Source organism: Schistosoma haematobium, chromosome 1 (assembly GCF_000699445.3).
Source record: "Schistosoma haematobium chromosome 1, whole genome shotgun sequence".
Classification (NCBI taxonomy): Eukaryota; Metazoa; Platyhelminthes; class Trematoda; order Strigeidida; family Schistosomatidae; genus Schistosoma; species Schistosoma haematobium.
Window position 1 is genome coordinate 39,999,330 of NC_067196.1, and position 122,637 is coordinate 40,121,966.

At 36.4% G+C, this 122,637-nt stretch overlaps 4 protein-coding genes across 6 annotated transcripts; 3 read left to right on the forward strand and 1 right to left on the reverse strand.

Annotated features, from left to right (window-relative positions):
- Positions 1–35,524: 35,524 nt before the first annotated feature.
- Positions 35,525–63,123, forward strand: TTC27_1 (Tetratricopeptide repeat domain 27; the record flags this gene model as incomplete). 3 transcript variants are annotated; one of them, XM_051218477.1, is made up of 20 exons in its annotated part: positions 35,525–35,640; positions 39,736–39,778; positions 43,874–44,010; positions 44,045–44,273; positions 44,313–44,424; positions 44,462–44,617; positions 44,655–44,773; positions 44,810–44,916; positions 44,955–45,168; positions 45,221–45,319; positions 47,224–47,346; positions 53,357–53,533; positions 53,585–53,641; positions 55,645–55,743; positions 58,798–58,850; positions 59,198–59,276; positions 60,485–60,685; positions 61,268–61,354; positions 62,300–62,545; positions 62,964–63,123. In XM_051218477.1, the coding sequence occupies 20 exons, from the start codon at positions 35,525–35,527 to the stop codon at positions 63,066–63,068; spliced, it is 2,559 nt and encodes an 852-aa protein (XP_051074033.1). In that variant the 3' UTR covers positions 63,069–63,123. The 3 variants fall into 3 exon arrangements, with proteins under 3 accessions (XP_051074033.1, XP_051074034.1, XP_051074035.1); XM_051218478.1 differs by having other exon boundaries at positions 60,485–60,631; XM_051218476.1 differs by lacking the exon at positions 47,224–47,346.
- Positions 63,124–68,010: 4,887 nt separating this feature from the next.
- SARS2 (seryl-tRNA synthetase) lies at positions 68,011–90,616 on the forward strand. The gene is made up of 10 exons (XM_051218479.1): positions 68,011–68,262; positions 71,898–71,999; positions 72,090–72,147; positions 72,561–72,871; positions 73,861–74,094; positions 77,693–77,802; positions 83,407–83,500; positions 85,519–85,611; positions 89,784–89,849; positions 90,383–90,616. The coding sequence occupies exons 1-10, from the start codon at positions 68,038–68,040 to the stop codon at positions 90,482–90,484; spliced, it is 1,395 nt and encodes a 464-aa protein (XP_051074036.1). The 5' UTR covers positions 68,011–68,037; the 3' UTR covers positions 90,485–90,616.
- Positions 90,491–103,218, reverse strand: MS3_00009797 (uncharacterized protein). Its single transcript, XM_051218196.1, has 5 exons — positions 97,763–103,218; positions 97,641–97,724; positions 92,147–92,458; positions 91,458–91,706; positions 90,491–90,834 (listed from the first exon to the last, which is right to left on the reverse strand). The coding sequence occupies exons 1-5, from the start codon at positions 97,928–97,930 to the stop codon at positions 90,625–90,627; spliced, it is 1,023 nt and encodes a 340-aa protein (XP_051074037.1). The 5' UTR covers positions 97,931–103,218; the 3' UTR covers positions 90,491–90,624.
- A 14,705-nt stretch (positions 103,219–117,923) lies between these two features.
- On the forward strand, positions 117,924–120,174 carry MS3_00009799 (uncharacterized protein; the record flags this gene model as incomplete). Its single annotated transcript, XM_012945445.3, has 1 exon — positions 117,924–120,174. The coding sequence occupies one exon, from the start codon at positions 117,924–117,926 to the stop codon at positions 120,114–120,116; it is 2,193 nt and encodes a 730-aa protein (XP_012800899.3). The 3' UTR covers positions 120,117–120,174.
- Between the last annotated feature and the right edge of the window lie 2,463 nt (positions 120,175–122,637).

Sequence of the window (122,637 nt, forward strand, 5' to 3'; positions counted from 1 at the left end):
CAGCTCACCTTATTTCATATAATTTTGTAACAGAAACCCTGAAAGTTACCAGGACGTTTCGCCTATGAAGCACGTGAAAAAAACACAATCAAATGTCTTCGAATAATTCATTCATCATGAATTGAATTATAATGTTTTTGACACGATTTAAAGTTGCTCCACCTAGTGGCACGAATAAATAATTATAGGTAGCACGATTTTTATTCATCCTAAAAGAGCATAGTGAAAACAAACTGGACGATTTCAAATTTCATTCTTTACAACGCGGACATTTCGTATATGTTCTGACTAAAAATGAAACAGATAGCTAATGATTTTTCTATTGCAGTCATATAGTGGTAGCGTACATATTTTTTTAAATGAACATTATTCTTGAAATCTTTAGAAATATATTTTGAACGTTGGTATTCTGATTTGACACTTTTCACAGGAAAACCATAATTTTAGGTTCGTGTGGTTTTTCCTAATTTAAAATTCCTTTACTCTTTTGATATAATCCCAAATATTTAAACTGAACTTCAGACTGTCATAACAAAAATCTTATGTTGTTGCAGAATTCACACAGATTACTCAGAAAATCTTTTATAAAAATTACGTTCACGAAATAGGTAAAATGTACAGCTAAGAAAGAACGTATAACTAAGATTATCAGACATTTTAAGTTTTAACTCTTCTTACTGGATATACTGAACTTAGTATTATCAGTGATTTGCCTTAAATTACTAGAGTCGAATGATTAAACTAAGCTTAAGCAGTCATAATAATAGGCTAAATTATCAAAAGATAATGGTTACTATTTCTACAACTTGACAATATTCATTTCACAGATAACGATTAACTTCCAGTGAACTGTGTATTCAGAAAAAAACATTTGAAACAGTTGAAAATCTTCTGTATGGATTTGAAAACTATAAAAGCATTGTTTTTGAATAAAACAGTCAAAATTGTTATGCAAATTAGACAAAGAAGACGAAAAGTTTTGATTTTTTGCAACTGAAAATATATTTATCTATTACTTCCCAATTTTTCCCAAACCCTCTGTATCCATCATAGACATATTAGTCAGAGTTATATTTCATGACCGTTAAAGCATCGCAAGTTTTTAAGCTTATCAGCTATATAAACAATTATTAAATAAATAATTTGTTTTTTTTCAATAAAAATAAAATCCTAATAAAATAATTGTACTGTAATTGTTACAGTCACACACACACATACAAAGAAAGAATTTCATTTTCGTTCCAATTTGAAAATCGTGTAAAACAATGGAAAAGTGAAATCGACCACCCACTAAAATATCATATATTTATAGCTTGAGAAAAGTATTCATTACGTAAACGACTGCTAATAACAATGTATATATCTCAATAAAAGTCAAAATGAAGATAATATAAAGTATATTTAATTATGACAAGCCTAGCGCATGAAGTATATTTTTAGTATCAGAAGGCGTTTTGTGGAGATTATGGTAATTTAAACAGGTGAGATCATGAGTCAATTGAAGCTAGACCACCATGGAAAACCTGGAAGCACTGGACGACCGTTTTGTCCTGTTGTGGGACTCCCCAGCAGTGCGCATCCACGAGGAGTGTTTAACTTCCCTAAAATGTGATTGCTAATAAATTTAGATCAGGACTAATGGCATTAGTTACTACTTAGTAATTGATTATGATGTATACTTATCATCTCTATCTGAACCGAAAAAAAAGACATTTTAGTCTAGACATCTGATTATATTTAATGTTTTCATCTATATGAGAAACAGTCTTCACCATATGAGAAACACTCAACTTATGTGTCTACTAATCAGAAAACTGTCTTTTTTTCCATTCGCTTTTTTCTAAATAAAAATTAGCAATTTCTCACTAATTCAAGGTGAAGTCAAATGAATTACGTTAATTCTAAGTGTAACTTATTCTTTTGTTAAAAGCTACAAGTTGTGATCAACTTTCAGGGAAAACGTCTACAATTAACACTGATGTTCAATAAATTGATTCTATCTCAGTTTAAATGTGTATAATCATGATACTGTAAACATTTCACTTAGTAGCTAAATATTTTCATGTAAAAAAACACCAAGAATTTACTAGAACATAAAAGTCAAATCCAATAAAATATTAAATACTTTTACAAACTACAATACGGTTTATTATTGTTTTAAAGAGTCACATGAAACTATAATTCCATACTTATTAGTTTGGGTTTTGAGAAAATGTTTGGAAAGAATTGACTGGAAATCACAATGTTTAAGATTAATCAGATTTGCTTTACTACCAAGAAAAAACATTTTAAAAAATCAACTTGTAGTAAATTACATATCAAATAAGGTTAGAATATGAGCTTTTACGATTATATCAATGGTCATATTTAAAGTGGGTTGATTCACGGGGGTATGATAGTGTGACGACGGACCACCGGTGAACTCAAGGAAGCTGTAAGAAGCTCAGAAGGAGCCGAAGACGTTCCATCCAATCACCTTTCGGGAGAATGTTCTAGAATTCCAATGTGTAGCTTCCCCATTGGATAATGCTAATAACCCCCTGTACGCGGATTGGAAGACTGTAATGATGATTTCGTTCTCACTAAAAACTATAAATACCTGACAATTTTGTACTATGTTTGACACTGTTTGGAATAATATTCCTTTCGTTAGTCTTCTGTCTTCTTACTGCGACTTGGAGGGGTTTTGGTGTTCTAGTGCTCAGTTATACGCGGTAGTATCAAGAAAAATCAGCTTTTTTCAAGATATAACAGATAGATGAATTCTCTTCTATGTAATACATTTTTAGGCTGATCTAGTTTTACTGTCAATTCAATATATAAAATACTTTCATTTAGCTAACTACTCATTAACAGTAAATGTTGGAAGTAGGTGAAAAAGGGAGGAACTTAAATATGGGTAAGAATCTTTAGTAAATCTCAGCGTAATCTCACAGTACATTAGTTGATTATTCTAAAGCAAATCGAAAGCAATAACAATTTTAATCACAAATATATTTTGGTTATATCCCAATGAGTAGAATAGTTGTATTTCCTATGTTTAGTAACTCAATATAAACCACTTCTTCAGAGTAAATAAATAACCGGACTAAATTAATACAATTTTAAATAGTACAAAGCAAAAATTGCAGGATATTTTTAGTACGATCAAAATCATAGGAGGTCTGAATATGTCAATGTCAAGTTATTCTTGGTCAACGTGAGTTTTTAAGACCTGTCGGTGTATTAATTTATGCGTCAGAATGTGGGCATGAACAATATACGTATTTGTAAGATAAAGTAGTAGAGTTGGAATTGTGCATGTGTATATTTATATTGTATGGAAAATAAATAATGTTAAATGTGGTTATTTGAATAAAATGTCCGGGTTGGATGAATATTCAGGTTACCTTTCCTATCAAGAGCAAAGGGATTTGGCATTATGTGAGACGTTGTGACTACCCGCCTCTTTATAGTTGAAAAAGCCCCTTTAACTTATTTTGATATACTCAATATCTATTTTGGTGATTACTGAAAATAGCGTTTAGTGGTATTGTTGCTTTAACCTGTAAATTTTCAAATTCTACAGGGTTATTAGGTCTTTTAGTGTAACCCAAGTGTTCCTTGACACGAGTTGAGATCTCACAGGAAGACTCGCCAATCACAACCGACACAACTTAATCTGTAGACACAATTTTGTGTAGAAGTGAGTATGATCTTATATTTTGTTCTAACTAAAATGTTTCCTAGAGTGTTAGTTGTCTTATAAAAATCTTTAATTCTGTAGGTTATCGATAGCCGAATAGTTTCACAAAAATTGGGCGTCGAGTGTAAAGAAGGCATTATAACTAAAAATTATGTTTGAAATGGTTTTAGCGATTGAAATTCATATGATTTCAACGTTTCGTCCAGCAAACTCGTCTAGACTTCTTCAGGGTTTGCCCTGAAATATCGAAATTAATTAGACTTCAATCGCTGAGATTGTTCTAAACATAATTTTTACACATAATTTTGTCACTATCCGTCGTAATTCTTCTGTCGTACCTTGGCGGTAAGGTAAGATCACAGTTCCAATCTTAGACTGTTTAGTTAAAAGGAGTTCTAATAATAGTCTCAATCTAGCCATATACCGAAAACCGACACACTTAAATCGGCATATCGATTTTAACTATGCACATCTATTCAGTGAGAAAAATTCCCTAGCCCTGAATCTTATCAGAAGAGCAACTAAGATTATTACTACCGAAGACAAGCTAAAAGAATAAGAGGATATAATAAACACCCTACGATTTAATAATTTTCCTAAAAATATTATTAAAACATAATGAAGCGAAACTGTTGTGTAAATAACAATCCTAATAGAAAATCTTGGATTGACCAAGAATAACTTGACATTGACATATTCAGACCTCCTATGATTTTGATCGTACTAAAAATATCCTGCAATTTTTGTTTCGTACTATTTAAACTTGTGTTAATTTAGTCCGGTTATTTATTTACTCTGAAGAAGTGGTTTATATTGAGTTACTGGACATAGGAAATACAATTATAACAACTATAACAAAAATATGTTATTAACTTACTACCCAATGCTCAATTTATTTGAAACTATCAAGTCCAACTTTGGTACTGGTACATACATTAAGAGTTTTATTTTAGAATTTCAGTGCATACAAATTCTTGCATATAAATGTAAACTATTGTACACATTGTGATTAAATAGTATGTACTAATGCCGCTGAATAATTAGATTTCATATGGTATTTAACTATAACTTGAAAGTTTTGTACTCTATCGAGATAACATTTTTAATGTATTGGTAAAGCCTTAAGAGTTGTACGTGTTCGAAGTTTGAAATTAAGTACTAAACAACGCAGGATTACTTATTAACTCAAAATATCTGAAACAATTCTTGTTAAACGTATATTTTATTTTAATAATACCGAATTCAAGTGATTTTAAGAAGCAGCCTTATAATCAGTATTCAACCTAAATGATAAAGCATGAGTCAAGAATATCAGTTTAAACTTTCAATTTTTCCGAAAATCCGTTTTATGCTCGGATTTCAGAAATTTTAATTATTTAAATTTGAAAAACAATTAACAGTAGGGTGCGATTCAGACAGTGAAATTGAAACTTTTTCAAAAGAATTCCGAAGTCTGTCAGAATTTACTGGAGAATTTTTTTCTTAAAAAACCTAGAGAACATGTGATGTGAATCAGAAACACGCAGAACATATGTGACTGAAATTTTATATTGCCACCTGATGAAATTGTTGCAAATACACTAAAGTCAAGGTATTATTTCAGATTGACAGAACAATGTTTGTACTACAATGTTCACTCAGTAGTTCAGTAAAGTATTCATGAAATATATGAGATAGTTTGGAATTGTTGCGTTCTATTAGGGAACTTTGTTTTGTTGTTGGTTTTTAAAAGAACATGACATTTAAAACCTTATGGTCTTTATGCTGTATCGGGATAAATATTAAAGTAAATTTTCAGAATGGATCTGTCTGAAGTTAATGTTTGTATTTTTATTGTATAACTATTAAACACCTTAAACTATTATATTTTTGTATTTCCCTACTTGTAAGATTTTGTTTAACGCAGAAATTATTGTTGTGTGTTACCTAAATTATTGTTAATTTATTACAAACTCATCACTCAGTTCTCTTCCACTTGTGACGTGGTTGTGTTCATAATCACATTAATTGATTCTACTGATATGTGATTAGAATTTCACTCTATATTGTTATGAGTAATTCACAAATCTGAACTTTATAAGTAAACGTTATCTGCATGCTGAATTGTTTTCTATTCTGGCTATCGGGCAAGTGAACGTGAGGAACTGGGTTCTGAATCGATAGTCATTTAGTATTGTCCTCGGCTGTTATCTCACACTGGACGTGTGGTTGGTTAGCCGAAGTTAATTGGTACTAGCCATGTAGTTTAGGAAAGTTAATCGGTACTCGAACTAGATCAGTAGAAGCCGTCTCTAGTCTTAAGGTTCGATCTAACGGCCCCAAAGTAAATTAAACAACAACATCTGTTTACTTTTACCAATAAATCACTTTGTGGTCAGGGTACACCAACTACTATATTCTTAACACCAAACAAGAATCGAGTTATTCTTGTTTTCATTCCCGATAAACATTTTTGTACTGAGATGAACAGTAAGCTTCAAAAATACGGGAGCTATATAGCTGAATCACAGTCTCATTCGCTTCAGAAACATCTAAGTTAAAAATGTGACGATGGGCTAGCCGTTCTGTAGAAATTTTATATGAGTATATTAATATTTATTAAAAGAATTTAAATATGGTATCTATGATTGGTGGTTGAATAAAACAATGTTGTAACTGAATAGCTTGAAGAATTAAATTGACGGAATAAGATGAGTTTTCCTAATCATGTGTTTAACTTTTTACATTTCAAGACGTGGTTTTTCTAAATTAGTTCCACTTTAATTAACTGTACAGTAACCATATATATATATATATATATATATATATATATATATATATATATATATATATATATATATATATATATATATATATAATCGCTTGTTCTAGGTCAACCTCTGAGCTTCGATCAAACCATTTTATCCATTGTGAGCTGATTACAAGATTTTTGTTTCGTAAATGTATAGACTATTTTAGGTTACCTAGTTAAATTATCAGGTTTTTGCGATATTACTAAAATATCTTGGATGTCTAAAAAACTATTAGATTATTTTTAAAGCGTCTCAGATATAATCGTCGATTCCTTTATGAAAGCTGGTACTGAAAGTCTGAGTAGCAAGAAGATAAGAAGAGAATAACACAGTTAGTTTACGTGATCAAGTCACATAGTCTTATTCCATGGTCAAATCATCATTTCAAAACAATTAGAAAATGTTGTTGATTAGCATATAATCTAATCCTGACAGTCAATCCCTTTTTCAATATTTCACTTGATCTCTATTAGGTGAATTATAAAAAAATCAGATCACATAAACTGTGAATTTGGCCAAATAAATATCATTAATTAATTTAAATAATTTTCATATGATTTTAGTATAAACTTGTTGATAAGTCATAACAAAAAAAACACACATCCATTGTTGTTTGTTTTGTTTTGTTTACCGTGTTCACATGATAGTTAACTAATCAGTAACAGACTAACAAATAAAACATACAAAAAATAAATAAATAAAACACTCAGTTATATTATGAAATGTTTTTTTTTCTAACTATTTCAATTGTCATATAACTTTATTTTTTTCCATATTTACTGTTAATCTAATTATCATAATTATTCGTTCAAATGTAAGTTATGTTAAATCAAATAATAAATCATTTATAAACTAGTGTGGATAAAATTTTGGACTTTGTTTATATTTAATTGTTTTATTAAATGAAATGTTTAAATATTCATAAAGGTAATTCAAATGTTACATAAAATACAGATGATAATCTATATTTTTCTGTTAGTTCATTTTAAAAATGGTCAACATTTTAAGTACATAGAGATCATGTTCATATTGAAAATTAAAGAAATGAATTTTTAAAAAACGTAAACTCTTTGAGAAGTGATTGAACATGTTATTGATTGTATCAATCTTTGTCAGTCAGCTAACAGTGGTCTTGAGTGTTGTTAGAAGTATGAGAGCGGTTATCACTTCCCGGTTGCTCACATCGTGGAAGGGTTCTTTCAGAGGTACCTGAAAAGAAAATAGGATTAGAGGTGATCTTAATGACCTGAGAGCGTGACCTCATTGCCCAAGAAATAACTGCTTGAGGTCGGTTACACACGACCTTTTTATCAGTAATTTTCGTGTTCTGTACTTGTCGGAACCTAACCGCCGGAGACGGATATCCGTGGGATAAGGCAAGGTGTGCATTTTTGGGGTCGACCTTTTCTAACCCCACCCTTCCTTGTGGGAAGGCAGCATCGCTATCATAATGGTTGTCTGAAGGAAACACCTTACTGCTGTCACACCTCTGTACAGTCAGCAGTACGACTTCGCCTTCGGACCTTGGGTTTGTTGCTTTTAGTGTTACCGCTCTTCAACCAACCTGTCTGGCACGGTAAGACCTTGAGGAACGATTGTTCTAGCCAGTATAGCTCGGTCGCTTCATCACAATAGGCAAGCCCGACCGACACGTCAAGGTGGCAACAACGGTCGGGTCAGTATCAATCTCTGTATTAGATACTAATCAGACATTTTCTCGCCTCAATTATTAGGTATGGAAGTATCCTGTTGTGTTACTGAATGAAAATAAAGTGAATTCAGAGTAGAAAACTTTATTTTCGACTAAATCTCGAATCACTTTATAATGAACTTTTTTCGATCATTCTATAGATGTGTTTGTTTAACAAACAACTGTAAATACGAATGTACAGTTCAGGTGAATGACTTCGTTAAAAAAAAGTTTTCCTAGTTGGATTCTCTTTATTATTATGTATTCTTTGATCAGAAATATAGATAATGTTATTACACGATGTTAAAACATCGTAACTAATTTTCTGTTTTTCTCTAGTAAACATCGTACTTCATTACAATTTTAATCACTTTAAAGTAATGAATTGCGCTAGAAACCAAGATATGTTCCAACCGGAAATAATCAGTTTTGTTTGGCGATTAAGAAGCTTCTTATCAGCAAACTCATTTATGACCTTTACTACCATAAATTGTTGTGAGCCTTATTCAGAGTTTCTTTCCACTTCAATTTCCTTGTTATTATAGAGCTGTAAAACTCAGATGTGATATTTAAGGACTGTTCAGTAATGAACGTCATGCTATTCACTAGCTGACTGAAATGATTTTCTGTGGACGATCGTTATGTTTCAATCGACATATCTTTGAACATGTTCTTGTTAGCGACCATTAATTCAGAGATTGTTAGCTGTAACATATACTTATGAGAACCCATAGCTTTTATGTGTTAGGAAGGTGTCCTGCACAAAAAAATAAAGGAATCCACTGAAGAAAAGGATTTGTCACATCAAAAACTTGACAATAACCAAATGGCATTCACTACAACATGGACAGACGGACCGTTTCATCTTAGTATGGGATTCCTCAGAAGCGAGCATCCATTATTTTACACACGGGACTCGAACCCAAGAACCTTCAGTCTCATGAGCAGACGCTTAACCTCTAGACTACTGAGATTGCTAGAAGCTTCGCATTACTTTATTGACTAGCATCTGGAAAGAGGGTCATAAATGCGTTAACTGAATACAGAAGCACACATATATTCGTCTACGTCATATCTTCTTTCTACACTGTTTCAGTACTGAGTTTATTATAATAAGTTTTCATATTGAGCCAAAGTATAAAAAATATAAGCGTCATAGATCATGCTATCTGATAGCTCACCACCTGATTATCTTTTTAAAAAACCAGATATTATGTGTCTTCGCATTTGATCATGTTTATCATACACTTTTTATCTCTGCCTTGATGGTTAATAAATTAAGTTGAGTAACCCATTAATGTATATTATGAAAATAAAGTACATTTAGCCTCATTTATAAAACACATTTTGATCAATGTGAGACATTATATTACTAGTAAACTATCAGTTGATTACTTATTTGTTAGTTAAATGAGACAATTAAGCTTATTATATCAAACAATTTGTTCACTGATTTACTTTCGAGAAATATGTAATTAGCTTGAAGAATACTTTCTATTGAATATATTATAATGATAAACCACAGGTATTTCAGATGTAACTATCGAAACTGTCGAATCATAAATTAAAACACGAATTTCAGCGAAGGGATCTCTTTTCACATTTCCTCACGGAATTAGTACTTTTACAAAAACAAAATTTTCATATATATACGATTGTACAGCTTGATAATAAATTCGTTGAAAAGAGATCCCTTTGCTGAAATTCGTGTTTTAATTTTAATGTTTAAATGGGAATTATCTGTCAATTGAATCATAAATTCCCCGTGTATTAAATACAATTTCTTATATTTCTTTCAGCTTTGTTATATTTCATAATTAATCAGATTTTTCAACTAATAATAACAAAACAAGAAAATGAGTTTAAACAATATTATTACTTGTTAAATACAAATACAGATCACCATTATAACTATTGAAATAAGTATATTTTCTATATTAAACTACAGACATAGTACTTAAATTCATTATCTTATTTTTTTAATTATCTATAATACTAACATACATGTAATCGACAAGCCGATAAGCTTTCCAAAATAAATTAATGAATTGGGTAAATTCTAGTACAGTTTTAATTCTTATCATAAAAAGATTAAAAATTGTGTTTAGTCAAAATATTGTCTCTAATGCATGTATGCAACTCACCTATAGTTATTCCCTTTTTTCACACCCACACTCATCCTCCCCTTTTTAGTTTATTTATTTTATGAAAAAGAAAAAAACTTTTCTGCATTAACATAGTTTATGAACATTAACTTAGTAAAAATAAAAGGTTTTGAAAAAAAAATTGGATCAATATTTAAAATAAGGGCATGAACAGCAATGAAGTCACGAAAGGACATGGATAGAAAATTCTTGTTTGTATATGTGTTTATGCACAGATATGTGCATGGATATTGTGGCCCAAAAACTTATCAAATGAGAATGATGAGTTTCGATTAGTTTAAAAGATTGCTAAATGAAATGCATTTTTGGGTTTTATCCCATTATAAACAAAATCGCTTATATGAATGAATGTTAATAAACAATAGTATTTCTGTATTTGTGATATAATTTCACTGATTTTTAAGCATAAAATTAAATATATGACGTGCAGAATGAACATGAGTTTGTGAATGAGTTTCGAAAACAATAATACTGGAAACAATCAACAGGGTGGTGTGTACTAAATTTCTCTAGATTTTTTGATAGTTAACATTCACCATTGTGAAATTTGTAGGATCCTCCGAGAACAACAAGAAAAGGAGAATTTAACAAGATCAGTACAGTTGGAAAGTGTTTGATATGATCAACATGATTCGGAAATAAACTATATCATATTCTCTCAACCATCGTTTGTTGTGCTAGAAAGAGTTACTATAACGTCAGTTAAAGTGCTTAGATTTAACTATGATATGGGATATTACCGACCGTGCTTGATGCCAGTTATTATTACAACACTGTAAACTTCTTGGTACAGATTATGACATAAAAGTAACATTTATCAAGAAGTAATATCTGCTGTGGATTACATAACATCTGAGAAGTAATGGAAAGCGATTTCGCAACAAGTCAGAAATTTATACTAATATGCATTCACAGCAACATTCCGATCTAACCCAGTACATGTAGTCATTATTTCCAAGTATAGTCATTTTAGCATAATCCCGATGACTCATCTTTTCAATTTCAACTAGCATATGATAAGATACGATGATTAATGATTTCGACCAGTAGGAAACTATTACACTTCTAACTAAATTGACTATTTTGTATGTCTTCTATTTGGACTTTCAGTTAAGTTTCTCCAAACTAATCATCAGTAAGTTGAGTAGAATTATGTACTGAGATTGCTTTTTATAGACTTTGTACAACTTATAAATAGTTTTCATTATAAATTAGTATTAACAGCAATATCTTGAAGTGCCGTTTTCAATTTTATAAGAGCATATACTATTGAAAAGTCTCAATCTTTCACTAGTTTTTTGGCTGATTTCCATTCATTTTATAAAACTTTTCCTGATAATCTTTAAATTCTGTTAATAAATTCTAAATGAATCAATTCCATTTGTTTCACTAATTGCATAATATAAAATTTTGTTTTTCAATTATCAAAAGACTATTATTTGAACGAAGAATATTCTTTTCGATAAATTCTCTTCAGGTTCTACAATTATATATCCAAATTAATAATCCGAAAAATGGCCAGGTTAATGGCCAAGTACATTGTTTATAGCATGTGAATTTAGGATTGTGATAAACAAAATACAATAAAATTGTTAATGTTAATATGACTCATATAGAATGTTAACTTGAATCTGCGTATATGTTAAGTGAGATTTAAGATCCATGATCAGAATAAATATGGATCAAATAAAGTGAGAGAGAAATAATAGTGCAATTACAATTCGATCAAATAAGTAAGACGTAATACGGAGGGATGAATGCGAAGTAAATAAATAATGTATAGGGGAGATTAATGATGTTTAATCAATAATACGAATAATAATAATAATAATAACAATAATAATAATAATACAAAGATTTATGAATAAAGATAACAGGGACACTTACAAATGTCATTTTTCACAGATAGAAATCATGAGTCAATTGAAGCTAGACCACCACGGAAGACCTGGAAGCACTGGACGGCCGTTTCGTCCTAGTATGGGACTCCTCAGAAGTGCGCGAAACGGCCGTCCAGTGCTTCCAGGTCTTCCATGGTGGTCTAGCTTCAATCGACTCATGATTTCAACCTGTGAAATTTCTAAAACTCTCCACAAACCCCTTCTGATAAATGTCATTTTTGCTTCAATTTTAAAGTATAATCGATCATTTTAATGGCAAACCCTATGAGCTTAATCGGTTCCGTTTATATAAATATATAGAATTAGAATAAAGGTTATATTGTTAAGATTATGATTTGGCTGGGTTTTTTCAAATTCGAAGACAAAATCATTTAGTTGTAGATTAACTTCATTGAAATTTCAAACCTTCATGTACATATATATATATATATATATATATGTAACTTTTATTCTTTGTCCTAAATGACCTTTGTTTAAATATAAAGAATCATGATAAACAGATAATAATGTCATATTTAAAATAAATTTTCCAAAAACAAATTCAAAATACAAAATTATTTTAATCAATTTTTTAATCGATTTTGATAAAAAAGAAGGTAAAAAGGTAAATAACTCTCTTTTTTTTTATTGATAGAAATGGAAAATCGATTTGATCATTTTTTGAAAAAAAATTTTTTTTTCTTTTTCAGTGAACATCATATTGAAAAGTTAAAATAAAAAGAGTAAAAATAAAGATAAAAATTTAAAAAAAATATATTTCATTTTAAATGAGTCATTATTTTGGAATTCATTAGTTGAATTTGACCGTATTAATGTGATACAAACATGTTCTAATATTATTCATTCATAACTGATAGCATTGGAAATTGTACAAAATGATTATATAGTTCACTTTGGGTTTCAATTATTCATCAAGTAATACTTTTTTTTTAAAAATCCCTACTTTGAAATAAACTAATATAGTTAAACTATGACCTTAACAGTACATTTTACTGGGTTATTATTGGGAAGATTTTTAATATTTTTTAAAATATTATCGTCATAAAATAACATCTACTGATGAATTGATAAATCTAAAAGTGCTTCACTCTAGTTGTTTGATACGTTTGGGATATTATGAGAATAATGCTTGGTTGATGTTTCTTTTACGTGACCGCAACCTTTCAGTCTTATTTATCCCAGCACACTTGATGAGGAATACTGAAGACTGGATTTTTGCATGTAAGCATTAACTTCTTCTCCAAAAGGCATAAACATAATATAACAAGCTTTTCTACAGTTGCTGACAGTCCCAATCCAGGGTAAAGGAGGTGGGTTGAGTATAATGACAGCAACCCTGACCTGTGAAAAACAACATTGATAAAATAACCCTAAACAGAATGAAGAATTCAAACCATCTGAACTTTTACCTCCATGTTGAAGAATTTTCATTTAGATGAATTATGACGCCTCGTGATGAAACCCAAGATTCTTCGAATGTCATGAAAACGATGCCCTTTCTATCAACCAGAACAACAATTAACACAGGTAAATGGAATGTCCGGACAATGTAGTGGACCGGAAGGACCAATCAAATAGTTACAGATGAGCAGATACAACTTGTTCGGGCTCGGAATCATTGAAGCCCATTGTTCGGGAGAGATGCTGCTGTACTCTGATCACGAAGAAGAAAACAAAACTACATGAGTCTCACCGGATCATACTACACAGAACCAAATAGATCATATTTGTATCAGTAAAAATTCAGAAGAACAATAGAAAAAGCAAGAACTAGAAGAGGAGTTAACATAGCTTCAGATCACCACCAGGTTGTGGCCAAGATGAGGCTGAAACTAAAGAAGAACTAGACAACTGGAGAAACAGTATTACAGAGTTTCAGTTTGGTCTTCCTTTGAGATACTGACAAACTCAACGAATTCAAGATAACTCTCAAAAACAGGTTCCAAGCCTTACCAGATCTAGTGGAAGAAGAGGAAATTATGATAGAGGACAATTGGAAAGGGATCAAAGAAGTACTAGCTCCAACCTCTTAGGAGGTTGTATCATAAGAAATCAATCTCTTTGAAAATGTGTACAGGGTTCAAGAAAGGAGGAACAGGAAGGCAGCAATTAACAACAGCTGAACGTAAACAGAGATGGTCAAGGCACAGTCTGAATACACTGAAACGAACAAGCAAGTGAAGAGAAGCATTACGACCGACAAGTGGAAACATGTGGAAGACCTAGCAATGACAACGGTAAAAGCTGAAAGACAAGGAGATATGAAATAGCTGTATGACACGACGAATAAACTATCAGTGGTAATATAGTAAACCAGTGCGACCAGTTAAGGTCGAAGAAGGTAAGACAATCATCGAGATTCAAGAACAGAGGAACAGATGGGTAGAACACTTTGAAGAGCTATTGAACAGACCAACCCCACTGAACCCACTGGACATCGAAGAGGCACACACAGACTTTCCTATTGATGTTACACCATCAATAAACTAAGAAATCAGTATGGCCATCAGGCAAGTCAAGATTGGAAAAGTAGAATGACTAGACGACATAATAGCTGAAGTACTGAAGTTTGACAGAAGTAACTGTCAAGATGCTCCACATTATATTTGTGAAGATTTGAGAGGAAGGACAAGTGCCACTGACAGACCGGAAAGTAGGATACCTCATCAGAATGTCAAAGGAGGGAGACCTGAGCAGATGTGAGAACCAAGAGGGTATCACACTACTATCAGTACTACGAAATGTTTTCAACAGAATGTTGATGGACCGGATGAAAGATTCCATGGACGTTCAGCTTCGAGATCAACAGATTGGATTCCGTAAGAATTGGTCGTGCACAGCGGAAATCGCAACACTGCGGATCATTGTTGAACAATCAACTCAATGGAACTCGTCACTATTCATCAACTTCCTTGATTATCAGAAAGCATTTGACAATAAGGATAGGAGAACCTTGTGAAAACTTTTTCGACACTATGAAGTGAGTAGCTGAGAAAATCGTCAACATCATATGGAATTCATACGACGGACTATAATGCAAAGTCGTACAGCTGACAGATGCATTCCAAGTGTAGATAGGTGTCAGATATGTCTACTTACTTTCTTCTTTTCTCTTTCTTCTGGTGATTGACTAGATTATGAAGACCTCGTTATCTGAGGGGAAGCACGGAATACAATGGACGTCTTGGACGTAGCCCGATTATCCGGACTTTAATTTTCAAATGACCTCATCAATGTGAATAAATCCATCTTTGATGTGATTAGTCGCAGCAAAACGTTCATATGACTCCATAATTTATTGATTCTTCATATTTTTATATTCCGGATTAATTATGCATTCATTATTAGACTTGTCAGATTTATATAATGAGGTAATGAAAGTCGAAAGCAAAATATGTCAAGGATATCATAATTCACACAAACGTAGTGGCAGACAGACTGAGAGGAAATATATACGAATGTAATATAGAAAATATTATTTCGTTAAATTTTGATTAATTTTAGAAATCCAAATAAACAATGAATAAGTAATGTGAATAAAAACATGCTAACCACCTCACAAACATTTATAAAAAAAAATACATTATGTACGAGTGGATAATTAATTCTATAAAAATAAGTATAGTTTGATAGATATGGTTAACTATTACGCACTTAATTATCAGGCTTGCAAAGACTACTTAGTAGTATACAAGGAATTTCTGAAACCTCTTTAACACTGACGCTAAATAACAGATTTAGATCCTATGTAATAAATCGTTTTTCTTGGGACTTGTAATATATCATACTGATAGGTCTCAGATAGCACGAAACCTAAATATATTGTAGTGAACAGAACACGGGTGGGGACAATCGGATGTAATTACGGAGTTATTTGATAAAATAGAAAAATCATTTAGTAAATCATTAATTTGCAAAATATTAATGCATCATATAAAACTGGACTGTTCCTATTAAAAAGATCAATCCATTGTCTCCCATTCCATTGTCCATGCGTTTTCATACAAATTGCATAGTGTTCTCGCTCTTCCTTTCTTGATCTTCCATCTTCTGCTGCCAGACATTCCGTTTTTAACTCGCGTGATATACTACTTACATCAATATAAGTAGCACGCACCACGATATGACCTGCTGTTGACTATCATCACCAAACACCATCTTTCTCTTGAAAATTCAAGTGTTTTATTCTAGAAACCTTGCCAATAAATTCAGTCAAAATATCATTCGGTTAGAAATGAAGCACACTTTCATATTTAACATTTTTATTATATATAAAAGGTAGAAATTTTCTGAAACTGTTTTAGTACTAAGTAGAATTTGTCTCCTAACTAATACAATCAATTGCATTTCACCTTTTTCTTTGTCTACGTTCATATTGGGAATGATCAAAGTATTTTATTATGTCTACACTGGTTAGATTGAGTTAACCTGTTTGATTATACTGAACTGAACTGTTCTGCTGTCTAGAACAACCAAAATCAGACATTAATAACTAGTTCAGAGAAAGAAAACAAACGATAAATCACTTATCATGTGATCTATCACAACTTACATAATCACGTCTTACCGGTTAAATCGGTTATACTATTGATTATTATTAGTAATCATTTGAAAGCCGCTAAACTGTATCAGTTTTTTGACTGTTATTAATTTGTAACTTCGAAATAGCCTTCATATTTTTGTTTGATCATACCATGTGATGAAGTATGTTTTATTAAAACAAATAAACTGTTAAGTTAGATTTACTTCAAAAATTTACTACTACCGACAAAATTCTAGTATCATTTACTTTTTCAATCGATTTTCAATAATCCTTGTTATTCAATGATAATTTGTGGAAACTAATAGTTGCTTAGTGTTAAATACACCGGTAGTAAGATACTGATACGTCAGATTTGCATAGGCACTACGGGTTAATTAAAGCACATGAAAAAATTGGTAAAGTCTAGAAGAAATACCATGTAATCAGTCACTAAAAGTTATTAAACTGAAGTGATTTCACATTATTAGGTTACTTTATGTGAAGCAGAGTTGGAAATCAAGAAGCATCAGTAAGTCATTTTACATTAATTTTGGTCTCCATGGTAAAATGAATCGACGATCTTATACTGAACCGTAACCTAAGATATTTATGTTTCTTGTTCAGTATGATTTGATTAAACCTTGTGTTGTAATTTTATGTTAGATGTCTTTAACTCTGATTAACTTGCGATTTCGCCATCTAAGATTTCCATCTTATTTCTGACATTAACACTGTTGGTTAATACTACATTGTTCGCAGATCTGATTATTATTAATTCTTTACTTTTTGTAACAGCTTTTATGCTGTTTCTGTTTTCACTACTTTTACGTTACTTCAGAATTTTACTTTTTATTCCTATGCTACTAACAATAACATTCAACTTATTGGAAGTTTTGCAAATTCTCTTATTACATATTATGAAATAGAGTGTTCATGTGATTCCATCTTTTAATTGGTTTATTAGATAACTCCTTTTAGTATTTAGAACTACCTTACTTATTCTCATCCGGTATCACTCCACAATTTTCATTAACACTTGAGTTTTTTTATGGTATCTACTTTATCATGATGTTATAACAAAACTACAATGAAAAGCCATGGATAAAGAAATATTTCTTCGCTTTTTTCTTCTACAGTGCACTGCACTTTGTAATGAAAGCTGTCACTTTATTACTTATCATTTATAATAACTAACAAGAAATTTGAAGCGTGGGCATAGGTGAAATTCGATCCTACCTAACTAACTTTAAGTACGAAGCTAAGATAGAATTATTTTAGTTTTAAACTTAACCGTTACAATAAAGAAGTTAATCTGCATCATGTTAACTAGGTTGTCAGGAAACCACTGTAAGTGGTACAATCTCTAATCAGTGGTTTGTCATCAAAATTCGTGAGTGTGTACAATTTCTTCGATCGAATTCTTTTTATTCAGTACTACTGACACGAACAACAACGGTACTTTAACTACTTATTGGGTTTCATCCCTTAGAATGGAATCCGTCTGAAGGAGTATTAAGTCTCAATTTAGAAGTCTTTTTGAATCTATTTTAATGGTTTATTTTACAGATATTAAAATTGAACCTATAAAGTTATCCATTATTTCCCAGTTTCTTTATTAACTGTTTTACTGATGATATGTTCAAATGTCAGGAATAAATGCTAATTTCTTCTAATGCACAATTTTATGGTACAACTTATTAATAGCTGTTACTAGCATTTTAAACATCGCTTTGTTATATCCCGATAAGAAATAATGAATGGTAAATGTTGGAATCTATTTCCAGAGTAACACTATACGTATATTTTTCTATCGTATAGTTGTTAAGTAACTTAACTATTCATATTCATGTTCTCTTCATTATAAGCTTTATTTTGACCAATAGACTATTATTATACGATTTACTATTCTTGAGTTATTCCAGTCTATTAATTACTTCTCCCACATTCACAGCCACTTTTGGCTAAATCTTGTACAAATGTTATTTTCTATTTTATGGTATGATGTGGTCTGTTTGGTTTGTATATAAATACATGATTTATATCGCAGAGGCTCAGAATAGTGTTCTGGAGTTAACAGGCGGGGCTAGACAGGACGAAGGACCGATAAAGACTCTAGACTGCTCGTACAGGTTTATGCGTCACTGGTTCGGTCGATGATTCACTATTTTCTGATTGGCGGTATCACTACATTATAAATTAATAGGACACAGGGCACAAGTTATAACACTTTTAATGAATTGATATAGTATGATAATGTTCAGTATGACCTTAGTAGAAGGTATTTAATTTACTCAAAGTTTTCTATTGCGTTTTTACTCTTTGTTGCTTTTTAATTTTAATGATTGATTTTTTGGGGAATAAATAATGTACGCTCTAAATTTACTTATTCAAATACTATTCATAACTATTTCTGTACAGAATAACTGAATCACATTCAATCATATCTCGATAGTATTAAAAATTCATCAATTAATTTTTTACTCAATTTTAACAAATCTAGATGAAGGTTTATACATTTTTGTTAACAAATTATTTATTATTGATCTTATTTTGTAAGTCCCAAATGGTTAGACATTATGTTATGGAAATTAATCTTCAATTGACAGATAGTTCCCAATTAAACATTAAAATTAAAACACGAATTTCAGCGAAGGGATCTCTTTTCAACAAATTTATTATCAAGCTGTACAATCGTATATATATGAAAATTTTTGTTTTTGTAAAAGTACTAATTCCGTGAGGAAATGTGAAAAGGAACGGGACCAATCAATTCCTTTTCTCGATGTACGTCTGATGAGAAGGAGTAATGGTTCTTTAAAAAGATCCATCTTTAGAAAACAAATATGGAACGGTCAGCTAACCAACTTCCATAGCTGGGTTCCGTTAAGTAGAGAGAGAAACCTCATCCATTCTTTATGTTATCGAATACGTCAGATATGCAGTAAGGAATGCATTAACGAAGAACTTGAATTCCTCAAGAAAACCCTGACGGAAAATGGCTACCCAGAACGATTCATAGAGAAGAATATGAATAGAAGTAGTTGTGACAAGAAACCTAGTTGCTCCGTTACGAAGAAAAACCTTTATATAAGTCTGGAATTTAAAGGTGATCGAACATCAGACGTAATCAAAAATCGTCTAACAACAACTATTAGAAGAACATTTAATGCAGCTAAATTGCGAATAACCTTCACTAGTAGGAACTTAATTTCTGTGTCCATAAAAGACAAGCTTCCGCGTCTGGTCGCCTCCATGTGCATCTACCAGTTCACCTGCTCTTGTGGAGCAGGGTACATCGGCCGTAGCCAGCGCTTGCTTTCAACTCGGATACGGGAACATATTCCTGCTTGGTTCTATAAGGGTGAACGGAAAGCAGTTAGAAGTTCTATACTTGAACACCTAATCGACTGTAACCATTTTACAGATCCAAAAAATGAATTTAAGGTTGTTTATATGATTCGTTCAAATCTACCCAGATCTCTTCGCATCCAGCTTTTAAAAATAGCCGAAGCTCTTACCGTCCAGGAGCTTAAACCAGAACTATGCGTACAAAAGAAGTACGTCTTATCGTTATTGTTACCTTGGCCTTAAGCATTTTGATTATCCAATTATTATTATTATTATTATTACTGCATTCCCCCCTTTACTTATGTCTTGTATTCTCATTGTTTTATTCGTGAATACTCATCATATCACCATATTTATTTTTACACCTCTATGACCTTTAATTATTATAACAAAAACATTTTAATCATCTTATTATATTCACTAAATCTGTTGTTATTATTTATATTATGTAATCTAGTATTATAACCTTTTTTATTAATTGTGTTCACATTTCCTCACGAAATTAATCTTGTTAATTTGGAGAAGTTGTATTCATTTTTTGTTGTTGGTGTAAAAATATTCTAACTAACTTGAATATTTTTAAAGAAAATTAAAGCTATTTTCATTCGATTAGTTCCCTTTATGAATTTAGATAAAGCCAGAAGAAATATTGATGCAGAATAATATGAATTCATTATATGTCGTGGTTTCTCATCAGCTGCTTACATATTTGGTTGTAAGCAGCTGATGAGAAACCACGACATATAATGAATTCATATTATTCTGCATCAATATTTCTTCTGGCTTTATTTAAAGCTATTTTGTATTGATAGTGATAAATACACGAATTCTTGATTATTTTAGTCTTTTCTTTATGTATTTTGGAAATTTATCACTAAATTTTCTATTTTCATGATGTTAATTATTTACTTGTTTCTAGAGTAGTAAATAACAATTTGTTTTGGTGAAAACTGCATTAAGATTTGTGCCTCGTTTTCAATCAATATTTTCGTAAGTTGTCTTTACCTAATAATTTAGGTTTCATTGTTCATTTATCGTATATTTATTGATTGTTATGACTTTTAATTATTGGATTATGTTATACTATCATTCTTCCTTATTCTCACGGTGTTAATCATAAATTACTATAACGAAATGATACCCAATCAACATTTTGTTATTATTTTTAGTTATATATATTTTCTCGATGTATCTGTTTCAAAATAGTGTATGACACTGCTGAATTCGTACCCTGCGTTTTTAAATGAATGTAGTAAAATTAGTAATATATGCACAATAGAGTCCTCCACTTTATTTTTTCCTACCGTACTATCTTATTACTAATGTAAGTATTATATGAATGGCTATTGTTGTTTAATAAGTAAATATAAGTCACTATGTAATCTGTATATAATATGACAAACAAATAAAACATTTTTCACGTGGACTATTTAATAATGTGTCAATAATTACTGTGAAAAGATGATAGATGGATTTTACTGGTGTCTTTGAGGAGATATTAATTTCACTCAATCCCTTGGATAATTAAACCAAGTCATGTTAATATGTTAAAAATAGCCGTAATTTCACTAGTTACGTGCATAATAAACTACTTATTCTGTGAATAAAATAATATATTTGTAGTAACCCAATGAGTAGAAAAATTAGATATAAAATAATTAATCTCTGAAGAAGTGGCTTACACTAAGTCACGAAACGTCAGAAAATCTAATTTTTCTACTCATTGGGATATTACTGATATATTAATTTATAACAATCTACCCAATGCTCAATTTATACAAAATTATCAAGTCAAACCTTGGTAATGATATCTATTCCCTGTTTTAAAGTATCATAAAGTACGAAATCTGGGGAAGTTAGAAATATAAATCGCAGAAGTATATAAACGTTTATTGTAAACCGGTATATAAGACCAAGTAACTGTGTCATGTCTGCAGATTTTGAAAGTAATTCCCATCGTGAATGAAAAATATTAAACACTGTACAGGTGGTTAACTTAGTTCCACGTCCTTCATTAGCATGTCTGTATATGGGAGAATCATTGACATTTTACTCTCCGATGAGCAATAAATAACTTTAGAGCAAGAACTTGGAATTCAAGTCTTCACATGATTAACTTGAAGTTTATGCTGAAGCAATGCAACACACTGCTGGGGATCACAACTGACTGATCACTGGGTGGTGATCAATGTCATGTGTGTCAATTTCTTCTTAGTGCAGATCGAACGCTATCGATCAAGTTGCAATGTGACCACTAGTCTAGGTGACTCGAAATTGCGTGCACCATGTTGAGACTAGTTACCACACTGCAACCTGGTCGATAGCATTCGATCTGCACTAAGAAGAAATTGACACACATGACATTGATCACCACCCAGTGATCAATCAGTTGTGATTACATCTCAATCCTACGGGAGGTCGGTCGCGGTCCGGATAGCCTAGTGGTAACGTCTTGACTGTGAATCTGGGTGACACGGGATTGAATGAATCAGGTAGCAGCAGTCCCTGAAGATTGCAGGTACACCTTGCTGACGAGTGCCAAATAGCACGAAACCCCGTTTCAAGGTTTCCTGTTGACTACCTCCAACCACCATCTAACATTGTTGGGGAGCCTGAAAATTTAACTAGAAATAAATTACTTAGTTTCAAGGTTTCTAACTGTTCTTTAAGTGATATCGGTTTGTGGGGTTACCTATATTCAATACATATAAAAATTCATTTTACCTACTAATAATCGTATGTCTACCGATGGCTATATTTCTAATTCCTTTCCTGAATTTCTAACAAGATATTGTGGCGTGTGTAAACGATAAATTTGAAAATTAGAGAGTAACTCATATATTTTATTAATCCATTTATACTTTTTTATGACTAATGGGTTCATAATAGAGACTTTCTGATATATTTAATAAACAGTTAGTCAAGAAAAATTAACACACAATTCTTAATCTAGAAACAAGAGATTATTCGGACTCGTATAAAATAATCATTTAACTCTCATGACATGTAAATTTATGTCCTTAATATATTCACTCCAACGAAAAGAGAATCTTTTCATACTCAGAGGATAAAATTGAGTTTAAGAGTTCATTGTTCATAACCACTACTTATATTCATCAGATGAGTTTTGTTTTGTAAACTATGAATAATTACCATCTTGAATCAACACCATTCTATATATGAAGAAGTAGTTCATCAAAATCAGGGTAGCTATTACAGAATTCAATCACATACTCCATTTTCTTTAAATTTGAAATAAAAACATATAATGAAGTATCTTGAATTATTTAGGTAGTACTTCAAGATCTAGTAAGTAGTAAGAATTTCTAATACAAATTACAGAATGTCTTGGTAAAATATAAGGACCATAAACTGAAAACTTCATTTGCAAATTTCCATCATTTATCCCTCACATTTTGTATGATTCTTCCAGTTCACAATTCCTTTCTATTTTTCCTTCTGTTCTCTTCAACTCGATCTTCTTAGTCTTCTGCCTTCTAGTAGAATAATATCAGTAACAAACTACTTTCATTCAGAATAATATGTGGCAGTTGTTAAATTTTGTAGTTCACATCACTGACTGACTCCAAGTAGACCAGCTAACGTTAGTTCATGATATGATACAACAATATCTTTATCCAGACTATGTAACGCTAATACTATTCATTAGAACCATGATATATATTGCACTGATAATATCACATTTACATATATCTAAAAGAATGATAGTTTTAGATTTCATAGTCTGATTCAGTTTTCATGAGATATGATGAACTTTCCAATATAATAGAAAGAAATTAAAAGTTTGAGCAACTTAACACAACTATGTACTTGAGAATGCATTCTCAAAGTTGTATTGACAACCATCATGATTTCTAGTCCGGTAAACCCTTGCTTAACAGGTGTAAAATAATACTGACCGATACAATATGAAAAGCAACCGCATTAGTAGAAGGACTCAAAATCATAAATAACTGGCTTTATACGCTTCATTCTAACAAATGAATGTGATTAGCAATTTGATAATATAGTCTTAACTCCATCTAATGTTGTAGCTGCCTGTTGTATAAATTAAAAATACATATTCATTGTTACGTTATTCGACACTACTTTTCCATTTTAATTTGTTCGAAGCATCGCGAAGTTCTTCCCCATAGATTTACGTGGTCTAATAATTTTTCGTAAATCGATTTAGGGAAACTTCAGACTTATGTCACAATGTGCAGATTACAAACGACAAAGTATCAACTTTAAAGTCTTAAACTCAAATGCTTATTAGATGTGTTATACCACCTAATCACAAATATTAGTAACAAAGTTCATCTAAATGCCATAGTCGAAACCTGATGGTTAGTTCTTAGTAAAAAAAATCAATAACTTGTATTCTCATCAAATTTTTGTCAGCTATACACTGATGATTGAAACTATTAATACTCGGTGGTTGATTAATAATGTATAGATGCGTGACGGAAACATGTATCTGATAAGTAGGTTAGATTGGCTCCAGTTCCTTTAAGGGATTCAGGTCAACCGAAACAAAAATCTTGTGTCATGAATATCAATAGAATACACTACATCGAACAGGGTCATTTTAACTGGTCTAATTACCAAATTGGCCAATCGTTTTTATTTTACTATTCTCCTTCATTTGAATTATAGCCAAATATTTATTTCAAATTATCACTGTTAATAAGTTGTGAAATGAAATAAGTGAACTACAAGTTTATTCATATAAATAACCTGTTCAGTTCATAGGTTGATGGTGATTTATCTACTATTTAATGACCATTGAGTAATGATCATAATTGTTTAATCCTTAGAGCTGACTGGATTTTATCAACTAAGTTGTAATATGGCCAACGGTATAGGTGATTCATTACAGAATGTAGTACATTGAAATGGTAGGCGCTTGGAGGAAGCTGACTTGATTGATGCTGCCTGTAGCATTTGAACTTGAGTCACCTAATTATACAATCTGTGGCGTTAAGAACAAACCAATCGGTCAGCGACCGAACTCCTATAGAACTGTTTACAAGTCACTGATTGCTGAGGAGTGATCAATGTCATGTTTATCTAGTTCTTTAATGCTGATCGAATTATAGTTTATCTATAAAGTAGACAATATTAAGTAGATAATCTATAGCAACTCTACTACAATCAATTTTGTTTGTCGTTAACTTTTTCAAGCCCTTCAATTAACTTATTTAACAGACAGTGTTATTCAAACAGTAACAATTTGTCTACTTCTTTGTATTATTATGATCACCATCATGTCTGTGTAAACATTTACAGCTGAATCTTATTAATTGCCTTCTCTTCGCCTTGATTCGATCTGATTATAAATCCGCCTCTGTATTATCTCGCTCACACATATTAGCCTCTCGGCTCCGATTCGCTCGATGTGCTTGTAACTTTGCTTTCTGTGCTATTCAATAATAAACTGTAGTCGCTGCTTCGTATTACCTTCTGAATTCTTACACCGTTGGGATTTATTTAGTAGCTGTTTTCAGGATGATTGATAAACGAAGCTTATGGAATTACCTAGAAGCCAAGTTACTAAAAATCTTTACAGTCGCACTCAAGTAAAGCTGATTTACCATAAGTTCTCTTTCTTTAGCTATCACGAAGCATTTTTCTCATTTACTTCATTACCTTATATTTTTTCAAGACAATATTGTAAGAACCTGATGTTATTTTTTATCAGCTAAAAAGTTCAAACAAAAAGTAGCTACACTTCTGATACGGATGATCAGGAAGACAAAAGATTTGGGTTACACGATCATTTTCACTGATGAATCACTTGTAACGTGAACGGCAGGCACATATTTGTTAAATTCAGGGATTCAACGTAAGTGAATATATATATATATATACTCACAAAAACAATATCTCTTTGAGATAGTGTTTAGCCGAACTGACAGACGCAGTGTTAACAGAATGTTTGTTGATAAAAATACTTTTTATTTAGTTGTAACAACACTTTAAAATTTCTTGCGGTAGATTAACTCCAAAAAGTTCTGTTTACAATGACTCCCGATCAGTAACTTTTAAATCGTTTAATTAGATTACTGGACAATAGACAATGATAAACGAATTTTGTTGCCAACTATAGTGATCTTAGGGTTTTAAAATTCTTTCGATTTACAAAACTATGTATTGTTTCTATCTCTTGTATTTTTTTTATTTACCTTCATTTTCAAATTCGCGTTAAGATTCTATATTGCAGCTTCTGTTTAAACACATTCATTTCTATAGCTAACAGAGTTTAAACGGTCGTTTATTTTGGATTACTACTTGTGAAAGGAATACTTTCGATGTTTTACTAATTACTGAAATCAGTGTAACCTTGAAGAAAGTAGAAAATTAGGCTGCATAAGTTGCTTTGATTAGTAAATTTAGAAAGTTAAAAGCTTGTTTCGTTGTTTTCTGTTAAAAAATGTTTTATTATAAATTGAAAATAAGACACTATCAATAAGAAATGAGTACCATGGTAAAGGAATTTGCAGTGCATTGAACTATCGACATCCTCCTAGTTGATATTTAGCATACCTAAAAACACTACAGTATATATAGTCAACCCTACTAAAAATAAGGATGTGTACTTTTCAATAACATTATTTCCATGATTATAATTTGAAGTTATGGATTGACCATTTCATATTTACCAAGAGAACTGAATTTTTTTTAGTTTAACTCTGGGAAAAAGTGATTAGCTCAAAGTTTAAACGAGACGTAACTTAATATTGTTTAAGTAGTATAAGAATTTTGGCAGTTTCATTGATTACTGTTTAAAGCTGGTAGTTATTTTAAAATTGCTGACATACATCTGTTTCACAGGAACGTTTTTTGTATCACACATGTAGTAATTTGTTTAATAGTCTATCTGTTAAATATCAATATATCACATATAAGTGATACATTTTTCAACATTTCCGTGAATAAATTTCAAATGTATTTTTAAATTTCGTGTGTAAAGCCTAGTGATTGTTTTAAACTTTGTTCTTCCTGCGCCATATCAATATGAAATATGAATGTTGTTTTAATTATTAAACAAATAAAAGTGAATCAGTGACTTCGTGTTATAGTGAATATCAGTCAAATTTTGTTATTCAACTAATTATTTCGAGTTTTCTGTGTTTCAATCGCATATTTATTCTCGTATCTCCGGTTATCAGCTTCTATTTGTTACTTTGAGATACCTAGAACTGTAGTGTTCACCAAATGCCTAATTACGCCTACAATATACGTACTTGTATATGTACAACATGTAATCGACGAATTTCTGGTGATGACACAGTTTTCAATTTATGTCGGCATATCCTATTTAGTAAATCACATAAATAAACTTTTTATTTTGAATTCTATCATAGTGAAATAGGTGATCGATATTAGCTTCTTAATGAAGTGAATGATAATCTACTATAATAAAGTAGATAGTATCGATTTCTAGAAGTCAAATCGAATCTCCCTAAAAACTAACTAGGTATTTATTAAAGTCCCTATCAGTCTCATATCAATTAACTACTTCCATCAAAAATATAGTTTACTTATGATAATTCACAGCATTTGATACAATTCACAAAATGTTTTAACTGACAGTGTTTTTTTCACCAAGAATATTATTGAAACGGGATGTTTATGATAGATAGTCAAGTAAATGTCAACATAAACTATACACTTTTTGAACAGAATGTCATTTATTTTATTAATATTTGAAAGAGTGTAAACATTAACTACTTAAATTTCCAGGGGCTATTACGTTTCATATTAGATTTAGTGTCTAATTTTGTTTAAAATAAATCATCTTATATAAAAATATGCCTACAGAGTAATCCAGGTAAGTTACGACCTGTAGAACTATGTTGAACTTTTCATTTTTTTTAGTACTAAAGTGATCTCTTGTTATACTTCCTTAATTTTCTGATTTTGAGAGATAAATGTAGTACAAATTAGCAAAATTGCTGAAAGTTTTTTTAAAGATACTTTTTTCGCTTATTTGTTTGGTTGTTTACAACTGGTTCACAAATCTCAAACGATACTGAAATAAATAAATCAAGCACTACTCGATTCTGACCACGATTATTGTATTTGTTCATGCAGGTAGTTACATATGTAGAAGAAAATAACTGATCTATAAAGCTACTATATTTTAGAATAAAACAAGTTGTAAATAAAGCCTATGAACATATCCATTTACGAATATTTTCATTGTTAAATTTTTCAAATTTTACGACTGCAAATGCTGCATGAAAAGAAGCTAGTGATCATGATTATTCTCACAAATTCAAACTAGTGTGAATAAATGATAAACGGTGTTACGTTTTTCACTATATTCTGTTAATAAATTTTATGAATGTCAGTTGTCTTTTGTTGATTGGCTAAGTAATTCATTGCTAGACAGTAAAATATTTAATGTTATGTAGTTAAAGAGAGCGGATAAAAAACCATATACTACAGTTTCTTCCTTGGTGAGACGCCATCATCATTTGTATGCTACATTGAGAGAGACCAAAGTCTTTGAGAAATTCACACCTATGTTACTCACCGTTCAGATAGACATAGCATTACTATTATTTCTGGTGATTATATATATATATATATATATATATATATATATATTTCAACTTAGATTCTAACATGCTACTACAACTAATTTTAAAAAAGATGACGTGTAATTCACGTCATTGAAGATTGGGTGGCTCTAAAAATCTAATCTTCGATATCAGCTGACAAGAGGTATATTTGTTGGTTATACAATGAATAATAACGCAGAATACGGAGTGTAGTGATAAATTCACTAAATATATGTGACTCCTGTAAGTTCAGGTACAAATGGGAACGGAAAATGACATGTAATGATAAATGTTGATTACTCTTTTCGGTTTTATTCTTTATGTCGCTGTTTATCTCGACCCATCAGCCAAAATTTGATGGCCTACTTAGAACTTTTTTGAATCCGGTCAAATATGGAATCAGTATAAGTCGATACTAAACAGATTACAAACATTTACTACTAACTACACTAACTCAGAACTGTTAACAGAAATACAAGAATTACATTTTATGATGACAAAAAGGAAATTTATTGAACCATATCAAATGATTTCCCTCTATATGAGATAACTATAGCCATCATGAAAGAAAACAACGAATAACTTAGGTTGATTGTTAATAAATTCATAACTTTTTCGGAAAAAGAACTTTAAATGGCATTATACATTATAAAGGTGGATATAGGATTTACGATGGACTTTTAAGCTATGTGGGTAAAGCAATAAAAAGTATAATGCAACGATTTACGATCATAAAAAGTGGTTTTCAATGTTGACACTCGTCAGATAGTTGATTAATAATACGAGAATACATTAAATTCATTAGATTTCTTGGCATTTTTCTCATTGTATCACAAGTTATGGAACTCAGTTAACTTAAAACTGTAACAAATATTAATATATTTGGACATTTAAAAAAGTGGGTTATCCACTAAAAGACAGTAAACTGTTTGGAACGCCAATTTGTACTGTGGTTTTTATGAAGGTTTAAATAGGCACCTGCAATAAGCATCTAAAAATAATGCAATACATAACCTCATTACATATTACGGCAAAGACATTATTTGAAGACAAGAAAATATGAAAGTCTAATTTTACTATACCGAGTAAATTATAATCGTAATTAAAATGAAAAAGTTCTCAATAATTATTATGATGAAAAAAGTCGACTCCTGTCAAATAAGGTCAAGGATAATTCATCCAGCTGTTGTGACTCCAGTGGATTTTAATTAAACAGAATCTACTGTTTACAAATTTCTTTGAATGTGCTTGCTATATTCACCTCGTGCTTAATATTCAGAATTTTGAGAGCTCAATGTCACCAGTTTTATTACCCAGGTTCATGTGAACATAATTCCCATTCAAAACTTAACAGCAATCAGTTTCGAAAAGGAAATATTTTAAAAATCCAGATATATATTCTTATAGAGGAAAGATGCTCACTTAACCCATATTTCCACTGTTACTGTTTCGTTTTTTCGCGCGAAACTGATTCAGTGATAGTTCTAATTTAGAATCAGGTTCAACTGGGGGATCAAAAAACCAAGGAGTACTTGGTTATGGTTTTATCCTGATTTCGAAAACCTCATCCACAACTTGACACAGGATCAAATCCATGACTTTTAAATTTGACAACAAATACGGCTTCTGTGTAGGAGTCCAATGGTCTAAATCCATAACTGTAGTTTTTTGAGACGATAACGTGATGACATATTAACTTCTTTGTCTGTTCCGAACATTGGATCTCAACTGAATAGTTTAGCAGTAACACGACAACTACGTGATCTAAAGTTCACATGAACTAAGTAAGTTCTAAGAGATTTTCAAAAAAAAATTTGTTAAATTAAATGTTCTACGAATTAACGTCCGAGCAATTCCTTTATGTTTAGTGTACGTAGATCACAAAACTTTAACTCCACCTAAAATAAAAAAAACAGAAAACTATATTTAGACAGGTCTCATTTTGGTAAATCATCCCTACATATTTATGGAAGTTTATTTATTATTTAGTAGAGCTGATATTCTAAGTCCTTTAACCGAATCTTGAAAACTTATTAGGAGTCATATTTTTAGTTATATGAGAACCACATAACTGTGAAGAAGAAATAGACTTATCATACTATTCAAACTTTTTCCTGGAATATGGTAATTCCCTCTAGATTAACATATGGTATAGATAAATATACTAATTTTGCTTTGAATTTATCCAACCCAGTCGGTCATCATTTTCAATTTTTAAACCAGTAGTCTTACAATGTGTGTGTATAATAACTTTTGTTTTCCTAATGTGGTGTAAGGATTCACCATTATCAGTTAATAACAGTGTACTTTATGAAGACGTTTGACGATTTTTAATGAAGAACTTTTTGAGATAGTAAATGAGATGCAATCATACAATTTGTCGGATTGATGGCTCAAGCTTCCTAATGAAATAATGTCAAACATAAGACCACTTGTCGAAAGAAGAGGTTTTTTATCTAGTAAGAGACTGTGTTTATACACAAACTAGTAATCGAAAAATAGACATGATAAGATGTCATAGGCGATTAGAGAAAATCTATCTTGTAGGTCATTCATTTTCAAATGGATTAGGATATGACTGTTGGGCCTAATTCCTCCAATTGTCATTTGAGCTCCTTATTCTATAGAATGTATAAAAACTTGTAATCTCTATTTTACTAAGACTAAAAACAAGCTAACTTGCTATATAAGTGATATTTTATTATATTTTCTACGGTTTAACTGCATGAAGGATATTTTCACGTACCTCATAAACAAACTGATAAGTTTCTTTATGTTTACCAAACAAATATGGCTTTTTTGACGTGTAATCCATTGTCCGCAAACAATGGAGGAATAATTTAAAAAGTAGTTTGTTATCAACACCTGAAAAGTACATCTTAAAGATCATTTGAAAAGCTTAACATAAAACAACTGTTTCGGGCAAAAAGACAAGACAGTTTCAAAGCGAAATAAACAAGTTTTTTTTATGCAAAAAGTATTTATCAGGATAAAATATATTAGCATTAGTTTTTATCAGAAGAAAATATACTGTGAACTATTAGTATTTATTCAACGAACTGAAATTCCAGCTATTTTTGTGATTAAAACTTATCTATATATATTGACATGGTAAGTAGGAAATTGTGAATTATTCCTTTAGCATAAATTGATTGCAACTTAAAAATATGATCAAGCTATATTTCTGAAAAACCAATTGAATGGATGTTTATTTTATGATGCATCAATTGAACCTTCTACATTTGGCGTACATTAGTTTTTTTCTCAACCAGTATTTGAAAATATTAAGTGTGCAAAATATTATATTGTGAGAAAAATTATATTCTTATCAAATTTAGCAATAATTCGTCTGTGATAATTTCAACTTAGAGGAGGACGAACTTTGTAAACTACATTTGTTAATAATAAATTATTTGATAAGTAGATGTGTTTACATGCTAAATTCCATTAGTTTTAATGTATATCATTCATAGTGCATTTAAAATTACTGACTGAGAAAGGAATCAATAATAATTTCATACAAAGAAAGTGAACACTTTTATTATTCCTGAATTTATAGACAACGATAATCAAAAATGAAAACAAGAACACTTGGGAAATAAATTGTGATGTTATCCGATAAAACTTTATCTTTTTCATGGCTTAGGCTTTCTGTGGTAGATTGTTGAATTGTTAGGTGTTTCATGCCTTCCCTAAGAAAGTCATCATTGTAAACTTTAGAAAGAAATCAACTTTTCTAACTTATCACTTAGTAACTGGTAACTTGCTGTTTCATTTTAGGACCTAATTAGTTACTTTTAGTAAATCTGTACTTATCGTTAATAGATTTTGTCTTTTTACTTAACTTGTTCTCCAAACTGTGAGTCTGTTCCATTTTGGGATTCTATATATCATTGCCTTATCTTAATTTTTTATATATTGTGATATTTTTTCGTGTTTTTTGGATATATATATATATATTTCCCTCGTTCATTCTCGTACTTCATATTTCATCATGACTGGAAAGACACCCAAAGTATTTAAGCTTAAGACTTTGTCCCCACCCTCGTTCCAACTCATGCCCTTCTGGCCAAACAACATCGAAGCCTGGTTTTGCTACGCAGAAGCCGACTTTTTCGAGCACGGCGTGATCGATACACGTGCACAATTCCTCGCAGTAGTCAGGCACTACCGCGCGAATTCAACAGGTACGTAACACTCAGTATGTTTACTAGCGATGTTTCTGAACCTTACGAAACGCTGAAACGTTCTATTCTTAGACGCGGAGACATAAACGATCGACAAAGGTTAGACCAACTCCTTAATAACATCGACCTGCAACATGTTTCTGAGACGGACATGTTGCAACGGATGAGAGAGGTTATAGGACTAAGAACTTTCGACGAAAGCTCGTTCAAACAACTTTTCTTGTCCAAACTTCCTCAACAGGTGCAAGCTGTGCTTGTCTCGTTCCACAACAGCGCCTTAGACGAGCTGGCTGCATCTGCCGACCGCATTTTAGAAATCACAACACCTAATACCGAGGTTTTTTCAGTCAAAGAAAAGCATCAAACGACCCAGAATGACATAACAGGTTTATGTCATACATTTACGCGTTCTCTTAATTTTCGTAACGACCGTAAGCGATCATGCACCCCGCGTAGAAGCACTTCACGTAAGCGATCTAGTCTCTAGACCACGAGAGACGGATAACCACGACTGGTGCTGGTATCATAAACAGTATGGAAAGTCTTCTAGAAATTGCAGGAAACCCTGCATGTTTCCCAACTCAAAACCGACTGACTCGAAAAACAACTCGGGAAACTTCCAAGCCTGCAAGCGTTAACGGCAACCATAGACGGCGAACATAGCCGTCTGTTGTACGTCACAGATGTGACAACGAGAGTTCGCTACCTCGTCGACACTGGCGCAGAAGTTAGCGTTCAATCAGCAACTTCCAACGACCGGCTTCACGAATCGGTTTTAAATTTACAGGCGGCAAGCGAAAAGCCGATCGCTACGTATTGCAAACAGTACGTTTACCTTAACGTGGGTTTACGCGAACTCATTCACTGGATTTTCGTGGTTACAGATGTTTCTATGCCAGTCATTGTTATGGACCTTCTACAACACCATAATTTAATCACCGATGCGCGCAAACGAAGGCTAGTAGACGGAAACACTAAATTATCTGTTTGCGTAACTTCTTTTTCTGGTTGCAGATTATCCTCAGTTACAGTTAAGCATACAATAGACCCATTTTATCAACCACTGCTCGATAAGTATTCTGGGATACACCAAACGCAACCGAAATTACCGTGTGTAACCAGCAACGTTACACATCACATCACGACTACAGGACCACCTGTATTCTCCGAAACACGACGACTAGCCCCGAAAAGCTAAGGTTAGCGGAAAACGAGTTCAACCACATGATAGACTTAAGAATCATACGACCGTCAAACAGCCCATGGGCATCTCCGTTGCACATGGTCCCTAAAAAGGACAGCAACGATTGGTGTCCAACTGGTGATTATAGGCGATTGGATGCGTAAACCATTCCTGATCGTTGCCCGTTGCCTCACATTCACGATTTGACAGCTACCTTGAAAGGTACAACTGTCTTTTCGAAGATCGACTTGGTTAAAGCGTATGACCAAATTCCCATAGTATACTTGAAAAGACAGCCATTTAAGCAGCGTTCGTTATTAGAGATCTATAGAATGACTCATTCTACCCATGAAGCAATTTGTGGGGCCCTTTACTTTGTCGTCATTTAGATCGGACGATGGTTTGTTGACGGGCTCTCAAATTTAGTGTCCCGAGATCTGACTCCAAGTAGATCATATGAATGTTTGTTATCGCCTATCCTCGTATATAATCATCAATTTAAATCGCGTTAGTCAATAACGGATTTAGATAAGTTGAATAACGATAATGGACTTGTGAATACATATATTTCTGTATATAAAGCGAATGGAATAGAGAGAAGAGAAACGATGCAGAGTGGAGATGGTTGATAAGCCAACTTCCATTTAACTAAGAGTTAATCGATATTTATAGTTACATAAAAGTAAGTTACAGACATGTGTTGAGTAATGGGATAAGAAATGTACACACACCTATGCGCTCATATAAAAACAGTCAAGACTGATAAGCGAATAAATAACAAGGTCAGAATGTGACTCAAATAGAGTGAATAGAATGGGATGTCCGAAACCTAGAATAAAGTATATGGGCTTAACATAATAATCGAGACTAAAAATTAATTCATCAATTAAGCAGGTCAGGTTTGAAACTGAAGTGAGCAATTACAAACAAAATCTATAACAGTCGATTTTGTCCACCCGTAGCCAACCGGGTTTCGACAATTGATGGTCTAATTAAGGGAGACCCATTAAGATAAGTGCCTTCTGTGATGAACATAGCGGACGTGGAATAGAGACATTTGAATCTCAGTGATATTGGTGTTAAGATATCGAGTGAGTGTCCACATTTCGTGAAATAATTCAAGGAGTGAGGCTAGTTACAGATGTATAATCATGGCCCGGTCACCATCCTTCGGTGATGAGTGGGAACATTAATGGCCTTCAGTTTAGGTGTACTAATTGGTTTCCCGCATGTTTTGGTTTATAAATCAGATGAAGTTGTTGTCAAAAAATGGTTTGTATTAAGCGATATGAGGAAAATACGCATTCTTAGCGGAATAACACGAATTACCACGAGTATAAAAATCTGCCTATCGGTGGCACATATTACTATTATAACTCATCCCTCATGTTGAACAACAGTCCGGGCATTAATTATTAAGTGCTCTGGATAGGTGATTCAGATGTTTATCCATCTCACAGCCTCGTTCGCCGCATACAATGCACCGTGAAAAGATACCATATCCAATTGCTTGGTTTCTAACTCAAACAAGTGCAGGTGAATTTGAAAGATTTTCCAATACTGAATTTCGCATATCTAAGGGTTTACCACAAAAGTATGCTTGATGATAGCTAGATGAAATTGAACTCTGCTGACCAGAATTTACATCCCAGTTGACATGTAAAAATGCACACGTATCTCCATATTTTATGCCGGAATCCAGGAACATCTGAAGGAGGCTCACTTCAAACATTTTCAAATAAATAAGAATGAGAAAATGTACACTACCAATGTAAAGGAATTAAGATAAAATTGCGAATCAATAGAAAATGGAGAATTAGAAGAATTTGTTGACAAATGATAAAGTTGACGTATCCTGACGAATCTTTTTATATAACCTGGTAATCACGAAACTAAAGATCACATGATTGTCGGATTTTTGTAAAATTTTCAAATGGTTCAAATGGTTGTGGACGTAATGGAAGAAGGTTTCGCTTAACGGGCTTCCGTGTTTAGTAGCAGTGGATCACCAATACCTCCAGGAAGGAACTTAGGTTTATTAACGATAATATAGGAAACAAAAGAAATTGGAAAATCATAATAAGATGTTATCTTTAGTCCTTAAGAATAGATCAAGTTTCTTCGTGAAGGACTCCTGGGAAGTCGCTTGGACTAGTTCAGTCGGCAGTGAATTCCAGCAACTGACAACTCTTAAGCAGTATAAGTTGTGTCTACAGTCCGTTCTGCTATGTTTTATCTCCAATTTCTGGGTTCTGCCCCTTAGGTTTGTATTGGGATTAAGCTTAAGTATATGTTTAAAGGGATGTCTAGAAGTGTTAAGGATACTGTAAGCCATTAGGTCACCTCTAAGACGCCTATACTCTAGTGGGTAAATGTTAAGTGATTAAAGGCGCTCTTCATAAGGTTTGAATTTCAGTCCCAAAACTGATTTCGTGGCTCGCCGTTGGATACGCTCCAGAGTGACCTTATCCTTTTAGAGTTAGGGAGGAAATATTGTGTTTCCGTACCCTAAATGGGGAGGAATAAAACTGTTGAAGATTACGTGGAAAGTTCTTCCGTCAAACTGGTCAAAAATGCGCTTCAGTGTTACCAGTGCACGGTTTGCTAGAAAGGCGTTGTTGTCACAACGTAGGACTTCAACTAGTAGGGTATCAGGACTCCTAAATCTTTTTCGACTCGGGATACCACTAGAGAGGAGTTTCTTATGTTGTAACTGTAGTCTGAGACATGTCGCAGATGGACTGCTCTGTACGCTGAAGTTTTAAAGGTAATTCCGTTATCGTCAGCCCAACTTTGAAGTTGAATCAGATCCTCCTAAAGTGCCTGTATATCCTCTTGGTTGGGTATCTCTCTCTCCAAAGTTTCACGTCACCAGCAAAAAGTAATGTCAGACGATACATGTTGTGGAAGATCATTTGTATAAATCAAGAAGAGAAGAGGTCGTAGTACTGAGTCCTGGGGGACCCCACTAGGACATTGCATAGCCTGAGATAATGTGAAGTTAACCCTCACCTGGCTCAGTGGTTCGGTAGGTTAAGCGTTCGCGCGCGAGACTGAAGGCCCTGGGTTCGAACCCCGCGGGTGGGATAGTGAATGAGAACTGCTGAAGAGTCCCACAACAGGATGAAACGGCCATCCACTGCTTCCAGGTTTGACTGATTGGTCGGTCGACGCGGATGGATCGATCGAAGATGAATGGAATAAGTTTAAGGCTACAGTCAAGTCCGTAACGTCGCCGTTTATCCCATGGTCAGCACGTAAGCTATCACACTACCCTCCATGGATTAATGAAGAAATCCGGAGGCTGTTAAAGCGTAGGAAACATTTCTTGTTGACAGGTCATGCATCATTTAAGCGTGAATACCGAAAATTCCGTAATATCTGTAAGAAAACCATAGCGAAATCCCGTACTCCTTACGAACGACAGTTAGTATATGATAGCCGTACTTGTCCGAAACGATTGTTTTCGTATGTTAAACGGCAAATGAAACGTAGTGATGGTATTACCCCGTTACTGTTACACGAAAATTCAGAATTACTAGCTGAATCAGATCGGGCAAAAGCTAAGACTTTTTCAAACTATTTTAGCGAAGTCTGCTCTACGTTTATTGTAACAAATACTTGTCCCACTCACACCGAGATACCAACCACTGAATCTGTACAGGTGACTGAGGAAACTGTCCTCCCGTTGATAAATAACCTCAAACCTGGTAAGATACCGGGCCCTGACGGGTTACATCCACGGTTGCTGTCATCTCTTGCGGACATTATTTCAAAACCGCTTGCGACACTCTTCAACGTGTCCCTTTCACTCGCTCAACTCCCTAGAGACTGGAAGGACACTATAGTCAGTCCTATATTTAAGGACGGTCAGTGACAGATAGTATCTAACTACCGGCCTGTCAGTCTAACTAGCATAGTCGTTAAGTTACTCGAAAAGATAATTCGGGTTAGGTTGCTAAGCCACATAGATTTACACAATCTGTTAGCTCCTGAGCAACACGGATTTCGTAACAAGCGTTCATGCTTGACTAACTTACTTATTGCGAGAGAGGATTGAACAGCAGCCTTAGATAAAGGCCTGTCTGTCGATGTGATATTCATAGACTTTAGCAAAGCATTTAACAGGGTTTCACACTTAGGTCTTATGCAGAAGCTCACGAGCTTCGGAATAATAGGTACTGTACATGAGTGGATAGGAAACTTCTTATGTGACCGCAAACAGAGAGTGAGGGTCAACGGAACGCCGTCCGACTGGGAGCCAGTCAAAAGTGGTGTACCCCAAGGCACCATCTTAGGCCCTCTGCTCTTCCTTCTCTACGTAAATGAGTTACCGTTGTTGCTTAGGTCGTCGACATTATTGTTTGAGGATGACGTAAAAATCTGGAGAACAATAAAAAGTGGGGTTGATTATCTGGATCTTCAAGCTGACTTGGACGATTTAGTTAGATGGGCTCGAGGTTAGAGGTTAGAAATCAACGATAGGAAGAGTGTGCTAATGCACATCGGTCACGGTAATAGTTACCATTATACTATTGATGGTAAACCTCTTCCATGAGTTCAAGAGAATAAAGATTTAGGAGTAGCAATCAGTCATGACTTAAAAACAACTACGCATCGCAGAGCAGCTGCTGTCTAAGGTTTTCGTGCGTTATGGTCACTTCGCCGAGCGTTCAAGTCTTTTGACGAGGAAATGTTTCGAATTTTATATCCCACCTATGTAAGACCACACTTAGAGTACTGTATTCAAGTGGCTAGCCCATGTCTGGTAAAGAATACTAACTCCCTTGAGCGTGTCTAGCATGTGGGAACAAAATTAGCGAAGAATCTTTCTAAACTCCCTTACGATGAGCGTTTAAAACGCCTAAATCTTTTCCCCTTGTCGTATCGTAGAACACGAGGTGACATTATACAGGCATTTTGTATCTTTAATTGTGATTTGGGTGTTAATATTGATGATGTCACAGGTATTCAGTGTTTGACAACGCTTCTACCAGTAACACCTAATATATTTCGTTCCCACCCAGAGAAATCAAAAGACAGAGTCGAGGAGATCGGAAGAGTATATTTGGCGATGACCAATATATCGGAATTCTCTGATCTAATCTGGCTAGCGATTGCGGTTGATGTTGAGCACGGCGTTACCACACGTGATCTGGTGCGGATGCATGACCGAGCGCCTTCAGCTAGGTGAGTCCACTAAAACATATGGTCAGCATCCAATGTCGAAAACTTAGTGCTATTTATTTTGGGGATTTATTTACCGCTACAATATGTCTTACCTTTTTGCTCCCTCCAGCACTAATAATCTCCGCGGTCATAGCAAGAAGGTTCATAAACCACGATCTAGTAAACTTAAAGTGGGGTCCCGTTTTTCTCATCGAGTAGTCAATCATTGGAACGCCTTACTCGAACAAGTGGTATCAGCCCCATCAGTGAATATTTTCAAGGAGAAACTGGGGCTTCACTGGAAGGCAATCTGTCAGGATTAACACAGGTTCACCAACCTACTATCCTTATTACTGAAGACTGAAAATGTCGATTTTTCAGATATAAAATGAGTCATGAAATTATCTTATCATTTTGTGCTTCCTTCAAGTGTATAAAGAAAATAATGACCACCCTACTTCTATGTAATCCCTTACCCAGACAGAAGTCCACGTGATAATCCTCGTCCTTGAGGGAGTAGCTATTGGACTGAGGGTCAAATTCAATTATGTCCGAAACATAAGGTAACGTGCTCTTCTTCTTCTAGTAGCCATATTCTGTATCAAAATAAAGCGCTTTATATTGCTAGTGGATTACTAGCTGTTTCTTCAGGTTATTCAAGGGTGTTTCACCACTTAAATGACACTTCGAAGAACTTCGCTGTTGATTCCATTCTTCACGATGGCAATGAAAAATCAAATGTAGTCTGATATCTATTGGAAATAGCCAAGTTTCTGCTGTCGATATTATTGAGATTTTGGTTTTGAAGCTGTTGGTTCCGCGTATTCTGGCTTACTGACTGACCATGTATTTGTAATGGTTGCTTCTAAGTAGTGTTTGTTTTCTCGGCTCTCCCCACATTTAAAAAGAAACTCTTTCAAATATTTGGCCAGCTTTTGAAAAGAAAACTTATATTGGCTTCCACTGCGTGATAATCTAGTCCATACCAGGCTGATAGTATCAAGATTCATACGACGGTTCTGTAATGTGTGTTTCTGTTTGACTGCCATTGTTTATGTGTACTCACTATTTCATTGTCGATATGTTCACCATCGTTTTTGTCTGACTTACTTATCCTTCGATCTGTAAAGAAATGATGACTTCTCAGTTTAATGTTCACCAAGTACTTGTGCTCATTATTGGATAAACATTTATGCAGTTTGCTGATTCATAAAAATGAACTATTAGCTTCATAGTATTGATATGTCTTGCATAGATTCTTGAGGCATATTTTCACTGGATGAAACATATTCATTTGGAAATTTACTCATAAACTACTGGTATTTACTTATATAAACACATTGGTGCAGGGATGTAATAAATAGATATGCGCCACATAAATCATTCGATTTGTGCGAGGGATGGGATGCTGCCCGGGTACCCAAGTACCAAAGTAGATGGTTTTCTTAGAGGGCCACGCTCCGAGCCTTTGACCTACAGGTCTAATCCACAAGGCAGTAGGACAACGTAAGGAGTCGCAGTCCCATGGTAACCGGTGACCAACAATTAGTTCATACGCCATTTGTTTCTTTAGGATCCTGGAGCCCATGTTCACCATTGGTTTGGAGTCGGTTTTCCAACTCCCCTAGGTGTGTCCTCCGTATTCACCAACCCGGTTAAATCCCTGGACAGTTTCAGTTTGGAAAGGACATGTTTGATGGCCTGTGTTAGTCTTGGCAATAGTGGTCTCTCAGTTGATCCAACTTTCTTTTGAAAGTGTGGACGGATGGAGCCTCAACCACGTGTTGAGGTAATGAATTCCACTCGTTGATGATTCTATGGGAAAGTCGATAGTCAGCTGACAAGTAATTTGTTCTGGGCTTGTGAACATTTTGGAGTGTCCTTGTAAATTTTCTGTTTTGGAAGACAAGAAAAATGAGGGCATATCAGGTGAAAATTTATCACTAAGCAATTTGAAAACTGTAATCAAGTCGCCTCTAGTTCTACGATATGACAACGGGAATAGGTTTAGCTTGGTCAGTCGAGCCCCCAAATGCCCTGGTATGGCCGAGAGCGGGGTGGGTTCGCCCTCCCTCTCGAAATACTATCATACGGCCACGCGTATACAGCCTCTGCCAGGGAAGTCCTACTCACTGCCTTCTCGTGGCGGGGGTGTTCTTTACGAAAATGAGAGGACGAAAACGAATGTCCGGCGCTTTAACCGGATCCCAAACCAATGGTGCACATGGGCTCCAGTATCCTTCGGGAACAAATGGCGTATGAACCAATTCCTTGGTCACCGGCTACCATGGGACTGCATCTCCTCACGATGCTCCACTGCCTTGTGGGCTAGACTTTTAGGTCAAAGGCTCGGGGTATGGCCCCCTAAGATAACCACCTTCGGTCTATGCACCTGGGCAGTATCACAACCCACACACAAATGATGAACTGCCTATAATTATGGTCAGTCGAGCATCATACGGAAGCTTCGCTATTCCGGGAATCAGCTTAGTTGCTGTTCTCTGAACCTTTTCCAAAAGCTCACTGTCGTTTTTTAAGCAAGGGCTAGCCGCTTGTATACAGTACTCAAGTTTAGGATGTACAAACACTATATACAAAGTCAACAACGTTTTAGCGCCGACATGACTAAAAGCCCTACGTATTGACCATAAGGTTCTAAAACATTTGGCGGCTATCGCACGGCAGTGTGTAGTAGTTTTTAAGTCTTGGCTAACGATGACTCCTAAGTCATTATGTGTCTCGAAAATAGGTAGCTCAGTGTTATTCATCGTGTATGTACCTGTACCTTGATGACCGATATGCATCACAACACACTTGGAAGTATTTATCGGCAACTGCCATGTTTGAGACCATTCAGATAACTTCTTCAGGTCATTTTGAAGTTCTAAGCTATCACTCTTACATCGTATCGTTCTCCATATCTTGACATCGTCAGCATATAGCAAGACTGATGATGATGATAGGAGACAATGAAGGTCATTTACATACAAGAGGATAGCACTGACCCCAAAACTGTACCCTGGGGCACTCCATTAAGCACAGTTTCCCAGCTAGATAACTTTGAGTTTACCTGTGCTCTTTGTTGGCGCCCAACTAGGAAGTGTTTTATACACATCAATAGAATGCCTCCAATTCCGACATTTCTTAGCTTCTATAACTGCAGGTTATGCGGAACTTTGTCAAAAGCTTTGCCGAAATCAATGTAGGCTACGTCTGCAGGTAACTTTTGGTCCTTAAGAGCGCACCAGCTTTCACGAGCGACTAATAAGTTAGTGAGACAAGAATAACCTATTCTGAAACCGTGCTGCTTCTCCGAGAGGATCCGGTTTTCATTGAGGTAATTAAACTGCTTTTTCTTTTCTAATATTTTAACAACCACACTAGTTAGGCTAACGGGTCAGTAACTCTCAGGTTTATGTTTCGTACCTGTTTTGAAGACAAGACTTACTATGGCGTTCTTCTAGTCTTTTGGTAAAAGACCCCGGGTTATGGATAGATTAAAGTATATACTTAAAGGGTTCGCAACGAAGTTAGATAATTCCTTTAGTAGCCTAGGATGCAATTCATCGGGCCCCATGGATTTACCTATGTCAAGCTTCTTTAGCAGACCGAAGACATCGAGTTCTTTGATTGTCACGCTATCTAGTGTATGTGTGGGGGGATTTCTATGCGCTGACGGGAAGGATGCGTCTATGGTATTTACATTGCTGAAGTAGTTTGGGAACACTTGAGCCTTACCAAAGTCATCTTCCACTAATGATGCGGTAGTACTGTCTCTCCATAGTGCAGGAATATTTCCCCTCCTTTTTGTCCTTTGGTTTATATAGGAATACAAGCGTTTAGGACATTCCATGGATTCCTTAACAATTTTTTTCTTCGTACAACTTTCTAGACTTACGGAGGGTCGAGGCACAGGTATTCCGAGCTTTTCGAAACTGAGATTTTGTCCCATCAGTCCCCACTAACCTAAATCTATCACACATTTTTCTTCTCTTACGGAGAAGGATGCGGACTTCCTTACTGAACCGTGGTGGAAAGTTTCTCGGCCCCCTTGGTATAGTCCAAGGGATGTGGGGTGCGGTAACTTCTAAGTATAAATTTTTAAATGCGTCCTATTCGCTTTTCGTTCTCTCGATTTCGTGAAAAAGACGTCCCCCTCCCGCGAAAAGGCGGTGGGTAGGACTCTCTTGGCAGTTGTTATTCACGTGGCCATGTGAGCGCATTTCGAGAGTGAGGGCCGACTCACCACTATCAGCTGTACAAGGGTATTGGGGGGTAAACTACTTGTACATTTATCATAGTGTAATGTAGATCATTTGTTCCCTTCTGATTTTCAATCTCTTTAGCAAATTCAGCACTCTATATTTGATGATCAAATTATACTGAGAAAAATATTAGCTAGGTTACCAGATCACTTGCTTTGTTCTATTTGTCTGTAAGTTCTTGTCGCGCTGCGTTCTAAACTTTTTGCTCGGGGGTTCAGAAGTAATGAACTTGTTCGCCCATGTTCTGATGGTTACGACTCGCCATTTTTTGTGATTTGTCTTCATTTTGCGTGTTTACGGAAAGTTTTGTTTCCTGATCGCTTCTAATATTTCATCTATTTCATCTAACAATTGTCATCTTCCCATTTTCATTCTTTTAAATTTTCGACTTAGATAACCAAATCTATGGCTGAGAACAACGAAACATATTATCTTCACAATGATTGTGTTTCTGAAATCAAGAAAATATTTTCAGATGTCCCCTTGTCAGAGTTGGATGACGATGCACTAGTCAATAATTTGTTGGAACGGTATGCTCCCATATTATTTGAACTTTGCATCCAGATCTGTTTCCGTCTTACAAGTGATCGACCATGCCATGTCCTATTTTGTTGCTGTAAATTTTATCGGCGGATCGGTTGACGAGTCTTATGAGCTTGATGGATGTTGCCAGTTGGCATTGGAAGATCTGTGCTGTGAAGGCGAATATCCTTTCAAACTTACTAAGTCACTTACTTTGCTTTGGTTGTGTAAGCGGTTGTGCAGGACAATGTGCACGGTTTCTCAAACTCTTGTATGTTAGGTGTCTTCTCCAACCATGTTTTTATTTCAGTCATTCCTGTATCATTTGAATTATTTAAAATGCATTTATTTACATCAATACCTGATTGGTGATGAAAGGTCACCCAAACTAAAAAGTGAATTCCAAGATATTATCGACGTGTGTACGTAATTTGGATATCTAATGAGGTCACTTACTAGGTGAGGAATGCGTTGATTCAACCCACACTACTGAGGACGTAATTCAATACTTGATGTTATCATCATATCTGAGTGCTTTTTATTATGAATATGAGGCTTCGAAAACATTCGCTTCAAGATGTGCTCAGTATTTAAATATTGACGTAAAATTTTGTGGTAAACGTATCACTCATATATTTCACAAAATCAACAGGTGTCCTAGGTAAATGTACCAGATTCCAGGAAAAGGAGGTAGCAAATCTCACAGTTAAAGTTAACAGAGTAGTTGAAAGTAAAGACAACAAAACTTCAGGTAACTCCCCATTGCCACAGGTAATTGTATTTTACATTATTATATATTTTCTTAAGATAATTCCTCTTAGTGACGATGTACTTCTCAACAGTGTGGTATTTAGTACAATGGGGGAACAAAGTATTCTCTCTAATACTGAGCAGTCTTTCATTTTATTATTGTGGTAAGGTGGTTTTATAACTTGTATGTAAATCTGGCTAGTGAACTTCATCGTCGTCACTATCCACGAGATGATTTAACAGAACAGCAGTGTTTAGCTTACATCAATACAGTTATCCGGGCTGTTTACCCGGATTCTGAAAATGAAATCAAAAGTAGTTCTTCTTGGCCTATTGCGACAGAAACGTTGTTTAGAAGAAGTTTACTGGAACATAATTCTGTTAGAAAAACTGAGCGTGCATTATCTCAGTTAGAGGTAAGAATTCCATTGTATATTCGACCAGAATGTTTTGATTTACTTATTTTAGGAGTTAAGCTGTCAGTTTAAAAGAACTAGCCCATCGTTTTCTAAGAGATCTCCCAGTAGCTTCTTTCTTTCCAGAATGCCGTCTATTTGGACTCTCCAAGTAAGCACTTAGCTGTATCTACTTCATTTAAATTTTTTTCACGCATACAAAGGCAGCTTGTATAGATTTATAGGAATCAATCTCAAAAGTTTTAAATTGTTTTTATTTAACGAGTTACGACAATAATTAACTAAATTTTTATGCTTGACTGAAAGGATGTATGGGCTAAACTGTAATGATTGTTGAAGTAAGTAATATTAACACTATCACGCTTATGTTTTTATTTGTATACGGCATATGATATTTTAGCTAGTACGTAGTTTGTCTTAGACATGCTTTTATCAACGTGGCTGCAAACGATTTTTTAGCTTAAAAGTATTTACAATCTCTTTTAATATTATTAGCTGTCTCCGCTCTGCAGTCATGCTAGGGTACATTTACTACACACTATTTATTTTATGATTGCATTTTGTACTACAAAACGGCGAGATATGATTTTTCAAGATGTTGAGAGACTTTATTTTCAAGATTTATGTTATATAACTACTTTGATCATTTTGCGTAAATGTTATGTCCAGTCGCTTGTCTTTTTCGTAATTAGCCTTTACATATCCCATTACTTAGGACAAAAATTGTCGTACTGATTAATTAAGTTGGGTTGTTCAAATATCTTGAAACCAATACTTAGACACGACATCGAAAATTATTTGATGGTAGTTTAATACTTTTTGCGTAGTCGTTTTTTGGAATTGCTGAGTTACTTTGACTTTAGATGAAAGAGAAGTTGTAGTTGAACTATAATTGTTTTTCATATATGCCAAATTCATTAAATTATGATTCATAAAAAATGATGTGACTTTATCATGATGGCTTGAGATTCAAACACTTCCTGAGGTATGAAATTCTTACAAAACGGAAGTTTAAGGCTTCATATTGAGTTTTTCAAACTGTTCGTTCATGAAATGATTTACAAAATTGTAGAAAAGCCCAATTTGTTTGTTTTTAACGAATCACTTTATAACAAGTTATATTATTATGTTATTGGTCTATGTATCTACTACATTTTGAATGAACTAGTACTTACCTACTTACGTCTGTTACTCCTCGTAGAGGAGCATAGACTGCCCATCATCATTCTCCATCCAACTCTGTCCTGGCAATCCTTTCCAGTTGCTACTAGTCCTTTTAATATCTGCTTCCAATTCTCGGTGCAGTGTGTTTTTTGTTCTTCTTTCCCGTTTCCTTTCAGGATTCCGAAATAGCGCTTACCTCGTGATTTAGTTTGATTTCCGCAATGTATGTCCTATCCTCTCTCAACGTCTTTTCCTAATTTCCTCTTCAGATGAAAGCTGGTTTGTTCTCTCTCATAGTAGGTTGTTGATGATAGTATCTGACCAACAGAATTTGTGTATCTTGAGTAGACAATCGTTTATAAATACTTGTACACTTTTGATGATGAGTGTAGTAGTTATCCAAGTTTCACTGTCTTGATGTTCTTATTGAGAATTCTGACTTTGATATTGGTTGACAGTCGTTTTGAGTTCCATATCTTGTTCAGCCGTAGGAATGCTGTCCTTGCCTTACCAATCCTCGCCTTCACATCTGTATCTGATTCTCCTTGTTCATGGATGATGCTGTCCAGGTACGTGAAAGTTTCCACCTCTTCCAGAGTTTCTCCATCAAGTGTGATTGGATTGGTATTCTCTGTGTTGTATTTGCAGTGTAGTCCGTAGTATGAATCCCTGATGATATTGAAGATTTTCTCAGATACAACATAGTGTCAAAAAAGTTTCCATGAAGTCCTCCTATCCACACTGTAGAATGCTTTTTCATAATCAATGAAGTCGATGTAAAGTGACGAGTTCCACTCAACTGATTGTTCAACCCGGCCAAACAAACTAGTAGCAGTTATTAGGATGTGGGATATTCCTTAATCCCTTAATTAAATTTCTCTTTTCACCCAGGTTGAGCAAGGTCGACTACTTATGAAAATAGGATGTTACAAAAGTGCTCTGGACATTTTTCTGTTATGGGACAAGTGGTCTGAAATAATCGAATGCTATATCCACCTAAATAAGAGAGAAAAAGTATGTTCTATTTTTTTCACTGAAGGCTTCTGTGTATTACTTATCCGCTTTTTAAGATGATACTATATATTGGATAAGATCACTACCTTTGTGTATATTCTATGTTATAACTCGGTCGGTTATCACAATCAGTGACTTTAAATTATCTCATCACACAGTCAGTCAGTCACAACGTAGAACTTCGTACGTACGTACATCAGTTCGAGTTGCCACACCACATTAGCATAGAGATGCAGTGGTCGATTCAAATCCCGTAGTAGTAGAGGTAGCAAGAGTATAAGCAGTAATCGGGAAAATTAGGGTTTGGAGTTGTTATTCAAGGAGTATAATACAGTGAAATAAATTTGGAAAGAGGAAAAAAGGGACATGAAGAATTCAGAAGATTAGAATTTGGGAGAACACAAAGAGTGGATGCACCTGCGCCATTGCAAACGATTTTGAGCCATGTCGTTCAGGGTCTCTAACCATCGGTTGCTATCATCTCGCGGTCCCCAACCAGGTAGTCTACACCTACCGACATGACTCAGACCACTTGTCAGTGACTTTATGGACTTGTGCCATGTTTTAGTCTGGCCGCCCCTAGCTTTCTTCCAACCTACTCCTATACCACTGAACATAGCACGTCAAGGCAGTCGGTCGTTGGGCATACGTAACACGTGTCCCAGCCATCTCAACTGATGAAGTTTCACTACTTCATCAATTGATTTGCCATCCTTACCTAGTACCCGTTTCCTAACAACTGTGTTACTTACTCGATGGTCCCATGATATACGAGCAATGTTTCGAAGACACCTATGATCGAATACTAGTAACCTACGAATATCCTCTACTCTTACCGGCCATGTTTCACTGCCATAAAGTAGGATGGAACGAACTGCTGCGCAGTAAACACGTTCTTTGGTTGATAGACGGATATCTCGCCTACGCCATAAATGACGCAAGTTGGCAAAAGCTAGTCAAGCCTTCTGTATCCGTGCTGAGATTTCGTCACACACCAGACCACAAGGGCTGATGAGACTTCCAAGATAAGTGAAGCGATCGACACACTCAACTACTTCACTCCCTATCACTAGTTCGGGTGTCGATGTAACCCAATCCTGAAGTAACATTTTGCATTTCGAGGGAGAGAATCGCATCCCGAACATGCTTGCATTGTTACTTAGAGTGGTCAGAAGACTCTGCATTTTGTCTGCGTCTTCGCCAAATAAAACTATGTCATCAGCATATTCTAAGTCAACAAGTGAACCTCCCGGTAGAAGTTCAACCCCTGGAAATTTAGATGAGGAGAGTGTTATCTCTAAAAGTACGTTGACCACAAAGTTGAACAAGAATGGGGAGAATGGGCAGCCCTGACGAACACCACTTGAGGTAACCAATTTTGATGACAGTTCGCCATAAGCTCTCACTCTACCAGTTGTGTTCGAGTAGAGAGCCTTTATAAGGTTAATGTACTTCTTTGGTACTCCTTTCAGTGGCAAACACTGCCATAGAACCTTACGATCAACAGAGTCAAATGCCGCCTTAAGGTCGAGAAATAATCGCGATCATTGCGTAGGCTTCTTTTCAGCTTGTGCTTAAGCTGACTCCGCTCTTCATTATGTTCAGAGCCAGGTGGAATGAGTTTCCGAGCATCTATCAGTTCGATAGATGCTGTTGAGATCCAGTGTTGCTCCCTAACCTTCTGGTTTACCTTACTAGCAGATATCACTGCTGTTTCCACAGCTTTTCGGATATCATTCCATGCTGCATCGGGGTGGGCATCACATACATGGCTGCCTACTGTTTTCCTAGTTCTTCCTGAAATATACTCTTAGCTTGACTATCATTAAGTAGGCTCCTAAGAGGTTTCCTTGCAGCGTCTTTCCTACGTCCAGTAAGACGCAAGCAAATACGCGCTCGCACTAGAGCATGATTTGAATCTAAGCATGTGCTCCAGAATGAGCGACAGTCTTCTATCGAGCCCCTCCATCGGTGGCTGATAGCGATGTGATCTATTTGGGTCCAACGTTGGGACGAATTAGGGGGTCGCCATGTTCAAAGGTGTTTTTACTTATGCTTAAAGTTAGTATTTGCAAGGGATAGGCGGTTATCTGAGCATAGCTGCAACAGACGGTCGCCATTATCTGTTCTTTGAGCCACGATGCTATAAGATCCACCTAGGTGTCTTTCTCTATCGCTTAGTTTACCTACTTGAGCATTAAAGTCACCGGCCACCATTACTACATCCGAGCGCCTAGCTTTTCGGAGAAGGTCGGAGAGCTTTCTGTAAAACTCATCTTTTACGTCATCCGAGCTGCAGTCAGTGGGAGAATAGGCAGAAACGACGAAGAGGCAACGACGAGTGTCCCTATCTTTCCGAGTCTTTACTGTTCCGTTTAGTCGGACAGCGCACAAACGACTGTCTACTGGGATCCAGTCTAAGAGAGCTAGTTCTGCCCTAGGACTCAATGCTAAACCTACGCCGGCGAGGCCACGAGAAGCAGAATCAGGGCTTCCAGATACACGAAGTATGAATCGAGTTGGTTCTTTATCTTGGCATGGTGAGGTCAAATGAATGACGCTACTCGGATCCTGTATACGCGTTTCGGAGATGCAGCACACATCGATGGCGCGGGATTCTAAAGTCCTAGCTAAGGAAGCCTGTTGTCCTATTTGGCACAGTGTTCGGACGTTGAAAGCTCCTACGTGTAGTTTAGAGCGTGGTTTCAGGAGACCAGGAATAACGTTCCGCGTACTCGAATCGTTTGCCCTAGCGGTGCGAGGTGACAAAGAGACGTGAGGAGGGTTAGTCATGGAGATAAGAGAGGTATTAGGAGGTGTAGGAAGGATTTGTATGTGACCAACTTGGTCTCGTGTGCTGTTACGGGTATGAGGGCTGATGTCACCTCCCGGCTGCCCACACCGTGGAAGGGTATTTCTTGAGGAACCTGAAAAGGAAATAGGATTAGTGTTGGTCTTGACGACCTGGGAGCATGATCGCAGAGCCCAAGGGACAACTGCTTGAGGCCGGTCGCGCACGGCCTTTTCGTGGAAGGTCTTTAATGTGTTAGCTCTGTTCTTCAAAGGGCCTTACCGCCGGAGACGGGAATCCGTGAGGTAAGGTGAGGTGTGACATTTTGAGGGTCGATCTTTTCTAACCCCACCCCTCCTTGTGGGAAGGCAGCATCGCTGTAGTTGCTGGTTGTCTGAGGGAAACACCTTACTGCTGTCACATCCCTCTACAGTCAGCAGTACGACTTCGGCCTCAGACCTTGAGTTGTTGCTTTTAGTCTTACCGTTCTCCAATCGACCTGCCTGGCATGGTAGAACATACAGGAACATATGTTCCAGCCAATATAGCTCGGCTGGGTCATCACGATAGGCAAGCCCGACCACCGCGTCAAGGTAGCATCTTCGGTCGGGATCTCATAACACAAGTAGTGACTGTGTCTTAAGATATCGATACCAACGTCGGACTTGATAATTTCAGATAAATTGCTTACTGTGTTGAATGTTAGTGTTAAAAGATTGGTATTTTTTTTATATCCAAATGAGTAGCAGTTCGTGTCACTACTCATTGGGATATCACAAATCTACCATTATTTTACTAATGACTGTGTTTTGTTTCAGAAACATTAGCATTAGTAGTTTACAGCAGACTACATGGAGAATGAATGGTAATTTAATACTGAAATGAACACAAATGAATTCAAAGTATTCTGACTGCAGCTTTTCGTGATTTCTACTTTGTGGAATATTTTAAAACGTGAGCTCATTCAGTCATCAAAAATAAAGCTCAGTTAAAAGTGTTTAACAATATCATCACTCCATAGTAGAATATTGCGTTTATGTATTATTTAAATGTACATATAGTCCAAAATAACGTTTTCCTTCCAAAATTGACTTCCCAAACTATATGCGTTTTGCTCATGAAGTAGGTTAATTTGAGATTTTCTGTATCGGTAAACAAATAGTGCACCTGTATATTAGGATCTTCGATATATATATATATATATATATATATATATATATATATATATATATACGTATTCTTTCAATGGTTGAGTCAGTTTTAGCTAGACAACCATGGAAAACCTGGGAGCACTGGACGGTCGTTTCATCTTATTGTGGGACTCCTCAGCGGCGTTCATCCACGATCCGCTCCGCGAGATTCGGACCCAGGACCTATCAGCCTCTCGCGCGAGAGCGCCGGCTCAGTGGTCTAGTGGTTAAACGCTTTAATTGACTCATGATCTCAACTATTGAAATTACTGCAATATCCACAAAAACCCTTCTCATATTCATATTCGTTGGTTGTAAACGAAATGAACAGACTAAACAAAAATTACGGTTGCTATAAGACTTAAACTATTTAACATCACTTTGTCCTTTTTTATTTCCGGTCATGAATGCTGAAGAGATCTGTAAGACACTCTTTTCAGCCTTGTAGCTCAGTGTCAGGAGTATGAATAAATACATAATCTCTTATGATCTATCATATTATTTTTTTTTATTTAAACACATAAACATTGGTGCAGGGATGCAATAAATAGATATGCGCCACATAAATCATTCGATTTGTGCGAGGGATGGGATGCTGCCCGGGTACCCAAGTACCAAAGTAGATGGTTTTCTTAGAGGGCCACGCTCCGAGCCTTTGACCTACAGGTCTAATCCACAAGGCAGTAGGACAACGTAAGGAGTCGCAGTCCCATGGTAACCGGTGACCAACAATTAGTTCATACGCCATTTGTTTCTTTAGGATCCTGGAGCCCATGTTCACCATTGGTTTGGAGTCGGTTTTCCAACCCCCCTAGGTGTGTCCTCCGTATCCACCAACCCGGTTAAGTCGCCGTACATTCGCTTTTCGTTCTCTCGATTTCGTGAAAAAGACGCCCCCCTCCCGCGAAAAGGCGGTGGGTAGGACTCTCTTGGCAGTTGTTATTCACGTGGCCATGTGAGCGCATTTCGAGAGTGAGGGCCAACTCACCACTATCAGCTGTACAAGGGTATTGGGGGGTAAACTACTTGTACATTTATCATAGTGTAATGTAGATCATTTGTTCCCTTCTGATTTTCAATCTCTTTAGCAAATTCAGCACTCTATATTTGATGATCAAATTATACTGAGAAAAATATTAGCTAGGTTACCAGATCACTTGCTTTGTTCTATTTGTCTGTAAGTTCTTGTCGCGCTGCGTTCTAAACTTTTTGCTCGGGGGTTCAGAAGTAATGAACTTGTTCGCCCATGTTCTGATGGTTACGACTCGCCATTTTTTGTGATTTGTCTTCATTTTGCGTGTTTACGGAAAGTTTTGTTTCCTGATCGCTTCTAATATTTCATCTATTTCATCTAACAATTGTCATCTTCCCATTTTCATTCTTTTAAATTTTCGACTTTTATACTCGAAATCCCCACCCTCAGCCATACTGAGGCATTTGGGAACTATAATTTATCAGGGTTTTCAGTTTTAAAACTAGTGCAACTGAATGGACTAAATATAAATAGTCACTTTGTATAACTTTGTCAGTATTTATGTATGAACATTAAGAATATTATAATACTTCATATAGAAATCATTTGAGAGTGAAATAAATTCATTCCGCAGTAATTATAGTAAAACAATTGATCTTTTGGAATTCCAATGATAGTTTTTACTTCAAACTATACACTTGATTGTTGTCATTAATTTAATAAGTATAAGTGATATAATTTGTTGTTATTTATGGTTGAGTAGAATAATTATTTTGAGGTTAACATTTCAATTACTGCCACAGTATCATTATATGTAACAATTTCTTTCATGAATTGGGAATGTAAAAATATTTCATTGTATTCGAATATAGTTTTGATGAATCCATTCATGTATAGTACTTAAAAAATTGTTCACTTATTGTTTAATGTTTCTATAGTGAAAACGTCAGTTTTTGTCGTAGTGAAGTTTTATCCACATTTTGTTCCATTTAATTGTAATTTCATGAAACATTTTACTTATTATTTGCTCATTATGTATTTTGTTAACATAATCAGGCAGAAGAAGTGATTCTTTCTCGTCTAAATTCTGGAGATGAATCTGCTGAATTATATTGTTCTCTTGGCGATGTGACAAATGATCGACAACATTATTTAAAGGCTTGGGAAGTATCCGGTTGTAAGTCGGCTCGAGCAATGCGCAGCCTAGCTGTTACATATATGTACACAGATAAAGTTTGTTTGGAATTTTCCATACTATCAAATTAATTTCATTAACTTATGTAGGACTATCAAAAGGCAATTGAATGTTTTCAAAAATCACTAGAAATTAACACTATGCAAGTGAGTTCATTATAAACCTATCATTTTTTATTTGTTTACTAACTCATTTTATTAGAATGAATTATCGTAAATTAAATGCTCGTAGTTATTTGTGGTAAAAATTCAAATGTATTGACTTGCTTTGATGTATGGTCAACTACTTGTTCAAACTATTCAAAATTTTAATTATCACTAAGAGGTTGTGAGGATTCTTGAACCTCATTGAAATCATGAACTGATCTACCATAATTGGTTGCCAGTTCAATGGTTTGGTGGTTAGGCCTTCGTGCGCGAGCTTAGCTATCTTGAATTTGGTTTCCGAATGTGGGATCACGGATGCGCACTTCTGAGTAGTAATATATTGGGACGAAACGGCCTTCCCATGCTTATAGGTTCTCAATGGTTGTCCAGCCTAGATCGTTTCATGTCCTTAATCAAAATTTTAATGTTAACTTTACCTTTAGTATCTGGTTGCTTAACTCTTACGATAATCTGTCAATGTATCTCTACGAGTTCATACTTATTTTACATTAATATTTCTCGAAATTCGATAGACACTGAATTCTTCTCACTTAATACCCTTTTCCTCTAAAGAATTTGCTTTGTTTTTACAAAGTTGGTTTTTATTAAGTCTCTGTATTTTAAGTTTCTCTTCCATATCCATCTTCCAGACTGCATTTCTGTTTATATGAAATGACGCAGGATTTTGAATTTTTGGTAATTAATGACTATTATTGCAAACATAGTAATTTTGATTGGAACATATGTGTTTTTGACAGTCAAGACGGAATCAACTAAAAAAACAGTTCACAAGGAAGATCATTCTACTGCATATGCTTATCGTACTAGCCAAATTGTCAGTTTTATTGAACAACAAATTACTTAAATATGTACTAAACTACTAACAGTTTATGAGTAGATCAAATTACTTATACTAAGTAATAAATCACTGAACAGTCGGTTTTGCATTTTACCCCTTTGTAGTTTCCACTATGATCCCCATCCTAGAGAGGCCACACGACTATCCAGTTTCTGTTAGTGAATGTTGAGTTCCTATTTATAACGATATCCGCAAAGACTTTATTCTGAATTCAAATTTTCACATGACCTTTGCTCTTTCCTGGTAGGGCTTTGTCACTTTTAGTTTGCCTATATTCTCAGTCTCAAGATCATGCTTTTGTTACCACATATACGAGGTTACTTACTTTCGTTATGTAATCCTTAAATATCAAGTTTTTTTCTTCGCTGTTGAAAATATTTGTGCATCAATTGTTTGTTTGAGTTCACGTAGATTCTTTAGGTATCAGAATCATCGCAGCTGTTATTGATAGTAACTACAGTAGGTTCAGTCTAAACCCAGTCCTAATCGTTTATCGAGGTTTAACTGTGTTACGTTTGGAGTGATTACGATATCACCCTAACCGGTGTAAAGAACAAAAGTCAACAACACAAACTATTCACTTCGCCCCAACCCTAATTACTAGAGGGCGAAGGTCAGATTCAGCTGAAGAAAATGCATATTCCACAAGCAGCTCGATGCACGAACAAACAAGCACGCGACTGATGCGTATATATACAGTACAAAAATGTCCTTGTAAAACGTCGTAAAATAGTGTAGTAAAAGGGGAGACGAACCAATGACGTTTAAAGTCTTCTCAAATGTGGAGTACAAACGGGAGGTAAAAGTGGTCGCTTTTGGCGCGAAAATGAGAAATTCAAATTGAATTCAAGTTAAATTACAAAAACAAGGCATTTACCAAGTGATCTCTGAAGATCTAGCATCCCCAACAAACTGGAGAAAAAAGATTATTCAAATAAACAAATTTTCAGCAATTTCGCTTGCATATCTTTGTTATAGACATACTTAGGGAAGGAAACTAGTTCACCACTGCCAGTTTGAAAAATGTTTCCTTTTATCAATATTATTTTCTCTACTAATCTGGATATTTTTGATGAAATCATATTACTAATTGAATTACCTAAATATAACCTAATAGTCTAATTTATCATACGAATTTTCATAGGTTAATGTATGGTTTACGTTTGGATGTTGTTGTCTTCAAGCCAAGGATTTTGTAAAAGCTGAAAATGCTTTTCGTTCATGTGTTCGTTTAGATCCAGATGTAAGTTCTACATATTTCTAATTCATCGGATATTGTGTATTATACAATTTATTTAAGGCCATCAACTGACCTAGTAGTTACTTACCTCAATTAACTAAAATTAATCGTATATATGTGAAGATTATTCATTTACGATTTATGCAGTTCTATTTTCTCTACAATAACTCAAACATTTTTGCTTATCGTATTCACTAAATACATTTAATTTCTCAGTATCCTTTTTAAAATAATGATATTTCGCATACATCAACTCGGTCTTAAATAAAGCGGGAAACTAGATACTGTTATGATTATTAGATTAAGATATGTCCGTTAATAAATACTTTTAACAATGTTGCGTGATTGAAATTAAATTTCAATTTAACATGAAAAGATTTTATGGGAATATACCTCTGTAATCAGTTAGCTTTTGTGTGTCACTGCTACAAATTACATTTTATCTTGTAATTTTGTCTGTGTACGTTAGTCTGGTTCAAATTTATTGTGTAAAGTCTAGCGACACTACTCGATTACTTTGAATGGAGTTCTTTTCGAACTTGGTTGAAACTCGAGTATTCTAACCATCAAATCGATGCTTCATATCTAGAAATTTGCTTAGGCTATTTATATAATGGTCTTTGTAGTAAATATAATAAACATGATGATGTTCACCCCAAGGCATCAACACCGGAATCCAGGTATGTCCAGCTGAAGGGTCCTAAATAAGACCGAACGCGCGTTCTGGATAACATTGTTAGCCACTATCCATCTTCGCTTATAATACCAAATACTTAGGCACAAAATATTCAACCCGGATGGTATGATTTACTAATCGGAAAGCACGTTTCTTGTTTAAACAGTAATTGTTTTAATTATCGATAGAGGGGTTACCACTCACTAAGATTGACATACATTTAATTGACGTATCTATTATCTAACTTTATTGCTATTGTTTCAAAACCGCTCCCAAATGCCCTGGTACGACCGAGAGCGAGGAGAGTTCACTCTCACAAATACTTTGTTCTTTCACTGATAGTAAGAAAAGACGAGAATGCCAAGATAATGATTTATTCGATTGTTTGGGTAAAGATCAGGTTGAGAAATTATGCGCAGAATAATGGTGCAAAATAGGTTTCATTACATATTCCTCCATTACATCTCAAGCCCCTACAACACGGCGTTTTCTCTCCACACGGTTCACCAAAGTGTCGCCCGTGACATTGCCCACGGTCACATTTGTACTCATCTTCGCAATCGTCATCTTTCCCGCAATATTCACACACTGTCCTACATTTATCTGAAAGCAAGCAACCAAAATATCACATCATTATGTGATCAAGAGCATTTCTGTTGAGCTAAACAACAACCAGTAAGTGAAAGCATGTTCTTTAATTACTAAGAAATATAAAAGTATGAATCACACAGTCAAAATGCTGTAAGGCGATTTGAGATTACTTACATGGAGGGAAACGATATTTTTTACACTCTCTTTCAAATGATTTGGTGGAGAGAGCTAGCAATAGAATGGCCGAGCACAAAAACAGTATATTCATGCTGCTTTGAGTTCCACTGTTTTATGTCTCGGACCTTGTGTTTATATACCACTGAACAGACGACAAACCATTTATGAGAGTCACGTTCGTCAACTACTCGTCATCACATGGTTTTCCGGTAACCTGATAAAGTGTATATGCCTCGTGTTTCCAGCCATGTGCGAAGTCAGTACACATTTAATGAGATTAGTCAGCTTTGAAGATTAAGGAGAATTTCACAACTTAAAAAATTCAGAAGTAAAGACTTTAGTAGAACAGCATGAACTAGCCTTGTTAAATTAGGTGGTCGTCAGTTATTAACAACAAATAATATTTCAAAGAACAGAAGTGGCCCATTGAGCCACTGAAGACAAATGAAGGATGATTAACTCGAGAGATATTTCTTTTGAACTCTCTCATTTAACTTGGCTGCATAGTTCTTAAAATGAAATTACAGGCGGAGTTGAACGTCAACGCTAACATGAATCAAGGTGAATATGCTTCAGAGTGGTAGGGAAATGAAGAAACTATCACTTGCATTAATTTTAGTTTCCGTTTTTATGACCAAAAGCCATACCATTATAGTGACATAGTAGCATCTTGACTTTAGAGAGATGGGATGAGGAATTTCGTTTCTGGAATGCTCCAGTTGTATTGTTAACATTTAAAGTTCATTATTATATATGACCTTATCGTTAACCAGTTAGGAGTGTTATTTGAATGTTGACGAACTTTAGATTCCTATCTTACCGTAAACACCGTGTAGTTATCCAGCGACCCGAACCCCTCAAATGCCCTGATACGGCCGAAATGCTCTCACATGGCCACGCGTATATAAGCTCTGCCAGGGAAGTCCTGATCACTGCCTTCTCGTGGCCGGGTTGTTTTTTCACGAAATTGTGAGAGTGAGAAGCGAAACTCCGACGCTTTAACTGGTTTGGTGGACACGTGGGGTCCGCCTAGGGGAGTTGGGAAACCCTGATTCCAAACCAATGGTGCACATGGGCTCCAGTATCCTGAGGGAACAAATAGTGTATGAACCAATCGTTGGTCAGCGGCTACCATGGGACTGCATCTCCTGACGTTGCTCCACTGCCTTGTGGGTCAGATCTTTAGGTTGAAGGTTCCGGATGTGGTCTTCTAAGAAAACCACCTTCTTCGGTTTGAGCACCTGGGCAGTATCACCGCTCTCGCACAAATCATATGAGATTCATGTGGCTCATATGTAGTTGATACCTCCTTGTACCACTATCTATGTGTTCAAATAATAATAATAATAATAATAATAATAATAATAATAATAATATAGTTTCAAAACTGGCCACTATCAGATAAAATTTTGGATGTGTTTTTGTAGTGTATCAAAGTGTTTGTACGTAAAGGGCAACACAAATTACGTTTGATTACTTTGATTCAGAAAATAAACACTAGAAATCGGCGTAGTTCAGGTAATAATAACGCTATCTTTTTGTTAAAATAGTTGATAAAAACTTGCATTTTACTTGTGAATAGTTGTTGACAAGTGTTGCTTTTGTGATTTCAGAATTTTGAAGCCTGGAATAATTGTGCGACTGCTGTCCTGATTCAAGGAAAAAAGTACGTCTTACGTTTTAGATAATGTTCATTATACTCCTCGACTATTAAAGCGCCCTGTGTAAATTTGGTATAGTATTCAGTTTTATGGTTTCTGTGTTTTCTGATTTCATTACAAAATGTAACATCACTTCTAATATCATTTCTAGTCATGTATCCTGTATAAAGGTTTGATTGTATATGTAATCGTTTCTGTTACATAATAAAAAAACTATTAAAGAGTTCCTTGTAGAATGAGTAACATTTTATGTCCTGTAATGTGTCGTGCGCTTTTGAAGCTTGTTAATGAATACCACCCATTTCACAAACTACGCATATATTGATTACAACATTTTTGCATTTCTTCATAGGAATATAGCATTAAAACTAATGAAAGAAGCTTGTAAATATAGTTACGAAAACTGGCGCATTTGGGAAAATATTCTGTTGGTGAGTTTATTGATTTTCGGTTCTAATTATATTTATTGTTGTTTTATACTACTTTTCAACCTTTACTGATAAATCTTAGTATTTAATAATTGCTTTCATTAAATAGATTCAACTATTTGAGTATTTTCAGTATGGGGTTGTAGAGATTGTTGAATTTCATTTAAATCATGAACCAATCTAACTTGGATCACCAATGATAATCCGGATGCACTGGACGGCCGTTTCGTCCCAATATGGGGTTCCTCAGCACTGCGCGTCCGTGACCCATTACATGAAGACTGAACCCAGAATCTTCCTTCTCACGCGCGAAATTTTGATCTTTAGACCGTCGACTTAGCATCCAGCGGTGTTAATGTCTAACTTCAATCAATACACGACCATCTTCCATTGTCTTTGGTGGTTAACTGCTCACACCCGACATGATTTAGCTCGATTGTTCACGGCTTCTCACTGGGACTCCCCCTCGAAGCTGATTACTAGTGCGCACATGATAATTTTCATTATGGGGTTTTGGACATTGTTGAGTCTCATTGAAATCATAAACCGATCCAAGTTGGTTGGTTGCCAGTTCAGTGGTCTGGCGGTTAGGCCTTCGTGCGCGAGCTTAGCTATCTTGAATTTGATTTCCGAGTGTGGGATCACGGATGCGCACTTCTGAGTAGTAATATATTGGGACGAAACGGCCTTCCCATGCTTATAGGTTCTCAATGGTTGTCCAGCTTAGATCATCTAATGATTTCAATGATGTTCGTGTTGTAATCGGTTAATTAGTTTGATTTATTTAAGAAACGTGTACTTATATATTACGAAATGCAGTATCAACCTGTTTATATTGATTGATTCCAAGAGACTTTGAATTACTGATTCCACAAACTACCTAATTGTATATGGAAAACAAAATAAAGAAAGCTTATCGTATTAATTTCGTGTTAAATATTTGACTTTTAATTGTACATATATGTGTCCATTGGGACAGTTAGTCTACTCCTAATACCTTTTTCAGTTGCATGGGATGGTTGAGGGTAGTATATATTGTTTGTTTTTGGTGCTGGTTGTGCAAGAATGTTAAATTGGCTACTACTTCAGACTTGAATACAACATTGTTTCATCTATTTTCTCTTGCTTATTTGTTGAATATATAATCGTGTCGTTACCAATTTTGTTATATAATGATTGTATATTTCTTGTTCCAATTAAATTCGTTAAAGATTAGTGCTGATGTAAAAGCATTTCATGAAACTATGCATGCCTATCATCGCCTATTAGATTTACAAGGAAAGTATGCGAATCCACAAGTTCTTAGTGTTATGGTTAAAGGTGTTGTTTTAAATGAAATGGATTCTACAGGAAACCCTGTAAGTAATTTACGTACCAGGCTGCTTGAATTGTTTGGTCGAGTTACAGCATCTGTAAGTTTCACACTTAGTTATGTTAGCTCAATGTATAATTTGAGCGTATGATAATATAATACATGTTCCATTTACTGTAAATCTTGTGATAATTAATTAATCATTTGATAATACATTAAGAGATTTAAGATTTTCTGAGAGTTGTGTCATTTTCTACAGTTTTCTCACAGTGAAAATACCGGGAACTGTCCCTAATAGAATGAAATGAGATGGTTACATAAAAGCAGTGTTATGAAATATTATTTTCACCATAAATGTTATAACTATAAACTTTCTGTCGTGTTAGTTTTATAAAAACTAGTAGTACTACCTAGTTGTCCAAACTCTAAGTATGTAAAGAATCTTTCGAATCTTCAACCTGGTGACCAAAAGTCAAATGCTTTGACTGTCGGAAAATTCGACTAAAATTGCCTTGAGTTGGTGTTATTCAATTAACGATGTTCGAAATTTCAAATGACGCGATAAAACTTATTTATAGTCACCACTACAAAAAATTATGGTAAATACTTATGCAATTTTCATCATAGTCATGCAAATTCTGTTGTTATTTCTTTATTCAAAAATTGTTTTATTAACCACTAGACTCCTAACGATGCTGTTATATGGAATGAATATGCACATCTTCTGGTTGATGAACTTCCTCAAATGACTTATACTACGTATCAACGTGTAAGTTAGATTGATTTTCTAGAACATTTACCCTTGTTTAATATGATGATATACATTTTTTAGGCTGACTATCGAAATTTGAATTTCCACCCAAATTGTACAAACTGTCACTCGTTTGGTAATAATGTAAGACACTTTTTTTAGATCGTTGCTTACTTTTGAGTCAAATCATTTGTCTTTGCGAAATTAAAGGTGTTGATTATGAACAACACAAATGGATGGTAGATACTGTATTAGGAATTAATTCGTATGATTTTTGTTACAACACACTAAAGAATGTAGTAATACTACTTCATAACAAAGGCTTAATTATAGTGAAGTTGGACTGTGGCTAATGATAAAACTCATGATATCTTTTTCTTCCTATTTGGGACTTATCAGCTGGAATATACATGAATCTATTAATGTTCACACAGATTTCAATCTTTTACTATGCGTTTCAAATTCCAACTACCTAGTCTGTATGGGATGAAACCCTCATCTTGAATACCACTGGTGTCCACAGTCCAACTTCACTTTAACTTGTACTTAAAGACAATTCACTCACAATGCACATATGCCAATAGAGTCCAATCGTTAGTATCATCGACAGAAAATCCCAAAATCATACATAGTTAGTTTAAAATTATAGAGCATCATTGTTTTTATTTACCCAAACCTTTAAAAATTCTCAGTGACTGAAATCTTTCTGCCATAGATGAATGATCACAGTGACTACCTAGACCTTTAGTGATTTTTATTTTTGATTCTTATAAGTTATCAGTATTTTCTCTTATTCCTAGGATTCTAGAATAAAGCAAAATATGACATTATCAATGAAGTATTTTAAGTAAACATATGCTGATACGATATTAAGTTTAACTGATCACTCATGTTGTAAGACGACTAAAGTAATAATGAACTTTTACATTGTAATTAGATTTTCTTTTTTTAATGCATTACTAGGCTGTCCACTGTCTTCAAGCAGCTCATCGTTGTCGTATACAACCGAGTGAAGGACCATGGGAACAATCAACAAAGAAATGTGAAGCTATTATTGATGGTTTAAAAGCTTTACTTGATTTATTAAATAATCCTCCGAAATCGAAAAATGATAATAAATCTAACGAAGAAGATCAACTTAATACCTTCATTCAACCAACCTTGGCCACTCTTCGAATAAGCCTAAAATCTGTAATTTCTAAATTGAAGGTAAGCTTTTTTCAGCCTATATTACATAATACAGTCTATAGTATTGACTTATTGCCTACCGGTGTTTTATAAATTGCGAATTAATTTTATTCATACAGCTTTAATATGTATATGTGCATAATAAGTATTTACTTCTTTCCATAATATTCCACAAGTTTTTAAGCCTTCACTTTCATGAACTCCTAGTTCATCTGCGTTTTGCTCTTAGTCATACTTTATGCCATTCATTCTGTGTTACTTCAATTAGAATTAAAAAATACCTCCGGACCTCATTAACAGTAAAGCTTTTAGAATAGTGACATTTGTTTGTGGTTATTTCGTTACATTTCTATTTCTGCTAATGTCAATTTTAATTGTGGTTTGTAAATTCATCTCTATAAATTGAATCCTTACAGTCTATTGCTTTAATTATTTCTAGATTGCTGAAGAATCTATTCTTTCCACCGATGTTCAAGATATGATTCGTTCCTCACTTAAAGATTTAAATGAATTATTAATTGATGTTGAAAAAAAATTAAACTAAACTCTTACATTGTATATGCTTTTTTATCGACTATCGTAATATGAATAAAAGTTTGAATTCAACTGTGATTCTTTTGATTTACTAAGTTCTATGTGTATATGACTTCATAATTGCGTGGGTTTGTACATGTAGTTCTGTTGTTTGCAATGTCTGTCTAGAATTATAAATTCCCTTAATATCCTGTGGTTTCATTTATATTGTTTCTGTTAGCCTCGTGATAGTTTAAAAACTACATTAGATTTTCTTGCTGATACACTAAATGCGTCAACACGTGAATTAAGGATAGGGAGTGAAGTAGTCGAACGTATTGACAACTTCACTTATCTTGGAAGTCTGATCAGCCCTAATGGATTGGTGTCTGACGAAATCTCAGCACGGATTCGAAAAGCTCGCTTGGCTTTTGCCAACTTACGTCACGTATGGTGAAGGCGAGATATCCATCTATCAATAAAAGGACGAGTATACTGCGCGGCAGTCCGTTCTGTTTTACTTTACGGCAGCGAAACATGGCCATTAAGAGTAGAAGACACTCGTAAGCTACTAGTATTTGACCACAGATGCCTTAGAAATATTGCTGGCGTCTGCTGGGATCACCGGGTGAGGTTGGACGCAGGGTATTAGGGAATGATGGTAAATCAGTCTATGAGGTTATGAATCTTCATCGACTGAGATGGTTGGGCCACGTGTTACGTATGCCCGAACACCGATTACCACGTCGTGCAATGCTAACCGGTGTTCGGGATGGTTGGAAGAAAGTTAGGGGCGGCCGAACCAAAACGTGTCATCAGTACTTGAAGTCACTAACTTGTAGTCTGAGCCATGTTGGTAGATACAGATTACTTGGTTGGGGTCCGCGTGACTGTTGTAACCAGTGGTTAGAGATTCTTGGTGACATGACTCAGAATCGATCACAATGGCGTCGGTGTATACACTCTCTGTCTTTCCTTAAACTAAGAGATTAAAATCACTTCATATCTTTCTGCCAACTAATTCTTTCTTCGTGTACTATATCCTTATTGCAATCTTTCTTTTATATATTACCACCTCTGAATTAACTACTTTTATGAATCCGATGTTCATCTTGTTGTGTTAATGAGGTATGGCAACTTGGACCGATGCATAAATGTGCCTGGTCCTACGTTGTAGCTGACTGACTGACTGACTGACACTAAATGTTATTTGCCATATTAGTTGTATTGTTACTTACTTTTTTAAAGTTGTAAGCTGACACTATGAGTATATCTTTGCGTATTACCTGTTGTTTGATAATTATAGTGTATTAGGGATGCGGAAAGGAATCTATGAAAAATAGTTTTCAGCATACACTTAACAAATATATCCGTTAAATTTGCTTAATATTGAAGAACTTTTCTCAGCAGATTAAAATTACTTTGTGGATAAACTGTATTGATTGTCTAAATAATGACTTCGATATTGCAGGGCGACACAATCTAATCACTGACTTCAATTGTTTATTGCAAGTGGACGAGTGACAGACTACATATTAGTGTATAATATTGTGGTTTAAGCGCGTTATTCTTCAAAAATCGGTTTCCGTAGCACGATATGATGTGGAAACTAACGTTAAACGCTAGCGATTGTTTATTGCTATGGCTTCTTCTATACTTCTTCAATTCTCTTTTTACATTTCACTGAAAACTAAAATATGTTAATTATTTGATACAGCTGATTAATCTGAATTATTAGTAGTTTTGTTGAAATAGACAATACAGAGGCATATAGTTCATTGATTTATATGGGGAAACTTGTGCAACTTCTGATATGCTTTTAGCACCAAAATGTTATAACTAGACTGGTCTGTATCATCATGTATTGTCATCACAGAATCTACAATTGGCAAATTTGTTGAGCGTTTCATCCTGTCTAGTAATTATATGTAGCTTATGTTTCAGATCATTTGAGTCTCGGTTATAGTAGACGTAGTTAACATTCTACAATGCACAAATTATTCTAGGTATGTACAAAAAGTTGGATATATACCGTCATTAGTTTTAGCTTTATGATTTAAATATGTCTACTAATATAATACATTACCTTTTCAAAATATGACCATAATCGTCTTCATTCCATGAAACTACCGCATCTGTAATGCCCACTGATAGGTTCTTAATGCGCTTATCATGGTGTCCAATGTTCATTTTTCATAATAATATGTATTGTAGATTCACTTGATAGAGATATTTTTATTTTTAATGAACAATTTTCGACTAGGATGATTTTCGAGTCATAAACGTCGATATTTTATTCACCAGTAAAAATTAACAGAGACCTTATATCTGGAAAAAATATTGTTTTCACTTAGGGGTCACTTATTATTTTAGTTTTTACCCACCAATTAATATTTGCATCTCAAAACAGACCACATTATTGATCATTATCATTACTATTATAAAACCTGCCAACGTTTTTGGGAAATTTATCCAGCATCCACCCCTACTTACTAATTCCTAATCAATTCATATTATCCCATATATTACGCAATTTCCACTGGTAACGGCTTCTCACTAGAACTCCAGGAAATGCCTCTTGAAGTCAGTCACTAGTCAGCAGATCGTGGATGCGCACTGCTGTGAAGTCCCATACTAGGACGAAACGGCCGTCCAGTGCTTCCAGGTTTTCCATGGTGGTCTAGCTTCAACTGACTCATGATTTCAACTATTGAAAATCCGTGGATTATTAATTTAGACATATAATTGTGGAACCTGAGGAGAAATTATTAAAAAGAATATTCTTCGTTCCTATATGTGTTTTAATATGATGGGCATTTCTCAGCGATATAAGGTTCATTTTGTGCATTTTTCAACTTCTAATAATTTAACATCTTCAGTTTCCTAGTCATTAAAACCTTAAGGTGTTTGAATTTATTGTGTAACAATGTACACAAAGACTTGTCGAAATTGAAACTAAAGTGCCTTCCCTTATTTACCAAGTTTGAAATTCATTGTCTAGAGATTTTACATGAGACTATTGGTTGTAAAACTTGATAACTAATGTTTATAAACGTAATTAAATATCCTTTGATGACCTAGAACGTCTATGCATGTACTCCTATATTGTGCAATATCATATCTTGATTATATCTGGAATGATGTTGAGATGAAATTCAGGACGAATGTTTCTTTTCGATTCTAGTCTGGATAATAACAACACGATAATCATACCTATAGCTCTATTCAGTACTATATGCTTAATACAATATCGAATTCCTAACGTACAATATCTCAATTATTTCCCTTTATTATTCATAGACTTCCCAAAATATATGTATATACATGGTTAAAATAAGGAAAATGTAGTACATTTGTTGTGAGAACTGATTAATCTTAACAACTTTTTCGTCGCTTAGTTTATGTTCTATATTGTAGAGCTCTTAAACTAGTGTCTCGTTTTGCGAGAAGGGGTGTGGCTCCCTAAGAAAACCACCTGCTTCGGTCTGGGTACCCGGGCAGTATCACAGCCTTCACATATATCAAATGAGATATGTATTTGGTGCCTCCTTGTACCAATATCTATGTGTTAAAATAAATAAAAATAATACAGCGGAAAACAGGAATGGAGAGTCGATGGTTCGTGTCTGATAGGATGTTACTTGCAGTTCTTTACAGGGTTTCAAATATCTATTGACAACTGTATTCATAACAACCTCAGAAGATTCACCATGTACTCCACGATCAACCTACATCGCACCATAATCTTTTCTCAGAAATCTAGCAAAGAATAATGGGGAACGGTATAGATTATTTGATAATACACAGTAATTTACAAATCGCTAAAGTATTGAGTAATCCCAAAACCATTTAGCCTATTGTGATAAGTTAGGTTAATAACTTATGTCAATGTTAACGAAGCACAGGAAGGCCAAGAGATATCTGACCTATGAAATGCTACAGTTTTTACCATATAATTTCGAGTAATACAAATACTATGTTATTATAGTAGGATATGTATGTCCTTTTCATTACTTGGTCTGAAGTTAACAGCTTGATATTTAGAAAGATTAAATGTAAGACTTCAAAACAGACCGTATTTCAGGATTGGCTGATAGCTCATTGATTTTTAGGGAATTCGAAGAGGAAGAAATTCTCATTCATAGACTAAGTTTGTTTGCATTTTTAATAAAATGGTTTTTCTAGAAAATGAGAGGTTGTCCAAGGAAAGCGAAATTAAAGCTCCTTGAGATATCTCAACTTTTTTAATAATGCTATGGAACATTTTTCTTCACACACATTTCTCTATTCTTTTAGTTATCACGCTCTCTGTTTCGGGTATCGAAAGTAATTATCACTTTTTTTAAACTAAGTACTATTTTATGAATCACAACAACTGTTGAATTCAAGGAGCTCCTTTCAAAATCAAGTAAATTTATTCAAGTCTCAAATAGTACAAAATTTATATTCCAAATTTCAATTTCATTCATTATCAAATGTTGTAAACTATATTCATTGTTGAATAAAACTAACTTAAGGGCTTCAACGTTTGACTCTAGATACTTGATTTGATCCTCACATTCTAATTCGATCCACCATATAAATATACAACTGACGAATGTTGTGTGCATTCTCTTTTATTTATACTTGTACATTTTGTCTTTTGAAATCATTTACTCTGAGTAATTAACCCAATTGTTTTTTCTACAAATTCTGGTTAAATTTATACTGTAAGTATTTCATTAATAAACTTCGATTCCTTTATTTTTCCGTGTTTATTAGATCAATAGTTTCACATTAGTCCTAAAAGATACTTCTAAAATTATGAAACTAGAACTTTTACAGTAATAAAGAAATTCGAGTTTCTTTTATATCTAAGTTCAAATAGTTACCCTAAAATTATCTTAGTTTGTAAAGCTGAATAGTCTTTTTTCTGAATTGGTTAAAATTAACTGTGTTTCAGTCGAATGTTTTCTGCTTACTTTAAATTTTTAGAGGATCGTCACTATATTTAAAAAGAGATGCAGCTGTCTAGTTACCGATTTTTCCATCTATTCCATAAATTGCGTAACCATTACAAATTTAATGAGATTTCTTGTGTGTATTTGAATCATCACAATTATTGTCAACAATCTAAATCCTTCCAACCTCATTTTAATCTGAATTTATTTAACGATGAAAAGTTCATTGAAAATCTACGTGCAAATTTAACAGCTCGTAAAAGTAACTTAAATCTTGATCATATGGTAAGATTTTCGTTACAATATTGTCTTATGTATACATTAACCATATACTTATATTCATGTATATACAATTTTTAAGCCAAAAGAATAACAGAATTCAAAATATATTTAATTGTCCTAATATCATGTACAGTTCTAATTTCACATACATTAAAACTAAATATTGAAATTCATTTATAAATAATACTTCAATGAAAGAATCGTTGATTATTGAATAGCTCTTAATTGATTATCACTTAAAACGGATGTGATCAAAAAGACAACTGTTTAAGTATCTATCTCTTAACTTCTAAATGAATATATATTGATCTTATCCTTGTTATAAATGGTAAATCGTACTATCTGAGTTGAATATTTTGTACCTAAATATTTAGTATTATAAGCAAAGATGGATGGTGGCTAACAATGTAATCCAGAACGTGCGTTCGGTCCTATTTAGGACCCTTCAACTAGACATACCTGGATCCCAGTGTTGATGTCTTGGAGTGAACATAGAAGCAATCCACACAGGATGCATATATGACAATAAGCGAGTGATCAATTGCAGTACTAAACATCAATCGGAATATTCAAGCAACCAACACAAAATGAATTTAAATAGTTGGTAGTTCTATGTTTCTAACCATTGTTTGAGCCGTCGGTTTAGTAAATGAATTGTCATTTCGCCATTTTATTTATTCAAGCTCATGACTAGTCATTGATATTTAACATTAAAGAGGAAGAATGTATTTGTAAAGTTTCAGCTAATGAATTTGAAGTATATCCAACGTTTCGCCTGGTAATCTGGTCCAAGCTTTTTCAATGAAATATAATTATCGAATATAAATAGGTACATGGTTCTCCAGTTCACTGAATAGGTCATCCAATCAACATTAACAATGTTTGAAGTAGGTATTTGCATTAGTGTGTAAGAGATATGTGATGTGATTCGAAAAGGGCTAAGATAATATAATGTGTATACGTGAATGATGTGAGAAGCAATTTCTTCGGTCGGTGAATTTTAAGAAAACATTATTTTTATATATAATATGAATCAAAAATGCCACAGAATGCACAAATTGCAGATAAATAAACAAGATGAAGGAATGAATTCAAGGAGGTAGAATGTATTTGTAACTGAATGTTTGTGTTATTTTGATGTCCCAGTTAATTGTTTAACATACTCAGATAGGACAACTGATTGAACCGTTAAATATAATTGCTGTTATTCAGATAATAAGAGATAGATAAAATGGAATAGAGAGTTCATGTTTACTTATTAATTATTAGTAACGCAGTTGTTCGGAAACGGGTACTAGGTAAGGATGGCAAATCAATTGATGAAGTGGTGAAACTTCATCAGTTGAGATGGCTGGGACACATGTTACGTATGCCCAACGACCGACTGCCTTGACGTGCTATGTTCAGTGGTATAGGAGTAGGTTGGAAGAAAGCTAGGGGCGGCCGGACTAAAACATGGCACAAGTCCATAAAGTCACTGACAAGTGGTCTGAGTCATGTCGGTAGGTGTAGACTACCTGGTTGGGGACCGCGAGATGATAGCAACCGATGACTGGTGACCCTGAATGATATGGCTCAAAATCGTTTGCAATGGCGCAGGTGCATCCACTCTTTGTGTTCTCCCAAATTCTAATCTTCTGGATTCTTCATGTCCCTTATTTTCTCTCAAAATTTATTTCACTGTATTATACTCCTTGAATAACATCTTCAAACCCTAATCTTTCCGATTACTGCTTGTGCTCTTACTACCTCTACCACTACGCGATTGAAATCGACAATTGTATTTGTGTGCTAATGCGGTATGGCAACTCGAACTGATGTACTTACGTACGAAGTTCTACGTTATTACTGACTGACTGACTGACTATTAACTGTTAGTTGCCATAGGATAGCTAATTGTATTCCATCTCTCATACTGGATTTGCCCATATGTGTAGGGCTTCGGCTGTTAGTCTCTCTTTGTAAGAATTAAAGCCTTTTTGAAGGGTTCTTGTGCCATTGAAATAAATTGTATGACTCGATTCTATAGTGTAATGCTATCGCTGATTTGTTCTCGGGTTTCCTTACCCTAACTGAAGATTTAGGAATGTGCTTTAAGCATAGTTTGTGTTCCTTCATTCTCACATTCAGTTGCCTTGATGTTCCACCTATATATGTGGCATTACAGTCACTATATTTGATTTCATAAACACAATTCTGTTGTTTCTCCTTATGTATTGGATCTTTGATTCTTACTAGTTTTGATTTTAGAGTATTGTTTGTTCGAAAGAAGACTCTTATATTTTGAAGAGTTAGGATCCTTCTGATCTCTTTTGAAATGCCTTTACGATATGGGATCATCACTTTGTTAACCCATTCTTTTTGGTTAACTCTTTTTTCAATAATATCGTTTTGTTCTTCATTCTTAATTATTCTTTTCATAAAATCCTTCGGATAATTATTCATCGTTAAAGTGGATATAATTAAATTCATTTCCATTTCTATATCATTTGGTTCAGTGACAAGTTTTTGAATTTTGGTGATCAAATTTTTGGCCACTGTGTGATATGACGAGAAGAAAAGTCAAAATTAAATTGATTTACTCATTATTAGTTTTGTACAAGAATACTTCCATTTTGATTCAATGTAATGATCATTCAGTGAAGTATTTGTTTTCTTTTGTCGTATGATATTTTAGTCTGTATAATATGCGATATTCTTGTATTCCATTGACATAAACTATGCTCAGTATGTAATTTGTTATAACTCTAAGTATTTTTTATATATGTGATTTCATCCTAATTATTAATCACAATGGGTGTACAATCAATATTTAAGTGAGTTTATTTTCGATTAGAATCGTCGTCGTGGGAATTGCAGAGGTCCCTCGTTTCGAGTGTAAGTGATAAGCGTCTCTGTCACAACAATCAGCGACGAACAGATATAACAAGTAGCATTCAATTGACAAGTTATAACACTGTGAAACTATTCGATCAAATTTAGACAAACGTTCTTTTGTTGATATTTAACGTTATTAAATAACTAGTTAGGTGAAGTTACTGAATGTCTTTTCATCCATAGACCTCTATAGGCAACAACTTTTATTCGATAGATGTTTTATCAGACTTGAGAAACTTAGATCTTTTTTGTTATATATACTCTAATTGTAGACAGTATCTATTTACATTAATTCAAGTTTAAGGAATCTGTCAATCATAAAGGTATCATGGAATTCTTAGCCTAAGTAAATCCATTTCATTATGTCAATGTAAATCCATAAATTGATCGTTTGGATTAAAGAATTGTTGCATCTCATCAAATAAATGAGTTTTATGTTCGTGTTACCTAATAAACTAGTTATTTGCTTAAATCCCCTCTTTGTTATTTAGGTTCCTTTACTGAATTTGCTTTCTTTGTGAGTATGATGTAATGCAGTAGTCCAGTTAAGAATTCAATAAACAAAACAAGTGTGACTATTATCACATTCAGACTAAACAGCTCACGAATAACAACCTTAAACTTTGGTTTCAAACAACGCTAAGTCAAATTCTAAAATATTCTTTATTTGAAGGTCTTATATATTTATAGTAAATTGTCTTGTATGGAAATATGTTTTTTAAACTTTATTTGTTTTAATGTTCACTCCATTTTCCTTTCAGCTGGATCTTTACAGAAATTACACTAAAACAAAACATAAGGAAACACATGATGAACTAATGTCATTAGTATGTGAATTACCAAATTTTACTCATCCACTTACTGTAAGTGCTATTAAATATTCAGGGTGTAATATCACTATAAATGACGGTTACTACTTGATCTTTCTCGATACCATTTTTTTTTCATCATAGCCGATTGGTGATTCGTTCAAAGCACGTCATATATATATTCATGGATCTAAACGTGAAGGTGGGTTAATGTATGTCCAAATTTTATTTGTTTAATTCAGAGGTTAGTGTGTTGTGTGGATAGTTCTACAATGATGAACTGATGTCCTTAGGGACACTTTTGTAAACGAGTAAATGTTTGGAAACTGTTTCTTTGTGGTTTGTCTCGGCATAGCAACATATATCTTCCACAGCCCTTCACGGGACTAAAATTGCAACGTTCAGATTTTAAGACAAGCTCGTTATTCTTATATCACTGGTTGTTGTTAGAAAACGTCAGTTCATTTGTTCTAATGAGACTGTTTATCTACTGATGTATATATATACAGGAAATGCACGTTCTTTTAAATCTTTTAGACAATATTCATTTCACATTGGTAATTTAATGATATGACTATGAATCTATTTTTGTTTCATTGTACGATTTACAATTAGAGAGGTGGAAGCTTTTAGATGTAATCAATATAACTTCAGGTATACATCAACCTGTAATCAATCATCATAATATCAACTCTTCCATAACTACCAATCCTGAAGGTCATCTCCGTGTAAAAGATACAACTATAGGCGCTGGACACAAGACTTATTATTTTACTGGACCATTAGCACAATTAGAGTCTGCACTTGTCGCATATACCGTGGATCGTTTGAAAGCAACTGGTTTTGAATTTGTATCTGTACCCGATATTCTACCTGAACCTGTCATCAGAGCTTGTGGTTTTCAAACTCAAGGAATTCGTTCTCAAGTAAAACAATTCTTGCATTATTTGTTAGTCTTCTGTTGTTATAAATATTTACTTAAATGTCTATTAGTATTATTGACAAGTCTAAAATTAAAATGATTCGCATCTATTCTAAACAGTATTTCAATTAATTGCTATAAACGTACATCAATCTGATTTTTTGTTATTATGACCAAAAGCTATACCATTATGATGACATAGTAGCATCTCGACTTTAGAGAGATGGGATGAGGAATTTCGTTTCTGGAATGCTCCAGTTGTATTGTTAACATTTAAAGTTCATTATTATATATGACCTTATCATTAACCAGTTAGGAGTGTTATTTGAATGTTGACGAACTTAAGATTCCTATCTTACCGTAAACACCGTGTAGTTATCCAGCTACCCGAACCCTTCCAATGCCCTGATACGGCCGAGAGTGGGGAGAGTTCGCTCTCCCTCTCGAAATGCTCTCACATGGCCACGCGTATATAAGCTCTGCCAGGGAAGTCCTGATCACTGCCTTCTCGTGGCCGGGTTGTTTTTTCACGAAATTGTGAGAGTGAGAAGCGAAACTCCGACGCTTTAACTGGTTTGGTGGACACGTGGGGTCCGCCTAGGGGAGTTGGGAAACCCTGATTCCAAACCAATGGTGCACATGGGCTCCAGTATCCTGAGAGAACAAATAGTGTATGAACCAATCGTTGGTCAGCGGCTACCATGGGACTGCATCTCCTGACGTTGCTCCACTGCCTTGTGGATCAGACCTTTAGGTTGAAGGCTCCAGGTGTAGCCCTCTAAGAAAACCACCTTCTTCGGTCTAGGCACCTGGGCAGTATCACAGTTCTCACACATATCGAATTATTGTGTGGAGTATATCTATTTGGTGTGATTTTAGCAATTTTTATGTGTTGATGTAAATAAATAAAAGAATTTCATTACTGAATTTTAATATCCTTATTATTGTATTTCGTTCTACTAGCCTACTACTTGTCATTTCTTTTTACTGCAGATTTATAAAATAACCCCACCTGTGTCTAAATTAACTTATTGTCTCTCTGGAACATCTGAAATGGCATTAGCTGGATTTTGTGCTGGTCGGTCTTTTAACTGTACTTCTAAAAATGACAAAGCAGATGAATCAAACCAATCCTCCGCTCTTGGATTATGTTCTGTGAGTCGGTGTTTTCGTAAAGAAGCTCCCAACCAAGAGCCAACGCTTTATCGAGTACACCAGTTTACTAAAGTATGTACGTTAACTGGAATTAATTCCTATTTCAAAAGTTTTTAAATCACAATATCGATTAATTTCCAATTCCATTTGTAAGTGTATACTGTCACTTGGGTCATTTCTTATGTAATAAACTATTTATATAGTATTTAGATGTTAACATCATTAAAGAACCGCTTACATTTCAAATCAACATGTTATTATAAAACATGTAGTCTAAAAGATGAATACTCTGTTGTATGTAAAACCTGACAACTACGTATTTCGTCATTTTAATGTTAATCCACGTTCTCGTAAATATTAGAAGGTATATTTAATCGCTGTTGATGAAGAACAAAATGCTTCTCACACTCAGGGAGTTGCCTTGATGCTGTCGAAAAAGCTCGAAATGCACTTACTGAATGGGGAACTCATGGATTCAGGATTATCAAAGCATCCTTTTCAAGAGAGATAGAGTGAATCACAATGAATGTTATCCAATGTTGTGCACCCACCAATGATAGCAACGACGACAATAAAGATCAGTTTTACGAGAGGCTGCAATCAATCATAGCGAAGTGCCCAAGAAAGGACCTCACCATTCTGATGGGAGATCTAAACGCCAAACTCGGAATGGACAACACCGGGTATGAAGATATCATGGAACGACATGGACTGGGAGAAGGAAACGAAAATGGGGAGAGATTTGCGAATTGATGTGCACTCAACAAATTGGTTACAGGCGACACAATATTCTCACGTCAACGTATACACAAAGCCACATGGGTCTAACCGGACCACACCACGGTGAACCAGAAAGGTCATATTTGCATCAGTAAAAATTCACAAGGACAATGAAGGATGTGAGAATCAGGAAAGGAGCTGACATAGTTTCAGATCACCAACTGGTGGTGGCCAAGATTAGACTGAAGCTAAAGAAGCACTGTATAACTGGTGGAACAGCATTACAAAGGTTCAATACAGCCCTCCTTCGAGATACTGACAAACTCAACACATTCGAGTTAGCTCTCAACAACAGATTCCAAGCCTTACAGGATCTACTGAAGGAAGAAAGTACTATGGAGGACAAGTAGAAAATTATCAAAGAAGCATTAACTTCAACATGTCAGGAGGTTTTAGGCCGCAAGAATCGTCATCATAAGGAATGAATCTCTATCGAAACCCTGGACAAGATTGAAGAAAGGAAGAACAAGAAAACGGCAATTAACAACAGACGAACACGAGCAGAGTAAGTCAACGCGCAAGCTAAGTACACAGAAGCAAACAAGTAAGTGAAGAAGAGCATTAGAGCCGACAAGCAGAAATACGTGGAAGACCTAGCAGCGACAGCAGGAAAAGCTTCAACAGAAGGAAAAATGAGACGACTGTATGACACAACGAAGAAACTGGTAGGGAAAATTAATAAACTAGAGAAACCGATCAAGGACAAACAAGGCGAGAAAATCACCGAGAATCGAGAACAGAGGACCAGACGGGTAGAATACATCAAAGAACTGTTGAATAGACCAGCTCCATTGAATCCACCGGACACCGAAGCAACACACACAGACTTTCCTATAGATGTCACTCCATCAACGATCGAATAAATCAGGATGGCCGTCAGATAAATCGAGATTGGGAAAGAAGCGGGACTTGACAATATACCAGCTGAAGCACTGAAGTCAGACATCGAAGTAACTACAAGCATGCGTCACCTTCTACTCAAGAAGATTTGGGAGGAGGAACAAGAGCCGATGCACTGGAAAGAAGGACACCTCATCAAGATTCCAAAGAAAAACGGTCTGAGCAAATGTGAAAACTACAGAGGCATCACACTACTGTCAGTACCAGGAAATGTTTTCAACAGAGTGTTGATGAACTGGATGAAAGACTCACTAGACGCCCAATTTCGAGATCAACATTCTGGATTCCGTAAGGATCGGTGGTGCACAGACCAAATTGCGACACTACGGATCATCGTTGAACAATCAGTTGACTATGAGAAAGCATTCTACAGTATGTATAGGAGGACTTCATGGAAACTTTTTCGACACTATGGTGTATTTGAGAAGATGGTCAATATCATCAGGTATTCATACTACGGACTGACTACACTGCAAATACAACACAGAGAACACCAATCCAATCACACTTGATGGAGAAAATATGGAAGAGGTGGAAACTCTCACGTACCTGAACAGCATCATCGATGAACAAGGAGAATCAGATACAGATGTGAAGGCGAGGATTGGCAAGGCAAGGACAGCATTCCTACAGCTGAGCAATATATGGAACTCAAAACGACTGTCAACCAATATCAAAGTCAGAATTTCCAATACGAATGTCATGACACTCCTGCTGTAAGGAGCTGAAGCTTGCAGAACTTCTACTACAGTGAACGAGAACAGCAGTGTGGACAACCAAATGTATTTGAACAAAGAGATACAGAATTTTTGGTAAAAACCTTATTTGCAAAATATCCATCAATTGTCTCGGATGTTGTTGTTCCTTTGTTTCGGTGCCAATCACTCTCTGTTCTCGTTGTCTTCTATTTGATTTCATCAATCTTCTGCCGCCAGCCATTCCACTTTCGATTTGTGATAAATACTACTTCTATCTGTTGAAACACCACACTACAATCATCATCAAAAAGGTTCAAGTGTTTATAAACAATTGTCTACGCAAGATACGCAATGTCCGTTGGCCGGAAACCATAAGCAACAATCTGCTGTGGAGATAGCAAATCAAGTTCTAGCTGAGGATGAAATTAGGAAAAGACGCTGGAAGTGAATATGATATACATTGAGGAAATCACCAAACTGCATCACGAGGCAAACCCCAACTTGGAATCCTGAAGGGGAGCGAAAAAGTGGAAGGCCGAAGAACACACTATGTCGGGAAATGGAAGCAGATATGAAAAGTATGAAAAGTAACTGGGAACGATTTCCCAGGACAGGGTTAGATTGAGAGTGCTGGTGAGCGACCTATGCTCCTCCGCGAGGGATGACAAGTGTAAGTAAGTAAGTAAGTAATACTTAATCATCAAGGACTTATTAATTTCATTACTGAAATTACGTGTTTTTGTTATTGAACAAAATAGTTTACTGCTTAAAAGCTAAAGGTTTTCTTCTGACCGGGCTATTTGATGGGGTATTTCATTTTCCTGCATATTTCAAACCCAACATGTCTAAAGTCTATCGAAACTTCAAGTAGCCGAACGCTTAATAATTACCATCATAACTTCTATCTGGTCGTATCGACAATACATAAACCCATCAACGACCATTACTACTGTCACTATGTTAACAATTCGTCACTGGAGTTTTTTGAACTGGTGATTAGTGGAAAACTTTATTCTAGCCTACTTGAATTATGGGGACATTTATAAGCAACTGAAAAGTAGACCTTGGTAATATTTCCTCTGGCATATGAATATTATTACTAATTGAACAATAATAATTTACAGATGCTCCGTTTGACTGCATTATATAGAAGAACTTGTTTGAACTGATAATCGATTGTACTAGACAAACCCTTTAGAAGACAAATAAAAGATACTTTCAGAACCTACAAACATTGTGAAAATACAATTGAAAGTAATTCATTTCTTCCTGTTATTTCTTCCCATTCATAGGTAGAAATGTTTGCCATTACTGCCCCCTCATTACCTGTCAGTGACGCAATGTTCAATCAAATTATCAAATTGCAAATATGTCTATTCGCTGATTTAGGTTTACATTTTAGGTAAATCATTTCTTATTATCAGTAAATTTTGAAAAAAAACCATCACTTACTCTTAATCGCAATCTATAGTTTGTTCTTGTAAATATTCTTCCTTTAAACGTTTCTGATACTACAAGACTCAGTAGTTTGAACTAAGTGTTATAACTTGTGGCCTCGTGCCCTATTGCTATATAACGTAATGATACTGTGAATTATCGATCGAACCGATGACACACAAGACCCGGACGGGCAGTCCAAAGTCTTTGTCGGTCCTTCTCCCAGCCTGTTGAGTCCAGAACACCAATCTCAGCCTCTGCGATATGAATCATTTATTTCAAACATACTGGGTTTATATACAAACCAAACAGACCACATCGTGCCACGAAATAGAAAATAACATTTGTACAGAATCTAGCCAAAGGTGGCTATGAATGTGAGAAACTGTAATTAATAGACTGAGCATAACTCGAGAACGGTAAATCATATAATAATAGTTTATAGGTCAAAGTAAAGCTTGCAATAAGAGGAGTATAGATATACATGATCTAGCTACTGAATAGTTAGTTATACATTAAAAATATACGTATAATATTTTAACACATAGATATTGGTACAAACGAGGACCGAATACATATGCGCCACACAATCTCATTTGATATGTGTGAGGGCTGTGATACTGCCCAGGTGCCTAGACCGAAGAAGGTGGTTTTCTTAGAGGGCTACACCTGGAGCCTTCAACCTAAAGGTCTGATCCACAAGGCAGTGGAGCAACGTCAGGAGATGCAGTCCCATGGTAGCCGCTGACCAACGATTGGTTCATACACTATTTGTTCTCTCAGGATACTGGAGCCCATGTGCACCATTGGTTTGGAATCAGGGTTTCCCAACTCCCCTAGGCGGACCCCACGTGTCCACCAAACCAGTTAAAGCGTCGGAGTTTCGCTTCTCACTCTCACAATTTCGTGAAAAAACAACCCGGCCACGAGAAGGCAGTGATCAGGACTTCCCTGGCAGAGCTTATATACGCGTGGCCATGTGAGAGCATTTCGAGAGGGAGAGCGAACTCTCCCCACTCTCGGCCGTACCAGGGCATTTGGGGGAATAGATGGATAGTGGCTAGCAATGGAATCTAGGACGCGCGTTTCATCCTATTTGGGACTCGTCAGCTGGATATGTCTGCAGCCCAGAGTTGATGTTCACTCTGGGACTCGAACCCATTACCGTTCGCTTCAAACGCCATCGCGTTATGCACTTAGCTACTGAGTCCTCATTTGTCCATAAATAGTTCTCAAAAGTTACCATTCATAATTCTCGCCGGGATATAACATTAAGTTCTCAATCAACAGACCTAAGATTTCTCTAGTAATCCAAAAGATAATAGTTTACTAAATAATAAGCAGTTTGACTTCAATAGAGCTTTCTTAATTCTACCCTGCCCCATTAAATATGACTTTGTACTAAGCTAGATAATGGTGAAACTGTACCACGTTGACTAACCAATCAGGTTTAATAAAGCACCTCTTTGATTTTTGTTCGAAATTCAAAACGTTTTGGTGTATACCTTGTATCTCAGTAAAAACTACCTGTATTTAGTTCTTAAGGTGCTTAAGATTTGTAAACATATCTACTGTGCAGATACGATACAGTATGCAAGCTAAATGAGAAGAAATACTTACTGCTGGTACCGATTGCATCTAAAACGCTTATTACTCGTTGAACGTCCTTCATGTAAATCATGGTATAGTATAGGATGTTTTCGTGGCTAAAACATATTCTCTTATTTTAACTCGCCCTACTCTGATTCTTAATTCTTTAACCTTAGTCTTTTTTCGTTTATTATAATCAACAATTTAACATGTCATAATTCCTTAATCATATTAGAACTGTGTATCCATTATAATTCTATTATTATAAACTGTTTTAGAACCAAACACTGTTTTCTGATTGCCTTACAAACTGCTCAATGTCGTCATTATAGTATAGTTTTACTTAGAAAATAAAAGTAACTTATCTCTATACTCAACTCCGCCTGTAGCTCTTCTAGAGTTACTGCCGGTCCCAAGCCCGGGTAAAGGAGGAGGGTTGGGCATGGGGTTAGCGTCCCCATCCCGTAGAAAACTAACTCGCTAAAAAAACGCTTACCAGAAAAAATAATTCAAACCATTTTAACTCTGCCCTGAGAGTTAGAAGGTCTTCATTTAGAAGAATTATGACGCTTCATGGTGAAAGCCGAATTCCTTCGGAAGCCACGAGGCCGATGCCCCTTCTAACAACCAGAGCAAAAATTTTTATAGGTACATGGAACGTTCGAACAATGTGGGAAACCGGGAAGACCAGCCAAATAGCAACGGAAATGAGGAGATACAACTTAGCAGTACTGGGAATCAGCGAAACCCACTGGACCCAAGCTGGACAGAAAAGGCTAGCTACGGGAGAGATGCTGCTATACTCCGGTCACGAAGAGGACAATGCTCCACACACTCAGGGAGTCGCTCTTATGCTGTCCAAAGTAGCACGAAATGCACTTGTAGGATGGGAATCTCACGGATCCAGAATCATCAAAGCATCATTCAAAACAAAGAAGGAGGGGATCTTAATGAATATTATCCAATGTTATGCACCCACCAATGATAGCAACGACGAAATTAAAGATCAGTTCTACGAGCGGCTACAGTCGATCATTGAGAAATGCCCAAGAAAGGACCTAACTATTCTGATGCGAGATCTAAATGCCAAAGTCGGAATACACAACACTGGATATGAAGATATTATGGGACGACATGGACTGGGAGAAAGAAACGAAAATGGAGAAAGATTTGCAAATCTATGTGCATTCAACAAATTAGTCATAGGAGGCACAATATTTCCACACAAACGTATACACAAGGCTACATGGATCTCACCGGACCACACTACAGAGAACCAGATAGACCATATTTGCATAAAAAAAAATTCCGAAGGACAATGGAAGATGTGAGAACCAGGAGAGGAGCTGACGTAGCTTCAGATCACCACCTAGTTGTAGCCAATTTCAAACTGAAGCTAAAAAGAACTGGACAAGTGGACAAACAGCAATACAAAGGTTCAATACAGCCTTCCTTCGAGATACTGACAAACTCAATGAATTCAAGATAGCTCTCAACAACAGATTCCAAGCCTTTCAAGATCTACTGAAGGAAGAAGAAACTACCATGGAGGACAACTGGAAAGGCATCAAAGAAACATTGACTTCAACGTGTCAAGAGGTTCTGGGCCTAAAGAAATACCATCATAAGGAATGGATCTCTATAGAAACACTGGACAAGATCAAAGAAAGGAAGAACAAGAAGACAGCAATTAACAACAGCCGAACACAAGCAGAGAAAGTCCAAGCACAAGCTGAATACATAGAAGCAAACAAACAAGTGAAGAGGAGCATTAGAGCCGACAAGAAGAAATACGTGGAAGAATTAGCAACGACGGCAGAAAAAGCTGCTAGAGAAGGAAATATGAAACAGCTTCACGATACAACGAAGAAAGTAGCAGGGAAATACAGTAAACCAGAGAGGCCGGTCAAAGACAAAGAAGGCAAGCCAATCACCGAAATTCAACAACAGCGTAACAGATGGGTAGAATACTTCGAGGAACTCCTGAATAGGCCGGCTCCAATGAATCCACCGAACATCGAAGCAGCACACACAGATCTTCCTATAGATGTCAACCCACCAACGACGGAAGAAATTAGAATGGCCGTCAGACAAATCAAGAACGGGAAAGCAGCAGGACCCGACAACATACCAGCTGAAGCACTGAAATCAGACATCGAAGCAACCACAAGCATGCTTTACCCTCTATTCAAAAAGATTTGGGAGGAGGAACAAGTGCCAATGGACTGGAAAGAAGGACACCTCATCAAGATTCCAAAGAAAAACGGTCTGAGCAAATGTGAAAACTACAGAGGCATTACACTACTGTCAATACCAGGGAAAGTCTTCAACAGATTGTTGCTGAACCGGATGAAGGATGCAGTAGACGCCCAACTTCGAGATCAACAAACTGGATTCCGTAAGGATCGGTCGTGCACAGACCAAATTGCAACACTACGGATCATCGTCGAACAATCAGTTGAGTGGAACTCATCACTATACATCAACTTCATTGATTATGAAAAGGCATTCGACAGTGTAGATAGGAGGACATTATGGAAACTTCTTCGACACTACGGAGTTCCTGAGAAGATTGTCAATATTATCCGGAACTCATACGACGGACTACAGTGCAAAGTAGTGCATGGAGGACAGCTGACAGATGCATTCCAAGTAGGGACCGGAGTCAGACAAGGCTGTTTACTCTCTCCCTTCCTCTTCCTTCTGGTGGTCGACTGGATTATGAAGACCTCGACATCTGAAGGAAAACACGGAATACAATGGACAGCTCAGAACCAATTAGACAATTTGGACTTCGCAGATGACCTAGCCCTTCTATCAGGTACACACGAACAGATGCAGATGAAGACAGCCAGTGTAGCAGCAGTCTCTGCATCAGTAGGCCTCAGCATACACAAAGGGAAAACTAAGGTCCTCAAATTCAAAGCGGAGAACAGCAATCCAATCACCCTTGATGGCGAAACTCTGGAAGATGTAGAATCCTTCACATATCTGGGAAGCATCGTCGATAGACATGGAGGTTCAGATGCAGACGTAAAGGCGAGGATTGGCAAAGCAAGGGTCGCATTCCTACAATTGAAGAACATATGGAACTCAAGACAACTTTCAACCAATATCAAAGTAAGAATCTTCAATACGAACGTCAAGGCAGTTCTACTGTATGGAGCTGAAACTTGGAGAACTACAACAACCACAATCAAGAAAGTACAAGTATTTATAAATAGCTGTCTACGCAAGATACTCAACATCCATTGGCCGGATACCATCAGCAATAGCCTCTTGTGGGAGAGAACAAATCAGCTTCCAGCTGAAGAAGAAATTAGGAAAAGACGATGGAAATGGATAGGACATACATTACGCGAATCGTCAAACTGCATCACGAGGCAAGCTCTAACTTGGAATCCTGAAGGGAAGCGGAAAAGATGAAGGCCAAAGAACACATTACGTCGGATAATAGAAGCAGATATGAAAAGGATGAATTACAACTGGAAGGAGCTGGAAAGGATTGCCCAGGACAGGGTTGGATGGAGAATGCTGGTGAGCGACCTATGCTCCTTCACGAGGAGTAACAGGTGTAAGTAAGTAAGTTATCTCTATACTCATCACTCCATTGAATGGCATATCTTCCAAATACTTAACTTCTACTATGTTTTTGACCATGTGGCTCTATGATCTTAACTGAGATGTTTTAAAAATACTGGTCATGCAGTACCTTTATTTTTCTCAAATGTTATATTGAATTCCGATAAAATAAACATTATTCCAACTGCTTAACAAATCGCTGTTGAAAATAACGTTAAAGTATTTCTGTATACATATCTAAAAAGTTCGGTTAAAAAATATCATTCTGGTAATATTTCTGGGTAAGTTTGTCGGATTATAAGTTTCTCATATACACACAAAACATTTAAATAAGCATCAACTATCTTTTTATCCTTAAAATATTTATTAATTTTGATGTATGTCTTTATGAATCCAGAGTTCTTGAAATGCCATCGGAAGAGCTTGGCGATTCAGCTTACAGAAAAGTTGATATTGAGGCCTGGATGCCAGGAGATCAAATATACGGAGAGGTGAGTTAATAATTATATGAAATTTATGGAACATGAAACGATTACTTTTCAATGTTGTTAAAACGCCTAATATTCAATCAGTGAACAGTAAATCATATATTATAAAGGTGACAGAAATCCTCAGTTTTGAGTGAATTCAGTCGATTGATAATGGATAGTACGATTAAGTAAACGGAAATAACCTGAAAAAATGTGATTTATTTACTCAATACATTGCAAACAATCGGATTAGATATTCAGTAATTGGGGTATTTCATAAAAAATGGCATTAAATAAATAATTTGAGACAATGAGAAATATAAAACAATGGATTCACTAAGATGTGAATAAAGCATTTCAACAGTAGTCTCAGGATCAAAATAAAATGACGAATATGACAGTAGGTTCATGATGAAGGCACATTGTTTTTTTCTCTTCTATCACTTAGGTTCTTCTTGGTGTGACATGTAGTGTCCAAGAGTTGATAAGAATGTGTAATCTTCCAATACACGAACCCGATGGACTACTCAAGTGAAAGACTAAGAGAAAAGTTTATTGATCAAACTAAATCTAACGAATGTATACTCATCCACATAGATGCACATCTTCGTCCCTCAAAAATTAAGCCACCATTGGTGTATCTTATCCCCGTTTCTTGGCCACGTGCATCTATCATCTGACCGATTTCTGATTGATCCCATATATCATCCTTCCCACCTGGAAAATATGATTGGCTCCTCAGCTGAACGCGTTAGGACGGAGCCACATCAGTCCTATTATATAATTAGTTGTGGAAGAAGACAATTATCTCCTACGTGTTTTCTAAGACTATTCAGCTAGTTGCATTTAATTAATCTCTTTGAAACTTTGTTTTGCAGATTTGCTTTACACACGCTTTATTATCTGATATATATATATATATATATATATATATATTCTTTAAGTAGTACTTTTTTCACAGGAATTACAGCGACGCAAGGTATCATTCGGGAACCATCGATTCTTTCTAAGTGGACATGTTGATGTATAAACAGTGTATCTGAGGTCATTTCTGGTGCCATGACAGATTGATTATAGTCATCTACAACTTGAGAAAATAAAACGCAAACAGAAAGCACAGAACAACAATAATTAGTATAAAAGGTCTATTGAGATGTGTGTACCATGTTGTTTTACGATTTACTGTTCGTGTTAGATATTTAAATCAGTTAACTTTACCAGGAATGGTGCAAATGTAGGTTATCTGCAGGTAGAGTTTAATGAATGGACTCAGTAATAATAACGATTTAACATTTAACGTTCCCATAATTTCACTGGTCGAATAGGATATACTTAAAAGTGCAATTACACTTCGGGCATTTTCAAAGGAGCAGTAAGCATCAATACAGTGAAGAAAGAATGGGAGTGATTTTATTTCATCGGGAGATTGTGGCAAATTATTGTTCCAGAGCCTCAAAATTTACTGGTAAACCAATTGATATAAAGGGCAGATTTAGAATGTGTTCACCTCACGAATGATAGAGTTACGAATACTACAACTGTGCATTTCTGCATATTGAATTGCATCATTGGAGATAATAGTTTAGGTCACCACTTTGATGAATGATCGAATTCAAGCTCATTGAATCTGGATTTATAGTTTAAAGTACGATCAGTCCGAAGAATGCGAAGTGTGAATTGCCTCTGAATGATGCTTTGCGTCGCTGTAATTCCTGTGAAAAAAGTACTACCTGCGCAATTTTTTGAACTATAACACCTTAAACAAGCTGTCATGTACCGGTCGTTTACGTTTAAAATTGATATATATATATATGTATATCAAGCTGACCATGGTTGTAAGTTGATGTGAGTTCTGTAATTTTTTTTCAGGATATATGTATTTATCGTAAAAGCCGTGATACGTATATTATACATACTACTGAGTAGTGGTCTAACAAATAAAAAAATGTCGCATCTCTCTACCATATTTTTAGTCTATCACTTATAAGCCAGTTTATACATGTTTATTCACATGACTTTATCTGTTATATCTTTTACAGATTTCTAGTTCATCAATCTGTCTCGATTATCAATCAAAACGTTTAAATATTCAATGGCAAACATCTAGTAACCAAAATGAATTTGCTTATACAGTAAGTATTTGTATTACATATATGATGTGCTTAGTTTATTTTACTTATTACGAATAACGTTCAATTAATTATGTAAAGTTAATAATATTCCATCTATAAACGTTTGAATTTGTGTAAGTATGGTAGTGAATTATATATTAATTTAATTTAAAGTCTTTAAAAAAAACTATAATACGATAATCATCATAGAATAATTATGATTTTGTCACAAATCTTGTGATGTTATCGAGTCGAATTTCAAGCACCTAGTTACAAATGATCAGTTGGTCTTCATGTTGTTTATTGAAGTAAATATTTGTAAAACTATTCAAAGATAGTTCCGATTGTCTCTAAAATTATGTTCAATTTCGAAAATCTGTGTAGTATTAAATACTCCGACGTCATTAAAACAAAATACATATTTATTTACCATGTTGTAATAACAAAGTTTTAGTTTATTTAATCGGTTTTAAGCTGTTGTTTGGGACCTTTTTTCAATTTCTAAATATAAGTTAACTAATGATATAGGTACTTTAATATGAGGCACACTGTAAGTATAAAGTCTAATAATGCAACCTGGTTGCCCGAACCGAAGTAGGTAGGGCGGAGCTTGAACCCGGAGCTTAACGGTTGAAAATCAAACACCTTAGCCACTGAGCCACTGCAGCCCAATGTTTGAAACTTACTTACTTACGCCTGTTACTCCTCGTGAAGGAGCATAGGCCGCTCACCAGCATTCTCCATCCAACCCTGTCCTGGGCAATCCTTTCCAGCTCCGTCCAGTTGTAATTCATCCTTTTCATATCTGCTTCTATTATTCGACGCAATGTGTTCTTTGGCCTTCCTCTTTTTCGCTTCCCTTCAGGATTCCAAGTTAGAGCTTGCCTCGTGATGCAGTTTGACGATTTGCGTAATGTATGTCCTATCCATTTCCATCGTCTTTTCCTAATTTCTTCTTCAGCTGGAAGCTGATTTGTTCTCTCCCACAAGAGGCTATTGCTGATGGTATCCGGCCAATGGATGTTGAGTATCTTGCGTAGACAGCTATTTATAAATACTTGTACTTTCTTGATTGTGGTTGTTGTAGTTCTCCAAGTTTCAGCTCCATACAGTAGAACTGCCTTGACGTTCGTATTGAAGATTCTTACTTTGATATTGGTTGAAAGTTGTCTTGAGTTCCATATGTTCTTCAATTGTAGGAATGCGACCCTTGCTTTGCCAATCCTCGCCTTTACGTCTGCATCTGAACCTCCATGTCTATCGACGATGCTTCCCAGATATGTGAAGGATTCTACATCTTCCAGAGTTTCGCCATCAAGGGTGATTGGATTGCTGTTCTCCGCTTTGAATTTGAGGACCTTAGTTTTCCCTTTGTGTATGCTGAGGCCTACTGATGCAGAGACTGCTGCTACACTGGCTGTCTTCATCTGCATCTGTTCGTGTGTACCTGATAGAAGGGCTAGGTCATCTGCGAAGTCCAAATTGTCTAATTGGTTCTGAGCTGTCCATTGTATTCCGTGTTTTCCTTCAGATGTCGAGGTCTTCATAATCCAGTCGACCACCAGAAGGAAGAGGAAGGGAGAGAGTAAACAGCCTTGTCTGACTCCGGTCCCTACTTGGAATGCATCTGTCAGCTGTCCTCCATGCACTACTTTGCACTGTAGTCCGTCGTATGAGTTCCGGATAATATTGACAATCTTCTCAGGAACTCCGTAGTGTCGAAGAAGTTTCCATAATGTCCTCCTATCTACACTGTCGAATGCCTTTTCATAATCAATGAAGTTGATGTATAGTGATGAGTTCCACTCAACTGATTGTTCGACGATGATCCGTAGTGTTGCAATTTGGTCTGTGCACGACCGATCCTTACGGAATCCAGTTTGTTGATCTCGAAGTTGGGCGTCTACTGCATCCTTCATCCGGTTCAGCAACAATCTGTTGAAGACTTTCCCTGGTATTGACAGTAGTGTAATGCCTCTGTAGTTTTCACATTTGCTCAGACCGTTTTTCTTTGGAATCTTGACGAGGTGTCCTTCTTTCCAGTCCATCGGCACTTGTCCCTCCTCCCAAATCTTTTCGAATAGAAGATAAAGCATGCTTGTGGTTGCTTCGATGTCTGATTTCAGTGCTTCAGCTGGTATGTTGTCGGGTCCTGCTGCTTTCCCGTTCTTGATTTGTCTGACGGCCATTCTAATTTCTTCCGTAGTTGGTGGATTGACATCTATAGGAAGATCTATGTGTGTTGCTTCTATGTCCGGTTGGATTCATTGGAGACGGCCTATTCAGGAGTTCCTCGAAGTATTCTACCCATCTGTTACGCTGTTGTTGAATTTCGGTGATTGGCTTGCCTTCTTTGTCTTTGACCGGCCTCTCTGGTTTACTGTATTTCCCTGCTACTTTCTTCGTTGTATCGTGAAGCTGTTTCATATTTCCTTCTCTAGCAGCTTTTTCTGCCGTCGTTGCTAATTCTTCCACGTATTTCTTCTTGTCGGCTCTAATGCTCCTCTTCACTTGTTTGTTTGCTTCTATGTATTCAGCTTGTGCTTGGACTTTCTCTGCTTGTGTTCGGCTGTTGTTAATTGCTGTCTTCTTGTTCTTCCTTTCTTTGATCTTGTCCAGTGTTTCTATAGAGATCCATTCCTTATGATGGTATTTCTTTAGGCCCAGAACCTCTTGACACGTTGAAGTCAATGTTTCTTTGATGCCTTTCCAGTTGTCCTCCATGGTAGTTTCTTCTTCCTTCAGTAGATCTTGAAAGGCTTGGAATCTGTTGTTGAGAGCTATCTTGAATTCATTGAGTTTGTCAGTATCTCGAAGGAAGGCTGTATTGAACCTTTGTATTGCTGTTTGTCCACTTGTCCAGTTCTTTTTTAGCTTCAGTTTGAAATTGGCTACAACTAGGTGGTGATCTGAAGCTACGTCAGCTCCTCTCCTGGTTCTCACATCTTCCATTGTCCTTCGGAATTTTTTTTATGCAAATATGGTCTATCTGGTTCTCTGTAGTGTGGTCCGGTGAGATCCATGTAGCCTTGTGTATACGTTTGTGTGGAAATATTGTGCCTCCTATGACTAATTTGTTGAATGCACATAGATTTGCAAATCTTTCTCCATTTTCGTTTCTTTCTCCCAGTCCATGTCGTCCCATAATATCTTCATATCCAGTGTTGTGTATTCCGACTTTGGCATTTAGATCTCGCATCAGAATAGTTAGGTCCTTTCTTGGGCATTTCTCAATGATCGACTGTAGCCGCTCGTAGAACTGATCTTTAATTTCGTCGTTGCTATCATTGGTGGGTGCATAACATTGGATAATATTCATTAAGATCCCCTCCTTCTTTGTTTTGAATGATGCTTTGATGATTCTGGATCCGTGAGATTCCCATCCTACAAGTGCATTTCGTGCTACTTTGGACAGCATAAGAGCGACTCCCTGAGTGTGTGGAGCATTGTCCTCTTCGTGACCGGAGTATAGCAGCATCTCTCCCGTAGCTAGCCTTTTCTGTCCAGCTTGGGTCCAGTGGGTTTCGCTGATTCCCAGTACTGCTAAGTTGTATCTCCTCATTTCCATTGATATTTGACTGGTCTTCCCGGTTTCCCACATTGTTCGAACGTTCCATGTACCTATAAAAATTTTTGCTCTGGTTGTTAGAAGGGGCATCGGCCTCGTGGCTTCCGAAGGAATTCGGCTTTCACCATGAAGCGTCATAATTCTTCTAAATGAAGACCTTCTAACTCCCAGGGCAGAGTTAAAATGGTTTGGATTATTTTTTCTGGTAAGCGTTTTTTAGCGAGTTAGTTTTCTACGGGATGGGGACGCTAACCCCATGCCCAACCCTCCTCCTTTACCCGGGCTTGGGACCGGCAGCAACCCTATAAGAGCTACAGGCGGAGTTCAATGTTTGAAAGCCATAGTGAATATTTCAACGATGAAAGTTATGAACATACAGTCCTTAAACTTGCATCCTGCCAAAAACTCATTTGTAGTATTAAATTCTGTTAATACAATCGTCTGTAAACACCAAAAGTATTATGCTTGAAGTTAAATGATTAACTTGCGATTTCATCAGTCTACACATCGTTTCAGTGGTAGGTTAATTCATTGATACAAAAAGTTGTCTTCTAATAAAGCATTTTTTTTATAACATCCTTGATCTTAACTGTCAATGTTTTTATTTGTTTTTTGGTATTTACAGTTAAACGGAACTGCCTGTGCAATCCCACGTATAATGAAAGCCCTAATAGAGACTCACCAGACTCAAGTACGTGAATTCACTAATTGTTAACTAAGCACAACAACACTTTTAGTCATTAGTAATATTGTGCACAATTTTTGTGTATTATTAATTTATACAACAACAACAAATATTGTTGGGTCAAATTTCATAAGACACTTTTTTTCGACCAAATCAAACAGAAACGATCAACCAGTGAGTTCCAATATGCATAACTCATTCTACCTATTTCATTTTTGGCAGTTGAGTAGTAGTATCATTAATCTTCGTACAAAAATTCTGAACCCGAGGTAAATACATAAACCTTTACTTCGTAAATAAGTTACATCAACTTTATTTAGAATTTGAATCTTACCAATACTTGTCCATCATATATCATATGGTTCAGGACTGATCTGGATTAATATCTTTCATTAAAATTCACATTGGACTGAACTCATCAGCTAAATAGGATGAATTGATCTGTCAATATTTTTTTAATTAACAAATCTAAGAGTTAATTTATTCGCTGATTTCATTTACACTAGAGAAATAAACTATTCCATTTGTCTTATTTTTAGGATAAGCATATTATCGTCCCACATGTTTTACTACCTTATATGAAAATGGGAAATCTTTATCCAGCATTTCAACTTAAACGTGTTCCCAGCCAGAAACTATGAAAACAATTTTTTAAATGTGTAATAATATTTTTATTTACTTATTTCTGTATAAAATTAATACTTTATGAATGTACATTATATAGTTCGTGTGAATGTTAAATTTGTTTTCCCAATAAAAGTACGTCAAATTGACTTGGTGCTTAAGCCACATTTTCTTGGAAACTGTCTTCATCGGTGTCTTCATCGTGAATTGTTGTTAATCGACCTTTACCCCTTGTTCGGCAAGCCTCAAATTCAGGCATTTTCTCTCCAAACGCTTCAAGCTCTTCATGAAGAGACATCATATTCTCTGCTAGATCATTCGACCATACTGAAATAGGCAATTTTTCTATTTCATCCAGTTCATCATACTTTTAAAAAACAACAGTGAATAATGATGTCATTATCTCACAAAACAACAGTATTCATAATTAAAACCTATGTTAATATAATTTTGGTGCGCCACTTATAAATAACGCGGGACTTAACACAAGTATATATGCACCAAAGTTACTGTACATCATAACAGCAAATAATATGAAGTTAACGGAGGAAACTGACAAAATAAATGGGCAGGAAATAGTACAATGTTTAACACTTGAAGAAAGAAAGTCTATATATTTTCATTATGAATTCTCACTTAGCTCCACAATGTTATATCTTAACCTATAGCTCATTTTAACTGGTCTCCGGAAATTAGTTCAATTTGAGGATAACACTCATCACAAATTGATATCGGCTAAAGAATCCCTGGTCAGTCTGTGTTGAAAACTATCTTTAAACCGTAATAGTCCTAGTTGTATTTTACAGTAGCACTTAATATGAGTTGTATTTGATATATGTTCATAACCATCACATACATAAGTATTCATCATAAAACATGGAAGTGTATTTACACAATGAGTATAGAACATAGAAAATTCAATTCATTACTTTTTGCATAGCTTAAAAATCTAACTTTTTTAATTACTGAAAATAAAGTGGGGACACTTACGCACCAATCTCCATAAGATGAGTACTTTTTAATTGTTCGGTCCCGAATAATCGATCTTTCGATTTTTTCTTCACTATCTAATGAAGCGCGCCATTCTGATATCAGTTTCTTTAGCTTGTTGCTGATATCCACTTTTGTGCGTTCATCGACGCTAATCCATTTAGAGTCATATGTGTTTTTATCGATAGATGTAAGACACTTTTGTCCAGTTGTAAGCGCTTCTTCATAGTTCCCTAATAAAGCATGAACCTAAAAGCAAACAAGTATTAAGAAATAGGATTCAGTCAAAAACAATTATATTACTGATGTGATTTGAAATTTATATCAGTAATGATTTCACACGTAGAAACGTCTTGTCTGCTTTGTGTTAATTATAATCTCGTTGTGATTAGAAATCCGATGACGGCTTACTGATCGTAGCATATGTGATGGGATTTCTCAGGAGACAAACCATCATACTCCTTTTCCCGGATTCCAACCACTTGGTTTTCAATAGATGAATTTTCTTATAAACAAATAACTAATAGGACTGATCTAAAAAGAACAAAAGCCGGATATCCAGAACCAAAGGTGTTCATTTCTTCAAACGATAGCACGTAAAAGATGTGCAAGCGACACCTGCAATAATGATTTTACATGCATTTTATAACCAATACTGCATTAAGCATACACATATTCGACAGACTAACTTTGGCTATACGGAACCAAGCCTTTATATAGTTTGGTTCAAGACTGACTGCTCGCTCACAGCATTTGATACATGCAGAAAGGTAATCGAATCGAGACTTCTTTGGATTGACAGTGCATGTTGTCCCAAATTTATACAGGCAGTGGGCTGCGTTCGATAGGCAAATAGCTAATAAATGACGTGGGCTAGGTTTTGACAACTGATAATCTGGCATCGTTGGATCGGTGTAGTTACGGTCAGTCACACTGATGCTTCCCTCTAGGATTCTAATAGCTTTTTTGTAGCAATTGAATGCACGAACCAACAATCCAGTCTGAAATGTAGAAAATTGGCATTGAAACAGTCTTTAAACTTACAGCTCGATAATCTACGAGAACATATCCGACATTTTACTCAGGAATTTTACAAGAACCTTTGTCGTTTCAGCTTGGTCTACAGTACTTTTAGCTGAAACTGTCATCCAAGAAGCTAGTGTAGTCAGATACGAATAATCCGAGTACTTTATAAAAGAAAAACGCAAAACGTATTTTCAACACAACCACTATATAAAATCAGAATTAAACACGATGCTACACAACGTTTACGAAGTACACCTAAGTTTGAAAAATAGGAATGAACAAATGTGTCAAAGCCTTAAGTAAATATAAATGCAAGAAGTACAATATATTAGCAACAACACTTATGAGAACAGTCACAACCTTCTTGTAATTTCAGTGTTATTCTTACATCTTGAAGTCAATGAGAGGTGGTTAAGAAACTCTGACAATTGCACAATGAATCTTAAACATTTACGTGATCACATATTTCCAACATAACCTAACTGAAATGCAAATCTATTCATCAGCAAAAAATTTTAATCTGGAGAATTTTGTGTGAGTTTGCAACAGAATCAGGCGTTTAAAACTTCAATGAGATACTATTTCTGTTGCTTTAAACTGTTGTTGATAGCTCCCAATAGAAAACTGAAGTTGACCGGAAAACTAAGGCCTAAAAATAGGAACATTTATGCCTTACTGAAGGTGTAATAGTAATTAGATCTAGATGACAGTTCACTCTAATTCAAGCGTCCGAATTAAGAGAACCTGGGTTTGAAACCACAATCAATGGGTAACATTTAATAAATGGGGTATGCCAACTTGAACCAATGCACATACGTACACGTTCCACGTTGTGACGGAAGTCACGAGGCCGATGCCCCTTCTAAAAACCAGAGCTAAAATTTTTCTAGGCACATGGAAAGTTCGGAAAAGGTGGGAAACCGGGAGGACCAGTCATATGGTAACGGAAATAAGGAGATACAAATTGCAAGCATTCGGAATCAACGAAACCTATTGGGCCCAAGCTGGATAGCAAAGGCTAGATATGGGAGTGATGCTACTGTACTGCGGTCACGAAGAGGAAAATGCTCTGATACTGTCCAAAGAAGCATGAAACGCACTTACTGAATGGGAATCTCACGGATCCAGAATCATCAAACCATCCTTCAAAAGAAAGAAGACGGACATTACAATGAATGTTATCCAATGTTGTGCACCCACCAATGATAGCAACGACGACAATAAAGATCAGTTTTACGAGAGGCTGCAATCAATCATAGCGAAGTGCCCAAGAAAGGACCTCACCATTCTGATGGGAGATCTAAACGCCAAACTCGGAATGGACAACACCGGGTATGAAGATATCATGGAACGACATGGACTGGGAGAAGGAAACGAAAATGGGGAGAGATTTGCGAATTGATGTGCACTCAACAAATTGGTTACAGGCGACACAATATTCTCACGTCAACGTATACACAAAGCCACATGGGTCTAACCGGACCACACCACGGTGAACCAGAAAGGTCATATTTGCATCAGTAAAAATTCACAAGGACAATGAAGGATGTGAGAATCAGGAAAGGAGCTGACATAGTTTCAGATCACCAACTGGTGGTGGCCAAGATTAGACTGAAGCTAAAGAAGCACTGTATAACTGGTGGAACAGCATTACAAAGGTTCAATACAGCCCTCCTTCGAGATACTGACAAACTCAACACATTCGAGTTAGCTCTCAACAACAGATTCCAAGCCTTACAGGATCTACTGAAGGAAGAAAGTACTATGGAGGACAAGTAGAAAATTATCAAAGAAGCATTAACTTCAACATGTCAGGAGGTTTTAGGCCGCAAGAATCGTCATCATAAGGAATGAATCTCTATCGAAACCCTGGACAAGATTGAAGAAAGGAAGAACAAGAAAACGGCAATTAACAACAGACGAACACGAGCAGAGTAAGTCAACGCGCAAGCTAAGTACACAGAAGCAAACAAGTAAGTGAAGAAGAGCATTAGAGCCGACAAGCAGAAATACGTGGAAGACCTAGCAGCGACAGCAGGAAAAGCTTCAACAGAAGGAAAAATGAGACGACTGTATGACACAACGAAGAAACTGGTAGGGAAAATTAATAAACTAGAGAAACCGATCAAGGACAAACAAGGCGAGAAAATCACCGAGAATCGAGAACAGAGGACCAGACGGGTAGAATACATCAAAGAACTGTTGAATAGACCAGCTCCATTGAATCCACCGGACACCGAAGCAACACACACAGACTTTCCTATAGATGTCACTCCATCAACGATCGAATAAATCAGGATGGCCGTCAGATAAATCGAGATTGGGAAAGAAGCGGGACTTGACAATATACCAGCTGAAGCACTGAAGTCAGACATCGAAGTAACTACAAGCATGCGTCACCTTCTACTCAAGAAGATTTGGGAGGAGGAACAAGAGCCGATGCACTGGAAAGAAGGACACCTCATCAAGATTCCAAAGAAAAACGGTCTGAGCAAATGTGAAAACTACAGAGGCATCACACTACTGTCAGTACCAGGAAATGTTTTCAACAGAGTGTTGATGAACTGGATGAAAGACTCACTAGACGCCCAATTTCGAGATCAACATTCTGGATTCCGTAAGGATCGGTGGTGCACAGACCAAATTGCGACACTACGGATCATCGTTGAACAATCAGTTGACTATGAGAAAGCATTCTACAGTATGTATAGGAGGACTTCATGGAAACTTTTTCGACACTATGGTGTATTTGAGAAGATGGTCAATATCATCAGGTATTCATACTACGGACTGACTACACTGCAAATACAACACAGAGAACACCAATCCAATCACACTTGATGGAGAAAATATGGAAGAGGTGGAAACTCTCACGTACCTGAACAGCATCATCGATGAACAAGGAGAATCAGATACAGATGTGAAGGCGAGGATTGGCAAGGCAAGGACAGCATTCCTACAGCTGAGCAATATATGGAACTCAAAACGACTGTCAACCAATATCAAAGTCAGAATTTCCAATACGAATGTCATGACAGTCCTGCTGTACGGAGCTGAAAATCGTAGAACTACCACAACCATCATCAAGAAGGTACAAGTATTTATAAATAGCTGTCTACGCAATATACTCAACAGCCATTGGCCGGATACCATCAGCAACAACCTACTGTGAGAGGGGACAAACCAGTTTCCAACTGAAGAGGAAATTACGGAGAGTCGTTGGAAGTGGATAGAACATGCATTGAGGAAATCACTCAAGTGCTAACTTGGAATCCTAAAGGGAAGCGGAAAAGAGGAAGGCCGAAGAACACACTACGTCGGGAAATGGAGGCAGATATGAAAAGTATAAATAGCAACTGGGAACAACTGGAAAGGGTTGGATGGACGGTGCTGGTGAGCGACCTATGCTCGTCCACCATTGGTAACCGGCGTAGGTAAGTCAGTACGTAAGCTTACTGGTTTAATAATGGTAATAATCGTTATTTTGACAAGTGACATTATATTCATCACAATTATAGCCATTTTTCATTGTTTTTCTTGAGGTAAAGAGTCTGTTGCAAATATGACTGTGTTATCAACTCAAAAACCTCTGAAACAGCACAAGACCTCAAGACAGGTAGTTAGATCCAAGGTAGAAAGCTCTTAAAGTAAACACAAAAGCTGTGTGAATGTATGTCTCAGTGTGTATGAGACTTTAAGAACCAAAAAACCTTAACGGTTCAAAAATTCAACTAAACGGCGATTGGGTATAGTTTATTACTACGAACATATAACCACATCAATAAACTCGCAAAATGAATCGGAAATCTAAACAATAAAGGTAAATAAGATTTCTTCTGGGTACGTGAATAAAACAACAGGACTTTCAGAATCATACGGAAGGAAAAACTCTATTTGATATTCTACAAACATAACAGATCTTGAATGATGACGAATCACACCGTACAAACCAAATGACTGAAATAAGCAAACGATCGGGATATTCTACAAATTTGGCAGAAGTAGTAATGTTTAGAAGAAGACTAGGGATGATCAAACCAAGACACAGTACCAATCCATGAAGTCATTAGGCTGAGTCGTACTGGCAAGTGGAGACTAACTGGGCTGGGTCTTTGGGATGACCTCGATCAGCAATTGAAAGAGTTGGGTGATATGCCTCAGGATTGATCACTGTGGCGAGACTAAATATTATTTCATACTTCCTGTTTATCGAATTCATCCGCTTTCGAGACGTACTCTTCGATTTTAAGTCTCTCTAAACATAAAATGGTGCATAGGATTGATCTGCGCCAGCAGCTGAACTGAAAACAGGAAGTTGAGTACGTCTATCACTTCAATTATCTCGGAAGTCTCATCACCCTCCACAGGTTGATGCTTGACGAAAGCTCTGCATGAATTTAGAAAGCCCAGTTGGTGTTTTCCAACTTACATCACTTGTGACGTGAGTGATTTATCCGTTTGCAAAATAAAAAAACGACTATACTGTGCATCGGTTAGTTCCGTACCACTTTATGTCTGTGAAAGGTGGTCTTTAAAAATAGAAGATATACGTAGGTCACTAGCATTCGACCATAAGTGTCCTCGGACCACTGCTCGTATACTTTTTTTGGATCAACGAGTTACTTATTGTGAGGTTAAACGCAGAGCACTAGTTGAGGATGGTAAATCAATTGTCGAGATAGTAAATCTTTATCGACTGAGGTGATTAGGACACGTATTAAGTATATCCACCCACCAACTACCTAGACGAGCTATGATGGCTGGTTTAGAAATAGGTTGGGAGCAAGCTAGGAGCGGCTAAACTAAGGCATGGAATCAGTTTGTAAAGACGCTGACTGTTAGAATGAGTCACAACTAGAAAACGAGACAACCTATTTTTATTTATTAACAGACACTATTAATCAAATTAGTCGGACTAAGGGATACTGACTGCACACCACAGATCTACAAAATACTTAGAGCAGAGTAGAAGCTATAGAGTCCAACATATACTGAAGAGAAACCATTTTTGTTTATTGAGATAGTAGGTGGTTAATGTTTGATAACAAATATCACTCTGCAATCGCAGCACCCGAATCCTTTTATTGACTGAATATAACGAAAAGAAGAGTAACCACTAGATTTCGAGGTTAGTTTACCGAATTCAAAAGTACTTACATTCAGAAGTTTATTACCACGATATTTCATCACATCAGCAACAATAAACTTTTCACTTTCAGACATTTGCCAAAACTCTGCAAGCTACGGATGTTTGAGTGAATATCATTTTATCGACCTACCTTTTTGACATCTTGGAGATATATGTTAAACAATATTTTGTGGAAACATGCATCATCGATTTTCAAAAATGTCTTCTCCAAATCTGTGAAGGTGTAGTCAGATGTAAGAGTCACTTCACACTGTTCCCCACAGCCCATTTCTTGGACTATATTATCCACAACCTTCATAACTCCAAAATCCTCTGCATGCCCCACATCAAAAGTAATATTCTGGTTCTGGAGAATCACTTTGGCATCAACAACAAGTGAGACATCGACAATGACCCGATCGTGTTCACATGGTTTATGGGTTCCAGCACGTAGAATTACTTTAATTTTCTCCTCTGATAGCTAAATAAACAGATAATTATCTTACAATAGAAACGTTTGTTGCTGAACTCTACATGCAAATCAATTCAGTGTTATCGAATATTTTCGACAACAGTAAATGCCAAAATCTGATAGATCGTGAATCCAAATCTTATTTAATTTCAAACGTACTAATCTATTGTCACATTACTTTCACCTTTCAGATGGTATATTTAATACAAAACCAAGTGATTGATACTTAGATATGAATGGTAATCAGTTGTCTGGATTTGGTAGCTACTTTCTATATCTACGAAACAAAAAAGAGCTGACTGCTGAACAGTATGTAAGACATTTGAAATCAAAACTAAAAGGAACCCCTGCTTTATGACCAGCAGATATCGCCCTATTAGGACTATAGAGCTTAGTGTAGACAGTTAGTTCTTGTGAAGCGTATTCTTGTTTAATAATCTTGGATGGAAAATATTCACCCACTAATGTACTACAACAGAAACTTGTGCGTCTATCAGCTGCAGATTAACTTCTCGGTGGTTTTATTTATTTGAACATAAATATTGGTACAAAGGAGCACCGAATACATATGCGCCACACAATCTCATTTGATATGTGTGAGGGCTGTGATACTGCCCAGGTGCCTAGACCGAAGAAGGTGGTTTTCTTAGAGGGCTACACCTGGAGCCTTCAACCTAAAGGTCTGATCCACAAGGCAGTGGAGCAACGTAAGGAGATGCAGTCCCATGGTAGCCGCTGACCAATAATTGGTTCATACGCCATTTGTTCTCTCAGGATACTGCAGCCCATGTGCACTATCGGTTTGGAATCAGAGATTTCCAACTCCCCTAGGTAGATCCTCTATATCCACCAACCCGGTTAAAGCGCCGGATATCCACTTTTCGTCCTCTCAATTTCGTGAAAAAGCACCCCCGCCGCGAGAAGGTAGTGAGTAGAACTTCTCTTTCAGTGGCTGTATACACGTGGCCATGTGAGAGCATTTCGAGAGGGAGAGCTGACTCTCCCCACCCTCGGCCGTACCAGGGTATATGGGGGCTCGGTGGTGTAAACATCACTGTTACTCGGAATGCTATAACTATCAATGTGAGGTGGTGGTTGGGAGTCAAAGACATTACTACTGAGCTGTTAGAACCGCGACTGACCTCCTGCAGAACTGAGGTGTATTTACAACTGACTGGATAGTGACCAACGTCATGTATGTCAGATCCTTAGTAAAGATCAAGTTATATCGATTAAGCAGCAATGTGCCCACTAGTCTAGGTGACTCGACATCGTGTGCACTATGTTGAGATGTAAGGTGGCGGTTGGATATAGTCGATAGGGTACCCTCGACCTAGGCTCTGTGCAATCGGACGCTCCTCAGCAAGATATACCTGTAATCTTGTACGAAATGACGATTTCCGGCTTATACGATGACGATGCCTAACATCAAACAAATATGATTAATTTCAACATAATATAAATCAAACAGTTGTTCCACTTTATAGGCATGCACTAGAATAATTTTTAAAACTAATAACATATTTAAACACAGACCCAAGCTCCCAACATCGAGACATAACGGACAAAATTTCGGGTTAATACTGAGATAGCCCCATTGAAAAGACAGGCGTATTATCAGCTGCAATGTTTATTAGAACAAAATGAATTTTTACAGTAAAGAGACCTTTATGTATATTTACAAATATCAGTTTGGAGACGAGAATAGTGAATAATAAGATTTTTCCGTCGAATTAATATTAATTGGACTCAGTTATGTCTAAAGTATTCTGAAACAAAAATAGAAAATCAAGACGTGAATCAATAATAGCAAGGGATTGTACACGAAGAAAATAAAACCACAGTATGTACTGTGAGTGAATAAGATGACACTGATTCCCAAGTGACAACTACCTTCATACCTGTAACAGCACTAGAGATCCTCTTGTCCACTATCAAGTCTTCGTCGGATGAAATTTTTTCAACTCAACCACTAACCCTTCACATATGACTTTATCCCGTGCACTAACTATCTGAGCCCATAAAATGTTACTCCTGGTCTCTTGACAACACTCAACTTTCGGACCGTATGTCAAACAAGCCAAAAGACTTACGTAGCTAGTATAGGATTGTAGTATCCAGCACCGTCAATGTGTGCCGTATATCAAGGTGTGGTCACCCACTTGACCTCGGACAGTCAATACGGAGAAACGGGACGATTTGCCCTCCATGTATCTGGGGACTTCGACTACCATCCCTCGTGACCTCATTGGTATAGGTATGGCACGAAGTTCAGAAGCGGAACAGGCTCTCATAGACTGGATTTCATCAGACAATCGCTTGTACACTGTCCGAATCATCGATGTGCATGTCAAATTTAAGAATCAAACAAATACATAATTGTATTGCTAAAAACTCATTGAATTCATTTAAAAATAGCGATGCATGTGAAATAAACAGGTTGAATAAAGAGAAGGTTGAAATTACTTGTCAAAAGGAAATCTGCCAGGTGGTCGCTAGTTGAATACCATCCTTTCGGTTCAGGCTGTTCTTCTTCATTAGTCAGTCATTCAGTCAGCTACAACGTAGGACCAGGGACATATGTGCATCGGTCCAGGTCGCCATACCTCATTAGCACAGCAAGATGAACACCGGATTCATAGGAGTGGTTAGGTCAAAGGTGGTAATATATAGGAGAAAGATTGCATATAAGGATATAGTATAGGAAGAAAGAATTAGTTAGTAGAAGGAAAGATATGAAGCAATTGTAATCTCTTCGTTTAAGGAAAGACAGAGAGTGTATACACCTACGCCATTGTGATCGATTCCGCGCCATGTCACCCAGAGTCTCAAACCATTGGTTACGATAGTCACGCGGACCCCAACCAAGTAGTCTGAATCTACCAACATGGCTCAGACTAGAGGTTAGCGACTTCAAGCACTGATGCCACGTTTTGGTTTGGCCGCCCCTTACTTTCTTCCAACCATCCCGAACACCGGTTAGCATTGCACGTCGTGGTAATCGGTGTTCAGGCATACGTAACACGTGGCCCAACCACCTCAGTCGATGAAGATTAACAACCTCATCAACTGATTTACCATCATTATCTTACGAAAAATATGGACCAGGACGATACACTACCGTATCATTCGAATAGGTGAAGTGGGTAAACTCATGGTTGCATCCAAAAAAGAAATTGCAAGAGAACCAAAGAAAATAGAGATCGAGTAGGTATAAACCTCCGAGGAATTAGAAGCTATAAAAACGGATCCTGGTTTCTGTCCAGTTCAGTATCCGAGCGTCAATATTTCCACAGACAACTCACCTATCGTTGAGTAAGTATATATGTAGTAAACTATTAGCATTCAATCCTTCCAAGATTGAAATCGTATCACCGCTTAGCCTATTGAATCCACAGTCAAATATAATATAGACTACGTCAAACAAGTAGGCTATATCGATATTTATTTTCTGTACTTGTATTATATTTTTGATGCAGACAAACACCAAAGTGATGTCGTACATGAGCGAATAATCGAACTGACTACATAAGTTGGAGGCGTGTCAAGAAGTAAGCATGGAGCAGATTCTTGAAAAACTGAACTATTATTGGTTTACATTTTGTCACAGCAACTAACCACTCAATATACATAAGATGGAACAAAAAGAAAGATCGGTATTAGGATTTACCGATTTTGCGGAAGGATTTGTAGTGGATAACAAGCATGGATAACATTGTTGGTCAGATGTTTTGCGTTCTCGACTAATTATTAATTTGGTGAGAGATATAAGAAAGAAGACGGATTCAGCATACCACCCTTACTTGCATGATGTAAGACATAGGGTACACAAAATTAACCAAAAGTAGTATAAACTATGTGAAATGTTACTTAGTGCACCTGTGGTTGTATTTCAGTCAATAGATTAATGTACGGTCAGTCAGCTACAACGTAGGACCAGGCACATATATGCGTCGGTCCAAGTTGCCATACCTCATTAACACAATAAGATGAACACCGGATTCATAACCACTTAAGTGGTTAATTCAGTGGTAGTAATATATAAAACAAAGATTGCATATAAGGACATATTACAGGAAGAAAGAATTAGTTCGTAGAAAGAAAGATATGAAGCGATTTTAGTTTCATAGCTTAAGGGAAGACAGAGAGTGTATACACCGACGCCATTGTGATCGATTCCGAGCCATGTCACCAAGAGTCTTCAGCCATTGGTTAAGACAGTCACGCGGACCCCAACCAAGTAATCTGCATCTACCAACATGGCTCAGACTAGAAGTTAGTGACCTGTCTCGCATGGTAGGGCCTTGAGGAACGATTGTTCCAGGTAGTATATCTCGATTGGTTCATCACGATAGACAAACCCGACCACCACGTCAATGTAGCAGCAACGATCGGGGATTGCTGTACAAAGTATGCATGACCTGTTCCCACTGTTCAGTTGAACCCTTCAGTAATCGATGGGATTGTAGTTAGTTACGAATCTTACGTTGCATAGAGGTTACTAGAGCTCACGTCAAATTTCAAAACGAACGTACTTTTGGGAATTAACGTCAGTTCATTCATTTATAGTACATATTGTGATCTTATGTTCTGAATGTACATAATCGCTTGAAGGGAATGATTTCCGCCTTGACTTCCTACTTTTATTCATATACCCTATGAGATCCCAACCTCCCTATTATGGGTAGAATTTTATCTGTTTTGACTGAAGCCGCTGCAGAAAATTTTGGGGAAATGGCACAAAACACCCAAAATTTCCCCAGAATCTTATAATACTTTGTGGAAACTTGTTTATATTTTTTCAAAAAACCACAAAATTTCGCGTTTTTTTCCAATATTTTCTACAACTTTGAAGAAATGGGTTAACCCATTTGCGTTCTGTGAATAAACCCTAATACTTCATCGCATTTCGGGTACATCCGACTGACCAGTTGGATTTTCTCTTTCCATTACATTCGACATTATTTTAAGAGAAGAACAAGTTTAGCAACATAATTAACAAAATAATACCTACAGAAACGAAACCCTCATCACCTTGTGATAAAGGCGCGATACTAAAACGTACATGTTCAATGTGAGTGATGGGGTTTACCATACCATTCATGTTATTCATTTTGGCAACCGTTCGATCCGTGCGCTAACGGTGATTTCCGGATTTACTATAGGCATAGCTTCGTTTAGTTTGCAGTTTCACTGGAGTTGCTGTTGTTTTAAAATAACTACAAATTATTTCTTTTTACAACATTTGTATTCTTCATGAAAGTTCATGTGAGCTGGAATAAATTATTTATCGTTTTCCAACATGGAGGAATGTGGTGAGTTGATTATGTTGTAGATTTCTAACTTTCCGATGTCAAAGAATAAATTTATAGCCCCAAACATTGACTTTTCATAATGTCGTGTAATCGTTATATTTAACATTACCTATTCCAACTCTAAGCTGCACTGCTTTATGCTGTGATGTTTCTCTGTTCAAGTTTTGCACTCGGGTCTTTTGTTTGTGTTCTTTTCAGTTCCTCAGAGCCATTAATATCGCCAACGAGCCTTCTAATAACCATCATTTGGTGTACTAGTATATCGTGAATGCAATCTCAAATGTGTGGTAAGTTCTGGGTTTTCGTAACTGAGAGGCGGTGTGTTGCGGTAAATAAACCCCCAAAATAAATAGTTCTGTATGTATTTGACATTCATGCTGGCCACATTAGTTTTAATGAACCCACCGAACTAAAATCGCTCGGACACGCATCTGCACCAGGTCACAAGAGGGAACGCCATGCTCAACTTTTCTTGCAACCGCTAGCCAGTTTAGATCAGTCACTTCTCGATATATTGATAATCTATCAAACATATCTTCGAACCTCCTCACTTCTGACTTTTAACTTCAGTGGGTGGGCACGATTCAATTAAATAGTAATAATAATAATTTTATATTCTGAAAAATAATAATTGCAGAATTCACTCCAGTTTACAGGCATGATCAATTTTATATAAATAATAACGTTAGACGTGCAGAACAAACATGTGATAGAAGAAAGTCTTAAGTATACTAGTTCAGTAGCTGTTTAAGTAGTGCATATATTACAGCGATCCAATGCATCAGCCGGGAATTTTTAATATTTCTTAAATGGACAGCCTGTTGATTTATGAACGGTGTAATTAAGGTCAATTCGTGTGCCAGATCAAAATAATGATAATTATCTACAACTAGAGAAATTGAAACGAAAACAGAGAGCACGGAACAACAAAGAAGTAATTACCAAAATATATCAACCAGGTCTACCTAAATGCGTGTGTCATGTGACACAGTGATATACTGTTTATGTTATTCAAATTAATTAAAGTTGCTAGGGGCGGTTAACATATTGACAGCAAGTGGGTGGTTTTACTAAGGGAATTCACCAATAAAGATGGCTAAACATTTAAGGTTCCTAAAATATCACTTGTGGAATGAGATGCACTTACAGGTGCTAGACCATTCAATGCATTTTCAGAGGAGCAGTATGCAGCGATGCAACGAACAAACAATGGGAGTGATTTTATCGTGCGCATAGATTGTGGTAGGTTATTTCAGAGTCTAGAAAATTTACAGGTGAAGTAATTCATATAAAGAGATGATTTAGAATGAGTTTGTTTCACTAGTGCCAAGGAGTTACGAACGTCATAATGAGAAGTTTCTGCATGTTGAATCGCGTGATTGGACGTAAACGATAGTTTATGAAATAGTTTGAAGAAAAAGATTAGATTTAGTTTGAGTCTCTTCCTCCATAAAGGGTCCAGCCCAAGTTTATTACATCTAGAATTATAAGTTATGGTACAATCAGCTCCAAGAATACGAAGTGTAAATCGTCTCTGTACTGATTCCAGCCATAATTTATCCTTTATGCGCGCACTGCTAAGAATAAACGTGCAATATTCTAGAAGAGGTCGAGCACAAACTTTGTACATTAGAATACGTGACTCATTGTTCAATTAAAGGTTGTAGTGGCATTGGACCATAACCACACAATCTTCAAAGCTGAACACAAGACTACTCAGAAAATAGATATTCAATATTTAGCACGGAGAAATACCTAACAATGGAGAAGGCGCGGAGAAGGAATTGAATGGACTGGGTTTGATCGGATGGCATGGCTCGTCCATGCAGGCGTGGTCCATCTCAATGTTACTTTATATCTTCTATTCATATTAAATATATTGTTCTTTCTTTAGCCTAACCTTGTTCTACATCATGTATTGGTAATTGATACGATACAGTGAGTTGGTGTAGTCGATGGTGTGACTTCCACGTAAGATCTTATAGATTAGGCAGTTATATCATGACAAATCTACAAATTTAGGATTAGGTCTATTATTAGAGCAGTACTAATATCATAGTAGACCATAATTCTACAAGGTGTTACTGGTTAAAGTGTTGTCAAACTGCAAATACCTGGACATCTTCATTGGTGAGTCGACGTGATCTGGTACACCAACTCGTAAACAGTGAGTCTGTACGTTTTTGGAACTTCATATACCATTGAAGGCACTACCACGAGAATCCAACAGGTGCGTTACACCTAGTATGTTTGCTAGTGACGTTCAAAAACCTTATTCAACTCTAAAACGCGGAGATCTAGCCTAACGACAAAGGTTAGTTCAAATCTCCAATAACGTCGATCTGCAACATAGCTCAGCAACAGATATGTTGTTACGAATGCAAGAGGTAATCGGTCAATGGACTTTCGATGTTGACCTGTTTAGACAACTTTTCTTGTCTAAACTTCCTCAACAGGTACAAGCATTGCTTGTCTCGTTTCAAAACAACGCCACAGACGAAATGGCTGCTTCTGCCAATCGCATCTTAGGGATCACTAAATCTTTAAACGCCGAGGTTTTTCTGTCAAAGTAAAACCTCAAACAACACAGAATGACATTACGGAACTATGTCATACGCTAACACATCACCTTCCTATTCGTAATGACCGTAAACAATCACAAACCTCTTGAAGGGGTTCTTCACGAAAACGATCTGTCTCTAGACCACAAGAGACAAATATCACTGACTGGAGCTGGCATCATAATAAGTACGGAAGATCTCGAAACTGAAGAGAACCCTGCAACATTTCGAACTCCAAACCGACCAAAATGAAAAAAGATTCAGGATACTTCCTAGCCGGAACACATTAACGGCAACGGTAGCCGGCAAACACAGCCGTCTGTCATAAATCCCTGATGTGACTACGAAAGTTCGCTACCTCGTTGACACTGGCGTGGAAGTAAGCGCTCTTCCAGCGCATCTTAACGATTAAACGTACGCGTAGTGACCTACTTTTATCAAGAGAACGTTATTGGCATAATGAAAATAATCACTATTATAACCAATTGCACCAGTGATTGTTTTACTGTACATTCTTCCGTCGACTGTGACCTTGTACGCTCTTGGTTACACTCAGTGGTTTCACTCGTACTCTTTGGCAAGTTCTTGTTATTCTTTCGATACCACGAGATTGCCAACAAATCTATCTTATTGCAACAGTCAATTTTTTTCTGGTTTTTGGCCTACGAAGGGATCTAACGCAGTAACTGGCACGTAGTTTAAATGTAGTGGTGATCATATTCAACCGAGACTCAATGCCACGCTACAAATCTACAACTGATGAGCCAAATCTGGGAACACGTTTCAAATTCTGTTAAATCTACCGAAGAAGACTTCTACGGTGAGTCTATTACCTATCTATCCACTTTGTTGCACATTATCGTGTTGATATTTTACAGTTTATAAAATCCAGACAACAGCTTGTTATGGTGGATAACGACAAGAATAGCATTAATATAATAAACTCAGACGTACAGGCCATTAATTTTCGACCTGTATCCTTTATTCCCCACGATCCGGAAGTTTGGTTCGCGGCACTAGATTCTCAATATGAGATCCGCCACATAACGAATCAACGGCAGAAGTATGCCTACTCTCTGGAAACACTACCCGGAGATCACATAGCTGCTGTCCGTGAGTTCGTCCTCGATTCGAACGTACCTAACGTTTACGGTTGTCTCAAGGAGGCGATTCTTAGAAATTTCCTCCCTCGACGAGAGGAACGCTTGAGGGCACTTTTAGCACGTCACCCCCTGGGTGATGCTAAACCGAACCATTACCTCACGCGCTGCAATCTCTTGCAGAACCTACGACAGCAGACCCTGTTGTTAAGGAATTCTGGGTCGAATCCTTACTAGCAAGTACACAACCAACCGTTACGGCTCTGCTGGAGGACACCCCACTTACCCAAGTGGCCCTCATAGCAGATAAGATACTAGCAAGGACTAGCATCCCAGACAACTAAAGTTGCTTCAACGTCACGTCCAAACGTAAACCTCGACGCTAGTCGTCTCTCGACTCAATGTGATAGGGGTGGTTGTATTCATACGCGTCTAAATCCCGGAAACTGTTCCGTTATATCTGAACCCTACATCCCTCGAGCCAGGTCGCGCTCTCGTAAAGCGGTAACCACTCGCCCAACGCGGGCATCTTCCAAGCCACGCCAATAGGTGGCTTCGGAAGCGAGTGTGGGTTGGTGTTGGTTCTACTGTACCTTCGGGTTCGATGCCAGCCATTGTCGAGCTCCCTGCCCATACAAGGCGGGAAACTCATGAGCTGGCGAGTATGGCCGCATTTGCTCGCCGGCTCCTCACTTCAGGTTGGCCGTTTATTTTATGTGCACGATTATCGGACGAACGCTAGACACCTAGTAGATACAGGTGCCCAAGTTTCTGTCGTACCTAATGGTAACAGTAAGTCACAAGTTATGACGCTTCGACTACACACTGCGAATGGCTCAGCTATCCCAACCTATGGTGCACTACAGCTCACGGTAAACCTGGGCAACCGACGATAGTATCTGTGGTCGTTCATCATTGCCGATGTTCCCACAGCCACAAGTGGTATTGATTTCCTACAGCACTATGAATCGCTAGTCGATTCACGTAGGCTGCAGTTAATTGATACTTCTTCGAACATTAAATTCATAGGCCTTAGAGCTCAAACAAACGTGACAAATGGAAAACCCATCGCCACATATGGTAAAAGGTATGTCTATCTCAACATGGATTTGTGGATTTATGGTCTACTTCGTTATTAGTGCTGCTCTAATAATAGACCTAATCATAAAATTGTGGGTTTGCCATGACGTAACTGCCCAATCTCTAAGATCTTACGTGTAAGCCACATCATTGTTTACACAGATTCATTGTACGTAAGAAACACCAGTATATGATGGAGAACACATTTAATAAGTCGCCGTAAGATGCATAGTAATAAGTGTCGGTTAATTACTTATAGGTAGTACAGGTACTTTGTGTTTAGAAATATTTAAAAAAATCAATGTCGGTGTTCATATTAGTATTACCTTTGGTTCAAATTAGAAAGTCCGTTGACATTTATGCTGATATGCTGTCCGTATGAGTTGATTCCCAATTGCATCTGCATTAGTAGGCTAACTGTCTATATGTAACCACCGTTTTATTGATAGGAGAAACCAGACTTGTAGTGAATAGGACCTTATTTAGATCGCTAAGCAGTCACAGTGCAGCCGAGGATTACCTGTTCAAACATACAATGCTTTTCAACATTCAACACAAGATGAAAGGAAATGTAATGCCTATACGAAATAAGGAAGTGAATGAGTACTTAAGATCTATTGTTTTGACATATGCCTAGTTGTTTGAGGTCAACGCTTAACTAATCAGCCTAAGCTTTTACAGATCCACGATCTCTCCTAGAAGTCGGAGTGTCGTCCCATAAACGAGTTGAGCTGCAATGTATCCCATGTCAGCTTTCACTGCATTGAGAATACCAAGTAAGACCAGTGGAAGGGAGTCGGCCCACTGTGAAACGTTTGACGCTGATAGACAAGCTTTTAGCTGTCGGTGAAAGCGCTCTACCAACTCGGCCATACTGACTCATCGTATCGCATTAATCACTAATATATGATGAACAACACATTTAGGCTGAAGATAGAAAAATATATTAAATATGGATAAAAGTTACACAGGAATGTCCACGTCCGCAAGGCTGAGCCATGCTATCCAATGGGATCCAGTTGATTGTTTCCGCCTTCTCCATTGCTCAGTTTTTCTCCGTGTTAAATGTCGAATATCTATTTTTACAGTCGTCTCGTGTTCAGCTTTGAGGATTGTGTGGCTAAGAACCAGTGCCATTACAAGTTTACGCAAACCTATCCACTGGATTTTTGTTGTTCTAGATGTTTCTATGCCAGTCATTGGTATAGACCTGCTACAATATCATAATTTACTCATCGACATGCAAAAACGGGGTCAGTATACGGAAACACTAATTTCTCTGTTTGTGTAACTTCTTTTTCCGGTTAAAGGTTATCCGCAGTCAGAGTAAGCCACACGACTGATCCGTTCTACTAACAAATACTCAATAAGAACCATGAAATATACTAAACGCAACCGAAATTACCATGTGTAATCAGCAATGTCACACATCACATCACGACTACAGGGCCACCTGTGTTTTTGAAAGCGCGCCAACTAGCTCTCAAAACGCTGAGGCTAGCTAAAAACGAATCCGATCACATGATAATTTGGGAATCATTCAGCCATCAAAAAGTCTATGGGCATCTCCCTCACACATGACCCCTAAAACGGATAGCAACAAATGGTGTCCAACTGGTGACTGAATGCAAAAGCCATTTCTGATCGTCACCTCTTGCCTCACATTCGCGATTCGACAGCTATCTCGACAGGTACAACTGTTTTTTCGAAAATCGACTTGGTTAAAGCATATTATCAAATTCTCATTTCTGCTGAAGTCAGTCGTAAAACCGCTACCATCACTCGTTTCTGCCTCTACGCGCATGCTCTTTGACCTAAGAAATGCTGGCCAAACATTCCAAAATTTCATCAATCACGTTTTACGAGGTCTCAACTTCATACGTTTGTCTGTTGATGACTGTTTGACTACAATTTCGGACAGAGAATGTGATCTTCAGAACCTAGACCTTGTCTTTGAACTTTTGCAAAAACATAGCATCCCTGTAAACATTCAAAAATGTCAAATCAACACTAAGTCCTCAGATTTCCTTGGACACATTATTGATACTCACGACAATTGTCCCCTGAAAAGCTAAAATGTCGTCATTCTAGATTACCTAGAACCAACCATGACCAAGCATTGACGTACGTTCAACAACCTGTTAAGTTTCATCGACGGTTCATACCGAAATGTGCGTCTTTCATGAAACATGTGACCGATCAACTTAGTGGAAATGTGAATACAACGCAAAAAAAGCATTCCGCACTTTTGAAAAAATCACTGCAACGACAACACTGCTCGCACATCAGGCCATCAAAGCATCTATAAGCATCTCAGTCGATGCTTTTGACTGAGCGACCGGATTAGTCGTAATAAAATGCGTAAACAACAACTGAAAACCTGCAGCATTCTTCTCGAGACGGTTAGAAGACGCCGAATCGAGATGTAGTACTTTCGTTTCGGAACTCCTAGCCATATATTGTGCCGTGTGGCGATTCCAACACTCTGTTGAAGGCCGAGAATTCACCATGTTACCGTCACAAATCTCTTACATCCTCTCTAAGCTCGTCTCCCGATAAGTACTCTCCTCCAGAGTCCCGACAACCTGACGAGATTTCGCGGTTTACGCCAGATATACAACACATTTCCGGAGCAAACAACGTAGGTACAAACGGTTTGGACCGTTTTTGGAAAATCGAATTTCTCGAACTCGCCCAGCACTGAAGAGAAAACTCTGATCTTCGGCACGAATTATCTTCGAAAACCTTAAAATTACATGCTAAACACATGGGAACAAGTGAAGAAACATCACCAAGTGATACGTTTATCAATAGAGAACGTCCAATCAGGCCGAAAGTCTAAGGTCTCAACGCCCTTAATACGCATCACAAGCTTTCTCATCCAAGTGTCTGTGCAATCATCAAGCCGCTTGAACGATGTTGCTGGCCTGGTTAGAGCAAATACTTGAAGAAGTGTGCATGCCTCTATACAAGCCATCAGAAATTAAAAGCGATTAGACACAATAACTGTTCATTAGGCTCATACAAAACTCCTGATGCTTGTTTCGAATATATAATCATGTGGATTCGACCAGACCATTACCAGATTCGAGCTCTTATATCATAAATTCTGTAGGCCATTCCACACGATGGTCAGATACAGTACCCATCAAGGACATTACAGATCAAGCAGTGGCCTGCGCCATCGTCAAACAGTAGGTAGCAAACATAGGCTCCAATCCAACTATCCCCATAGACAGTGGACGCCAGTTTGAATCCGAACTTATGCGTCGTCATATAACGCTACTAGGAAGTACACGATACCGAAAGACCGCCTATCACCCAGAAGCTAACAAGTTGGCGGAACGCTTCCATCAACAGCTTAAGTCTTCGCTGTCAGCTGAAAACGTTTCACAATGGAACAACGCTCTTCCATTCGTGTTGCGCAGTATTCACAACTGAGTGAAATCTTATTTTTGATACTTGCCTTAAGCTGTACTATTTCAGGAATTGCTATTGAGCACTTAACTTTATTGCCTCTATCATCATACGAACTCCTATTCCACCATCAAATCTTACTTCATCGACCACTTGTTTTCTCCTGTCCTCATTGTCCTATTTGGTTCATTTCGTAATACATATATTACAGTGTTTCATTCTGTTTCACAAATACATTTATTTAATTATGCATTAAAATTAGAACACGAAGTTCAGCGAAGGAATCTCTTTTCAACGGATTTGTTATCAAGCTGTACAATCGTATATGTAAGAAAATTTCATCTTTGTAAAAGCACTAATTCCGTGAGGAAATTTATGTATAAGTGCATATCTGAAGAATCTTCAAATGATCACTTCACAACACATGTCCAACAACAAGCTGTCCATCAAATTTACTAAAAATATCAAGGGCAACATGCGCAATTTATCGGTTATGAATCAAATAAAACACGTCACATATTCGAATAATTTCGCCCTGAAATTCTCCAGCAACCACAAGATAGTCATAGAATGACAAAAGATATTCATCTAAATGTTGCATGAATAATAATTAAACCCCGTTTAGTGAAACTATCAGTATACATAAAAACAATGTTATTTCGATGTAACATTGTAAGGCATCCGAACTGTTGTAGTTATTCAACTTCGACATGGTACGTTATCTTATGAGGTATTGTTTCCCCGTGGCTGTTATCTAACAGATGATTTCGGCACATCAATCGGCTGTCCAACCACTCGACGATTTGAAACGTGTTCAGTTCAACTGGTGGTCTGACGACACAATCATTCGTGCGAATCACCAGTTTACACAGTCGAGCGAATCTCCTGCAAACTGAAAACGACATTGTCGCATCTATCCCAAAACTGTGAGCGTTTGTTCACCGACATCATTGACATGAGTTCAGAGCAACGCTCCCGGTTTCTTATGTTCTTTTTGATATTTGTCGGTTTAATTATTGAACAAACATGCAGCACTCACCGTTTGTCGTCTTTTAGAGGCTTTATCGCGCGACCTTCGCCCCCAATCTGTAGTCTTCCATTCTCACTGATTGTGACAGCAGTCATCGGATTTCCAAATTCTGACTACAAGTTGATCAATAGCTTTGCACGACGGAATCACGACTTCGCTTCTTGGTTATAATTCTGCACTTACAGTTAGTCTATTAAACACAGGTACATCTAGGATTCGACACTTACAAACAGAAGCTGTAAACTACACTATCTGACCTTATACTTTAAACCAATGGCAGTACAAACATCGGCATCGATTAACGATACACCTATCGTACTATCACTGTAGCATCACTACTCTCATGGCAAACTGAACGCTTCTCATCTGAGGAACTCAATCACTTGTCAAAGCTATCTATTGCAGCGCGACTTGATAGAACATTCAAAAGTTATGTTCTTTCTATTATTTCTATGGTTGATCGCTTTACATTCAACCAACGTCCTAGTAACGTATTGTTACTCGCTGTTTTTTAAATCAGTTTCTGCCGTCTCCCTTCCATTTGTCTTACTGCTCAGCAGTACTCGGAGGAATCATATTCATCGTTTGGCAAAATCCGGCGCTCGACTACTCCCAATGTGCTTGAAACCGATTCAAACGGCCGTTGAATCTGGTAGGGGAGTATTGTAGGATCAGTGAAATGTCACTCAGTCCTAGTCAAATCATTCGGCAGTTAGGTCACTGAGTATCGAATGGATCATCAATCCCTGTCGAGCCTCGGGAATTGCTGGTTGGTGTATCAACTAGACTATTAGCACGTATCACACTTTGTTCGTGAAAAATGCATAATGTCAATTTGTCTATTGCTCAACATGAAAAGTTGATAGATTCTCCATTAATATCCGTTCGTGTTTGGATTATCTCATTCTGTTAGAAATTATTTCATTGCATTAACATTTGAGCACAAATACTTTGTTCTTTCACTGATAATAAGAAAAGTCGAGAATGCCAATATAATGATTTATTCGATTGTTTGGGTAAAGATCAGGTTGAGAAATTATGCGCAGAATAATGGTGCAAAATAGGTTTCATTACATATTCCTCCATTACATCTCAAGCCTCTACAACATGGAGTTTTCTCTCCACATGGTTCACCAAAGTGTCGCCCGTGACATTGCCCACGGTCACATTTGTACTCATCTTCGCAATCGTCATCTTTCCCGCAATATTCACACACTGTCCTACATTTATCTGAAAGCAAGCAACCAAAATATCACATCATTATGTGATCAAGAGCATTTCTGTTGAGCTAAACAACAACCAGTAGGTGAAAGCATGTTCTTTAATTACTAAGAAATATACAAGTATGAATCACGCAGTCAAAATGCTCTAAGGCGATTTCAGATTACTTACATGGCTCAAAAGAATATTTTTTACACTCTCTTTCAAGTGATTTGGTGGAGAGAGCTAGCAATAGAATGGCCGAGCATAAAAACAGTATATTCATGGTACTTTGTGTTCCACTGTTTTATATCTCGGACCTTTTGTTTATATACTATTGAACAAACGACAAACCATTTATGAGAGTCACGTTCGTCAACTACTCGTCATCACATGGTTTTCCGGTAATCTGATAAAGTGTATATGCCTCGTGTTTCCAGCCATGTGTGAAGTCAGTACACATTTAATGAGATTAGTCAGCTTTGAAGATTAAAGAGAATTTCACAACTTAAAAAAATTCAGAAGTAAAGACTTTAGTAGAACAGCATGAACTAGCCTTGTTAAGTTAGGTGGTCGTCAGTTATTAACAACAAATGATACTTCAAAGAACAGAAGTGGCCCATTGAGCCACTGAAGACGAATGAAGGATGATTAACTAGAGAGATATTTCTTTTGAACTCTCTCATTTAACTTGGCTGCGTAGTTCTTAAAATGAAATCACAGACGGAGTTGAACGTCAACGCTAACATGAATCAAGGTGAATATGCTTCAGAGTGGTAGGGCAATGAAGAAACTATCACTTGCATTAATTTTAGTTTTCGTTATTATGACCAAAAGCCATACCATTATGGTGACATAGTAGCATCTTGACTTTAGAGAGATGGCATGAAAAGTTTCGTTTCTGAAATGCTCCAGTTGTATTGTTAACATTTATAGTTCATTCTTAGAGATGATCCTATTATTAGCCAGTTAGGAGTGTTATTTGAATGTTGACGAACTCAAGATTTCTATCTTACCGTAAACTCCGTGTAGTTATGCTTAGTCTTCCATATGAACTGTAGTGGCGTTTTTCATTTTGTCTGCTCTGTATCTTAGACATGATCATCAAACATTCTCATTGTTTTATGAATATATAATATATATACTCAAGTAAAGTTAGTGGTTGATTAGCTGTATTTGATGCCATCGGCTTCTGTTATCCATGAAGATATAGCTCTCCATGTAGATGAACTTAAATTAATTCCTATTTCAAACATTTTTAAATCACTTTCTTACTCACTTACTTACGCCTGTTACTCCCAATGGAGCATAGGGCGCTGACCAGCATTCTCCAACCCACTCTGTCCTGGGCCTCCTTCTCTAGTTCCATCCAATTCTTGTTCATTTTTCTCATGTCTATCTCCTTTTCCCGGCGTAATGTGTTCTTTGGTTTTCCTCTTTTCCTTTGGCCTTGAGGATTCCATGTGAGGGCTTGTCTTGTGACGCAGTTCGGTGCTTTCCTCAATGTGTGTCCTATCCACTTCCAGCGCTTCTCCCTGATTTCTTCCTCCGCTGGGATCTGGTTTGATAAATGCCTGTTCTGTGGCACGTTACGCCCATGTAATTCGTGTGTATTTTGTAATTCAAAATGCTTTAAATGTGGTGAGATCGAACACATTCAGTCAGTCTGTAATACTACGGTTCATTTCGCTGCAATCAATGCTAAAATTTGTAATTCCGATCCTATTAAGTTGGGTGTTTCTAATGATCATAAATCTTTATCCACGACTTCGAAAAGCGGTATAGAGTCACATAGTAGTGCAGAGTTCAGTAAAACTCAGAATCATTGCGAGACGAAAGTTTCTAATCAATCAACTTCTTATCGGATTTCTCATGTTATTTTACCAGAATTGGTTTGTCCTAATGATGCACATATTTCTTACAATTCCTTACCATAGTAAGTACTGTGAATGAATAAGATGACACTGATTCCCAAGTGACAACTACTCTCATACCTGTAACAGCACTAGAGATCCTCTTGTCCACTATCAAGTCTCTTCGTCGGTCGAGATTTTTTCAACTCAATCACCAACCCTTCACACATTACTTCATCCCATGCCATAAGATGTTACTGCTGGTCTCTTGACAACACTCAACTTTCGGACCGTATGTCAAACACGCCAAAAGACTTACGTAGCTAGTATAGGATTGTAGTATCCAGCACCGTCAATGTGTGCCGTATATCAAGGTATGGTCACTCACTTGACCTCAGACAGTCAGTACGGAGAACCGGAGAGAATGGGAAATGTTTTGTACAGAGTGAGTGGGACATTCGGAAGGTGGATTGGACACATCGATCAAATGCACAGAGGACAAGGGACACTTACCACGGTAGATAGTCGAGTGAGTCCTTCGCTAGAGATAATTACAGATACTCCAGTAGCAGGAACCCCAACAGACATAAAAATAGATAAGCTTCATGAACTCAGCAATCCTCATAATGCTAATCTGATAGGAATATCTGAAACTTGGATATCTTCTCAGTTTACGGACTGGCGGCTAGCAATACTCGGGGTGTCTTTGTTTCTCAATGACAGAAAAACAGGAATCGGGGACGGAGTAGCCTTATATTTACGATCCTCCCTGGTTGTTCATCCAGTGCACGCAAGAGTTTGTCAATCTTGATGAATCCGTATGGTTCTCAGTAGGATTGTCTACCACCTCAAGGTGTCTGGTTGGAGTCACCTACAGGAAGCTTATTGCTGACATCCAGTACGACAACCGTATGATGGAAGTATTGTTCAGCTCTACTCCTATCGGATTCACTCGTATCCTGATTCTAGGGGACTTCAATCTTTCTAATGTCAAGTTCGTGGAACATATGTATATTGGAGGTGAAAGCTCTACTGAAACTTGGTTTTCAACCTTATGGACGATCTGGGATTATGGAAAATGTGAAGCCGGCAACTCACTGGAGAAACAGTCAGGTGCCGTCGCGTTTAGACTGGGTATTTACAAACGAAGAATTCCTAATTGGCAATCTTGGGCTTTGGGGAAAGGCGATCATGCCATCAAAGATTTTAATTTTGTCATCAAAACTGAGCTGAGATATCCCACTAACAACAGGCGCTGAAATTTCAAGTGGTTGGGTGTGTCAGCTTTACGGGACAATCTACTGTATGTGGATTAGGAAGTCTACCTTCAACTTGGCGTAGATGCTCATTGGGATTCCTTACTTTACATGATCTTATGTGCTACAGATTAGTTTGTTCCTCAAATGATCCCCAAAATCTACAAGCAACCTACAGTCAACAAGAACCTCACTCTTCGTTTGCTAAGCCGCAAAAGACAACTTAGGCGACTTCTCTCTTAAAGGACCCCAAGTTGAAGAAGATTTAGGAGTACTGGTACTCTAGGATTTGAAGTCTTACGCTAACTGTGACAAAAATGCCTTCCGAGCAAACTTTGCACTGATAACATTGAGGGCATTTTCGGGCAGTTTTACGAAAGAACTCTTCACATAATCTTCAACAGTTTAATTCATCCCCATTTGGAGTACTGGAACATATTATTTTCTCCCTTGCTTCAAAAGGATAAGGATACTCTGTAACATAACCAACGGCGAGCTTCGAAATCAGTCTGAAGATTCGAATGCAAGCCTTATGAAGAGCGCCTGAAATCATTAAATTTTTACCCGTTAGAGTACAGGCGCATTAAAAGTGACCTTCTTATGGCTGTCTAAACACTCCAACGTAAACCTAAGGAGTAATACCCAGTAAGTGGTGACACAACTCAGCAGAACGGACTGTAGACACAACTTTTACTGCCTAAGAGTAGCCAAATGCTGGAATTCGCTGCCAGCTGAGCTAGCCCGAGCGACTTCTCAGGAGTCCTTTAAGAGGAAACTCGACATGATCTTAGGGACTAAGGATAATGCCTTACTATAATATATCAATTTCGTTTTCCTCTTTTATCATTAATGTGCCTAGGTTCCTGCCTGAAGGTATTGATGATTCACTGCTACCAGACACAGAATCTCGTGAAGCGAAAGCTTCTTCTATTCCGTCCACAACCATTTGCTCTATTGAACAGCTCACTGTCTATAATTGACCTCTTTTCAAATGCTTACGGAATTGTGACCTTCACTTTATTTATGTGATGAGTTATGGTCTGCACGGAATATTCCAGAAAGGATTTGTCATAGTGCTAACTATCTACGTGATCGATTGTAAAAATACAACCTGCCATCTTAAAAATCATTCAATTGCTGAATTGGTGTTAGAATCTACCGACTTGATAATCCACGAAGGATTGTTGAAATTATGCCCGGAAAATACATCTCTTCTTTTCGTCACCAGTTATGTGGTCTCCGGCCCTCGAGTTTTGTCCCCTGGGTTTTTAAGGAGTTCCATCTTACCCAAACTAAAGGAGCTATTTATCAGTGATATTTATTTGGAAATCCCAAGAACCGAATCATTCAACAATATTTCTTCTAATCTAATAACGTTGTCAATTACTAATTGTAGTATACAATCACTGCCACGTTTTGGCATGTTATTTGGCCTTGCTAGTCTTGAAATACTTGATTTAAGTCTCAATAAGTTGAGTCGATTGCCTGTTGACACTTTTCAGTATTCAGAAAATCTGGCCTTCTTAAATCTTTCCCACAATTTATTAAATACTTTACCCAGCCTGCCGCATCCGCTTCAAGTTTCTGTTTCTGACAACCCTATCGCGTGTTCCTGTGTTAATTCTAGGTTATTACTAAAAGGCCGCTTCGATGGTCTTCCTGTTTGTGATCCATGGCCCTCACCATGTGAACCAACGTTGAATACTGGTTTATATATAAGTCCACCTGGGTTTAACGTTTCGTCATTTGGTGGTAACTCTTCTGTTTCCGTCTTTACAGGACAACGCCTTTCTTTTATTTGTAATGTAAATTCTGATTTACCTTATGAACTTTTTTGGGTCTCGCCTATTGGTGTAATTTCCCTTTCCACCATTAAATCCGAGGTTAGCACATATTCAGTGCATTACGTCGTTCAACCCATTTTAGCCCCCACAGTGTTACAAATAACACAAGTTAATGACACAATAAACTCATTAGATGTTGAGAACACAAGAGGATATTTAAGTGGAAAATGGTTGTGCGTTGCCCATTCTTCAGATGTTACTAGTCATTCTACACCTATCAACATCAAAGTTGTTTCCAGTTTATACTATGGACAAATATACTACATGTCGCTTTGCTATGGGTATGGTGGAATGATCCTGTTATTGCTAGTTGGTATAATCGGGGGTACAATCAGATATTGTAGCGAAACTCATTGTCTCAGACGTCGTCAGCCATCCTATGCATTTAAGGGTAAAACCTATGTTGGTGTTATCCCGGTCCCCGAAGTAGAATGTGTAAAAACTTCGCAAAATTATAAAACTATTGATAAGAGACTTGAAATCCCACTGCGAAACCCAGGATGGACTTATAATAGATATTTTGGCCCAACTACTCACTGGAAATGCAACATGTGCAGGACAGTTCATTTCGCCGAAAAAGTCCAGGAAATTGAAGAAGCCGGTTTATTATTCGCAAATAGAAACGTCCCCGTAGGCCAATTAGCTCCTGATGGTGAAATAATCGTTATAAATACTAATGACTCAAACATAGAACGTATTGCTCCAAATGATATTATGCAACCTACTTCAGGTGATCATAACTTCGAGTTGATGGAAACTCACCAGCCGCTTATGAATGGTTCTAATTTGAGAACTGGTGAAGCTAATATTCATCTCAATCGCCCTCAAATGTGTAAATATGAAGTTTGTGTACGGTCGGGAAATTGTGTAATCAGAGTCCGACTGGACACAGATAATTCTCATTCCTTTGACACTTTTTGTGTTCCCTGTCTCCCTCGTCCAGGGAGCGCGGACGTGAAGTTAGTTGTATCGAACGAAAAGCTTGCACAAGAATATCGTGAAGCATTAGCTAGTTTAGCTCAAGCTGTCGAAAACCCTGATCCCGCACACTTTCGTGAAAAGCTCGAGGACTTCCGGAGCAGACTTTGTCATGATGTTGGTCATGGGGTCAAAATTTTGCGCGGTGAATTTCAGGACCTGAGGGCTAAGTCTGCGAAAAGTGTTGCATCTCTTCGTAACCAAAGTTCTGTTGCTGCACAGCGCGTGCGAGCAGGGATCTCTTACGGAGTAGAGCAAATGAAAGACGGTATGCGCAGTGTTGCTGAACTTTGTGGGGCTTCAAGGACAATTGGTCAAACTATATCAGTTGTAAGTGTGTATTTGGATGAAAAAGATCAAATTAAAAGGGAAAAACATATTTCTGACTTTGTATTTTAGTTTTGATGTTCTGTTTCGTTATATTTCTGTTTTTCAAATACATATTTATAACGCGTAATTGTTTGTACCTTTGTTGATTTGTGATTTGATATTTTTCGGGTCTCTGCTTACTGTATATCTAGGGAGTTATTTCGTTTGGCCATAAATATATTACTCGGGATAATCAGATGTCTTTAAGAAACCAAAGTAGATTACTCAATAAGATTGTGGATAATTTTAGGCGGCGTCAACTATTATTAGGGGTACCTAGAAACTTCGCCAAACCGTAATTGCAAACGATAAGGATGAAAGTAGTGTATTTAAATTAAGAAATGTGTTTGATCCTTTGTTGTTCACAAAAGTAGGCTATACAGCTTTACTAAAAGAGATTCATAATTTGTGAAGGATATATATATGGCCTGGTTGAACACTCATTAATTCATATTCCATGATTTTAAGAGGAATGTCCGTTCAGTATCCCAGTTTGGTAAAACAGTTATTCTGTTTTCGAGGTCAACAGATATATGATGCAATAGGCTATCCAGGCGTTAAGAAAAGGACCAAAGCAAATTATCTAGAGTCTAAAGGAACACAATTCTTTTGAAATGTCTTGATTTTAGTAAAAGGAAAGTGAATACCAAATATGTACAGTGCTTTGAATAAAACATCTATTTAACAAATAGCAGTTATTTGAATTTACCAGCAAACAACATTTGTTTGAGGATTTAGGTGTTCTGTTGCTAAATATGGTTGAGCTCGAACTCTTATATGCCCGTTGAGGTTTTGGCATTAACCCAGAATACGCATATATTTCATGAACATTTGTAAAATTTAAAGCCCGTGATAACACTTATCATTAGGCATAATAAAAGCCAAAAGGTTAAAGGTACCTACCCTTATAATTGGTATACCGGCACAATACGCGAACATAATGTGCGAATTGTAATCACAGTAGATTCTGCTTTTAACCTTAAAAATCAAATTATGGGCAGAAGAGGTATTCTTATTTTTCATAACGCAAAGGGTTATGTATTTGCCTAGCAATTTTACGAAGTCGCCTATGGATATCCCGAAGTTGTCTTGAAAAACCACTGAGTGATAGCTGGTCTTTAACAACTTTAATTAGCTGACCATAATAATTTCTATTCCTCGAAATAAGTTTTAGTAGAAAGTTTCTGGAGGTAGGAGTTAATATTTCAGCTTAAAAACCTGGTCTGTCGAATTATTTGTGGATCTGCTTAGTTCTGAAATCCCTTCAAAACTCTCAGATAAGAAGCATAATATCAATGCTGGGGCAATTTTAGACTCCATACCGCGCGTGAGACAGAGTACATTACATTTTAAGTATTAATAAAAACACTGACTTACCTGGGAATACAATAGACTTTCATGAAGCACTAACCTGATTCGTATGGCTATAGCTGTTTCAACTAAACATATAGTCAGCTGTAAAGTTTGCGACCAACTAAAGAATATGCTATGAGCCTATCATGTAAGTGAACCATTTGTCAACTTTGCATTAAATTTCTTGTCAGCATTGGGGTTTATCTAATCATGTATTTAAACTGATCGCATTCATACATTTACATTGTAAAGGAGGCTAATCAGTTAAGTTGCTGAGAAGTATTACTTAATGTGCTGATTTGCGATTGAATAACCTAAGTGTTGGTGCAACCGATAGCGTAGGCGAGATTTCTGTCTGCCAATCTCAAGATGAGTGTACTGTTTAGCAGTTCGTTCTGTTCCATCTTGTGGCTGTGAAACATAGCCTCTGAAGATGAAAGATTAAACAGGAAAGTAAGAACATGGAGAAATAGGGACACACGCCGTTGTCTCATTGTCGTATCTGCCCGCGCTCTCAATGACTGCAGTTCGAGTGAAGTTAAGGACAAGTTTTACAGGAAGATTTCTTCTCTACTATAGAACGCCGAACGTTCAGAAGTACCAATCGTGACAAGATTAAACACTCAAGCAGGTAGTTTAAGATAGTCCGTTCTACTTTATGAGCGTGAAGCATGGTCACTAAGAGTAGACATACCTAGGTTACTAGTATTCTACCATAGATGTCTTTGAATCATTGCCCATGCATTTTGGGACTACCGAATAAGAGCTGCTCAGGTTGGACGCAGAGTATTTGGTAAAGGTGGGTAGTCGGTTGTTGAGGTAGTAAATCTTTATCAAACGAGGTGGTTGAAACTTGTGTTACGTCAGCCCAGCCACCGCCTACGTTGACGGGTCATGATGGTTGGTGTATAAATAGGTTGGACGGAAGCGAAGGGGGAAAAGCCTCAACGTTCATCAGCTCATGAAGTCATTGACTATTGGCATGATCCACTTAGGTACGTGCAGATTGCCTGCTTGGGGTCCGCGCAATCAATGGGTAGAATTAAAATTCACAAAATAGGACAGATGTACTCACTATTTATTTTCTCCAAGTCCCTGAATCCCAAAATCTTACGACTTATTTCTTCACTTAACCTTTTCTACTACTCTGGGATTCGGGTTGATATCTTTATTTCAATACACTAATATGGTGTGACAA

Coding starts and splice junctions, on each gene's coding strand:
- SARS2 (XM_051218479.1), top strand. CDS start 68,038: ATGCAGCTGTCTAGTTACCGATTTTTCCATCTATTCCATAAATTGCGT. Junction 72,000..72,089: donor ATTTTACTCATCCACTTACT/GTAAGTGCTATT, acceptor TTTTCATCATAG/CCGATTGGTGATTCGTTCAA. Junction 72,872..73,860: donor CTCAAGGAATTCGTTCTCAA/GTAAAACAATTC, acceptor TTTTTACTGCAG/ATTTATAAAATAACCCCACC.
- MS3_00009797 (XM_051218196.1), bottom strand. CDS start 97,930: ATGAAGGTTGTGGATAATATAGTCCAAGAAATGGGCTGTGGGGAACAG. Junction 91,707..92,146: donor CTTGGTTCCGTATAGCCAAA/GTTAGTCTGTCG, acceptor GTTTGCTTTTAG/GTTCATGCTTTATTAGGGAA. Junction 90,835..91,457: donor CATCTTATGGAGATTGGTGC/GTAAGTGTCCCC, acceptor GTTTTTTAAAAG/TATGATGAACTGGATGAAAT.